The sequence below is a fragment of the Schistocerca serialis genome, chromosome 11, assembly GCF_023864345.2.
Source record: "Schistocerca serialis cubense isolate TAMUIC-IGC-003099 chromosome 11, iqSchSeri2.2, whole genome shotgun sequence".
NCBI lineage: Eukaryota > Metazoa > Arthropoda > Insecta > Orthoptera > Acrididae > Schistocerca > Schistocerca serialis.
The window spans coordinates 52,213,849-52,358,027 of NC_064648.1; the positions used below are offsets into that span (position 1 = coordinate 52,213,849).

General features: G+C 42.3%; 1 protein-coding gene across 1 annotated transcript; it reads right to left on the reverse strand.

Moving 5' to 3' along the window:
- Window positions 1-7,844: 7,844 nt before the first annotated feature.
- Window positions 7,845-100,018, reverse strand: LOC126426724 (uncharacterized). Its single transcript, XM_050088646.1, has 6 exons — window positions 99,966-100,018; window positions 98,428-98,516; window positions 61,939-62,031; window positions 60,825-60,914; window positions 11,758-11,795; window positions 7,845-8,064 (listed from the first exon to the last, which is right to left on the reverse strand). Exons 2-6 carry the CDS (start codon window positions 98,497-98,499, stop codon window positions 7,980-7,982), a joined length of 378 nt encoding a protein of 125 aa, XP_049944603.1. The 5' UTR covers window positions 98,500-98,516; window positions 99,966-100,018; the 3' UTR covers window positions 7,845-7,979.
- Window positions 100,019-144,179: the final 44,161 nt, after the last annotated feature.

The following is a 144,179-nucleotide window of genomic DNA, read 5'->3' on the forward strand; positions in this document are numbered from 1 at the left end:
CAGCATCCGCAGCCTCATTCCCAAGCACTCCTACATGTCTGGGAACCCACAGAAAGCTGACAGAACCACCATTATCAGCGAAAGAATGGAGGGACTGCTGTATCCGTTGAATCAAGGGATGGACCGGATAGGGAGCTCCAAGGCTCTGAAGAGCACTGAGTGAGTCGGAGCAAAGTACATACGATGAATGGCAGTGGCGGCGGGCATACTGAACGGCCTGATGGAGAGCAAAAAGCTCGGCCGTAAAGCTGGAACATTGGTCGAGGAGTCGGTATTTAAAGGTGGCGGCCCCGACGACAAAGCCATAGCCGACACCATCGTCAGTTTTGGAGCCATCGGTGTAAATAAAGGTGTGACCGGCAAGACGAGCACGAAGTTCGACAAACCGTGAGCAATACACTGCAGCCGGAGTACCCTCCTTCGGGAGTGAGCTGAGGTCGAGATAAATATGAACTGGAGCCTGGAGCCAAGGTGGTGTCGGGCTCTCACCCTCTCTGAAGGTGGTAGGGAGGGCAAAATCCAATTGTCGAAGCAGGCGACGGAAGCGGACTCCGGGGGGCAGCAGGGCAGACACATACAACCCGTACTGACGGTCGAGAGAATCGGCGAAGAAGGACTGGTAAGAGGGGTGGTCGGGCATAGACAACAGCCGGCAGGCATACCGACACAGCAGTACGTCGCGCCGGTAGGTCAATGGTAATTCGGCAGCTTCAGCATAAAGACTCTCGACAGGACTAATGTAGAAGGCTTCGGTTGCAAGACGTATCCCCCGATGGTGGATGGAGTTGAGCCGGTGTAAGAGGGATGGCCGAGCGGACAAGTAGACGAAGCTCCCATAATCCAGCTTCGATCGGACTATGGACCGATACAAGCGAAGCAGGACAGTGCGATCCGCTCCCCAAGATGAACCGCTAAGAACTCAGAGGACATTAAGGGAACGTGTACAATGGGCCGCCAAATAAGAGACACGTGGAGACCAGCACAGTTTCCTGTCCAACGTGAGCCCTAAAAAATTAGTTGTTTCCACGAATGGGAGAACAACGGGACCGAGATGTAAGGATGGCGGAAGGAACGCTTTATATCGCCAAACGTTGATACAAACCGTCTTTTCTTCAGAGAACCGGAAGCCATTTGCCACGCTCCATGAGTAGAGGCTGTCTAGACAACACTGAAGGCAGCGCTCCAGGAGGCATGTTCTCTGGGCACTACAGTAGATCGCGAAGTCATCGACAAAGAGAGAGCCTGAGACATTAGGTGGAATACAATCCATAATTGGATTGATCGCGATGGCAAAAAGGGCTACGCTCAAGACGGAGCCCTCAGGCACTCCGTTCTCCTGGAGGAAGACATCGGACAATACGGAACCCACACGTAACCTAAACTTTCGATCTGATAAAAAGGAATCAATAAAAAGGGGCAGGCGACCGCGTAGGCCCCACCTGTGCATAGTGCGGAGGATACCTCCTCTCCAACAGGTATCATAAGCCTTCTCCAAGTCGAAGAACACGGCTACCGTTTGGCGCCTTCGCAAAAAGTTGTTCATGATGAATGTCGACAAGGTCACAAGGTGGTCAACAGCGGAGCGGCGGCGACGAAAGCCGCATTGGACATTAGTAAGTAGTCGTCGAGATTCAAGAATCCAGACTAACTGAGCATTAACCATGCGCTCCATCACCTCACAGAGACAGCTTGTAAGAGAAATGGGGCGGTAACTAGAAGGAAGGTGTCTATTCTTCCTGGGTTTGGGTATAGGAACAACGACGGCGTCACGCCAACGCATGGGGACCTGACCTTCGGTCCAGACGCGATTGTAGGTATGAAGAAGGAAGCTTTTGCCCGCCGGAGAAAGGTGTGCCAGCATCTGAACGTGAATGGCATCTGGCCCCGGAGCAGAGGGTCGGGACAGTGCAAGTGCACATTCGAGTTCCCGCATAGTAAAGGGGGCATTATAAGTTTCCAGATGCAGCGAGTGGAAGGAAGGTCGCTGAGCCTCTTCTGTCTCTTTCCTGGGAAGGAAGGCAGGGTGGTAATGGGCGGAGCTTGAAACCTCCGCGAAAAAGCGGCCAAAAGCGGCCAAAGGCGTTGGAGACAGCCACAGGATCAAGAAGGACCTCATTACCTGACGTCAGGCCAGGTACTGAGGAGTGGGCCTTAATGTCCGACAGCCGGCGCAGGCTACCCCAAACGACGGAAGAGGGAGTAAAACTGTTAAAGGAGCTGGTGAAAGAGGCCCAACAAGCTTTTTTGCTGTCTTTGATGACTCTACGGCATTGCGCTCGGAGTCGTTTGTATTCAATACAATTCGCCAACGTAGGATGGCGGCAAAAGATGCGTAAAGCACGTCGTCGAGCACGGATAGCGTCCCTACAAGCCTCGTTCCACCAGGGGACGGAAACGCGACGTGAAGAAGAGGTAGTACGAGGAATGGAACGTTCAGCAGCATTGATGATAACAGCCGTGAGGTATTCGACCTGACTGTCACAACTGAGAAAATCGTGGTCCGGAAAGGTCGCCAGGGAGGAGTAAAGTGCCCCGTCAGCTTGCAGTATGTTCCAGCTTGAAGGACGTGGGGATGGGGTGTGGTGCAGGAGACGAACGACACAGGGGAAGTGGTCGCTCGAATAGGTGTCAGAAAGGACATACCACTCGAACCGACGGGCAAGAGTGGTAGAACACATCGAGAGGTCCAAGTGGGAGTAGGTATGAGTAGAGTCCGAGAGGAAAGTCGGGGCGCCGGTATTGAGGCAGACAAGATTGAGATGGTTGAAGATATCCGCCAAGAGTGAGCCTCTTGGACAGGATGCAGGAGAGCCCCGAAGGGGATGATGGGCATTGAAGTCGCCAAACAATAAAAACGGCTGGGGAAGCTGAACAATCAGGTGCTTCATGTCAGCCCGACTAACAGCAGATGACAGAGTGTAGATGGTACAAACTGAAAAAGTAAAAGCAGAAAGAGTAACATGGACAGCTATTGCTTGGAGTGGGGTGGTCAATGGGATGGGATGGTAACAGACATCGTCCCGAACGAGCAACATGACCCCACCATGAGCTGGGATACCTTCCACAGGGGTGAGGTCATACCGCTCCGAGGTATAGTGGGTAAAGGCAATACGGTCAGTCGGGCGCAACTTGGTTTCCTGGAGACCAAGGACGAGCGGACAGTGCAGGCGGAGGAGCAGTTGTAATTCCTCCCGATTAGATCGAATACCTCTTATGTTCCAATGTAACAAGGCCATCGCTAGTCAAAAAGTTGGGGGAACGAGACTGGGGAAGCGCTGGTCACCTCGACGGCCGCGGAGGGCCAGGTTGTAAGGGAACAACGCTACAACCGGCGGGAGGCAGATCCGGTTCCATCGAGTCGTCGCCAGCTGCGGCCACTGTCCCTGGTTGTGTAGGAGGGGCAGCATCATTTGCCGATGAGAGGGCAGCTGAGCGCCTGGCAGCAGAGCGTCCCAGCGAAACTGAGGACGGCCGGGAGCAGCGACTCACGGATGGAGCGTCAGACGAAACGCGCCGGGGTGGAGAGGGGGATAGAGACTTCTTCTTGGAGGCCTTCTTGGAAGGCTGAGGAGGCACAGGGATGGTGGGCTGGATCCGATGAAGGTCCTCACGCGCGGGGTTTGTTTTGGAACGCCGGACCTCGGAAGCTGGGGTCCAGAACGTTTCCCCGATGGACGCCTGAGAAGAGGATTGCTTCTCAGGTGGTGGGGGGAGAGGAGGAGGAGGCAGGGGCCACAGGGGAGGAGTATTTGGAAGGGAGGGATTTGGAAGGGACGGATTCGGGAGGCGGAGGCAGAGCCCCCTGATGGGCGGAGGAGGCGGAAGGGGGACAGGATAGGGGTGAGGATACCGCGGAAGGAGTGGACACAACTGAGGCAAACGAAGTGGTCAATGGCACGGGATGGAGGCGGTCATACTTCTTCCTGGCCTCAGAATAAGAGAGCCGATCCAAAGTTTTGATTTCTTGTATCTTCTTCTCCTTCTGATATGCGGGGCAGGCTGAGGATCTACGCGAGTGGACGCCAGGACAATTAATGCACCGAGATGCATGTATGTTCCTCACGAAGAGGACGTCCACAATCGCCACAAAGTGGCTCAGCCTCACACCGTGACGACATGTGCCCAAAGGGCAAACACCGGAAACAGCGCATAGGAGGCGTAAGGTCGCACGTCGCACCGGTAGCATATCACCTTTACCTTCTTCGGGAGAACATCCCCTCGAAGGCGAGGATAAAGGCCCCGGTGTCGATGCGACGGTCTTTGGGGCCGCGCTGGACTCGCCGGACGAAATGCACGCCTCGGCACTCCAGGTTGGCCCTGAGCTCCTCATCAGATTGTAGCAGGAGGTCACGATGAAAAATAACCCCCTGCGTCCGATTTAGTGCCAGATGTGGGACAATGGATACTGGGATGTCCCCTAGGCGGTCGCACGCCTGGAGCGCCGCTGACTGTGTGGCGGAGGTGATCTTGATAAGAACGGACCCTGAACGCATCTTGCTGAGAGCCTCGATTTCCCCGAAGATGTCCTCAATGTGCTGAACAAAGAACATTGGCTTGGAGGTGGCGAACGTCCCCCCATCGGTTCGAGAACAGACCAAATAGCAGGGGAAGTACTTCGCCCCAAGCCGGCGGGCCTGTCCCTCCTCCCAGGGACCGGCCAAGGGGGAAAGTGCAGGAGAACCAGAACTAGAAACAGTACCTTTCCTTTTGAAAGACTCGGCCGCAGAGCGACCTGATACGTGTTGACGTTTCATCTGTGAAACGTCCGCCCCGATACCACCCACTCCGACCAGGGGATCTCCCCATCGGCGCCACCCAGCCGCAGCAAGGGCCGCCTGGCAGGATGACCATTGCTGGGAGTCCTGATGCCCAAAGGAGACGGGCATCTACTCCTTGGCCGACGTGGGGAGGGTGCAGCTCAGGTATCGGCAGTACGATCCCTGTGTTGTCAGGGGGCTACAACCCAGAGGGTACATGACGACCCCACCACAAAGGGCTGGCTACCGTGCTGGATTTCTGGTGCCATGGAAAGTCCATCATGATCGCTGGTGCAGATGGAGACGCACTATGGGCGTAGCTTGGATAACCCATCAGGCGTTTAGGCCCAATTTGAGGAATAGTGGGTATGGTTACAACGCCAGTACAATGCTGAGTGCCAAGGTCTTAGTGCACTTAGGACCAGTGGTACACCACGTAAGGTGTCCTTCCCCAAAAGGCTCGTACTTCTGTAGAATTTTGAAAAATGGAGGTCAAACCCCAAGGGGGACCATAACATGGAAGGCCGAAACGGTTGAAACTCCTTTTAGTCGCCTCTTACGACAGGCAGGAATACCTCGGGCCTATTCTTACCCCGGACCCGCAGGGGGGTGGTACGCGCTTCAAAGATCCAAGGTCGTGAAGTACCGACATTGACCCAAATTATCCGGAGTGTCAGTGATATTAGGCATTGGGTATGCATCCGATAGTTTTTTGATTCAGGGAACGATAATCACAACAAAAACGATATGCCTTGCCCCCATCAGGTGGATTTTTTACCCACTCTTATGACACGAGCGGACCAGGGACTACTACTGGTTTCTATTATCCCATCCCTAAGCTGTATTAATAAATTCTTCCATGACAGGCTGTACGCTTTTGGAACACGATATGGAAGTTTATGAACCGGTGCTTCATTCCCAGTGGGGATGTAATGCTGAACTAACGGTGTGGCGGGCAGTGGACCATTATAATTAAATAACTGTTTATGCTTCATCAAAAGGTTTTCCACGACTTCTCTGTCTTGACCTTTTAAGTGTGCTACTTTACCCCTCAGTGCGGGCCAGCTGACAGACTCTCCCGGCATCTTCCCCTATTATCTCCACATTCGCTATTGCAGTACCCCGTGCTAATTGCACCTCATCAAGGCCAAAATTATTAATACTGACAGGCACAACCTTTTTTCCTTTTATCTCCCGCATGTAGGACATGCTACAGCACGTAAAACACTTCATTTTATCCAACAGCTCATTCTCAGACAAGGGTTCAACGACACACAACGAATTAACAGACACGCTAGCTCCAACGTCTGCCCAGATTATTTTCCCTGCACCCTTCAGTATAGTATCGCACGAGTTAACCCTAAGGGACCTTGTACGCAGTTTAGGTGGCCCACCCGATGTCTGGGCAGTTCCTGGCGACAGTAATGGTTTTTCGGCCACAGAACCTAGGTGAAATTGTATTCTGTCCAGTTCTACTGTACGCTGTGGGTTAACTTTTGCATGATGCACAACCAGGAAATCCAATCCCAGTATGACATCATAGCTGCTGCCAACAACTGGAAGAACTTTTACCTTCACCTGGAAGTTCCTCATTTCCACTCTGAAGTTTAACATCACTGATCCGAGTGACTCCACCTGTCCCCCACCCACTCCACTTAACGCCCAGCATGGTGGTTTTAATTATACTTTACTGAGTACACGTCTACTCGCCACAGATACCTGAGACCCGGTATCCAATAAAAATTTGCACTGTCTGCCCCTCACCATGCCGGTCAGAAAAGAATCTGCCACTGATTCTGCACTAGCATTAATCCCTACCGGGGGTGTTGCACAGTGGACACACCACCCCCTACCCCATTTAACTGAGGGAGGTGAGGCCCACCTTGCGGTTTCCTATCATGTTTCTGCCAGGACCCATTGCAATTACGCTCCCGATGACCCCAACGTCTGCATTTCCTGCACTGCACTTCCTTGCAATCGTGTCTAATGTGTCCCATCCAACCACATCTGAAACATTTTATTTCTGCATTAAATACTGCTTTCCTGGCTCGCGTGTTTGATACTGCTTCAACTTCCTCTAAAGCCACAGCAATTCCGACTGCCTCATTGAGAGTCTTAGGGAGCTCCATCCTAATCTTGCGGGAGGTTTCGGGTTGTATTCCCCACAAAAATGCGTCTAGTGCCCTCTGCTCAGCTTCCTGCTGAATGGCTTCATTAACCCTATCGGAATGCGTTAGCTCACAGGTTTTAACATTAATTTTTCGAATTCGATGTACAAAAGCTTCTATTGATTCCCCATTCCTTTGATACAATTGTTCCCGATAATATCTAGACGTATTTTTCCTCCGATATTTTTCCAGCAACCCTTTTTTGAATACTTCAATCCCTTAATTCTTCATGGCATGTAACGTATGCTCTGGCATCCCAGTTACTTTCAACTTAGCCACATGCATGAGTGTTTCTGCACCCCAAAATTTCCCAATTTAGCAGCCGTCCTGAGGTTCTCAAAAAAAAAATCGTAACATTCTCCCCAGCTTTTCCCGAGAAAGGGGTGACCAAAGACGCAGCGTAAGTGTCAAGAATTATTGCATTAACAGGAAACCGTTCTTTGCTCACTTCTTTAGACCGAACAAGCTCTATCTCTAATTCCGGCATTCGCTCCATTAGCTGCTGAATAGCCATCTCGGCTGACAGACTGCTCCGTCACTACCAGCTATCGAATGCAGACTACAGTAAGCCCAGAAAGAAGAACAGGAAGGGAAGACTGACTATGCCACAGGTTCAGACAAACCACCAAACGAAAAACTGGCACTTACCATGTTGCAGGAGTTGCTGATCCATTGTTGCCCTTCTCAGGTGCCACATATCCTCGTCGATTACCAGCCACAATTTCCTCAAAATCCAAGGAGAAGACCACTAGTGTCACCAATTCTAACAGGAGTGTGTGATGCACAGGTTGCCCGACTAACACCACTTGTAATAGGACGATCGGAGCGGGTGATGTGGTCAGGGTTGTAGGGCATGGCTGGGTAGAAGAAGGTGGCTGTTTTTAGCAATCTTCCTATTTATTGTTGGTTCTTGCAATACATTTTCTGGTAGCTCAGCTCCACCACTCGTGTCGTGGTAGAGACATGCTGATGCACGCAGTCCGGGGAACGCGATGCCACACTGTCAGCAGCTGTGTAGGCGGTAGGAGGTCAGCGGCATGAGGCCCAACCCAGCTCACCCCACTGCAGACGCGGCGGCTAGCGACAGCGACCGAATGCCCAATCGGTCGAACCGAATGCCAGCGCCCACCTCTGATGCCCTTAAATAGTGCAGGCCGCTGCTGAATTCGCCAGTTACACAGCGGCATGTTTATTAGAAGGTTCTCGATGAGTTGGCTAACGCAACCGTGCCACACGCAGCCCACACCTGCAAGATTCTGATAATACTGCGTTCTGATGGCTGCTGCACACGTACACACATACCAACACTCATTTCAAAACTGCGTCACCTGCATAACGCATTGGCCAGCCTTCATCCATTGTTTGCCGTGAGGCTGGTGCATCGCGCACTGAAACACACTAAATCAAAATTTCGCACCGTATTTCCTAACAATAACTCCCTTGTCCTCTACACATGGGAGGAAGGCACCGTTATAGTTGGTGGGGCTTGAAATCTCTCTAAAATAGCTGTCCGAGGTGTTGGAGATATCATGGGAGTTGACATCATGGTCATACCAGGAATTTGGGAATCAAGTTTGGCCCCAGAGAGCCAATGAATGTTTCTCCACACAACAGAAGATGGAGCGAAACTTAAAATACCTAATAAACAACATCCAGGTAGGTTTTTTAGTATCCCAAAACATGTGACAACACTGCACACACCTCTCTTCATAATGAATATAACTCACCATCACAGGACGTGCTCCAGTGAAACACGTTGCTGCATGCCTCAGTCTACCAGGGACCAGGACATGCTAAAGTCAACTTGAAGTACATGGCATGGACCATTCTGCAGCAGTAAGGATAAGTTTTGGAAGATACTTTACCTGGTCATCACAGCTGTGTAAAGGGGGATGAGTAAAGCCTCCAGTTGGCCTTAGAAAGCTGCTAATTGGCTTTGCACTCAGGTGGGGTGAGAGTCTGAATAGACAGCACACAAAGTGATCATTTGAGTATGTGTCAGAGGGAATGGGCCATTCGAGATGACGGGCAAGCTGGACAGTGCAGAACAAGAGGTCTAAATGGTAATAAATGTGCATGGAATCTGAAAGGAACATGGCTGTTTCACTGGTATGAGAGAGGATTCAGGACGTCAGCTAAGACGAAACCTCTTTGACAGGTTCTCCTAGAGCCCCAAAGCAGATGGTGGGCATTAAACTAACCAAGCAGTAAAAAGGAGTGAGGGAGCTGACCAATGAGCTGGACCAAGTCCAACTTGGTAACACCAAATCACGGAGGAGTGTAGATGTTACAAAAGAGAAAAGGTGAAATGGGGAAATGGGGAACAAAAGTGCAGACTGCCATAGCTAGCAGTCAAGTGTTCGATGAGATCGATGACCAACATTGCTCCCCCATGAGGTGGAATGCTGTCTGTGGGGGAAAGGTGAAAGTGGACCAGAAGAAACATGACAGGTCAAAGGGGTTGTGAGGACAATTTTTATTCTTGGAAGCAGAAAAAAGCAGACACTGCAATTCCAAGAACAGCTATAATCCCTTTTGGCTCAATCTAATGCCACAAATGTTCCATTGGAGAAGTCATAATGAGGATTGGGGAGGAGGGAACAAATGAAGGTTAGTCACCTTGGTATCTGCTGAGTGCCCATCTTCAAAAATTCACTGCTACAGGGGCAGAGGCTGGAGAATCCTGTTCCACGAGATCTACAAACATACTGGCATTCTCCCTGAGCCATCCTGTGAATTCCATGGCAGAAAACTGGTAGGCAGCGGGCACCAGCAAAATGGAGGTCAGGCAGGTGAGGGTATATGTGCCAACACCACTGAAGAGGATCTCTTAGTCAAGGAAGGTGAAGACTGGATGTTTTTGTATGATTTCTTAGAACTTTCTAGTTGCCAGATAAATGTTTTTTAGCTGTACAAAGTCTTTGTGGGAGTATTGCTTTTGTCCTTTCAGATTGACAGTTGTGGAACAGGTTATTTTATCACCAGGGCAAAGATCAGATGGCTTGTTGCGCAGCTGTGGGAGGAGATGGGGATGCTACTGTGACCTGGGTGACTTCACTACTGCAATACTGAAATTGTGGTCGCAAGTCTGGGTGGGCAAATCCTCCATTATGCATAGCATAGCAAAAACGGTACTGTAAATGCGAATCATAAAATTCACAGATTTTGACTAGCTAACAAGTGTGAGTGACAAAGTGGAGTTTGATCTCATTCACTCAGATCTCTTATATGGCTCACTCGTTAAGACACATGGGAAATTCATGGGATTACAATTGATACAGCAGAGAGGAGGAGGAAATTACTACCCTCGTGAGCATCTTTGCCAAGAGTAACACATTTGGCCATGTTTCGACAGGATACGTGTTTTATTATAATGTTGACACTTGTAGGAACTCGTCTGGTTTGGAATGTAAGGTTGGACCGTGATGACTTCATAGCCTGCCTTAATCTTTGAGGCAAACAATACTCGAGCAAACTGTAGAAAAAGAATGTATGTGGGCATTAAGTTTGCATCCATCTTTTTCATTACTCAATGGGCTGCAGTGATGCCATGATGAGAGATATGACTGTGGACTTCTCCCTCGGTGAGGCCATCAAGCATCAGAATGTAAAGAACACCATGTGAAGAGTTCAGTGTAAGATGGTTCTCCACACGAACAGGATAGCTCTGGATATGTGATGCTGTAAGCAGTTGAGCTTGAGAATCACAATACATCTACAGAAGCAAAGTTGCATTTCACAGGGCCTGCAACTGCAACACCACCTTTCAGAATAATGCACACATTAACTGTAGCAAAGGACGGACGACCTGCAGTACATGATACCGTGAGGAACCGAGGTGCGGTTAGGAGGGTCTTCAAATCTTTAGCATCATTCTGTTTATGTTTAGTAGACACGCACTAAGATGGTGAGCCACTGCAAAAAAAGAAAAGAAAATATCACCATGATTGCCAACATCTACAATGGCACGCTCCTTCCAACTGGGGGGCACACTCAGAGGGGGGATTCACCCACCGTAAATGACTGTTCACACCTCAGGTCACACCTCCCAAACTCCTGAGAGAGGGACCAACTGGGATTTGGGAAGGTAACAGCTTAGGCAGTTACCCCTCTCTAGGCATGGACTGTTTCAGAGTGTATGTGCGAACCCTACCTGTTGACCAGGAGCTGGGAATTATGCATTACCTTGTCACCTGTAATGTGTGTCATGAATGGGCCAGCCTTCAGGAACACACCGGGATGAAGGAGAAACAAAGAGAATGAGGATTCACTAGTTAAGTCTTCACAACCTTACTGAAAGTGGCACCAGATACATAAGATTCTTCTTGATGGTGGCCTGTACACTGTCACCACTATGAGCTTGTGTGCTTCCTGAGCACCAGTGTGGCACAGCATTGAAAGAGCTGTTCAACACTATATTCACTAATCGGGAAGGCCAGGAATCAGCTCCAATTTTTGGATATATACCCACTCACCCTTCCTTCTTACTTTTCGATTGCAGTATATTAGCTTGTGCTCATCAAGATGAATCTATTGAATTTCAGTGATTTTCATGCAACATTCCACATTCAGCCCAATACAGGTGCTGACATTCCACCTGAACTTTTGTTTTCCTGTATGGATATTAGACATTCGTTCTACATATTTAGGAACAGTGACATAATGGTTGTTGCAGAGAATAGCATTACTGACCATACTGCCTTGTAATGTTGTTGCTTATCAGTAATACTGAATAATTACAGTAGTGCATTTTATATCTGAAGTACTATTACAATAAATAAATAAAAATTCATATTACTCAAAAAGTTCTGCAATGAATTATGAAAACTTACCTTGCACTATCATATGTGTATCTTGTTGAGGTTTCCACCTGAAACATTTCAAGAAATGTAAAGTGATTTACAAATGATGAGACAGTAAATAAATACCATTATACTAACACCCACCAACATGTGATTGGTCCACAAAATGCTGTAAGTGAGGCTTGAAAATATCATTAGAGGAGCATGATAAAGTGTTGCAGTTACTGAAACAGAATGGTAGTAAGAATTCACTCTTCATTTTCTCCCTTTGTCTTCAGTACTGTATATAACAATACAAGCCAGTAATTGAGTTGTAATCATACTTCCTCCAACACTTCACAAAGAAAAGTGACCAAAAAATCTTTAATCTGCCATGCACTTGCACCTTGGGTGAAATTTTCGTTTACTTTTTCGTATTACGAAAACTGCCATTCACTGACAGTTTAATCGATCATCAGAAGTGACACATTTGATCCTTTGTGGTCTGGGCAGCCCAGACCAACTTTTAGAGGTGAGGAGTGACTTCTAAACCCAACCTTAAGTTCACATCCAAAACTACATACAGGCTTTGACGATTAAATATAGAAACATTAATAAATATTGGCAAGCTCTAAATACTTTCAGGCATTGTAAATGGACAAGTTAAAGTTGGCACAACAAAGTAGTACATTCACAGATGAAGAAATACCACGTTCAGAGAACTGTAGATTCTTTGCAGAGAACACAGCGAAAAAATTCATGAAACTAGTCCAGGACTGTATTCATAAATGGCAAATCTATGTTGCAATTGGTACCAAATTTTTCCATTACCTCCAGAAAGACTCTCTCTGCAATAATTTAATATGTAAATGAGAGGTACACAATCATCAATTTTATTAAATTTATCCTCAAACTGGTACAGAATGGAGGTGAGAACATTTTCTGCCTAAACTGCTATTAAACGTATTTATTCACAACTGGAATTACGACTTATGCCATTCTCAAGTGAGAGCTTACTATGAACCAAGTCAAAGCCATTAAATGTAACATCTGGCGCATGGGGAGTGGAAATCAAGATGTGCAGTATGACATGACTTTGATGGAAATTATTACATGAAGTACTACTATTGTATAGGAATACAGATGACAAAGACACTTGTCTTATAATGAATATGGAATTTGTAAACATGGTTGACACAAAGAAAGTGTTCTCAAACTGAATTACAAAGCATTCCTATGTCACACTGAGCTATTACTTGAGAATTGTACAACTGCCAAATTAACAATTTTGAATAAATACATTCTGTAACAGTCCAGGGAGAAATTTTTTCATTTATAAACGTCTGCCTCACTGTGGATGTAATAAAAAAGGAAAAATGATAAAAATGACATTTAGCAAAATTGTTAGCAGCGAACACCCCCCACCCCCACATACACCACCAAAAAGATATGAAGTCAACAATAACATGATTTGGGAATATCAGATAGCTTATGTGCCAATAGCAAAGCACAATTCCAAAAATATGATTAATTTCAGAGTCAGACCTGTTGACATTGACCATTACCACTGAATAATAAAAGTAAGATTCCCGGCCTAGAATAACTGATAACTATGTTCACAGAAGATTCAAAGAAATTCCATGAAAATTCAAGTAGGAAGCAAAAGCAGAAATTCTAAAATGCAAGATATATCAGAGATAGCTTAGGACAGCAAGGTCCTATGAAGGGCAAAGTGATAAGACTAAAGGAGCAGAATACTATTGGAATACATTTGTAAAATTTTAGAAGCAGGACTGCTTTTATTCAATATTCTTAAAGAATCTGAAATACAGAGGACAACACGAGTCCTATTAAAAGAACTTCAGTCTCATTTGAGATATGAACAGACTTTAGCTAAGGCAATGGACTAACACCATTCTTCTTTCAGACCATACTTTAACAAGTGAACACTGAACAGATGAAGCAGTTGTCAGAATCTAATACCAGAAGTCGAATACTACTTAGAAAATGGATAATGTCAAAATTGTCTGTTCAAATTTTGTAGATAACTTAGCAATACTGACAGTGTAGAGAAAGCACAAAACAGATAGGAAGAGAAACAGTAGGAAAATCATTACTACTCATCTCCTCTGATAAGAAGCGGTGAAGCAGTAATGGCTAACAGGACTGCAACATCCCAATCAAATACAAAGTATGGGAGTAACAGGGGAAGACAGATTTAAGAATCTAGAAGAAGTCATGTAGCCAAAACTCCGACTTGCAAGGCAGTCATTTGGCCAGAATACACATCTGTTTCACAAATACTAATTTTAGAATCAACAAAAGATAGTGAAAATTACCATAAAAGAAAAGATATTTGGAAACAGAACACCAGCAAAAACATTTAAATTCATAAGCAATACAGAAGTATAGACAAATATGTAGGAAAATAACTGGAGACAAAATTTGGCAAAGAAGGCTAATGAGTCTTAGCATACTGAAAAGAAAAACTGTGCAGCAGTACTAAAAACATAAAAAAATAACTCATTGGCTTACAGAAGTGCACAAAGAACTATAAGGAACTTGTATAAATAAGCAAGAAATTGAATCAAACCAAATACAGAAACAGAATTGAGTTGATAAATTCTCCGTAGCAAAATAGTTCCAAGAAGACAAGATAGTAACTGGACATCAGGTGTGTGGAAAGAAAGAAAAGAAAGAAAGAAAGAAAGAAAGAAGTGTACAGATGAAGTAGTAGCATAAAGAAATGTAAAACCTTAGCTGGCCTGTATTGGAGCAGGACAAAAAAATATTATTTTTGTTCCACTCTTGCAATACCTTACCAGGAAAGCATAGTGATGGTGTATGTATTGCAAACAAATTATAGCAAGGAGGTCAAAGAGTCTCTGCAAATATGCTGACAACAGTATGCGGAGTATTTTGTTAAGCTACAGCAGTGCTCATAAATATTTTTGAGTTTCATTGTTATGCTGTCAGTACTGCTTGCAAGCAGTCACAAAAGAAAAACACATGGAAGTGTCACTCCATAAAGAGCTTCACGCTGCTGTGGTTTCGTATCTAGTGAACGAACAAGATGATACAATAACAATGTAAGTATATATTCCTTTAGCTGAAAATTACATAACTTGCCTTGATGGTATGGTATTCATTAACTACTATTTCTCACACATTCACTAAGTGATTGTTTACTTGTAGAGAATTAGAAGCATACCAAAACAGAACACTTGCTTGATTTGAGACAAGCTGTTTTGCTTGTCTTGAAGACTGGGAGGTAGCAGTCTAGTACTGCTATACAATATGGCATATCACAACCACTAACAAGTGTGCACAGTCAATGGCAAGAACAGGAAATAATCAATGAACCAAGGTCAGGTCATGCTTGAAGAAGAGCGAGGAAGAAGGACAGAAATATTTGTAAGCAATCAGCTGCTGCACCACAAGAAACAGCACCATTTTAGGCATGATCTCAAGCAACATCATGAACTATGCTGACAAGTCTACTGTAAAAAGTCACATAATAACAAGTGATCTACCTGATAAATGACATAAACCCACTCAAATTCAAAAATTAGGGACAGGATAGAGTTTGGAGGGAAAACTCGAACTTAGAATGCCAAAGACAGGTCTAACGTGGGGATGTTTCCAGTACAGTCACATTTTAGAAAATAGTATGATTCCATGTAGAAGAAAGAATATGTCAAATAATTGGATACTTCAGTAGGTCAATGATTCTAAACACACCTCTGCCTATTTTCAAAACAATTCTTTTCAGACCAAAAACAAACTTTTTGGGTGCATAAGCCAAAGCCTGGATCTAAATCCAGCTGAATGCCTCTGATATGCACTGAATTGATGTGTTCATGATAGAAGAACAAGAATCAGTTTGCTGGTATCTTATTGAACCTATGGTCAGAACTCCCAATTGACGAATTACAAAAGCTTGTGGATTCAATGCCAAATTGATGTGCAGCTGTGATCAAAGACCATGTGTATGCACCAAATAGTTATTTGTTCTTCAGATCCCAAAATAGTTTTATTCTTATACAGTGAGACCTACAAATTACTTTTCAGTCAAAAGAATTACATCTCTCTTGATGTAACGTAACCTTATTTAAACAATATGTAGACTTGTACTTAATAGATTATAATTTCATATTTTTCAATTACTCATGGCAGTTTTTTCTATTATACACTTATGTTTATGTAAGTGAAACTAATGCTTTCTATAAAACATTAAGTGTTACTGTAGTAGAACTGTATTTAGACCCATGGTGAGATGAAATGAGCAAATAGTAAACAACAGTGGCAGAGTACAAATAGTTTTGTTCTGCAGATCACTATACACAATCTGATGACTCTCTGGACAGCAGCAACAATCCTTGAGTACATTGTTTTATGTGAGCTCATCAGATCAAATCAAAATGCATTCAAATAAAATAACTACCATATTTTACAGACTAAAGTGCACTTTAATTTTCAAGCAATTTTTAAGAAAAGTACATTTTTACCACTCTTATCAACAAATTGCAAAGTCAGCCTACAAATTTCTCAGTTTATAAAACCAAAACGACCTTTAAAATCACTGAAATTCAATATCTGGACTTCCTCTTTTCTCCACATCATTGTCCTCTTTATATGTAAGATGGTCTTCACTACTACTGAGAGCATTACTTATGCCATCCTTCATGAAAGATTTAACTGTGATATTTTCTCTCACCCTAGATCACAAGAGCTTTATTGACTGAAACACTTATTTGTTTGTAGATCATTATAAGACCCCCTTTGTCATGATTTCATGTTGAGCTTAATCCATCATCCATTTGTTCCAATCCTCTTCCATATACACCTTAAATACACTGAAGTGGCACTGAAACTGGTCTAAGCCATCGTATTCAAAGACAGAGACATGTAAACAAAGAGAATGTGACACTGCAGTCCGCAATACCTATATACGACAAGGGTCTCAACCACCTGTTTCTGCTGCTACAACGGCAGGTAATTAAGATTTAATTAAGTCTGAATGTGTTACAGCCAGAGCATGAGCGATGAGGCATAGAATTTCTGAGGTAGCAATGAAGTAGGGATCTTCTCATGTGACGATTTCAAAAGTGTACAGTGAATATCAGTAATCCAGTAAAACAAAAAATTTCTTACATCGCTGTGGTCGGAAAAAGATACTGCAAGAATGGGGCCAACAACAACTGAAGAGAATCATTCAATGTCACAGAAGTGCAATCCTGCAAATTTCTGTAGGTTTCAATGCTGGGCCATCAAAAACTATTAGCATGCAAACCATTCAACAAAACATCACTGATATGGGCTTTTGGAGCCAAAGGTCCACTTGTGCACCTTTGATGACTGCACAACACAAAGTATTACACCTCACCTGCAACTGTCAATACCGACAATGGACTGTTGATGACTGGAAACATGTTGACTGGTCAGACAAATCTAATTTCAAATTGTATTGAGTGGATGGAAGTGTATAGGTATGGAGACAGCTTCGTGAATCCATGGACCCTGCTTGTCAGCAGGGTACTGTTCAACCTGGTGTTGAATCTGTAGTGGTTGTGTGGGGTGTGTGCCGTAATTGTATGGGACCCCTGATACATCTAGATATGACTGACAAGTGATATGTACATAAGCGTCCTGTGATCAGCTGCATCCATTCATGTCCATTGTGCATTCCAACAGAATTGGGCAATTCCAGCAGGACAATGCGACAACCCACACATCCACAACTGCTACAGAGTGGCTCCACGAACACTTCTGAGAATCACTTCTGCTAGCCTCCTAATTCCCCCAACATTAACATTATTCAGCGTATCTGGGGTGCCTTGCAATGTGCTGTTCAGAAAAGATCTCCACTACCTTGTACTCTTGGATTTATGGTCAGCCCTGCAAGATTCATGGTGTCAATTCCCCCTCCCTCCCTCCCCCTCCAGCACTACTTCAGACATTAGTTGAGTCCATGGCATGTCATGTTGTGGCACTTCTGCATGCTTACTGGGGTCCTACATGATATTACACAGGTATACTAGCTTCTTTGGCTCTTCAGTGTAGTATCAACATCAAGAAGTTGCAATTGTGAAGTAAGTCCTCCAGCAATAACAGCAAGATTTGTATTTAACTGTCTCAATTTCTCTTTCACAGAATTTTACAAATGACTACTCAAGTGATCTAGCACAAGAAGAGAACTCTTCTTCAATGAAGTGCCTTCCCTTCACTCCAACACACCGTTAATCCATAATTTTGTACCAGCCTCATCCATCCAACCCTTGTCATGTATGTAAACACCTGGGAGTATTTCAGAAGGTTCTGACATTGGATAAAACTTGAAAATGATCACTGGATTTAGTTCAGTACCTTCAACACAACATGAAAGAACAATAGTGTACTGCATTTCTAATGTTCACTTGTTTTTATGGTTACTGTTTTAGCACCTTTCATGGCAACAATTTTGTTACTTGGCACATCAAGTCCATCATATTCACTATTTAGCTTAGTTCCACAATGATTTTCTTTCAATGTTGTATAATAGTGTGATAAAAAATGAAACGTCGTGTGACGAGGGTCTCCCGTCGGGTGGACTGCTCGTCTGGTGCACGTCTTTCGATTTGACACCACTTTGGCAACTTGCGTGTTGATGAGGATGAAATGATGATTAGGACAACACGACACCCAGTCCCTGAGCAGAGAAAATTTCCGACCCAGCCAGGAATCGAACCCGTGATGGACTGATAATACTCTCTCTTCACACTCTTATGGCATTTTATATGACGTTTTGGTCTTGGTTCGCACGCAAAGTCCATGATACTTCATAAACCTGTAGCACCAAACATTTTCACCCTTAATATTGGTTAAGCTCCACTGTAGCACTAGCTTACAAGCATATATTTGAGTCATTTTTGTAGCAAATCCAGTACCATTTAGATGGTGTGCTTCAATCCATTTCAATATATTATCATCTAGTTTTGACGATTTTGTATTCAGTCCTCTTTTCTCACATTTGGCCTTCGTGTTCTGCAGTTCTTCTTTACTAGCACACCAATAGCGAATTGTTTTTTCTCTGTTGGTGGAGGAATGAAATGCTCCTCAGCTGCTGTGTTTCCACATTCTTCTGCATATGCTAATACTTTCTATTTATAGTCCACATCATATGAATACATTATTTTTTCCATTGTGGAACTAGCTACAAAAGAAAATATTCTTTTGTTACCAATAACACAAATCACTTTCAGTTCAAGTTCACTGGCACTGTAGACTTCAATTATGCATCACAGGCTAGACAGCATTCTGGGTTTGTGATTGCAGGGCAGGAGGGAGACACTGTCAGCAAGTTTGTAAATCCCTGTAACTCAAGTTTCTTGCATCGGTGCACTGCTGCTAATTGAATCCAATAGATTTCCTTTTTTTTGTCATCAGTCTACTGGCTGGTTGATGCGGCCTGCCACGAATTCCTTTCCTGTGCTAACCTCTTCATCTCAGAGTAGCACTTGCAACCTACGTCCTCAATTATTTGCTTGACGTATTCCAATCTGTCTTCCTCTACAGTTTTTGCCCTCTACAGCTCCCTCTAGTACCATGGAAGTCATTCCCTCACGTCTTGGCAGATGTCCTATCATCCTGTCCCTTCTCCTTATCAGTGTTTTCCACATATTCCTTTCCGCTCCGATTCTGCGTAGAACCTCTTCATTCCTTACCTTATCAGTCCAACCTAATTTTCAACATACATCTATAAGCACCACATCTCAAATGCTTCGATTCTCTTCTGTTCCGGTTTTCCCACTGTCCATGTTTCACTACCATACATAGATTTCCTGCGGCATTGAATATATGGCCATTATTGGGCAACCACGAATTTTGACTCAAATGAATTTTATAATCCCTAATATATGATATCAAGTCTTTGTAAGCAGTGCTGGAAATTAATTTGAACAAAAAGTAACTGAAAATTTGTCATGCATTCAAACTTTCAAATACTACAAGTAAGATAGAAATGTGAATCTAACATCAAATGCACAGGATTGACACCAAACATTTTCGACTTAACATTGAAACATGAACACCTATACATTTAAAAATTTGTTCTGGTGAACTATGTTCCTCCCAAGCCAAGAGAAATGCCAATAACCTGCTATCTATTGGGAATACTTTCCTGTGAGAAAACGCCGACAACTAACTTTTGCACTAGTATCTTTGAAGAATTTTAGGACTTTTCCAAGGTCACTGCTATGATGGCAAGTAGAATTTTTGTCACACATTTAAACATAATCATTAACTCATTGACAAACAAAAGATGAATGCGGCCAAAATAAGTGAGAGACAGCAATAAACAAAGATTCAACAAATCAAATATTCTAACTCTGCTGATTGATGTCTCAAGAAATCAGATGCATAGCCAACTGCTAATTTGTCACTTTCCAGCTATAAAATATTATTCACAAATATGGCACAGAGAAACATTAAAATTGAACTCAACAGTACTATATCAAACTGTGCATCTCAACTTTAGCAGTTTTTCATTAATTGATTTTTATAAACACTAATTACAATAATGCTAAATTGTACTACTGGTAAGCCAAAACTGCCACAAGCATAAACAACAAATCAAACTGTACAGTGAATGCATTGTTTGTCTGGAACTCTACTTGATCCAGGGTATCTAAAATTTGACTAAAACTACTCAGTTAATTTGACCAGAGCTAAATATACTCCACAATTCCCTACACCAAAAGACAGCATAATTTACACTACACCCTTACCTTTATCCTTAGTGACTGTGTGTTAGATGCTTTTTGGACAAATTAACTATTATGCAGTGTGATCAAGATATGTCTAGTTCAATTTGTTGTAATTGGAACTTCATATCTGCTACATAGCACCCTCAAGCACCATGTAAATGAGCATGAAATTACGATCTCACCTCACATGACAATTGTTTGTATAGAAATATTTCCTTGTGTTTACTTATTATAACAGTTGCATATGATGGTAGTTTATCATGTTTTCACTGATATTTAATGTAATATTTATCTTAGATTATTTCATAAGGTTCTAAAGTGACCACCATGGGGAGGAGCTTATCTCAAGCCAGGCTTCACAGAATCCTCACTAGAATACCAACTAATCCAGGAGGTACATTGAGGAAGGAGGGTCGGGAATGCACAAAGACAGAACATGAGACACTAACTGCTCCGCAAAACTTACTTTCCTCAGTATGCTCTGGCTGATAACTTAGACCAGAACAGGACCCCTGAAAGACAATAGTTCTCAGGCACTTGAAGAGAGGACTGAGAATCGGTCAAGGAGTGCATCAATTTCAGGAAAATTCAATGGGCGATGGGAACATTCTTACTGTTCAAGTCACCTGGCCCTGATGGAATCTTTCCAGCTCTTTTGAAACAAGCAGGAGAGAATCTTGTAAGAGTCTTGTGCAGGTTATTCAGGGTTAGCCTAGCAGCAGGAGTCATTCCCAATGCCTGGAGGGCAGTGAAGGTTGTCTTTATTCCAAAGCCAGGGAGAATTGATCATAACAAGGCCAAGGATATGAGACAAATCAGTCTGCCCTTCATTCTTAAAACATTGGAAAAACTGGTTAATGTACATGTTGGATAGAAGAGGCTAACTAGGGCTCCTCTGCATTCAAACAAACACACATATGAACCAGGTAAATCGTGTGAGACAGCTGTCAAATTGCTGGTAGGGTGGAGAAAGCACTTCGCTTTCAAAAAACATCCCTCTGCATCTTCCTGAACATCACGGGGGCCTTTAGTAACATAACCTTTGATTCCATATATGAGCAGCAGAAGTGCATGACCTAGTGACCACTACATGTAGGTCGACTAGTGCCATGCTTAGTGGGAGGAGGGTAGAGGCCACTGTAATGAATGAAAAGATGGTAATTAACAGCACTAGAGTTTGTCCACAAGGAGGATTTTTGTAGCCCTTATTGTGGAATCTAATGGTGAATTAAATCATTGAGGAACTAAATTCCAGACAATGCCTTTGCCAAGGATACACAGATGACCTGGTCAGGGTAATACTTGGTAAATTTACTGACACAGTTAGGTATATGGCATAAGGTGTGCTTGACATTGTAGAAGACTGGTGCATTAAACAGAATCTAAGGGTTAATCCTAAGAAGAGTGTTGTGGTAGCATTCATGAAGAAGTGTATCCAACACTCAAGTTGGAATCTAAAGCTTTCCATTCAAACTCTACCTGTGAAGGGGATAGTGAAATACCTAGGATAACCTTAGATGAGAAACTAACATGGACCCCTCACGTTAGGAGCATCTGCTCCAAAGGGAAAGGTTCTGTAGTGAGTACCAGAAGGGCTTGTGGCAAACACTGGGGATTAAGCCCCGAGGGTATGCACTGGCTATACACCATGGTGATTAGAGTTAGGATCTCCTACAGGGCTTGAAGAATGTAGAACAGCAGGTTGCAGCTAAGGAGATTGCTACGGTGGAAAGACTGGCCTGCTTAACCATACCCGGCAGAATTAGCTGCACACCAACCACTGGGATGGAAACCATGCTGGACATGCCTCCACTACACATTTGGGTTAATGTGAAGGCAGCAGACTCAAAACTGGTAAAAACTGAATCTCACTGGGATATCCAGACAGACAGACACACACACACACACACACAGAAGCACACACACACACAGAAGCACACACACACACAGAAGCACACACACACACACAGAAGCACACACACACACAGAAGCACACACACACACAGAAGCACACACACACACAGAAGCACACACACACACACACAGAAGCACACACACACACACACAGAAGCACACACACACACACACACAGAAGCGCACACACACACACACACAGAAGCGCACACACACACACACACACAGAAGCGCACACACACACACACAGAAGCGCACACACACACACACACACACACACAGAAGCACACACACACACACACACACACACACACACACACACACACACAGAAGCACACACACACACACAGAAGCACACACACACACACACACACACACAGAAACACACACACACACACAGAAGCGCACACACACACACACACACAGAAGCGCGCGCACACACACACACACACACACACACACACACACACACACACACAGAAGCACACACACACACACACAGAAGCACGCACACACACACACACACACACACAGAAGCGCACACACACACACACACACACACACAGAAGCGCACACACACACACACACACACACACACACACACACACACACACACACACACACACACACACACACACACTAAAACAGTGAGTGAGGCAAATATAGGAATGGCTGGGGAAATGCCGGTAGACTATATAATAACTCACAACACCTTCAACAAGCCTTATAATATAATAATTGGAAGCAAGGAGCAGTGGGAAAAAACATTTTGACAACATACAGGGGACACTGTCTGGTTCACTGGTGGGTGGAAATCAGACCAAGGCAATGGGGCCAGGGTGTACAGGGTTCACCCAAACCTGGAGGACATCATCTCTCTAGGAAAACTGGCCTCGATATTCCAAGCTGCAATTAATGCAATCATGGCCTGTGTGGAGGAGAATGTACGTAGGTGCTACAAGGACCGTAGTATCTACATCTATTCAGACAGCCAGGCAACCATGAAATCATTGGCAGCTCCTCCACCAAGATCTAAGGTGGTTGCAAAATGTCAGCGTTCTAGTGGAGCTACGGGGAAGCAGTAGGGTAAACCTAATGTGGGTCCCTAGCCACTTGGGAATCGGTGGCAATGAACAAGCTGACAGATTGGAAAGGATGGGGGGCAAAGACTCCATTTGTTGGACCGGATCCTGTCCTGACAATCACCAAGACTATGATCAAACTAGAACTACAGAATTGGCTTAGAAGACAGCACACAGAATACTGGAGCAAGGTCTATAAGCAAAAACATGGGAAGATAATGATGCCAAAGCAGTGTTTTAAAAGAAACTCTAATCCTGGGCTCAAACAGGAATGAGATTAAACTCAAGGTTGGACTGATGACCAGCCACAGGAATTTCAAAAAACACCTACATACATTGGGTACAATGGAAGAAGACCCTAAATGTACCATCTGTGATGAGAGTGAAGAAACCGCATCACACCTAATCTTCGAATGCATGGCATTGGAGACAATGAGATAGAATTTTCAGCACATTGTGTCTAACAAAGATGTGGTAAAGGGACTCCTTGCACTATGTAAGGTCACTGGTCGCCTTTACTAGATATACAGGGAGCAATACCGCACAAACTGTTTCGGTGCAAGCAGTGGCCTGTTAGACCACAGCTGTTTTAGCTTCCCTGCCAAAATCAAATCAATAATCCTTAGTTAATTTGTGTTTAGGCATTTTTTGACAAATTAACTATTATGCAGTGTGATCAAGAGACGTCCACTTCAATTGGTATGTGCTACATAGTAACCTCAAGCAAAATGTATGAGGAAAAAAATTATTATCTCATCTGATATGACAAACTTGTTTGTATAGAAATATTTATTTGTATTTACTTATTTTAACAGTTGCATGATGATGGCAGTTTATCATGTTTTCACTGATATTAAATGTAATATTTATCCAAGAATGATTGGTAAGCTTCAAAGTGACCAGCATAGGAAGGTACGTATTTCAAGTTGTTTAGTTTCAATAAAAACAATGTACTTTCAATCACTTATTTTAATTTACTTTTGCATGATGTTTTGAAAATGACTAGCATGGTATGGTTTCTTGAGGTTATAAATAAGCCGTGCTGCTGTGCCTCATAGTCTTTGGTAATATGTTTGTTTCTCACATAGTCTGGGCTAATGAACAGTTACTGCTAAGTCTGGGTAGGTTTTGACAGTAGTTGAACTGAAGTCTCTGGGCAGCCAACCAGTTGTGCCATTTGAACACTCTAAAATTGTATGGATGACAGGATTTTGGCATTATCTCATTACATTACATTCATTTATGTTTTTGAGACTGAAGAACTTTCACTTTGCACAACTGAGTTCTTTTTTTCTGTACTTTGATGGACAGTGACACAGCATCACTAATCAATTTATATTAACACATAGTTGAAACTTAGATTTTAGTTCTGATGTCACAGTAGCTTATACAGCTGAGGAATCTGCCAAGTATTCTTAGTCACACAATTTAACTGCATTTAGTATTTAAGCTTCCTATGTAAACCTATATAATTCAAGTTATTGATTATAAGTATGGCCATTTCCATACTTACACTTTTTTTTTTTTTTTTTTTTTGTGGTTTTCGGGCACACAACTTCAGTGGTCATTAGCGCCCTGACTACTCTAAGAATGCACCGCGAGGCACAAGTTGACAACAACAACTAAAAGGGAAAACACAATAAAAGACAGACTGACAGGCATAGGACTAAAAAACATCATCACATGTCCTTAGCGAGGTTTGTCAAATTGATAAAACAAAGAACACGAGCAGCTGCTCGTGGGTCATCCGCTAAAATGGCATCTAAAGTATTAGGCAGGTTAAGATCGAGGCGCAGTGTGTTAAGATCTGGACAGGACATTAAAATGTGTCTAACCGTCAGCAAGTGCCCACATGGGCAGAACGGCGCCGGCGCAGCTGTCAGCAGATGGCGATGGCTGAACCGGCAGTGTCCAATTCGTAACCTTGCTAAAACGACCTCCTCCCGCCGAGAAGGGCGTGAGGAGGACGTCCAAGCCACGGGAAGAGGTTTTAAGGCCCGAAGCTTGTTGTCGGTAAGTGCAGCCCAATCGGCATGCCACAGCGACACAACGCGCCGACAAATGACCCTGCTAAAATCGGACGAAGGGACACAACAAGAAGCTGTCCGAGGCTGGAGGACCGCAGCCTTGGCCGCGGCATCTGCAGCTTCGTTCCCAGGGATACCGACATGGCCAGGAACCCACATAAAGCTAACCGGCGTACCGACGTCCACCAGCTGCTGAAGAGAGCGTTGGATCCGGTGTACGAAAGGGTGAACCGGGTACGGATCACTGAGGCTCTGGATGGCGCTCAGGGAATCTGAGCAGATGACATAAGCAGAATGTCGGTGGCGGCAGATGTAAAGAACAGCCTGGTAGAGGGCAAAGAGCTCAGCTGTGAAGACCGAACAATGGCCATGGAGCCGGTATTGGAAACTTTGTGCCCCAACAATAAAGGAACACCCGACCCCGTCATTGGTCTTAGAGCCATCTGTATAAATTAAAGTCATGTCGATGAACTTCGAACGAAGTTCCAAAAAACGGGAGTGGTAGACCGAACCGGGGGTGACCTCTTTTGGGAGCGAGCTGAGGTCGAGGTGAACGCGGACCTGAGCCTGGAGCCAAGGTGGCGTGTGGCTCTCGCCCACTCGAAAGGTTGCAGGGAGTGAAAAATGAAGGTGTTGAAGGAGGCGACGAAAGCGAACTCCAGGGGGTAGCAAGGCAGAGACATACAACCCGTATTGAAGGGCAAGAGAGTCGTCAAAAAAGGAACGATAAGACGGATGGTCGGGCATTGACAGTAGCCGACAGGCATACCGACAAAGCAGTATATCGCGCCGGTAGGTGAGTGGCAATTCGCCAGCGTCAGCATGAAGACTCTCTACGGGACTGGTATAAAATGCTCCGATCGCAAGTCGTAAACCCCGATGTTGTATGGAGTTGAGGCGGCGTAAGATGGATGGCCGTGCAGAGGAGTATACGAAGCTCCCATAATCCAGCTTGGAGCGGACGATCGACCGATATAGACGAAGTAGGACGGTTCGATCCGCTCCCCACGACATACCACGGAGAACACGGAGGACATTTAAAGAACGGGTACAACGGGCGGCCAAATATGACACATGTGGAGACCAGCTAAGTTTCCTGTCAAAGGTAAGGCCTAAAAATTTGATTGTCTCCACGATTGGGAGAGCAACGGGACCGAGTCGTAAGGACGGTGGGAGAAACTCTTTGTAGCGCCAGAAGTTAATACAGACCGTCTTCTCGGCAGAAAAACGGAAGCCATTGGCGACACTCCAGGAGTAAAGACGGTCAAGAGAACGCTGAAGACAGCGCTCCAGGACACGTGTACACTGCGCGCTGCAGTAGATGGTAAAATCGTCCACGAAAAGGGAGCCTGATACATCAGCTGGGAGGCAATCCATTATTGGATTGATCGCGATGGCGAAGAGAGCGACGCTCAAAACTGAGCCCTGTGGCACCCCATTCTCCTGGCGAAAGGTGTCGGACAGGACAGATCCCACACGTACCCGAAACTGTCGATCCAGTAAAAAGGAACGAATAAAAAGAGGGAGGCGACCGCGAAGGCCCCATGTATGCATGGTGCGGAGAATGCCCGCCCTCCAACAGGTGTCATAAGCCTTCTCCAAATCAAAGAACACAGCCGCGGTCGGGCGCTTCCGCAAGAAGTTATTCATAATGAAGGTCGACAAAGTAACCAGATGGTCAACAGCAGAGCGGCGCCTACGAAATCCACATTGTACATTGGTAAGTAGGCGTCGAGACTCGAGCAGCCAAACCAATCGAGAGTTAACCATTCGCTCCATCACTTTACAGACACAGCTGGTAAGCGAGATAGGTCGATAACTGGAAGGCAAGTGCTTGTCCTTCCCCGGCTTAGGAATCGGGACAACGATAGACTCGCGCCAGCATGTGGGAACATGTCCCTCAATCCAGATGCGATTGTATGTACAAAGAAGAAAACCTTTACCCGCAGGAGAAAGGTTCTTCAGCATCTGAATATGAATAGAATCAGGCCCTGGAGCGGAGGACCGTGATCGGCCAAGTGCGGTTTCGAGCTCCCGCATGGTGAATGGGGCATTATAACTTTCACAATTCGAGGAGCGGAAGTCAGGTGGCCTAGCCTCCTCTGCCTGTTTGCGGGGGAGGAAGGCAGGGTGGTAATGAGCGGAGCTCGAAACCTCGGCGAAAAAGCGGCCGAAGGCATTGGAGACAGCCTCAGGGGCCACAAGGACTTCATTCGCGACCTTCAAGCCAGAAACTGGGGAGTGGACCTTAGTGCCAGATAGCCGGCGCAGGCTACCCCAGACAACAGAAGAAGGAGTAAAACTGTTGAAGGTGCTTGTGAAAGCAGCCCAGCTGGCTTTCTTGCTTTCTTTAATAATACGACGACACTGAGCACGTAATCGTTTATAATTAATACAATTCGCCACTGTAGGGTGGCGTTTAAAGGTGCGTAAAGCACGTCGACGAGCACGTAAAGCGTCTCTACATGCTGCGGTCCACCAGGGGACCGGTACGCGACGTGGAGAAGAAGTAGAGTGAGGGATGGAATATTCAGCAGCAGCGAGAATGACTTCCGTGAGGTGTGCGACCTGACGATCGCAGCTTGTGAAGGTTTGATCCTGAAAGGTCGCCCTGGAAGAGAAGAGCCCCCAGTCTGAATTGGAGATGGCCCAACTAGAGGAGCACGGAGAGGGAGTACGCTGCAGGAGATGGATAACACACGGGAAGTGGTCGCTCGAATATGTATCAGCAAGTGCATACCACTCAAACCGGCGTGCAAGTTTGGGAGTACATATAGAGAGGTCTAAATGGGAATAGGTGTGAGATGTGTCCGAAAGAAAAGTAGGGGCGCCAGTATTGAGGCAGACAAGATTGAGCTGGGTGAAAAGGTCTGCCAACAAGGAGCCCCTCGGGCAGGATGCTGGAGAGCCCCAAAGGGGATGGTGGGCATTGAAGTCTCCAGTTAACAAAAATGGTGCAGGTAGCTGAGCAATAAGTTGCGTCATGTCTGCCCTGGTAACGGCAGATGACGATGGAGCGTAAACGGTACAAAAGGAAAACGTAAAAGTTGGGAGAGTAATGCGGATGGCAACTGCCTGCAGGTCGGTGTGCAACGTGATGGGATCGTAGTAAATATCATCCCGGACCAGCAACATAACCCCTCCATGAGCTGGGATACCTACCACAGGGGGTAGGTCAAAACGCACAGAGGTGTAGTGTGCCAAGGCAATTTGATCGCATGGGCGTAGCTTCGTTTCCTGGAGGGCTACGACGAGCGGACGATGCAAGCGGAGCAGCAACTTCAAGTCCTCTCGGTTGGAGCGAATGCTGCGAATATTCCAGTGAATAAGTGCCATCGTAAGAAAAGGAAGATGATAGAAGTGGTCACCTCGAAGGCCGCTTAGGGCCTGGCTTCAAGCGAGCACTGCCGCTGCTATCAGGAGGCGGACAGTCATCGTCCATTGGGTCTATAGGGTCATCGGCCATCTCGGGAGGATGGCCGGGAGGGGGAGCTTCCTCCGCCGGTGAACGGCCAGATGTTCGGCTACCAGCGGTGCGGCCAGGCGAAACGGATGACGGCCTAGGGCGGCAACCGCTGGGTGGCGCAGGAGAAGAAAGGCGCCGCGGCGGAGAAGGAGAACTGTGCTTCCTATGTGCCTTTTTAGAAGGACGTTTGGTGGAAGTACCGGTCGAAGGCTGGGAGGTCGAGGGACGGAGGAAGTCTGCACGGGATGGTTCCTTCTTGAAGGCCCGTGCATCTGACTTCGGGGTCTTCGACTTAGCAGAAACTGAGGAAGTGGCTGGTGTCTGTGGGGTGACGGGAGGAAGAGGAGACGTCGACCGCGCGATCTTAGCACTGGCCGAACGGACGACCGTGGTGCTGAAGGTCAGATCGCATGTCTGGGTTGCTACCTCCCGGGTAGTCCGAGGAGAGGCGAGGACAGTGCTGTATTTCCCCGCTGGGAGCAGCGTGGGCTTCCTACTAGCCAATAGCTTGCGAGCAGCCGAGGTGGACACTTTCTCTTTGACTCGAATTTCCTGGATACAGCGTTCTTCCTTATAGACAGGACAGTCGCGGGAGGATGCGGCATGGTCACCCTGACAGTTCACACAACGAGGAGACGGAGGTGGACAGTCACCCTCATGGGCATCCCTGCCACAAGTGACACATTTAGCCGCATTGGAGCAAGACTGTCGAGTGTGATTGAAACGCTGACACTGGTAGCAGCGCGTAGGTGTCGGGACATAGGGGCGAACAGAAATAACCTCGTAGCCCGCCTTGATGCGCGATGGCAGCTTAACACTATCGAAGGTCAAGAAAAGTGTCCGGGTCGGTACAAGGTCATTGTTGACCTTTTTCATGAGCCGATGGACAGCCGTCACACCCTGCTCAGCGAGGAAAGATTGAAGCTCCTCGTCAGTCAATCCGTCGAGGGAGCTACTATAGACTACACCACAAGACGAATTCAAAGTGTGGTGGGCCTCCACCCGGACAGGGAACGTGTACAAGAGTGTGGCCCGAAGCAGTTTTTGCGCCTGAAAGGCACTCTCAGTTTCTAGTAATAAGGTACCGTTACGCAACCTGGTACAAGATTTGACAGATCCGGCTATGGCATCTACGCCCTTCTGAATGACGAAAGGGTTGACAGAGGAAAAATCCTTTCCGTCCTCAGATCGAGAAACTACGAGGAACTGTGGGGCAGGCGGTAGTACTTTTGTCACTGTTGGCTGGTCACGTTTCCGTTTTTGGGTCGAAGTCGAAAGCGATGGAGTAGAATCCATTGCGGAGGAATCCCCCATGATTGCCAGCGTCTCCGATGGCGCGCTCCTTCCTTGTGGGGACCCTCTCAGAGGGCACTCCCGCCTTAGGTGAATGTTTACACCTCAGGTCACACCTCCCGAGAAACAGACGGAGGGACCAATCGGCATGGTCAGAAGGTATCAGCTCAGGCATTCACCCCTCCCCGGGCCTGGCCTTTACCAGGGGGTACGCGCGTGCCTTACATGTCTACCCAGGGCGGGGACTTACGCGTTACCCCGTCACCGGCTACGCGTGCGAACGCGTGGGTCGGCCTTCAGACACGCACAGGGAGGAAGGAAGAAGAGGAAAAAGAAGAGAGAGAGGGAGAAAGAGGACAGACTGTCTCAAACGCCGAGGCGGAGACCAGAGAAGGCAAGGAGAAGAAGGCAATGAGAAGGCAAGGAGAAGAAGGCAATGAGAAGGAAAGGAGAAAAAGGCAATGAGAAGGAAAGGAGAAAAAGGCAATGAGAAGGCAAGGAGAAAAAGGCAATGAGAAGGCAAGGAGAAAAAGGCAATGAGAAGGCAAGGAGAAAAAGGCAATGAGAAGGCAAGGAGAAAAAGGCAATGAGAAGGCAAGGAGAAGTCAAGGGAAAGAGTAAGGAAGACAGTGAAGTGGAGAAGAGCAAGGAAAGGAACCAACAAAAGGAAGGAAGAAACGAGAAGTGAAAAACCAAAGAGACCACGATTATAGGTCGTGAAACCGTCCGTCTCCGGACGCAGGCGCTAACTACCCCCGTGAGGGGGATGGACTCCTTTTAGTCGCCTCTTACGACAGGCAGGAATACCTCGGACCTATTCTAATCCCCGGACCCGCAGGGGGAGTGTCTTACACTGACAGCATAGAGCATTCAGCTTAACTTTGCCACTGTGTTTACATTTCCTTATTATTTCCTTTCCACTGCATTTAACATCCGTTTAAGTAACTTGTTTATTTATGCATTAACTATTGAAATATATGCCTAACTTTATACTTTTAGATGTTGCTTGACTGATAAAATCTACAGCAGACAGCTGGTGGTGTTATCAGGGTATATACTCAGTGCTGGATGGGCCTGACCTATGCATGGTACATTCCACCATCAGCTTTGTTCACCAGCCTGAAAACACACCATAGGACCAATTTCAGAACATTGATATTATACATCTTGAGTGAATTTTCTCAAGTAAGGGGTCAGCTCACAGAGTCAGTAATGCTATTGGCACACAAACTGAAGATAACAGACAAGGTCAAAATATTCAATTAGTCCTTCCAAATCAATTTCATCATAGAATTTTGTAATGGAGTTTGTCCTTTCAGTACCAGCACCAACATCAAAATGACAGATTTTGAGGTGATCAATTTCTGTTGATTTTCTACTGTGTAGCCACTTAATAGAAATAAAGGGCAACTGGATCATATGAGATGGCTGTACAATACTGCTCATATTACACTGAACTTGTTCCTTCTCTACCAGCAGCTTGTCAAATGTCTCAGAGGCCATAAAAGTTTTCTATTAACTAAGTCACCAATCAATCATATTCTCAATGTCACCTGATAGATGCACATAATCATAGCAAAATGAAGCATGTGCATGAATAATGCTGTATGGCACATTTTGGAGTTTTTAGGAAATCAATAAAACCATTAATAATATTATAGCAGATATGTACTGTTTGCAGATGCAGACTGTTGAAAATAGTTGGTTGTGCTTTTTAAAATTGCGCTCAGGATAGGTTTTAGAAAATAAATAACTATTAAAATGGAAAGAGTGTATAGCAACTGATATACAGCATTACAGCAGATCACTCTCTCTACTGTAATGATAAGGTTGCCTAGAATCTGAAAGTTTTAAAAGAAATTTATAACAAGATACAAACTGATATTTATTGTAAACTGATTACTTTGATCTTAAAAAGCTATAGAACATGAGTTTGTTATCAAGTTGAGACCCATATCTGGCACATTACACTCAGATGGCACACTGCATGTTCTCATAAAACGCCCGTATTTTGATTCCATGTATTTCGTCACATCCAATAGATCGCTTTTCTTCTCCTTACAAGTTTCAGTACCCCATTGTAAAGCAACCAAAAACCGCAAGGCATCAGAATTTCTTTACTTCACGTGCACAACCATGTTTCAAAGTAAAATGTCTTTCACATGGATGAAGTATGCTTATGCCTCAATGATCGTCACTGCATAACTTCAACCAGAGCACACCAGTAATTTTCAAAGCTGGTGGCGTTTTGTGAACCAGCTCAATGGATCCTATGCCCTTGAAGTCTTCCGTCACCCCCTGAAGTCAATTTTGAATGTTCTACACAGGCCTAAGCACTGACATGCTTCCATTCTAAAGGAGCCAAAATTTTGACACTTATTTCCTCGATCATTGCAAAGTTCCTGTCACAAGGTAGGAAACTACGACTCGAACATAGAAACTTTTTATGTGGTTCTCCACAGTACTTTCAGTTGACCAGACAGAAATGAAATGCTAAAACTCTTCAGTTATTGTTCTGCCCAACACGGTGGTCAGACCATATAACTAGTTTGCATTCCACACCACCTTCAAGCATCACAAATTTAATTGGACAGGAAACTATTTTGGCTGAACCTCACCTTGCACCAGATCCATCCCACATGGTTCATGACTTTGGTGCTTAACTAAAACAGTCCAATTGTGGCATTTCCAGATTTTAATAGAGAATTTGTTTTATTATGTGATGCATAAAACCACACACCAGGCTGTGTGTTATCAGAAGAGGTGGAATGTGTAGAACATCCAGTAGCTTACGCTCAAGGCAGCTGAATTCTGCAGAATGAAATTATCCCAGAATGGAGAATGAGATGTTAACCTTATTTATAGATTCAAATATTTCAAATTTTATCATTTAGAGTAATAACAGATAATGTGGCATTAAAATGGTTGACATGATGGGCAGCAAGACTAAGCAAATTTGACTTTGAACTTATGCATGAAACTGAGTAAAAGCATGGCAATGCAGATAGCTGAAGCAGAAGAGTAGCAGTATTACATATTACTCAAAATATCAGGGAACTACAAACCCAAGTAGAAGTCTTAGACAGGAAAGTAGTAATGATAAAATGATTGCAGTCCATAGAAGACAGCGTTTCAGCTAGGAGTAAATTTGTTACAAGATGGTCAGTATATAAGGGTCCAAGGAAAGTATAGAAGAAACTAACACCAAAGTTGATGCTGGTTTTGGAACCTGAGCACAAATAATTGCCCATTAATTTGGAGTAGACACACCATCAGTGAGAGAACTGGTGGAAGAAAAGTTTACATTTACATTTCTGTAACAGTAGCAGGGAAACAAGCACATCATGAGTGCTACATAATTTGTACGTAACTCTAAGAGGGAAGTAGTGGGGAAATTTGTAAGAGTAAAATCTCAGCAACTTTTATTAACTGCAAAAGACAAAGGAAGATAAGTAGAAATGGAGGAAGCAACATTACAAAAATGCCACTGGGAAAAAATCACCGTCTGTCTGGGTATGGTAATATGAGTGGAGCAGGATTACTGTACAGTGAATCTGTTAATGGGACAAATGAGGAAAAGGAATGCAATAAAGAAATGGTCAAGCCAGAATTGTACTTTCAGCAGGTCAAGGCACAATGGTTGTACTCTAGCTTTGTCAAGATGGTAGTAACAGCTAGTTGTTTCAAGAAGCAGAGGGGTACATCAGCAAGGAGACTAGAATGGAAAGTACATGCTTTCTCATTAAGTGGAACAACGTGCAACATAATGGGGCCTAATTCTGCCTGTCTGCCATGATTTCACAGATAACTCCCTTGAGTATTTCTGAGCTGCATATGTACTGGGCAGAGGAACCCCATGGAAATACCACCCACCACAAATCTAATCAGCTTGAATCAAACTGTAGGTCCAGAATTAATGTAATCTACAAACACACTGCAGAACCAACAGGAGGGACCAGTCTCCCTGGAAACCTTATTGTAGCATGTAAATTCATATTGTGAAAATCAGCACCTGAAAGAGACAACACCAACTATTGTCATACCAACTACTGCAGTGGCACTTGTTCTGCTGAGCCTGGTGTTCTTTTGGAACATAAAAGACAAAGAACACGACTGAGTTCGGACCCAGCCATAGTTCAGATTACACTGGGTTGGATAACACAAGCATAAAAGAAGCAGAATGAAGCAGAATGCACAGTGATATAGTATGAAGAATAATAGATTTATTTTTGCTTTTGAGTAGGGAGTATAGAGTTAGAAAAAACTGTGCAAGAAGCATAGTAATGAAGTAAGTTCCATGGTGGTTGAGTTCAGGTGTAGGACAAGGGGATCTAAGGAAATGTATAACATTCCGTGAAAGAGTTAAGGTAACTAATTTGTAGAATGATATTTAAGAGGCAAAATAAGGCTGGAAATACTGGTCGCCAGTAGCTCTGGTGTAATGGGTAGTATGGTTTGGTCAACCCGAGGGACAGAGTCTTGATAAGAAGAAGGCCAATGTAGCATATCGACCATAAATGGTCAAAAAATATGCCAGAGCAGAAGTGAGTTGAAACAGAGCCACCTGCAGATGGGTGAGAGTGTTATGAATTACAAAGCAAAACATGGCCTACTTGCTTTGCAAAGCAGAGCCAGCTGGGCATAGTATAGCAACAGCCAATCTTGCAACTTGCTAGATGGAAGCTTTTCCCCACTTCCCACCACAGAAGTATTCATAATACATGCCTTAAACCCTTAAACAGTCTGGAGTGGAGAAATACTCAGCGGTTCGTATACTACATGATTCTTGTCCCACTATCACAGCCTATGCCACATGCCTGCGACACCCAGTGATATCGCAGAATGCAGCACGAGGTCCAACATTCAAACACAAGACAGGGCAGCCTGCCCTGAGTGACAAGCAAGGTGCCTGCTCATTCTACACATTGCCTTCTGTAAAGATGTGTCAAAGGTACACATACAGCAGGTCTCTGACAAAGGTCACTATCAAAGCCATCTGCACACAGTTTGCCTTGATACAACACACCCAGCAGATGCAGGAGCTCACACGACATTTGTCGTGCAGTAACAAGGCGGTCTGTTGTGAGCTTACAGCCAAATAACAGTCTGCTCATCTGAAGTCACACATGATCCGCCCTGCCCTGGACTTTGGGATACAGTTTCTGTCGCTATGAACTGTCACCACATCCAAGAAACAACCGAACGATTCACACTAAGCTATCAGGCCATATCAATTTTTGACTGTCCTGCTTCCTTTCTTTCTATGGCACTCCATTTCTGAGTCTGGTACACATATTCTCCATGTCATACTGCACTGTATGTGACTGTGTACATGGCATTTGTGGATGTGGGGTTACTAAACAAACACTATCTCGTTTCATAGGGGCCCTGGCAACATTGCTATAGTTGTCATTTGGCAGGAATGTCATCTTCCATGCAGAATGCGACTGTACAGTTATCTCGTTGACAATTATTTTTATTTTTTTTTGTTTTTTTGTTTTGGTTTTTAGGGCGCAAAACTGCTATGGTCATTAGCGCCCGGTCCGTGACTTAGGAAACAGTAAAAAACCGAAAATGGAAACCAGCAGCATTGGGAACGAAAGTCATAAAATTGAAGAAGCTAAATGCAGAAGGAAGGCTTAAAAATCCACTACAGAAAGGGGTTGGTTGTCCCAAAAAAAGCTTCAAATGACTGACGTCATTTCACTGGCACTAATAAACTCGAGAACGCGATCGGCTGAGCGTGTGTCATCTGCTAAAATTGACAATCTATCAGGCGACAGCTGTAGACGGGAGCGTAACGGAGTAAAATAGGGGCACTCAATTAAAAGGTGTCTTACCGTCCACAGCTGAGAGCAGTGGGGACAGAGTGGGGGAGGATCGCCGCTTAAAAGATGTCGATGGCTAAAAAGACAGTGGCCTATCCAGCGTCTAGTTAAAATTACCTCCTCCCGATGACGCATTCGGGAGGAAGAGGTCCAAGCGTAAGGAAGAGCTTTCACGTCCCGCAATTTATTATGAGGAAGTGTCGACCAATGTGCGTGCCATAAAAGAACACGACGACATAAAACGCTCCGTAGATCGGCGACGGGAATCGATTGAATAGCTGGCCGGAGAAGAGAGACTGTAGCCTTGGCCGTAATATTGGCTGCCTCATTTCCACAGATACCAACGTGGCCCGGGAGCCAGAGGAACGCCACCGAGACGCCCCCCAAGTTGAGCAAGCACAGACAGTCCTGAATCCGGTGGACCAGAGGGTGCACAGGATAAAGAGCTTGGAGACTGAGGAGAGACCTGAGAGAACCTGAGCAGATAATGTACTGTATCTGCTGTGGCGGCGGATGTAGTGGACAGCCTGGAGAACAGCGTAAAGCTCTGCAGTATAGACCGAACACTGGTCAGGAAGCCGAAAGTGATTTGGGGTGTCGCCAACAATATAGGCACTCCCTACACCTAACGATGTTTTCGAGCCATCGGTGTAAATAAATGTGGCTTCCGTCATTTGTGCACATAGAGCAGCAAATGCCCAACGATAAACAAGTGAAGGGGTACCATCCTTGGGAAATCGACAAAGGTCACAGAGCACGCAGATCCGGGGACGGAGCCAAGGCGGTGCTGTACCCCAAGTTGTCAAGAAGGTATTAGGAAAGCGGAAGGAAAGAGAATGGAGCAGTTGACGGAAGCGGACTCCCGGTGGTGGTAGGGAGGAGGGGCGGCCTGCATATCCTACATCAAAGGAGGCGTCGAAAAAAAGGCCATGGGCTGGATTAGCAGGCATGGAAGACATGGCTAGCATAACGACTCTGAAGGACTGCTCGCCGATTGGACAGCGGAGGTTCAGCAGTTTCAGCATAAAGGGTTTCCACAGGGCTGGTGTAAAAAGCTCCAGACACTAAACGTAATCCACGGTGGTGGATAGAGTCGAGACGCTGAAGAATAGACGGCCGAGCAGAGGAGTAGACTATGCTTCCATAGTCCAATTTCGAGCGCACTAAGGCGCGATAGAGGCAGAGAAGGACCTCTTGGTCCGCTCCCCACGAGTTACCATTCAGGACAAGGAGGGTGTTGAGAGATCGCAGACAGCGAGCCAAAAGATAGGAAACGTGGGAGGACCAGCACAGTTTTCTGTCAAACATAAGACCCAAGAATTTAGCGACGTCTGAAAACGTAAGGTTGACAGGTCCTAGATGTAAGGAGGGTGGAAGAAACTCCTTACGTCGCCAAAAATTAACACAAACTGTCTTACTGGGAGAAAAATGGAAGCCGGTTTCGATGCTCCGAGAGTGGAGGCGATTGAGACATCCTTGAAGACGTCGTTCAAGAAGGCTGGTCCGTTGAGAGCTGTAATAGATCGCAAAATCGTCCACAAAGAGGGAGCCCAAGACATCAGGAAGGAGACAATCCATAATTGGATTTATGGCAATGGCAAACAGTACAACACTCAGCACGCAGCCCTGGGGTACCCCGTTTTCTTGGAAGAAAGTACGGGAGAGAGTAGTGTTCACCCGCACCCTAAATGTGCGCTCTGCCATAAATTCGCGAAGAAAAAGGGGCAGCCGACCTCGAAAGCCCCAAGAGGACAGTGTGCGGAGGATGCCTGTCCTCCAACAGGTATCGTATGCTCTCTCCAGATCAAAAAATATTGCTACTGTTTGGTGTTTCCGGATAAAATTGTTCATGATATAAGTGGAGAGAGCAACAAGATGGTCAACTGCAGAATGATGCTTTCGGAATCCGCATTGGGCAGGTGTTAAAAGACTGCGGGATTCCAGCCACCATGCTAAACGGTAAGTCACCATACGCTCCAAAACCTCACAGACACTACTCGTGAGAGAAATGGGGCGATAGCTAGAGGGGAGATGTTTGTCCTTTCCAGGTTTTGGAACAGGAACGACGATAGCTTCCCGCCATCGTCTGGGAAAAGTACTGTCGGTCCAAATTCGATTATGAAGCCGAAGGAGGTAACGCAGACTATGGGTTGATAAATGCAACAACATTTGGACGTGGATACCATCTGGTCCTGGGGCGGAGGAGCGAGAAGAAGAGAGTGCATGTTGGAGTTCCCGCATGGAGAAAACAGTATTGTAGCTTTCGCGATTTTGAGAGGAGAAAGCAAGAGGTCGCACTTCCGCTGCACATTTCTTCTGGAGAAACGCTGGCGGGTAATTTGAAGAGCTCGAAATCTCAGCAAAGTGCTGACCCAATGAGTTAGAAATTGCGACGGGGTCCACTAATGCATCACGCGCGACAGTGAGCCCAGAGACCAGTGAGAAACTAGGCGCGCCTGAGAACCGTCGAAGCCGACTCCGAACTTCCAAGGAGGGAGTGAAGGTGTTAAATGAGCCAATAAAGAATTTCCAGCTTGCCTTCTTGCTATCGCGGATGACACGACGGCATCGCGCACAGAACTGCTTATAGCGGATACAGTTGGCCAAAGTACGACGGAGGCGAAAAACGCGAAGAGCACGTCGCCGCTCACGTACTGCGTCACGGCATGCCTCGTTCCACCAATTCGGAGGTGCGTGGTATTTAACATTCCGCAGCTGTAAGAGTAACGTCGGTAATATGTGTGACCTCATCGTCGACGCTGGGAAAGTGACGCTCATCGAAAGTCGCTAGAGACGAAAAATGTGTCCAATCGGCTTCCAGCGTCGCGGGCGCATATATGGCAGATGAGGCTGCAGTCTAAGGACACAGGGAAAGTGGTCACTCGAGTGTGTATCATCAAGGGCGAACCATTCGAAGCGCCGAGCTAGCGGAACAGTACTGACCGCAAGGTCCAAATGAGATAAATTTGTCGTGGAGGCAGACAAAAATGTAGGGACCTCAGTGTTGATGCAAACTAGATCCGCTTCGTGGAAGACGTCTAGCAATAGTGAGCCACGTGGACAAGGATGTGGAGATCCCCAAAGCGGGTGGTGGCCATTGAAGTCCCCAACCAGCAAATAGGGGGGGGGGGGGGTGGAAGCTGACCAAGAAGATGAAGGAGATCAGCTCGTGCCATTGGTGTGGACAATGGAATGTATACAGTACAAAGACAGAACATGTGTCCAGAAAGGGAAAGACGGATGGCGACAGCTTGGAAGGAAGTGTTTAAATGGATTGGGTGATAATGGAGAGTATCATGTAGAAGAATCATGAGTCCTCCATGGGCTGGAGTGCCTTCAACGGAGGGAAGATCATATCGAACGGACTGAAAATGAGGGAGAACAAAGTGGTCATGGGGACACAAATTTGTTTCCTGAAGACAGAAGATGACCGGCGAGTAGGATCGTAAGAGGATCGATAACTCATCCCGATTGGCTCTAATGCCGCGGATATTCCAGTGGATAATGGACATAGGGTGAACAGAAAATGGAGGAATGTGACCAAGGTTGCTGTCAACTCAACGACTGCTCAGAGCTTGCGACTGATAGCATGGAATGGCATTCAGCCGAAGGCAGAAGATCCTGATCCATAGGTTGTTCAGGAGCAGCTCCTGCCACCAGCGATCGGCCAGTTGATCGGCCGCCAGCAGTGCGCCTCGGCGACACAGAAGACGGCCGAGGACGATTTCCGCCAGGTGGTGCTGTAGATGGGACACGCCTTGGCGGGGGAGGAGATGAACTGGGTTTCTTTGTAGCCTTCTTGGAAATATGATGTTTAGATGAAGGAGGAACCGATGGCTGTGAAGTTGGGGTACGTAAAAAATCTTCATGAGTATGCTCTTTTTTCGAAGTCTTGGTGTCTGACTTTTGGGCTCGAGATTTAGCAGAACCCGATGAAGGGTAAGCCATAGAGTGGGCAGGCGAAAGTGGTGAGGTTGAATGGGCGATCTTTGCACTGGCCAACCTTACGACCGTAGCACTAAAGGTGAGGTTGCAAGTCTGCATGGCCGCCTCCTTTGTTGGCCGAGGAGAAGCAAGGACAGTGATGTATTTTCCTGTCAGACACAGTGGGCTGTCGACTGGCGAATAATTTTCGAGCAGCAAAGGTCGACACCTTTTCCTTCACTCTGATTTCCTGGATGAGCTTTTCGTCCTTAAAAACGGGGCAATCTCTGGAGGAAGCAGCGTGGTCACCCATACAGTTGATGCAGCGAGGGGATGGAGGTGGACAAGCACCCTCATGTGCATCCTTGCCACACATAAAACATTTGGCCGGATTGGAACAGGACTGGCTGGTGTGATTGAACCGCTGACACCGATAGCAACGCGTAGGGTTTGGGACGTAAGGGTGAATGGAAATTATCTCATAGCCTGCTTTGATTTGCGATGGGAGTTGAACTTTGTCAAATGTCAAGAAGACAGTTCGGGTTGGAATGATGTTCATGTCAACCCTTTTCATAACTCTATGAACAGCCTTTACGCCCTGGTCATACAGGTAGTGCTGAATTTCTCCGTCAGACAATCCATCGAGAGAGCGTGTATAAACGACTCCACGCGAGGAATTTAAAGTGCGGTGCACTTCAACCCAGACAGAGAAAGTGTGGAGGAGTGAAGTACGCAGCAATTTTTGTGCCTGGAGGGCACTGACTGTTTCTAACAACAAGGTGCCATTCCGTAATCTGGAACAAGACTTTACAGGACCTGCAATTGCGTCGACACCTTTCTGAATAATGAAAGGGTTGACCGTGGAGAAGTCTTGACCTTCGTCAGACCAAGAAACAACAAGGAACTGTGGCAATGATGGAAGAACTATCTGTGGCTGAGACTCAGTGAACTTACGCTTGTGAGCAGACATAGTGGAAGGTGAGGAAACCATTGCCGAAGAATCCCCCATGATTACCGCCGTCTCCAATGGCGCGCTCCTCCCTTGTGGTGGCCCTCTCTGAGGGCACTCCCGCCTTAGGTGATTGTTCACACCTCACGTCACACCTCCCGACAAACTGACGGAGGGACCAATCGGCACTTTCGGAAGGTATCAGCTCGGGTGATCACCCCTCCCTGGGCCTGGCCGTTACCAGGGGGTACGTACGTGTCCTACCTGTCTACCCGGGGCCGAGAATTACACGTTACCCCGTCACCGGCTATGCACAAAAATGCGTGGGTCGGCCTTCAGACACGCACAGGGATGAAGAAAGGGAAAGGGAAAGACAAAGAAAGGGAAAGGAAAGATTAGACGTCTCAAACGCCGCAGTAGAGAAAAGGGTAAAGAGAAGAGGTAAGGAAAAGAGAAGGACAAAGGAAGGATGAAGCCAGACAAGCAGAGAAGGCGAAGAATGCGGTACATTTACGAGCGTCTGTCTCCGGACGTAGGCACAAACCATACTCCCAAAGGGGGAGAAAGGGAAGGAAAGAGCCAGAGGTGAGGGGAGGAGGGGCCAAGATGGGGGAGAGGGAAGGATGCGGAAAAGGAAGGTACGCAGCCCGGAAAGGTAGGAGGGCCACATTAGCTCGGGGTCCCGTGCTCGCTACACATGTATCCACAAAAGATTTGTGGACCCCCTGGGGGGGGGGGGGGGTTGACAATTTGTAGGATTGTATTGTGAATTAAACACAGGACAAGGAAGTTTTGATTTGTTGCTTTAATTTACGACCCCAGTGGAGTTTTGAACATTTTGCACTCCGTCCTCAATTTGCACATGTAGTCTTTTTTTTCAGCCCTTCCTTACTATCAAGGCAATGACGAATGGCTATCTGTTGGAGGAGGACCAAAATGCCACTCAGCTGCTCTGTTTCCATATTGTTCTGCTTATGATATTACCTTCAATTTATAGCCCACATCATATGAAACATCTATTTTTTTCCACTAGGAATGTACTAAAAACATACTCTTCTGCTTCCAATAAAACAAATCACTTTCAGTTCAAGTTCACTGGCACTGTAGACTGCAGTGACACATCATAAGGTAGACAGTGTTCTGGATCTGTGATGGCAGGGCAGGAGGGGGAGAGTGTTAGTAAGCTCGTGAAGTTCCACAACTCGTGTTCATCGCATCAGTGCACTGCTGCTGCCAGTTGAATCCAGTGTTGCCAGATAGAGGTTTCCCACAGCATTGAATATATGGCCCTTTTTAAGCCTGTTGGAATTTTAAATCAAACAATGGACATTTTTATATTCTTGTTATGTAGTAGCACTACAGCCCTTGGTGAGCCTTGGCTCCTTCAACAATCTTCCTCCACACTTCTTGGTTATTTGCTGCTCTTTTCCACCCCTGGACTCCCATTTGGTGATATACATTATTACCTCATCGATCCATATTCTTCTAGGTCTCCCTTTTCACCTGACTGAATGGATCATACCTTTCATCATTTGCTTCAGAATTCTATCCTCTGCGATTCTCTCCAAGTGTCCTACCATCGTATTCGCTGTGGTTTCACAAATTTTACTATGTCCCTGCCTTGTATTAACTCTATTAATTCAGCATTGTAGCATATTCTCCAGCCTTCTTCCTCCCTTATTGGCCCATAGATTTTGCGTAGTATTTTCCGCTCAATGCTTCTTAGTGCATTTTTATCGTGTTCTGTCAACGTCCATACCTCTGAGCTGCATGTGATAACTGGGCAGACTAGGGAATTATATATTAGCACTTTAGTTTTTCTTGTAACAAGGCTATTTTTGTAAAGCTGCATATTTGCAAAGTAAGCTCTGTTTCCTGCTTGTATTCTTTCCCTTACAGCCTTTCCAATACTGTTATTTGTTATTAGGGCTCCCAAGTAGTTAAAAGAGGACACTCCATTGAAGCATTTCCCATTGATGTTTAGGTTTTTAGGGGTTCTTCTGGCCTCAAAATGTGACATTACCATATATTTTGTTTTGTTTTCATTTACTCTGAGGCCAATTTTTAAGGCTTCTGTTTCCATTGCCCAGTATGTTTCTAGGAGTGTATTGGTATTTCTTCCTACTATAGTAATGTCATCAGTGTATGCACATATGTGGCTAGTTTTCATAAATATGGTGCCTTTTTTGTTGATATTATTTACTACACTATGCAGGGCTATATCTAATAGGACAGTGGAGGGACTATCCCCTTCTTTCACACCTTTATTAAAGTCAAAGCTTTCACTCTTTCTGCTAAGAACCTTTACTTTTGCTCTTGTTTCTGTCATTGTCAGTCTGATTAGTCTTACTAATTTAGCACATATACCAACTTCTTTCAGTAATCTGTATAGTTCTTGCCGATTTATGCTGTCAAAGGCTTGTTTGAAATCTAATAGGAAATGCAGATCTATATCATATTCATAGAACTTTTCCATCATTTGTCTTATCACAAATATTTGATCAGTTGTTCCTCTGCCTGGTCAAAAGCTACACTGATATTCCCCTAGTATGCCTTCTGCACACTTCTGTATCCTTTCGTTTAATACATTTGTGAAGATCTTATAACCCGTACTTAGGAGTGTTACACCTCTAGTTTTCACATGCTGTTCTGTCCCCTTTCTTATGAATGGGGACTATTACTCCAATTTTCCAATTATCTGGCATAGTTTCTGTTTCCCATATATCTGATATTGATGTGTGCAGTTCCTTTATTACAGCCTCACAACCAGTGTTTATTAATTCAGCAATTATGCTGTCTTCCCCATGCGCTTTATTGCTTTTTGACTTGTGCACAGCCTGGGAGACATCTTTTAGTGTTGACAATGAAACCAGTGAGGCAAGAAAGCCAACTTCCAGCTCCACTCTTCTCTCCTGTGTGGCTGTCTCTTCATCTTCTAGGCTGGTGCTTAGTGTATCTTTGAAATTACCTGCCCGTCTTCCCACTATCTGTTCTTCCTCCCTTATTTTCCCATCTTTACTGGACAGGCCACTGTTTTTGGTTGGAATCTATTCTTCATTTTGCCTATGGCATGGAAGAACTTTCTTATTTCACTCTGTTCCTTTAGCTGTTCTAGTTCTTGAAATTTCTTCTGGTTCCACTTTCTTTTCTTTCTCTTGCACAGTGTTAGCTCTTCTCCTTAATTCTCTATTTTGTTCCACATTATTTCTGGTTTCTGTCTGTAGCACTTTTGTTCTTGCCCTGTTCTTTTCCTCTATTGCTGACCTGCAATCTTCATCAAACCATTCCTGGGTTCTTCTGTTCCTTCTTATGCCTATTATTTCCTCTGCAGCATCCTTAATGGCTTTCTCAAACCTGTTCCTCCTTTCATCTACTCCTACAGTGGTCTCTTCATTGCTCAACTTTCTGCTTAGTACTTCATCAGGGATGTTCAGTTTGTATTCCATTTAATCATCTTTCCCATTCTGTTGCCATTTGTTAGTGACAGTTTCTCTCTCAAGACTGATTTCATCACAAAGTGGTCCGAGTCACAGTTTGGTCCTCTGCAGCTCCATACATCCGTAACTAACGTGGAGTGCAATCACTAAAATATGGTCAATGTGCTTGACTACTCCATTGGCTGCAGACTTCCAAGTACCCAGATGGATCCTTTTGTGTGGAAAGTGGGTACTTTTAATAATCATATTATTCCTTGCTGCGAATTGGCATAGTAAGTCTCAGTTATCATTGTTTTCTTCATGTAGTGAATATTTTCCAGAAACTCCATATGGATGTTCATTCCTTCCTATTTTTGCATTAAAATCTATTACTAGCATCAGGTCATATTTAGGTACTGCACAGCATATTCTTTCCAAGTCTTTGTAGAACTGTTCTTTCATTATATCCTCTTTTTCCTCTGTTGGTGCATGTGAATTAACTATTGAGATATTCCTAAATTTACCTTTTAGTCTGAGTCTGCACATCCTTTCATTTATGGGTTCAAATTCTAGAAGGCTTTTCTTAACTTCTCTAGTTATTATAAAACCTGTACCAAGTTGGGCTGTTCTTTCTTGTAGTCCACTATATACCAATGAGTACTTAGGTTTATCTATCTGCCCATTCCCCTGCCATCTTATTTCCTGTAGCCCTACAATATCATATTTAAATTTTAAAATTTCATTGGCTATTTTTATATTAGTTTTGAGTATAAGATACACCAGAAATTTTTAGGCAATTTTTCGAAGAAAAAAATTGTCTTGCTCCATAAAATATGGTATGCTTTTGTTCTCTCTAAAATATAGGAGCAAACTGATGATGTTTCCTTGTGAGTGACACCCTTTGGGTCTCTGTGACCTACCATTCTGTCCTAACCTTCCTGTATCTATTACTAACTCTTGAAGTTAAGTGAAGGCCAGCCATTTTGTCTGACAAATTTGTAGTTTTGAGCCATTCCAGAATGTAAGCTCGAGAGTAAAATATAATTTTCTAAGCTTTATCTTTGTTTTTGCCTCAGGCTTCATCTGTGATAGCTATTTTCCTGTCTGAGGAGGAAAAAGGCAAATAATTTCCCACATCTATTTTTTGAAAGCTAGAAGTAGAGTTACAATGATAGGAAATACATACCTAACATACTGATCAGTATGACACTTCCTGTGTGCTGCCTTGAACTACATAGATTATGTTACAAAATACATTTTGTTTTGCTACAGTGTTAAAGGAATTTAAATTCATCATGTTTGATGCCAGATATGGAACTAAAAAAGGTGATTAAGTTGTGAAATCCAAAGAAGAATTTAACATCAAGTATTCTTACTACACAGAAGGTAGATCAGGAACAAAGTTTACATTTTTTGTTAGTTAACTTTAACCTAAACAACTTTTTTTAAATGGTGCAGTAAAGCAAAGATTTTATGGAGGAATTATTTTGTGGATGAAACAATGAAAGTTTCATTTGCTGAATACTTTACATAGTAATACATCTGTATATGAAGGCCGGTGCATTGTTACACATTATTAATACTAGCTTTCTGCTAAATATAACGGATAGTAAATTGGGGAGGGAGAGAGAGAGAGAGAGAGAGAGAGAGAGAGAGAGAGAGAGAGAGAGAGAGAGAGAGATTTTCCAAAACTAAGCAAACCAATTACAATTGGTTCAATGCAGAGAAAAAGACAAGAAAATATCACAAGACTTCAGAATAAAGGAAAGACAGCAACTTAGCAAATGTTTCAATTTAAAATAAAGGAAAAGAGGAAGAGAGAGTTGTGAAGAGTTTTGTACAAAGAAAGTAAATGCAAAAGGACTCATGTCACTGGAGTGTCATCATCAGAACCCTGTTTAGGTTAATACCAATCCCCATAAACTTTAGTAAAATCAGTGAAAAGATAGCTACATCCAGACAGGCCAACATGGAAATATGCAGTGACAAACAAATTAATTGTTCCAGTGCAGTAACTTCCATAACTAGTAACCAAACATTAACAACACAAATTGAATAACACAGTTTCAGAAGAAGAGAAGCAAACTGTTGATTTTTTTTACAACGGAGATGACAATCGGTCAAGCACCTGACAGATGGGATACTAAATTATTTAAAGATCCCAAGAGTAAGATGCAGAGAGTTTTGCAATAACACTCAATAGTATTTTCAGCTCAGGGGGCTTATAAACAATTTTAGGCAGACATTCAAATGGTACAAATAAAAAATACTTTCATGCATTACACATTTTGTTGGTTTCAAATACACCTCAATGTATGTGTGAAGGTATCATGCCAACTCTAATTATCTGGTGAATGCACTGAATAATGATACAGAAAAGAGTATTTTTTCATGAGGTAAGGAGTTACTCGAACATGTAGACTACTGTCAATTCATGTGTACTATGAATTCATGTATAAACCATAAAAACTAACTACTAAATTTCACTCCAAATTAAATGATGAAGTTGACTGGCAAAAAATAAAATGAAAAATGGACTGATGGTGACAGGCAACAAAAATATACAGTGGGTAATGGTACCACTGGTGATGCAGTGTCAGAAATTGATAAGCAAATGTTATATTTCACTCCGTCATTAAAAATTCACAATCTGCTGAATTGGGGACATGTGCAAAATGGATCTCTCAAATCTGGAGATCTACAGACAGGTTTTGTAGATAATGTTTCTCTGATTAATGAAGACCAGTTAAAGTGCTAATTCATCACATGAACAGGTTCAGGCTTCACAGGTTTTGCCTGGATGCTGCGGAAACATTTCATCATGCTGTCATCACTAATGAGATCTAACACATGTTGCTGTGTGCTCATACAAATCAGAGCTGATGTAAAGAAGACCATCTCATGTTTCAAAAAAATTGACTGTCTGTTGAGATGGCTATACTTCCCTATTTGAGAACAAGTACACCTTATCCACTTTGTGTTCAAAAGTATTTAAAGTGGAAATGGACTGTTATTCTTTGCTGCATGTCATGGTGAACTTGTGATGGATGCTATTGGTGGTGCAATGAGGAGAGGAGTGTGAGACCAGATGAAACACAGAAAATGGTATGCTGGCTGAGCTACATATTTTTATAAATGTGCACAAACTCAGATTCAAGCAAAAACCATGTTTTATGGTACTGAAAGATGGTTTCTGGACAACTGAGTGAGCATAACTTACATTCAGGTCAAACCTTTTGCTCATTTTCAAAACTATTATTATTTTCTAACTTAAGGTATCATAATATTCTTGTCGAAACAAGCTTTAAGTTTGAAAAAAATCAAACAACTTCTCATAATTGTTGATGCAACCTATCAAAGATGTTCTGGGTATTCAGAAGAGTAAAATCATTCTTTCAAGGAATCAAATGCAGCAATTGAAGACAATTGCAACAGAAGCTGGCAAGGATGTGCATGTTAATCTGATAAATCCTGGATTGTTTGTCACTGTAGAAATTTTAAATGAGAAAGGTATAAAACAATTTCTATGACATCTCTGAAAATGCAGAAGCTTTGGTAATCATTTTCAAACCCATTCCAAAGCCTACAATTTATTCACAAAGTACAAAAGTGACAGCACTTTTTGTTAGAACTGAACAAATTTGAACATTAATAAACTAACCAATGATTATTCAAAAAAGCAACAGATATTGCTTACATCTTTGGAATTGGAACCTATGTGTTGCATGATAAATAGTCTATTTGATAAGAAAATGAAATATAATGAAATATAATGAAAAATTGAAAACAGGCTTAGATGGTGGGGTTATGTTACACACATGGGAGAAGCAAGGTTACCCAAGAGACTCATGGGTTCAGCAGTAGAGGGTAGGAGGAGTCGGGGCAGACCAAAGAGAAGGTGCCTGGATTCGGTTAAGAATGATTTTGAAGTAATAGGTTTAACATCAGAAGAGGCACCAGTGTTAGCACTGAATAGGGGATCATGGAGAAATTTTATAAGGGGGCTACGCTCCAGACTGAACGCTGAAAGGCATAATCAGCCTTAAATGATGATGATTGAAAAACTCATGTTTTAAAATTGTACAATTTATGTATAGTTTTAGTTTTTTAGAGTATAAAAAACTGCATTAAGAATGATGCTATTTGCACGAGTCCTGTACAGAATCTATTGTGTCCCAAATGCAGTTAGTGTTTTACTTTTATCTTCCAGATTTCAAGTTTTAGGTACACTAATTGCATGCCTAATTTAACACATTCCTTATGTATTTGTATTTTAAAGGAATGGTGTTATTTAAATAATTTCCGATTTAAAAGTAATTTTAAAAAATTCTTTCAGGAGCTATGTTTAATTCCACACAGCCAATTGTGTGAACACATTGTCAATCATTTAGAAAAGGAAATGTTAGTATAACAATTTAGAAACTCATTTCGCATATATGCGATTGCCCAAGAGGAAACTTGGAATCACTCTATCCTCAGCTGAATTGTACTTTTGATTTAACTGACCTTTAATAAGTAAGTATACTGTTGTTTTGCATTAAGAAATAATTGTATCTCTATCTGCTGCAACTACCAGGCCTACTGATCATACAAAAAATTCAAATTATTTCCAACATCAATTGGTGGATATTTAGTAGTTCAGTCATTTTTACAATGATGTAAACAAATTTATCAACTACTTTACAGGTTCTGTCAATTCTTCATTATATTTTCTTCATACAAAATTACTTTTAGAAGCATGCTCATAATTTGATAACCTACAAAATACATCAATGTACACACTGTGTTGTTCATTAAAATTGTCCACACCAACACATGAAAACAAGAATAATAAGCTTTTATGCTGGATGACTGTCACAACACAGCTGACCCACAAACTACTACTAAAAATGTTCTAAGAATCAATGGTGCACAGATTACAGTCATCTCTCAACAGTGCCACATCATTTTATGACAAGAAATTAAAAATTTTCTGACATTTACTCATCCACAACTTCACTTGGGGATCAGAATTATTTTGAGAAAGTATTAAATTCTTCATAAACTTGACAACTCAAGACAATAATATTCATCATCGAACACCTAGCACACATGCACTGAGTTAACTGCATTCGGAAAGAATGTGTTTGCCGTATCTGTACCCGGACACTGGGCTCAACAGACCAAGTATTATTTTGAACATTATACATACTGGTTAGACACAGATGAAAGGTAACAGTTGACCAGTAAAAAAAAGTTATGCATATGCATCCACCTGCAGCAAGTATTCGACTGTTTTATGGTTCATAATGTTTTACAGTAAGTTTAATAGTTAGTAGACACTACAGGTACAAATAAGAGAGACCTTAATAATCAATGAAATGTTCTCCTTCACTATTTACAGCAGTCTCCCAATGCTGGGGTGACTTTTTGTATCTGTAACTGTAGAAGTCACATGGTTTTTAAAGCAAAGAACTTGTTGAGCTAGGTTCAGTGCTCATTTTCATCTGGAAAGGAAGTTTCTTGAAGGTTGTTCAATAGAGAGCAGAAAAGGAGAAAATCTGAGAATGCTAGATCAGGTGAATAACGTGGGGTGCAATGATTTTAAAATTCAACTCATGTGTACTGTTTTTGTCAGTGTAGCATATTTCGGGCGGGCTTTATCCTGGAGTAGTGTCTTCCTAGTCATTCATGTACTGCATCTGCAACACGTCAGTTGTTGACAAATTTCAGCAGTAATCAGTGGTTACACCTTGAGGAAGCAATTCACAGCAAACCACTCTGGATGAACAACAGTATCTTTCATGGATGCTTTTTGTTGCGGCTTTCTTTGGGCTCAACCATTCTCTTTTTTCCTTATTTTAGCACAAAGCCACCATTTCTGATCAGCATAATGATACAGGGCAGGAAAGGTTAGTGTTGTTCACAAGCCAACTGATGACAATCAAGCACAGATGGACATCGATTTTTGTTATTTTGGTGTAATGCATGTGGTACCTATACACCCTATTTTTGAGTCTTCCCCATTGCATGCAAATGTCAGAAGTTCATGAAATGATCCAAGTTCATCGAATTTGCCAGTTCTCAAGTACAATGACATGGATCACTGTGAATTAATGCATTTAAATAATCTTAATCAAATCCCAAATGTAAGTCACTAATAGCAAAACAAGTCTCATTAGAATAAAAAAACCATTTTCTTGCAAAGCTCTGTCCAATGGCATTAAACACAAACAGGGCACAAATGTTTCTGGCTGCCTCCACCGCTGTTACCCCTCTATAGAACCCAAGCAGATGAGTATGTCAACAGTGCTCCTATTTCTCAACTTGGCACTCCACTTTCTAGTGACTATAGTTCCACTCAGTATCTCCAAATGACAATATATGAACTCCAAGACCAACAGTGAACATGCCGTGAAAACAATTTCTTATCAGTAGTTGAAAACATTGGGGAGAAAAAATGACAATTGAAATTAGATCTATGGCACTCAGTCAGGAAGTGTATACTTGACCAGCCATCAATTTAATCAGATGAATGGTCAAATCAATCACAGAAGCAAGAACTCTTTTTGTAAAGGTCATAACCATGTAATTAGTAAAATATTGTGCTGACTTTACAGCATGACTGAAATATGCAGTAGAAGTGGAGAAAACTTACTGGCATCACATTACAACCTTGATCTCCCTTTACTAGAGGAAACTAGGGTTAAAAGAATTACACTTAGAAGAACTAATTTTAGCTTAGCAACAAAAAACAAAACATTCACAGTAGAAACAGCCAGGAGAATAATAGAACATGCTTGCGGCTGGTTTACAGGCAACAGAACAAATATTCAACCTTTATACTTACAAAAACAAACATCATGCAATTCCAAACAAATCCAAATGACTTATAGATAGGACATATCAATGAGACACTGGATGCAAATCCATGAGTGAAGTTCTTAAGCATTTGGACTGATAATAAATTAACGAGGCACCAGCATGAGAACAAGTTAACTAAAAAGCTCATATCTCTCTGCCTTGCAATTATAAGTGTTCCTCCTGAGTGTCAACTTGCAGGAATGCTTTCTAGCATGCTTTCACTCAGTCCTATCCTATATGATAATCTTATAGGGCATTAGGATTTATCCTATACAACCTTGTAGTAGGAATGTGATGTGAACACCTTGCACAAACTTCTTCATTCACCTAGGGAACCTTGCACCTACATGTCACTATGGAACACTATTTGAAAAGTTTACTTATTTGTTGACCCCATTTCAATTTGAAATCCAAGCAGACACAAAGGAGTTTTATGCAGTGTGTTTCATTTAGTGTATGACCAACTGTCTACTTCTTCCAGCAGCAAGTCATTTCAGACTGCTTTAAAACGTATAAAATGAGTCCTCGAGGGATAAGACTAACTGGTAGCTGTAACAATAATAAGGGTAATGTGCTGTGCAATACAGGACAGGAAGTTCGTTGGCAGTAATCATGATTTATTATTAAACATATGTAAGTAATCATGATTCATTATTAAACACATGTAAGTAATCATGATTCATTATTAGACATATGTAATGTGATTAACAGTTTAGTGGGATTAACACTAAACTGAATCTGAAGAATAGGGAATTCTGTAACAAACCGACGGGAGTGGAAAATATTAGGAAACACACAAAAGGGCCAAAAACAGAAGAGATGAAAAAATGATCAAAAACATAATTTTTCATATGGGTGGTGTACCATTGCGTTGAAACCTGCACGAAAGAGCACTTCTTAACAAGAAGGTGCCAGAGGGATTGATTAACTATAAGGGGCTGCAGATCTGACCTTGAAATTTGCTTTGTCTCTCAGTATGCTACCTTTTTTATTGGTGGGAGTTTGTGAAAGGCTCCACCTAAGTGCATCCTCTTCCAACAACTTTGAACTATGATGCTACATGGCAACAGCAGTGAGTTTCCTGAACTGACATGATTACAAATGCATGGATGGAGTCTATTGCATGGATGCTTAAATGTGTCAAGAGTTTTGATATTTGTGATCAATAAATGACGAATCTGATCCTAAAGACAGCTGTGAAAAGCATCTTGATGTTGTACGTGCACACAAATTGTTCACAATGGGAAAAATCTTCATTTCTTTGTAAATAAAGGCTTCTCAGGTATCTATAGCAGTACAAAACTGACCCCAATTCTGTATCTTTATGACAAAGTTATAGCCTTGTGAAATCTGATGATTTCAAACACCCTGAGGAATTGCTTATTCAGGTAGAATTTCTTTCAGTAAGATATGATAACCTTAATTTGTCTTGAGTTGCAATAATAATAATAATAATAATAATAATAATAACAACAAATCAACAACTCAACCAATTACTAAAGATAACAGAAGTATTTAGCAATGATATAAATATGGCTTTTGGAACAGACAAATGTAAGAAAAATAGCATAGTCAAGGGAAAACATACTAAACAAGAAGATTACATATTGGATAACCACAGCAACTCAATAGAAGCGATGGAAAAAACAGATGCCTATAAATATCTAGGATACAGACAAAAAAATAGGAATAGATGATAGAAATATTAAGGAAGAGCTAAAAGAAAAATATAGACAAAGACTAACAAAAATACTGAAAACAGAATTGACAGCAAGAAACAAGACAAAAGCTATAAATACCTATGCTATACCAATATTGACCTACTCATTTGGAGTAGTGAAATGGAGTAACACAGACCTAGAAGCACTGAATACACTTACACGATCACAATGCCACAAATATAGAGTACATCACATACATTCAGCAACAGAAAGATTCACATTAAGCAGAAAGGAAGGAGGAAGGGGATTTATCGACATAAAAAACCTACATTATGGACAGGTAGACAATTTAAGAAAATTCTTTCTAGAACGAGCAGAAACTAGCAAAATACACAAAGCAATCACCCACATAAATACATCGGCTACACCACTACAATTTCATAACCACCTCTACAACCCTTTAGATCACATAACATCAACAGATACAAAGAAAGTAAATTGGAAAAAGAAAACACTACATGGCAAGCACCCGTATCATCTAACACAGCCACACATCGATCAAGACGCATCCAACACATGGCTAAGAAGAGGCAATATATACAGTGAGACAGAAGGATTCATGATTGCAATACAGGATCAAACAATAAACACCAGATATTACAGCAAGCATATTATTAAAGATCCCAATACCACAACAGATAAATGCAGACTTTGCAAACAACAAATAGAAACAGTAGATCACATCACAAGCGGATGTACAATACTAGCAAATACAGAATGCCCCAGAAGACATGACAACGTCGCAAAAATAATACATCAACAGCTTGCCTTACAACATAAACTTTTAAAACAACACGTTCCTACATACAAGTATACACCACAAAATGTACTGGAGAATGATGAATACAAATTATACTGGAACAGAACCATTATAACAGATAAAACAACGCCACATAACAAACCTGACATCATACTCACCAATAAAAAGAAGAAATTAACACAACTAATTGAAATATCCATACCCAATACAGCAAATATACAGAAGAAAACAGGAGAAAAAAATTGAAAAATACATCCAACTGGCTGAGGAAGTCAAGGACATGTGGCATCAGGATAAAGTTGACATTATACCAATTATACTTTCAACTACAGGAGTCATACCACGCAATATCCACCAGTACATCAATGCAATACAGCTACACCCAAACTTATATATACAACTTCAGAAATCCGTAATTATTGATACATGTTCAATTACCCGAAAGTTCCTAAACGCAATGTAAAATATACTGTACAGTTAAAAGGAAGTGACGCTTGATCAAGGTCCACGTCACTTTCATTCCGAACCAGACCTAAGGTCTGAGAAAGCAAAGATAATAATAATAATAATAATAATAATAATAATAATAACCTGGAAGTTCCTAAATGCAATGTAACATATACCATACAGTTAAAAGGAAGTCACACTTGATCAAGGTTCATGTCACTTTCCATTTTTAACCAGACATAACGTCTGAGAAAGGAAAGAAATAATAAATTATTTCCATTTTATGGCCTTCATTGGACCACTCCAGCAAACTTTCTACAAAGAATTTTTCAGTTTCCTGCCAGCCCAGTACTTGTTCATTCTCTCAGGTCTCATTCTTCTGTCTTCATCAGGAATCACCATTCCTATTGTCTGTTGATTCTCATTTGCAGTCTGGTTTGTTTGTGAGTTTCCTGATTTTGTCAGTTTTGTTTCTTAGGTCTCGAAATGTAATCTGTAGCTCATTCATATCTTCCTTTATTTCTATAATCCACTTAATGTTGCACTTACTATTCCACAATTTTTCTGTTAGTCTGCTGATGATCCTGTTTTCTGGTGTTCTGATTACATGTCCAAGAAATGAAATCTTTTCTTCCCAATTGTACTCATTACCAGTTCTATTTCCTTGAAGACTCATTTGTAGCTACTCTCCAGTGTATCTTTCTGGTATGAGTAGTTGATGCATGTTCTGATGATTCTTCTCCCTATTTTGAGTATTTTGTCTATTTCTGCAGTGTTAGTTGTTTTGAAGATGGTTTCACTTGTGTGTTTTTTTCTGGTTGAGTGACTGTTTTGTAGTGTTTTAATTTTGTTGCTATTGACAGGATCTTTTTGTTGTAGGTGTTCTTGGTGATATATTGTGCTGTAGTCAATTTGTTTATTCTGTTATGCCATGTTGGCTTTTCATAGAGTTTATATGTTCTGATTTCTCGCAGTAATTCAAATTTATCTACAATTTTGATTTCTTGGTTTCCTATGCCAATTTTGTTTATGAGTGTTGGGTCAGTTAACATGATGACTGGTTTTTCAAAGGATGTTTCAAGACCAATTTTCTGCGCTAGTTCCTGTAGTGAGATAACTTGTTTGGTTTCCTGAATACTGTTGGACAAGAAAGCAAGGTCACCAGCAAATCCTAGACAATTTAAAGTTGTGTTGTTTTTGGATCTTCCAATTTGGATGTTCTTTGGGTTAATCTTGTACCATTTCATCATCATGTATTCTAAAGCACAGATCAACAGCAAGAGTGCCCAACAATCTCCTTGTCTTAAACCTGCTTTTATGACGAATGGCCCAGAGTTCCTCCCTAAACTTGACATATGAAACAGTGTTGGTTAAGGTGAGTTCTATCAATTTGATTAATTTTGCATGGAGCCCAAAATTTCTTAAGATCTTTAACATTGAAAGTCTATGGATACAGTCATGCGCTTTTTTTTAAAGTCCACGGAGGTATTACAAGAGGTTCATTTTGTTTCTTGTAATATGATATGGCTAATTTTAAAGTGATGATCTGTTCTGCACAGTTTCTACAATGTCTGAAGCCTCCTTGGTATTCACCTAATTCGTCCTCTATTTGCTGTTTGATCCTCTTGTATAGGATTGTGGAGAAAATCTATGTGCAGTCTAAGAGAGATACCTCTAATTACCTGGGTTTCTTTTATCTCCTTTTTTTGTGGAATGGGTGGATTATGACTGTGGTCCAATGTTTGGGAAACTTTTCTGTTATCCAGATTTTTGTTCGGGCTATGTGTAAGGATGTTTGAATTATATCACTGGCATATGTCCACATATCCACCAAAAACATGGTCTTCTCTGCACACCTTATAATTTTTCATCTCTGAGTGCTGTTTCCCCCTCCTGAATTGTTGGAGGATTTATGAGATCAGGTGGAGTCTTGTGTGTGTGTGTGTGTGTGTGTGTGTGTGTGTGTGTGTGTCTGTCTGTCTGTCTGTCTGTCTGTGTGTGTGTATTAATTGCTACAAGTTCCTGGGGTTTTTCACAATTTAAAAATTTACTAAATGTTTTGCCATGATTTCAGCATTTACCTTGTCATTATGTGGCTTTTTTCGATCTTCCCTTTTCAGCATTAATGTGGCAGGGGTAAATTTTCGTAATTTTCTTCCAAACATTTTGTAAAAGTCTCTGAAATTGGTTTTATGGTAATTTCGTCTATTGAGTTGATTAGATCTTTCTGTGATTGTCTCTTGGTTTGCCTGATAATTTGTGTGAACTTTTGCTTGATATTTTTGAAGTTGGTTGCATCTTCTTCTGTTTTGTGTGTTTGAAATTTTAACCATGCACAATGTCTTCCATTATGAATTTTGTCATATTCTGAGATCCACCAGACATGTCTATTAGGTGCGTCCAATGGGGCTAAATTTTCTGCTTGTTGCCTGAGAATTTTAACATTATAGGTATCTCCGTGGAAGAATTTGTCCATAAATACATGATCCAGCTGCCATTCTCCTTTTCCCCAATCAGGATGTTTCCAAGTTTTACATTTGTTTGGCCTCCTTTTGAAGTATGTGTACTTTGAGATCAATTTGTGTTCCCTACAGGTTTCAGGAAGTCTTTGACCATTTTTATTTATGTGGAGCCTATTTCCCCATAATATCCCAGTATTTCTTTTCTCTTCTTAGTTGAGCATTGAAGTCCCCTAACAGGATCTTAACAATGTTAATATTTACATGGTTTATTGCTTGGTCAAGGAGATCCCAAAACTTTTCCACTTTGTTCCTTGTCTTCGTTAGAAAATTTTCATTAGTAGGGGTATGGGCATTAATGATGATATAAATTTTGTTATATATTTTTAAACCCAAAGTTGCAATTCTAGGGGAGGTGGCTTGAAAATCAATAATCAAATCTATTGTTTTCAATTGACTATAAACCCAGTTCCTAATTGGGGACATTCTTTCATAACCCTCATTCCAGGTTTACCATTGTAAATTCTGTAGCCTTGTGATTTGAATGGTTCTTCTGTAGTATTTCTTATTTCCTGGAGCCCTGTTTCTAAAATTTTCTGCTTCTCTAAGTCATCCATCAAATCTTTAGTTTTCCTATTTCAAGTAGAGAATTAATATTATGAGTTGCAATGTCGTTGATCTGATCTTGTTTGATCCTGTTCTTATGAACTGGCATAAGAATGGGTGTTTGCCAATGCTCCGACTCATTGACACCTAGGTGGCTACCCACCAAATCCGATGTAGCCTTCTCCCACAGGAATTTACCTCTGAAGTGTGACTAATGCTAATCTAACACTGCTAGTTATGGGAATTACTAATAGATTAGTTTGTATGTATGAAGATGCACATTTACTACTATGAAAAATATCACTGTTCCTCCTACTACTTTAGTCAGATACTTATTTTATGTAGTATCTCCACATACATTAATACTCTGCTATCCACCTAATGGTGCATGGCAAATAGTACCCCATAACCCTGCTGGTCATTTTCTTTCCCATTCCACTCGCAAATACAACTAGGGAAAAAGACTGTATATGTGCTTCCATATCAGCCCTGATTTCTCAAATTTTATCTCCATAGTCCTTATGTGCAATGTATATTGGAAACAACAGAATAGTTTGGCAGTCAGCTTCAAATGACAGTTCTCTAAATTTTCTCAATAGCATTCCTTGAAAGAACATCACCTTCCCACCAGGGATTCCAATTTGAGTTCCTGAAAAATCTCCACAACACTTGTGTTTTGTTTGAATCTACCAGTAACAAATCTAGCAGCTTGTCTCTGGATTGCTTCTTGAACAAACAATTAATACACCTTTACACAGAAATTTTATCAGCTGTCTACCTATTGCCGAAGTCTAAACCCATTCAACACAAAGACCAAAGTTAAGTGGAACTTGCATCTCCGAGTCAAAATATTCTGATGAGCACAAGAGTGGCTAATAACATAGTACTGAACTTTGTTTTAGATACACAATATCTTCTAGAAACTAAATATACCTGTTCATCCACTCTACAACCAATGAAAACAGAAAAAAAATAATACACCCTAATAATCTACACACAGAATATTAAGCGACCCAACTCACTGAATGAAATAATGAAAAATATACATATGCTTCATTACATATTCATTCCATATACACTCATACAAATGACTCTGCAGAACATTGTGTGCGCTCTCATTTCACTCCATAGCTCACTATTTCTTTGCAATATCATTCCATTGTATACTACCTTATTCAGAAATTACCTTTGTTGTAATGGAACTGGCTAATTCTCCTAGTTATCTGAACATACAACAATTTGATACTCAATGTTTTCTCCAACTGATCACTGCATAGTCCTTCTGGGTTATTTCCCAGGACACTTGCTCCCACCCACATTTCGGCCACCCACTTTCCCTTACAATACTTGACGGTTGAAATAGATGATTCTCCCCATCTCAATCACATCTCCGAATCTCTATTTTCTTCATCTTCACTGTAGCTGGACAAATTATTCTACATGAGAAAAATAAGCCATCAGCAGTCTAGTTCCTCAACTGTATCATGCAACAAGTGGATGGCACAGACACAACCAGCATTTCAAAAAATACAATAGTTCTGAGGCTATGTCTTAAATTTCTAAAACTGTGTCATTACAAGACAACCTCCACATTCAATTTTTTAAGTACTGCCACATTAGCTCATGACATTTAGCTGTTGGAACATTAATGCAGAATATGGGCTTTCAATTAGTAGCACCTCATACATTGGTCTGCAAGATCACCAAACCTTCATATAAATTTAAAAAACAACTGATAATTACCATTCAACACCAAGCAAGTGATAAAAATCAATGCAACTTCTTGATCCCAACATCTAATCTCATGACTTCATTCACTAGGTGATGTGTCTCTTACTATTATTTTTCAGGCTAATGGTATCTTCACATATGACAGCAATTACAATCACAAAAATCATTAAACACAGGGAAATGATAATATGCAATGTATGCACATCAGAATTAAGCCTGACAAACATATCTGATGTAGAAACTAGTACATACAGGTTTTCAGAAAAGATTCACAGCGTGCATTGTAAATCATATACTTAGGAGTACAGTAACAAAGCTTAATCTAGCTTCCCATGCAATTACCTAATAAAATTCCCAATTCTGCAATTTATACATTGTCTTGCTGGCCACGTGCCAGTATCAAAATGATCAGCCCTATTTTTCTGGATCATGATTAAGCCCTAGACTGCATGTCACTCCAGATGACAGAGCTAGGATGTTCACTGCACAACTGCATGTGCTACACATGATCACTGTTATGGTAACACATCCTATTCATAGATTTGCTCAGGTGACTACCACTATTTCATACGTATTTTCAAAGTAACAAGTGGGGTACACATCAGTGGTTTCAGTGCCAACCACATGACCTGGTTTTCCAGGCCACACAACCAGCAACACACTGTTCTCCACACTTGCACTGAGAGCAGCAGTCCATACAGAGGGCATTATCTCTGCACCTCTGCCCGGGTGCTATGGAGGCATCCTGTACGACCTATGATCTCTTGGGTTGCATATGGAGGCCAGTACTGCCTTTTCTATTTTCATGGTTACTGGTCACCAACTACAAGCCACCCACTTTGACAACTACAGCTATGCCTTAGGACACCCTACAGTTCATTGTTTTGGCCCATCTTCTGATTTGCACATCCCTGACTACTATGCGTGGTGTTATTTCTGTAAAACCCTTCTTGTGGAACAACACTATTTGTGTTCCACTTACTGTCCTGTCTACTTTTGATGCCAATGCATCCCTTTAATTTGTTCAAAATGGCATAATATGAGTCTGTGACCTTAAGTCTTGGTCTGGTAGCTGCAAATCAGCTACACTCCTTTACATACTGTGAGCTGTCACTAGCATGATAGTTTGGTTCCTTGACCTGTAACCTTGTATAGTCTTTCTCTAATTTTATTTCTGTGACATGTTTATCAATGTGAGCATCTTTCCCTTAGCAAGGTCATAAAGCATATCTAAGCAAATAATCTTTCCTCTTTAGATTTGCCAGGACTAATTGTGAGGTCATACATGGCTTCATCTCTGTACAATCATTAACCAAAAGCCATACACAGGTTTTCTATAACTAAAAAATTTATAACTAATACAACAAGTACCACAGGAGCTGCCACAATATGTACAGGTTGTGGCCAAAGTATCAGGGCTGATCTGCAACACACAAATTCTCTCTCTTTTTCAAAACCAAAAATTTTAGGACAAACTCACGAATAACTATGATTCAACAAAAGATAAGAACAGCCAATGTTCTTTTGAATTGTATTTATCAGAGGTTATTGAAAGGAGGAATATTTCTCAAATGACCCACACTATTAGAACTTACACTTCATCTAAATGTGAATTTACTGTATCCATCACACACAGCCATTATACAATATAGTTGATATCAACAAGGGCTACAGAAAACAGGATTATACCAGCAACCAGTCCCCTTCCACTTCTGTTTACAACAGTCAGCACATAACAGATGATATGAAAGTCAAGTTCAGGAGTAAAAGAATACTCTACAATTACGAACAGCAAAAAGTTTCAGAAAACTGACAATCTGTGCTAATTCCACTGTAATACATCCTTTACTCTTAGCAAAAGACTCATTACCTGACTACATGCAATACATTAGAGATGTGAATACTTACAATATCCTCAGGGACAATTTCCAAATTCAATTCAGGATCCTCCTTGATAAAATCAGTGGACCAAGCTATTCCATATGGATCTTTAACAGACTGCATGAAAAAAAAAGAAAAAATGCTGAATTATAACTAGTTGCTAAGTTCTGACACAGTTCTCAATATTCCTTTCTTATGAATATCATCCAACTCTGCAGAGATTCTAATCAACTGGGAAGATTGAGTGTCACAATTCATCCAAATCAGTTCTAATGTCTCTGATTTTGCTATCAGCCATTGTGTAGTATTTATTTGGCATACTTTCACTTTCTATTCCTATCACATAATCCATTCTGATTTCAGTGGCACTACGGCCTGCTCTATCAGGAGGTCATACTCCCATATGCAAACTTGATATATGGGTGTGTGGCAACATTTCAAAATTAAACTCTGATAATAGAGAAACCCCAATAATCTTCCAGCTGTAAACCAATAAATAAGAGGGCTTTTCAGTGTTTAATCAAATGATTATTGCATTCTCTACATTATCATCAAAATTAACAAAATTTAATGCTATTGACACAGCTTCTTGCTCTTCACCATATATTTTCAGTGCCTGCTCTTTGGGAAACCATTCACATTTATGTCATGTGTACTGGAGGGAAATCAGAAGGAATTACATACAGCCACTGCAGGATTTCAGTAATGTAAATATTACAGTAAATAGCGACTGGGAACTCTAAACTATACCCCAACACATATAGTTCCAGATCTTCTGTTACAGCACTGTGACAGAGACATATGAGATTAAGTTTCTTCCAAGAGGAAGACTTTCTTGCTCCGTTGATACCAAACATGTACTTAATGCATTCATTACATACCATCATAATAAAAAATTAATACAAGGGTAATGGTTCACAGAAATATGCTTGTTACAAGTTCTGTTAAAATACTATTGGTGATAAACATGAAATAACACATCTAACTAGAGTCAACTGGAAGACCACAAAAATTCTTGAAAATAGCTGGTATCATAGGTTACAATTGCACACCATCAATAATTTAGCTTGAATGCCCATATTTCTGTCATGGCATTCTTACTACACTTCCTACACAATAAAGTGCTTGTGTGAAAACTTACATTATGCTCTGATCCATCAGCATGTTGTTTCACTTCAGGATCTTGCTTTACTGAAACACTAGGTCCTTCAGTTTTTAATGGGTCTTCAAGAAACTGAAAAAGCAAAAAAGTTACGTGATCAAGGCTTCTGTGTCTTGTTCCAAATGGCTCTCTCGGGGGGGAGGAGGAGGAAGAGGAGGGGGGGGAGGAGGAGGAGGAGGCAGGGGAGCAGGGAGACGAGTAGGGGAGCAGGGAGACGAGTAGGGGAGCAGGGAGACGAGTAGGGGAGCAGGGAGACGAGTAGGGGAGCAGGGAGACGAGTAGGGGAGCAGGGAGACGAGTAGGGGAGCAGGGAGACGAGTAGGGGAGCAGGGAGACGAGTAGGGGAGCAGGGAGACGAGTAGGGGAGCAGGGAGAGGAAGAGGAAGAGAGAAAGAGAGAGAGAAAGAGAGAGAGAAAGAGAGAGAGAAAGAGAGAGAGAAAGAGAGAGAGAAAGAGAGAGAGAAAGAGAGAGAGAAAGAGAGAGAGAAAGAGAGAGAGAAAGAGAGAGAGAAAGAGAGAGAGAAAGAGAGAGAGAAAGAGAGAGAGAAAGAGAGAGAGAAACATTCGAACAGATCTTGTGTAGAAACTGTCATGCCCATAACACTAATAATCACATATATTCAACAATTAGAAGTAGGCAGCAAGAAAATGTGGTGCCACAATTTAAATATTTGGAATCAAAGCTTTGTTTATGCTTGAAGACAGGCACAACAATAAGCGATTGACTCCGAAATATTGATCAAAATGATTTCTTACATACCAAGCAGCTACCAGCATACACAGTAACCATACATACTACAGAAGTGGATGCGTTTTACATCACCTCCTAAACCACTGGTTTGACTACAACCAAGCCAGATACACGTATTACTTACTATCTAGACTAAAATACTGAGAAGGTAAGAACCAGCAACCTCCTATGGAGGTGGGCAGGATGATGTGGAGAGAGGAATGGAAGAACAACAGACAGAGAGAGAGGTGGCAGAAACAGATGGACAGAGAGGGGTAGCAGATGGACAGAGGTGGTTGGCTGATTGAATGATTAAAGGCACCAAACTACTAGGTCATCTGTCCTTCCTCAAACAGGCAGGCGGGTCTACACAACTGTAGGTAAGAGAGACCCTACCACACACAATTCAGAGGAAGGAAACCCCAATGTCTATGAGACATATAAGGGACAAAAGGAAAAAATGAACACAGAGGATGGGAGAAAGGCAAGGTGCCTCATTTAGGGAGCAGCCAGAAGCAGCAGAGGGCAGAATGCAATGAGAGGACATACATCCCCAGTGCCTGCCACTTACCAGAGGTACTCTACTCATGAACAGCCTACAAAATACTAGCAATACAGACAGGGCCAGAGAAGTACAGAGACGAAAGATTAATTTGTCTAACACTATGTGACAGGAGGGAAGAAGTGTAAAAGAGCAGGTAGGGTAGGGTGAGAACCGGGCTGGACCACCAATCCCAGAACCGGGCTGGACCACCAATCCCAGACAGCCACAGCCTGGTCTGTGCAGAGGAGGCAATAGAGTGTTCTGCCAACCCGTCGATGGGCCTCAACAGCAACGATGGAGAGTACAGCAAAACGTGGACTACTGTTGAATGGGAATGACGACAGTGCGGTGTGTCCTCCCATTGGAAAGATGACCACAAGTCAGTCAGGTACGGATGATGTGGAGCTGGCAAAGGACAGTAGAATACTTCTGAGAGGCCTGCATGGAAGGACCTACAAGGATCCGTAGTCTTCTTTATCACTGGTAGTTTGAAGTTAGAGTGCTCCTTTCCATATTTCAGGTTCCTAAAACTTGATGGTGTAATACCAATCAGAGGTCTGTTTCCAGAATACTCATCACCAGAGCTGGTTTACTGGTAGCCAGATTGGCCTAGCTACCAGCAATGTTCATTCCCAGGGACCCCAACATGACCCATAGACCAAACAATCGTCATTGAGCATCCACCTTCCTCAAGAGCATACTGGGAATACTGATTAGCAATAACCATGGGATGCTGAGGGTAATACTGGGTGAGAGCTTCTAAACTGGTCAAAGAGGTTGCAGCAGATGAAGGACCCACTACTGGAGGGAAGGATATGCTCAACAAGAGCACGAGAGATGGCTAACAACACTAAAGCTTCTCTCAAGGAAGGCAGTTCAGTATGACCCGTGACAGTGTAAGCAAAGCCCATGTGATCAGCAACCATCAAGCAATCTGTATAGACTACTGCTGAAGCCTGGGATGTACCATAAATGGAGAAAAATTGGTGGCAGAGGGCCTCAGGAGGGACCATGTCTTTCGGACCTCATGAGTCAAGACAAAGCTGTGACCAAGGGGTTCCCCACAGAGGTGTACATGAGTGGGCTCAGAGGAGAGATGGAGGAAGAAATAACTGGAATTCAGAGGGGAGGGACAGGGTGTGGACTGCAATCATAATCCCTGATCTGGGCCACCATTGTGGGAGACAGGTTTCCACATTTGGAAAGAGGGGACAATAGTTTGGATGCTTAGAGTTGCAAACATAGGTAGCACAACTGAGAAGCTGTTGTTGGCACCTGGTACACAATGATTGGACCAAAGCCTCCATGAGTAATCTGTCCATAGGACTAGAACAAAAGGCTCCTGTTGCAAATCAAATCCCACAGTTGTGTATCTGATTCAGTATCCACAATGCTGAGGGCAAAGCCGAACCATATGCCAGACTCCCATAACCAAGACACAGTTTGATCACGGCTTTGTAAAGCTGCAGAAGGGTAGTGCACTCTGCACCTCTGTTGGTGTCACTCAGGCGACCAAGTGTACTGAGGTGCAGCAAGCACTTTCACTTACACTGCAAAAGACTGAATTCATGTCAACTAAGAAACAGAGACCAGTCCTAAAAACAGTAAGTTCCTGCCACACTGAGTAGTTTGTAATCAAGATAAAGTTCTGGTTGTAGATGAACAATATGATGTTGACAAAAAACCATGACATGAGTTTTGGCAGCTGAAAACCGAAAGCCATGGATGAGTGCCCATGTTCATTTCTTTTGTAGTCTACAGTCAGTGACACCCACACTAGAGGAGCAATAGTAAGAGGCAGAAGTAGTCAGCATACAGGGAGGGTGATACTGATGACCTCACAGCTGGAGGCCGCTATTGATGGCTTGTAGAAGCACCAGGACATGCAGTACAGAACCCTGCAGGTCTCCAATCTCTTGGATATGGGGAGTGTTGTGGAAGCACCAACTAGAACCCAGAACATACACAGACACGAAATTCTACATAAAAACTTGGAGTGGATCCCAGAGACCCTATTCAAATGAGGTATCAAGGATATGGTGTCACCTGCTGGTGTCAGAGCTTTTGCAGGTCGTTTAAGACTGTTACAACGCATTGACACTGGGCAAAAGCAGACCGGCTGGCAGACTGCAGGCAAACCACATTATTAGTAGTGAAGCAGCTTTGCCAAAAACCACACTGTGACGCAGCCAGAAGACCACAAGACTGAAGGAGCCACACAGCTGTCAGCTCACTGTGCACTCAAGCAATATACAGAGAACATTGGTGAAACTTAATGGGCGATAACTGCTTATCTCTAAAGGTGCTTACCCAGTTTCAGCACTGTGATAATGATGCTTTCTAATTATTGTGATTGGAACTAGCTCTTGGTCCAGATCCAGTTACAGATGGCGAGGGTATAATGGTGACAATCCACTGATAGGTGCTTGATCACTTGGTTGTCGATGTGACCGGGCCCTGGGGCTGTACCAGGGTAGAGGGCAAGGGCATTTATGAATTCCCACTCAATTAATTGAGCTTTATACAGCTCCAGGTGGCACGTAGTAAAAGATAATTTCTTTTACTCCACCCCTTGCTTAAGAACATGAAAAACATGTTGATAAATCTCAGATGCTGAGACTCTAGCATATGCAGAGAAAAATGTTGGCAATGGTGTCTGGGTCAGTGAAGACAGTGGAATTTCAAGGCAATAGCAGATACACCTACTAGTGTCTGGTATATATAGAAACATATCTTAGGTCAAACATGCGAAGGAGAGGTTTATTGTCTGATGGTTGAAACAGGCTGCTCCCAGCATTCTTGTTTACATCATTTCATCAGGTGGCAGACCCAGGAATGAAGCCACTTGAAGTAAATAACATACTCCATTGATTGGTGCCACTTATAGTGCTGGAGAGCCCACCTATTATCACTAATGGCCTCTACAATTTCTGATGACCACCAATGTACTCTCTTCTGTCAGAGCAGGTCCAAGAAACAGAGGATTGCTAAATCAGCTGCCAAATGAATGGCTGTAATTATATTCTGGACTGCCTTGTTGATGTCTCCATGTGGCGAGGTGTCAGGGCTGACATGAAAGGCAAAAGCACTACAGTCAGCAATGATGTCAGCCGATCTGGGCACACACCCAGGGTAGTGATGATGAGGGAGGAACAAGGCTTCCAGTTCTGTTTGGCCTCTTTGCCAGTAGGTTTGTCCCGAGTCTTTTATCTTCTTCACTTTCTAGAAAACAGTGTAATCTGGTGGATAAGGAGTGTGGTGTTTTCCTCAGTGGACAAAGAAGGGGAGAGATGCAAACACAGCATTTGCAAACGATACTCATCCACAATCTCTAGAGATGGGGTTAGTGCTGCAATGCAAAGACATGCCCAAATTCCAGACACTTGAAGCACCAGAGTGACCTACAATTTCACACAGCATCAGTATACCATCACATTGACCTTCTCAGCTAATGAATCACTCTAAAAGGCCCCTGTGGAGAGGGGAAGGACATGTACAGAGAATGGAGTGAAATATAATGGAGGTCAAGGTGGTCAGAACTGGAGTAAATGCATACCCAGGTGAAGCCAAGAGGTCTACTAGTTTTCCTTATTATAAAAGTTCCTTCATTCTGAAAAACAATGCCCTATCATTATTGTACAAAATATAAAACATGTAAGATATCATGAGGACTTTCTGCTTCACTCCAGTGTCACTGTCACAGCCATTATGTAATGAATTATGGATGCTATGTAACTTACAAATTTAATTATTTTACATTTGAATGTAATTGTGAATTTGTCCTACATCTACACAAAAATAAATATAATCGTTTTGCTTGCACCACTAACTATCCTTCAGAAGTCACAAAAACAACTCATGTATATGGCATCCGGACACCCATGGTCATTGTCCTAGTAACCCAAAACTAAAAGCAAATTTTTCACTATAATGAACAGGAATAAGGAATGACTATGTAAAAAGCTATGACTACTTGTTTATGTGCACTAGACTACAAATTCACAGCTGGTTTACTCTCCACCAGTTTTCCTAGTCAAATGGTGTAATGATGCAGTCAAACTCTCGGTACAATTACAGCTGACACTGAACATCAATGCGCGCCACCAAAGTTAATTTTACAGCCATTTCCCTCTTTTTACATCTACATTTGTTCTTTCATGATTTTTCTGAAACCTCCTACCTGCATCCACAATATCCAGTATCAAGTTTATCCCTACAAAAGCAGTGGCTTAACAAATTTATTTTTTGGGCCACTGAACTCAAAGATTCTCGTGGCATTTGCTATAAAAAGCTAATTGAGTGGTATAATGTGTGCGGAACAAATACAGAACTTCTGAAGTATCAGTATTAGCAGGTGCATAAATATATTTGGGTTAATAATTTTCTTTTACTGTGTCTTTCTGTGTGGAAACCAATATTGTAAGCTTTTCTCCATCTCTATTTAGCTTTTGCTTTCTTGTGGGAATGCGAGAGCCTTGCCCTCAATTTACTAATTTTGTCGTTCATCTTAACCCTGCTGTAACTGCCACTGCCATCATCTGTTTAAAACCTGGCTCGGGGGGGAAACATCACCTCTGTGACTTACAAATGGCAGAGTACATTTGATATTCTGGAGCGAATGTTCTGACAACTGAGCCACATACATCAGGGAAGCAGAGTCGCTGACAGGTAATCAGTTTGAAAGCTACAATCTCCGCGATAGCTTGGAAGTGATAAAAAGTTAACAACTGCATTATCAGATATTACCACAGACTTTAGCCAGTACTGTGCTTAGTGATATTAGGAATATGGGGAGCATGGCTCAGTGTGTTTTACTGCTAAGTGTACCAGTGTTGTATTTTTCAGTGTGAATGAAGTGTTTATTCAAGAATAATTGGCATCTGATTTACCTACATCGTAATACTATAATAAAATGGAGAGTTATGTAATAAGGAAAAAAGTAGAAACATCTGATGATTCTGGTCACCATTCAGCTGCAAGAATGCCACCAGATGTAAAGGCAGAGCCCAGCACTTCATCGAAAGTTCCACAATAAAGTGCATCAACAGATTCGTTTGGTCCCAAGATTACTGGCAACAATTTCGATATACACTACTGGCCATTAAAATTGCTACACGACGAAGATGATGTGCTACAGATGCGAAATTTAACCGACAGGAAGAAGATGTTGTCATATGCAAATGATTAGTTTTTCAGAGCATTCACACAAGGTTGGCGCCGGTGGCGACACCTACAATGTGCTGACATGAGGAAAGTTTCCAACCGATTTCTCATACACAAACAGTGTTTACTGGCGTTACCTGGTGAAACATTGTTGTGATGCGTTGTGTACAGAGGAGAAATTCGTACCATCACGTTTCTGACTTTGACAAAGGTCGGATTGTAGCCAATCACGATTGCTGTTTATCGTATCGCGACATTGCTGCTCGCGTTGGTCAAGATCCAATGACTTAGCAGAATATGAAATGAGTGGGTTCAGGAGGGTAATACAGAATACCGTACTGGATCCTAATGGCCCTGTATCACTAGCAGTGAAGATAACAGGCATCTTATCTGCATGGCTGTAACGGATCGTGCAGCCACGTCTCGATCCCTGAGTCAACAGATCGGGATGTTTGCAAGACAACAACCATCTGCACGAACAGTTTGATGACGTTTGCAGCAGCATGGACTGTCAGCTCTGAGACCATGGCTGCAGTTACACTTGACGCTGCATCACAAATAGGAGCACCTGCGATGGTGTACCCAACGACGAACCTGGGTGCATGAATGGCAAAACTAAATTTTTTCGGATAAATCCACGTTCTGTTTACAGCATCATGATGGTCGCATCTGTGTTTGGCGACATCGCAGTGAACGCACATTGGAAGCATGTATCCGTCATCAGCATACTAGTGTGTCACCTAGTGTGATGGTATGGGGTGCCACTGGTTACACTTCTGTCACCTCTTGTTCGCATTGACGGCACTTTGAACAGGGATGTTACATTTCAGATGTGTTACGACCCATGGCTGTACCCTTCATTCGATCCCTGCGAAACTCTACATTTCAGCAGGATAATGCACGACTGCATGTTGCAGGTCCCATTTGGGCCTCTCTGGATACAGAAAATGTTCAACTACTGCCCTGGCCAGCACATTCTCCAGATCTCTCACCAATTGAAAATGTCTGGTAAATGGTGGGCGAGCAACTGGCTCGTCACAATACGCCAGTCACTACTCTTGATGAACTGCAGTATCGTGTTGAAGCTGCAGGAGCAGCTGTGCCTGAACATGCCATCCAAGCTCTGTTTGACTCAATGCCCAGGCATATCAAGGCCATTATTACGGCCAGAGGTGGTTGTTTTGGGTACTGATTTCTCAGGATGTATGAACCCAAATTGCGTGTAAATGTAATCACATGTCAGTTCTAGTATAATATATCTGTCCAATGAATACCTCTTCATCATCTGTATTTCTTCTTGGTATAGCAATTTTAATGGCCAGTAGTGTATTAGCATCAGGAAATATTAGTGATGATACAAAACACAAGCTCCTCACAGCTCCAAGGAAAAATGGAAAAGGTTATGTCATTCCTACTTCTGAGCACAACAGTAGAGGGTGGGTGGAACGTAGACAAAGCACTATCATCATTTTGAACAGTATCCACGGCTGGTGTTCTCACAACTTAAATAGGGACTTCTTAGCATTAACTGTTCAATTTTTGTGAATAATAAAATGGTTGGAGGAAATAAATCGATTTTCACCAAGACAGTTGTGACTGAACCACTAACAAAGTTTGCCAAACTTTCTGGTATAGATAGTAATCTCGAGACTCACTCTCAGCTCTAGTACAATGTTGAAGTGTTAACAGATGCAAAATTATTTTTGGCAACATGAGGAATTCAAACTTGATGTCATAAATAAATTGTCAAGACAGAGAATGGAAATCATTATGGAAAACAGAGACCATCTTTTACCTATAGTAAAAACAATCATATTTCATGGAAAGCAAAGTACTCCCCTACGGGGGATGGAGATGATGGGAGTCTATCACAAAACGATAATGATTGTGAAGATATAGTAATACTGGGAACTTAAGAGCTCTTCTAAAATTTAGAATTGACGATGGAGACTCAACTAAAACATGACCTTGAGACCACTAAAGCAAATCCCACTTACGTAAAACAATGGGAAACACACTTATTTCATGCTGTGGAAAAGTGATTATCGAGACTACTGGAGGAAACCAAAGATTCCTGTTATTTTAGCATAATCTTCGATGAGACTACAGACACAGTGCACATTGTCCAACTGAGTTTAGCTGCAAGGTATGTTGATCGTGATAGCAAAAATACAGGAAAGATTTTTGGGTTTCATTGACATCAATAAAGACAACGATTATAGTGGAAACGTTGACAATGAACCTCTACAGAGTTAAGATGAAGAGTGTAGCATTACTTGTGAACTATTAGGTACTACGATACTTAGGAGAATGGAAAGCCTTTCTCTGTCCCAGGAGAACTGTGCGGGTATAGGCTGTGATGGTTGCTCAATTAATACGAATATGCCAGAATTGAAAGGAGCCGTGGCTACAATAAAAAGCAAAGCTATAAACATGCAAGCAGCACGGTGTCAAAGTCATCAGCTGACCCTTGGTCTCTCTCCCACAGTTGCAAAGTTACAAATGTGAGAAACTCACTTGGTACTAATGAAGTAGTAGTATTGTTCATTACAGTGTCTAGCAAGCAGTTTGCAACCTTGAGGATTCACCTACAACACTCACTGCACTCACATTGTCAAATGAATGATGTTGCTATTCAATTCACAGCTCATCTCTGAACAGTTTGCAAAGTTCTTTAAGAAATACAGTGTTGGAGGGATAGAACAACGGCTGCCAAAACCAATATCTTCTTTCGAGCTCTCTCTAATTGCGAGTTTATCATCACTGTTTACACTAGTGGCATTATGTGCATAACATATCCAGTCAGCAAAATCTTACAAGTCCCTATCTTGGATGTCACAATAGCTAAAGAAAATTAGATTCAACGTACAAGGTCTATGACAGCATGAGAGCTAAAGCAGATAGCCATTTTTCTTGTACTGTTTAAGAGGCAAAGGCAGTTATGGGAGAGTCAGACATGGAGATGAGTGTTCCTCATCTTACAGGGAAACTTACAGGGAAAACTGATCATAATTATGATGCTATGACATACTGGAAAAGAACTGTTTTTATTCCAACACTGACATGTGAGAACATTTTTCTGAAGAAAATAATTATCATTTAAAATTCAACATCCTTTTGCCCCCACAACTACTGAACCATGATGGTAATGGTCTGGCACACAATCCAAATTAGTGCTAAATTGAACTACTGTTATTTGAAGAAGAATCACATCTTGTGATTAAAAACAGACTAATGGGACAGATTCTTCAATACAAGCAAATGAGCATAAACACCCTTAATGATTGTGATTCTGTCATGTAAGTGCTGTCTGTCTGTCCTAAATCTGACTATCCTACTTTGCACAAGCTGTAAAAATTTTCGCTTGTCTACCTACATCTATTGCTATAGTAGAAAAGTTTCTCAACATTCTGGCATACAAAGACATGGCCGAGGTTGACAATGAAGGAGGATTGACTTAATGGCTTAGCTCTGTTGGACACTCACCCCAACATTCATTGTCCTATTGACAATGTATTAAGCAATTTTCCAGGAAGAATAGGTGCATAGAATTCATCATTTAAGGAACAGAACCACAATTTTAACTTTTTTATATTGTAAGATGGTACTGTGTTGTACATGTGTATAATCAGTTTAAATAAAACTTTCTTAAGCTTTCCATGTGACTTGATTCTTTTTTATTACAGTAAAAGTAAAGGTACCTCAAGATATCTTTAGTGCCCCATCCTTGAGGTTTTCATATACCTGCCTCTGTCGCATATGAAATCTGGTGTAAGTTCTATTGGCCAGCTCTGTACTGTGGCTCATATGCATTAACAAAAGCTGTTAGTTGGGCTCAGAGGGCATCCTAGGCTCCATTTTGGCTGTTGGCTGAAGTGGCAATGAACATCTGTTAATGAGACAAAAGAGCATCTTAATTTCTAGAGTCAAGCTGTGGATGAACTACTAACAACTAATTTGGAGCAGAGTTTAAGATTCAGATCAGACCTATTAGTTTTGTGATCTCCACTACATATTCTGTGGAAAATGGTAGGGTTCCTATGTAGTAGCGATGAGTATGTTTCGGAAATGTAATCTCATGTTTACGAAACTGTTGTGTAAATTCATGCAGTCTACTGCACAGTCATCTTTTGTTTGTTTTGAATGGCCAGCAACTCCTTGTCTCAGAGGTTCAAACTGCAATATGTGAAACACCAGTAGGGCACTGTAAGGGATGCACAATTACCAACTGAAAAACGAAAATTTCATTCACACCAGTAGAAGATACCAAGTATTGGTAGTCAAACACTTAATGCTCCCAGTATGTGTTGTTGCTGCATTCAGCTGCAGTGATGCAGCTGCACAATGAGAGAGTGCTGACTGTAATGGCACAGTGAGAGTAGGAATATTGCACTGACCGAATGTTTGTCCCCATTATTTTGGGTTTCCCCAGCAAGCAAAATTATACCATATTGTGACAAATGTTTTTACCAAGAAATGATCATAAATATGGAGTGCAATTATTACACATTCATGTCCACAACACTGGCCAAAGGATTGCAGTAAGGAAAACATGTTCAGATTGTTTGAACAGGATGTGGTGATACATAGACAAGTCCGAAAGAAAGGACACCACATATATAATTAAGGTGATGTCAGACAATGATTGTTTCAGTGCAGATGCACACCATGCTCTAACTCTTACAGGAACCAGTGAGACACCATGTGTAATGAGAATCATGAGCATGAGCATTGCATCAGTAGTGTGTGAATAAGTTGAGAATTTGGGTCTGACAGGAAGCATGCTAGAGTAGTCCATGCATATGTGATAACCACTGCGACCAGATGGCATAGTCGTCTGCATGGTTGGTTGAGGTTTAAGGGACCAGACAGCAAGGTCATCAGTCCCTTGTTTCAAATATGCGCCATTCCGCTAATGGGACAACTCAGTAAAGTCAGAACAATAAAACGGAAAAAGGGAAAAAAACGTAAAAAGGCAGTCATGTTGTCACTGGTAAAAACAAAATGAGGGAAGTCGGCAAGAGAATGAACCCAACACTATGCTGAAGCAGCATAGGCAAGACCACCTGTGAATTGAAAGGTACAACTGCTATAATGTAGAAAGTACGTATGGGAATAGAATGACTAACCAAGCCTTAAAAAAAGGGTAAAAACAGAGTAAAAGGGGAAGAAAAGAGGAATTCGGTCAGGGAGGTGAATCAGGAATCTCTGAACACTGCTTACAGTGGGAGACACCCAAACACTCACCGCCCTGCCCCAACGCCAGAGAGAGATTAAAAACCTTAAAACTGAGAATAAAAACCACTTTCCCGGAGGAAACCGAGAACCAGAGAGACCATCCGGGAATCGTCAGCCAACATCAAAGGTAAAGCATGGGGGAGCCTGTACTTAGCACGCAGAGCCAAAAGAAGGGGGCATTCAACCAAAATGTGGGCTACGGACTGGAAGGCTCCACAACCACATAGTGGGGGTGGCTCATCACGCAAAAGAAAACCATGGGTCAACCGAGTATGGCCAATGCGGAGACGACACAGTGTGGTCAAGTCCTTTCGGGAGATGCGAAAGGAAGAACGCCACGGGCCTGGGGTCACCTTAATTGAACGAAGTTTATTAGACAGGGGAGTAACCTCCCAAGAATTGGCCCATGACTGTGCGAAGTGGGATTTGATGTGAAGCCGTAAATCCGCTGCAGGAGGGGCTACAGAAAATGGGGGTAAGTAACTGCTCCCCCAGCCAAACGATCAGCGAGCTCATTACCCGGGATACCCACATGGCCAGGGACCCAAAGGAAGTCAATAGAACAAGCAGCACGGTGAATATCAGCGAGATGGTCATGGATGGCAGAGACCAAGGGATGGCGCGAAAAACACCGGTCAATAGCAAGAAGGCCACTCATCGAGTCCGTGCATAACAAAACGCGGTTGTGTTGGGACTGTTTAACAAAGGTAAGGGCCTGGGAAATTGCCATCAATTCCGCAGTAAACACCCCACATGTAGGTGGCAGCAGATGACTTTCCGTTCCAACAGAGGACATGAAGGCATACCCAACACGATCAGCAGATTTAGAGCCATCAGTGTAAAAAACAACAGCATCCCAAAACTCCCTTAAAATTTGGCAGAAAAAGGAACGGAACTCCACCAGGGGGATGGAATCTTTCGGACCGCGGCGGAGATCCGTACGAAGTCGAGGCCGAGGAACTAACCAAGGAGGGTGGAGGGGAGGGAGTGAGGAAGACAGGACAAAGGAGGAAGCTGAAAATCACGGCTAAGAGACGCAAGGCGCAGCCCAACCGGTAAACCCGCCCCCGAGGGCGGGAATCGGGTGGGCGACGTCCATGGTCTGGGAACAGGATAGAATAGGAAGGATGAGTGGGAGAGGAACGGATAGTGAGTGCGTAACACCAGAAGCTGGGACCGCCGAACAGAAAGGGGGGGGGGGGATCCCAGCTTCAACCAGGAGACTATCAACAGGGCTAGTAGGGAAGGCACCGGTGGCCAAACGGATACCACGATGGTGGACTGGATCCAGCACGTGCAGTGTGGAAGGAGCAGCTGAACCATAAACTTGACAACCATAGTCCAAGCGAGACAGAACTAGAGCACGATAAAGACGGAGGAGGAGGGAACAGTCCGCACCCCAAGAGGAGTGGGCAAGGAAGCGAAGGACATTGAGTTTACGGAAACATCCTACCTTCAGGAGTCTGATATGGGGCAGCCAAGTGAGCTTGTTGTTGGAAAGAAGACCCAGGAAACGAAACTGTGTGACCACAGGCAATCGTTGTGCAGTAAGATAGAGCTCTGGATCAGGATGGATCGTAGTACGGCGACAGAAGTGGACCACTCGCGATTTTAAAGGAGAGAACTGAAACCCGTGTGAGAGGGTCCATGCAGAGGCACGCCGTATAGCTACCTGGAGCTGCCGCTCTGCAGATGCCATAGAGGAGGAACTAACCCAAATGCAGAAATCATCCACATACAGGGCAGGGGCGACCAAGGGACCGACAGAGGCTACAAGTCCATCGATAGCAATGAGGAAAAGAAGGACATTCAAGACAGAACCCTGTGGGACGCCCGTCTCCTGGGTCCGTGGAGAACTAAAAGCAGTACCAACTCGAACTCTGAATGACCGATGGATCAGGAACTGTCGGATAAAAATTGGGAGTGGGCCCCGAAGACCCCACTGATGAAGGGTAAGTAAGATGTGATGGCGCCAGGCTGTGTCATAGGCCTTGCGAAGGTCAAAAAACACTGCAACCAAATGGCGGCGCTGGGAAAAGCCTGCCGAACTGCGGATTCCAAGCGAAGTATATGATCGATTGAAGACCGTCCCTCTCAAAAGCCACACTGGTAAGGCGACAATAGATCCCGAGATTCGAGGACCCAATTGAGCCGACGGACTACCATCCGTTCAAGTAACTTACAAACAACATTGGTCAAACTAATTGGCCGATAGCTGTCAACAGATAGGGGGTTCTTACCAGGCTTAAGGACAGGAACCACAATGCTATCCCTCCACTGAGAAGGGAAGTCACCCTGGAGCCAGATACAGTTAAACACCCGAAGATGATGTTGCCGTTGTGGAGCACTGATGTTGAAGCAGTTGGTTATGAATGGAATCTGGGCCAGGGGCCGTATCATGAGAAGAAGATAGAGCAGAAAGAAATTCCCATTCAGTGAAAGGTTCGTTGTAAGATTCTGACTCACAAGTGGTGAAACATAAGGTGACAGCTTCAGCCTGCTGTTTTTGATGAAGGAAAGCAGCTGGATAGGAGGCTGACGCTGACGCCACTGCAAAATGGGTCGCAAGATGTTCTGCAAGAACTAATGGGTCCGTACAAATGCCATCTGGGAGGTGAAGGCCTGGGAGGGTGGACTGCCAATGGCAACCTTAGAGAGAACGAAGTGTAGCCCATACCTGTGACAGAGGGACAGTAGAACCAAGGGAAGAAATGAATCGTTCCCAACATATCCGCTTACCCTGTTTGATTAAATAACGGGCTTTAGCACGGAGGCGTTTAAAGGTAGTAAGGCTGGCTACAGATGGGTGCCTCTTCAAGTGTTGCAAAGCTCGACGGCGAGCACGGATGGCAATGGCAATGGCCGTACTCCACCACGGGACTTGCCGGCGACAAAATGGTCCAGATGAGCGCAGGACAGCAAGGCTAGCAGTGCGAACAATCGCGTCAGACACGTCACGTAGGACGTCATCAATACAACCCGACAAAGAGGGAGAAAACTCGACCTGTGCAGTGTATAGAGGCCAATCGGCGCGGCGGAAAGACCAACGAGGTAACCTTTCCATCGGGGAGCGGGAAGGGAGCGTGATAACCAACGGGAAATGGTCACTATCACAAAGGTCGTCGTGTGGCGACCAGTGTAATGAAGGGAGGAGAGAGGGAGAAGAAAGAGGAAGATCAATGGCAGAAAAGGTACTATGACCGGCACTGACATGAGTAGGGGAGCCATCATTAAGAAGGCACAGGTCGTGGTCTGCAATAAATTGGTCTATAAGACCACCTCGTCTAGATGGAAAGGCACTGCCCCACAAAGGATGATTAGCATTAAAATCCCCAAGGAGGAGGAAGGGAGGAGGAAGTTGCTGAAGAAGGGTGGTTAAGGCAGCAGGTGTAAGAGTCCTGTCAGGAGGGAGATAAAGATTGCAAACTGTGTCTGGACCCTAACAGCAACCGCTTCCAATGTAGGTTGGAGAGGAATCCACGTGCTAGCAATGTCTGCACGGACCAACGTACAAACGCCACCAGAAGCCCGCATTGGTCCAACCCGATTTCGACAGAAAATACAGAATCCATGGAGGGTCGGTGAGTGAGCATCAGTAAAATGAGATTCCTGGAGAACCACACAAGCTGCAGAGTAGGACGAAAGAAGGGATTTCAACTCCGGAAGGTGACGATAGTATCCATTACAATTCCATTGGAGAACCACAGAACGATGGTTTAAATGAGGGCTGAACACGCTATTTTCAGTCATACCTCCGGGTCTCCACCTGTCACCGACAAGGAGGGGCGACATCCATGAACGACAGGTCAGAATCCGGTTGTGAAGTCGGGGAAGGGACCTCCGGTGACACCAGAGGCTCTTTGTCCCGGGACTTATGTTTCTTCTTCTTTTCAGGTTGAGATCGAGGAGGGCTGTGTGGCATAAAGGAGCCAGCTGCAGCAAGATCAGGAACAGAAAGAGACGGGGCGACCTGGGGGCCGACAGACCGCGGCTCTCGCGGTCGTTGCGCGGCAGCAGACCTTTGACCTGGAAGGTGCCGGGAAGGGGCATCCCAGGAGAGGCGCCCTTGACTGGCAGACGCCGAAGGAGTGGGACACTTCTCCGGCTGGGGAGGGGAGCAGCGCCCATAGGAGAAGGTGTGGGAGCTGCAGGGGAGGGGGGAGGAGACGGGTCTGGGATGGGGGTAAGGAAGGGGGAGGAAGGGGTGAAGATGTAACCAAGGCGTAACTAGATGTCATGGACACAGGGTGCAGTCATGCATATTTCGTACGGGCCTCTGTGTAGGTTAAACGATCGAGGGACTTTTACTCCTGTATCTTTTTTTCTTTCTTATATACCGGGCAATCTGGTGAACGTGGAGAATGACTACCATGACAATTTACACATACAGGAGGGGGAACACAGGGACTCGCCTCATGGAGTGGACGTCCACAGTCACCACAGAGAGGGGCCTGGGAACAGCGAGAAGACATGTGGCCAAATCGCAAGCACTTAGAACACCTCATAGGAGGCGGGATGTACGGCTTCACATCACAGCGATAGACCATAATCTTAACTTTCTCAGGGAGGGTATCCCCTTCAAAGGCCAGGATAAAGACACCAGTATCAATACGATTATCTTTAGGACCCTTCTGAACACGCCGAACAAAGTGAACACCCCGCCGTCCAAGATTGTCCCGAAGTTCCTCATCAGTTTGAAGGATGAGGTCCCTGTGAAAAATCACACCTTGTACCATATTTAGAGACCGGTGGGGGGTAATGGACACAGGAATTGTGCTAAGATGGGTACAGGCACGAAGGGCCGCAGATTGGGCAGCTGAAGCAGTGTTTATCAGCAATGAACCCGACCGCATCTTGCTCAGGGAGTCCACTTCGCCAAACTTGTCTTCAATGTGTTCCACAAAGAATAAAGGTTTGACACTGGTGAAAGTATCTCCATCAGTCCTGGTGCAAACTAGATAACGGGGGAAAGGTTTTGCCCCTAGACGACGGGCCTGACCCTCTTCCCAGGGGGTAGCCATGGAAGGGAAGGGCGAAGGGGCAAGAGAAGCAGCACTTGAGGAATCAGTTACACACAGAGAGACAGCCGCAGAAGAATGGCCAGAGTTTTGGACCCGTATGCGTTTCATCTGCATAGCGTCCGCCCTGATACCACCCACTCCGATCAGGGGCTCTCCTCACGGGCGCCACCCACCCACAGGAAGGGCCGTCTGGCACGGCGGCCGTTGCCGGGAGTTCCGATGCTCCAGGGTGACGCGCAACCACTCCAAGGCATGCATGAGGTGGTCACAGCTCAGGTATCAGAAGTGTGATCCCTGTGTGTTCAGGGGGCTCAACCAAAAGGGTACATAGCGACCCCACCATATGGGCTGGCTACCGTGCTGGCTATGCACCCTAACATCAGACAACGACGTGAAAGAAAAGGTGGAATGTACTAGGAGGGTGCACGTCGGAGACACTAGATAAGGTGCTCTTCCCCAAATGGCTCACACTACGGAGGAGAAATTTTGTAATGGAGGTCAAACCCCAGAGGGGTACCAAGGAATGCCAAAAGGAGGAGATGATTACGCAACAAAGCCGGAGTGTAAAACCAACAGAACCAGGAGGATAGCGGGGGCCAACATAAGCAAGGACACCAATAGAGGGAGAGGAGAGGGCGAGGGGAAAGGAGCATGGAGGGGAAAGGAGGGGAAGGGAAAGGAAATGCAGCCCGGGAGAGAGAGAAGGCTGCAATGGCTCGGGACCCCGTGCTTGCCACGCACGAATCCACAAAAGAGTTGTGGACCCCCTGGGGGGAGTACTGATGGGGGTGTCAGCATTATTACCAAGATGGGGATTGAGATTCCAGGCAATTTAAAAGGGGACCACCCAGAAGGAACAAGCATAGGATGTGTTTCCAGTGTAACAAAGAGGGGCATCTTGTATGGCAATTTCCAGTTCCATGGAAGGAGAGTCAAACAACTGATGTCACAAGGAATGGAAGAGGCATGGTAGTGTTCTATTACCGGAGTGCTGTGTCTGTGTCTGTGTCAAGTCCGAAGTATGGAAACCACTGCCTTATCTTTGGGAACAACTTAACTAGGAACCAGTGTGCACCCTCCTTAACTATGGTAGTTCAGTTTGTCGTCTAGAGTATGTGTGGTATTTGGAGTTCTGCCATACCTGTGAATTACCTTGTTTGCATCCATCCTCCCAATGTCGAGCTCTCATTGGGCAGATGTTGCCTCTGGTTGTCAGAACTGAGTATTGGAAAATTGTTGGCCTGTGAAGTGGAAAGTAATTAAAAATCTTTCAGTGAATTTAATTTTGGGGTGTGTTTTGTAAGTGGTAGTGGGTTGGCATTAGATTGTCAAGGCAGGGTTGTTTATTTGAAATTTAACCCAGCTGAAAAACTCATGTTGTGCTCCTGTCGGGTTGCCACTGGAATTCATAGCGTTACCGCAACGTTCGCCATTTGGGCTCAGTCACCTTGGTCTAGTAGAGGTGAAGCAGGTACTAGAAGTTCTTGATTGTTTAGTGCAGGTGTTAACTAACAGACTCGACATCACCAATAAAATCCAGTACAAGATTCGCCTTACAAATGACATTCCAGAGAGGTACGATCTTTACAACTTTCTCTATCAAAGATGAAATGTATATGTGCGTTGATTAATAATATGTTGTTCGATGGGGTCATCGGGCCCTCAGCCTCAGCCTATGTTTCTCCCATATTCTCAATATCTATGGGCAGCAGAGCCGTGTTTCATCCAGTTGTGGATTATCGAGCAGTTAATGAGAAGGTAGTTTTGGAATCTGTCACTTCCAAATGTACCTAATTTGTTTTTCTTCATTCACTGGGGCTCAGTATTTTACTGTCCTGGATCTCAATCAGGCATATTATCAGATCATGTTAACAGAGGATTCCAAGCATACTACTGCCTTTTGTACAGACTGGAACCTCTACGAATTTAACAGGGTGGCCTTTGGTTTGTCAGTGGCAGCTGCCATTCTGTCTTGCCTTCTAGATTGTGTTTTGGGTGATTTCAAGTGTGTGTATAATTACCTATATGGCATTGTTATTTTTAGTGCTAGTCTGTCTGGACACCTGCAACATTTTGCAGACCTGGTTTACCAGAGGGAGGTGGGACTTGATGTGAAACCATCTAAATCACACTGGTACATAGGTTTCATTCTTGGGACATCTTAGTTCCACTGATTGCATTAGAATTGACCAGGAGTATACTGGTGATTTGTGAAAATTCCCAGTTCCTAGAAATAAGAAAGGTGTGGTACCATTCATAGACATGGCAAATGCCTTAACTATTTAAGAAATTTCAAATGGGATGAAAGTCATCAGGAATCTTTTGAAGGCATTAAGGTGGCACTTACTAACCCACTAGTATTAGCCATACCCAATTTTGAGCTCCTGTTGTTCTTGCAGATGGACACCTGTAATTCTTCTGGAGCAGAAAGTGGCAGCTGGCCTCCTGCAGGAACAGAATGAGATGGGTCTGTGGCAGGCTGATGCTCTATAGCCTATGCACCTTAAAACTTTCACCTGTGGAGATGAAATATTTTATGTATGAATAGGAAGCCTTGGCAGTTCTGTTTTCCCTTGACAAATTCAGATTTTATTTTGAACACCGAGACTTTTGTTTAGAGACTGACACTCAGCTTCTTAGTTAGGTTTTAGCTCATTACTTCTGTAACACCCTCTTAGGCAGTCATTTGGGAATTTACACAACTGTTAAGATCAGACAATACATCGCCTGGTCCTCCCTGTATAACAAAGACTGAAGGTTGGTGGGGGTCAAGATCGTTCAACATGTCACCTGGTTTTCCCTGTATAAGGACATCCAGAATTTGGTGGGGGGAGTGTGAGCTGTAAGGGAGCTGAGCCCAACCAGAATTCTACCATGGGGATTTTAGAGAGACACCTGATGCATAAATTTTTTATTGATTATATAGGACCTCTTCCACATGTGTGGGTGTTCGGCACCTATTAGTTATTATGAACAATTTCTCTTTTTTCTCTCTCATTCCAAGCAGAATGAGTGACTATTCTGGTAATTATCCAGCATTTGTTATGAATTTTTTCTCTTTATGGGCCACCCAGGGTGCTTGTTAGCAATAATGCTGCTGCTTTTGCTTCCCAGCTATTCATGAGGTTCTCCTTTGTCAATGGAATTAAGGATGTGATCACAAATCCTTATTACCTGCACACTTTGCTGACCAGGTGAACTGAAAGTTGAAGGCTGTGCTTATCTTTCGCAACAAGGCTCAGATGAAGTGGGACATGTCAGTACCATGGGTCAATTTTGTCTAACACTGCACAACCCAAGTCCCTGGAGGCTCCTCCAGTATTCCTTATGCTAGCACATCCAGTCAATTCTCCTCTCGTCAATCTGTGGTCAATCAATGATTTGCTTCCAGAACAAGTCACCCTAGCATTAACACAGCACAACTGGAGCCAGGCTAGGCATAATACCAAAATTTCACATCACAGGCTAGCCATCTGCAACAATCATGGACTACGTGGTTCAGTCCAAAGGTTGGGGACAGTGTTAGTCCAAAATCCTAATATTGCTCAAAAAGGGGAGTTAAGGTTTGCTAGCAAGCTGGCTCTTCAGTTCTCTGTACCCTATGAGATTGCCAGGGTTGTGAGCCTGGCAAACCACCTGGTTCTGAATTTCTGCACAAGTAAAGACTCACAAGTGCTTATTACCCAGGTGAAGGAGAGTCAGATGTGAAGGGCTCTTTAATGGCAAGGCAGGGGGAATTTGGTTTGGTGGGGGATGTTAAGATACGGTGGGGTTCGTCTCTTAATTCCAGCCTCATGTGCCTGGCAGATGTCACTTCTCGCAGCTTGGAGCTCATGGAACCAGTGGTGTTGTGGAGCCACACTGGGTGGCGAGGAAAAGCAGTGCATTTCACAGGCAGTCGGTGTCTTGAAGCTGGACTGGAGGGCGATCCATGCAGGGCTCATGGGCAGCATGTGCTGCTTGGCCCAACTTTGTGCCACTATCATTATCACCATCACTACAATAAAACAATCTTCTTTCAATTGTGGTAAGTGCCATAGTCTGATCAGCCCCAACGTTATGATCACCACTCTAAAAGCTGGTATGTCCACCTTTGGCACAGATAACAGCAGGGAGACATTGTGGCATGGAAGCAACTAGGACTTGATAGATCATTTGAGGTAGTTGGCACATGTTATGTTAAATCACATCCCAGATGTGTTCGATCAGGGTCAGAGCTGGCATATTTGGTGGCCATCATATCAATTGGAACTCACCACTGTATTCCTCAAACCATTCCACCACTCATGGCCTTGTGAAATGGTGCATAGTTTTGATGAAAAATGCCACTGCCATTGCGAAATATGATCATCATGAAGGGGTGGACCTAACATGAACCATGGATCTTGTCACTGGTTTGGAGGCTTGTGTGGCTCAGCAATGCAGACAGCCATACCAAAGGTGAAACTGCAATGGAGGGGTATCTGCTGAGAGGCCAGACAAACATGTGGTTGCTGAAGGAGGGGCAGCAGCCTATACAGTAGTTGCAGGGGCAACTTTCAGGATGACTGATTAATTTGGCCTTTTAACATTAACCAGAATGGTTTTGCAGTGCTGATAGTGCCAACAGGTGAAAGCAAGGGGAAACTACAGCTATAAATTTTCCAGAGGGGATGCAGCTTTACTTTGTGATTAAATGATGAAAGCATCCTCATGGGTAAAATATTCCGAAGGTAAAATAGCACCCCATTCAAATCTCCAAGTGGTGATAACTCGGGACCAAGTTGTTATCAGGAGAAAGAAAACTGGCGTTCTACAGATTGGTGCATGGAATGTCAGATCTCTTAATTCAGCAGGTAGGTTAGAAAATTTAAAAAGGGAAATGGATAGGTTGAAGCTAGATATAGTGGGAATTAGTGAAGTTCTATGGCATGAGGAACAAGACTTCTCGTCAAATGAATACAGAATTATAAATAAAAATGAAATAGGGGTGATGGAGGTGTGGGTTTAATAATGGATAAAAGAAAAGGAGTGTGGGTAAGTTACTACAAACAGCATAGTGAATGCATTATTATAGTCAAGATGAACATGAAGCCCATGCCTACCACAGTAGTACAAATTTATATGCCAACTAGCTCCATGGATAATTAAACAATTGAAGGAATGTATGATGAGATAAAATTATTTAGACAGTGAAGGGAGACAAAAATTTAATAGTCATGGGGGAATGGAATTCGATAGTTGGAAAAGAGAAGGAAACGTAGTAGGTGAATATGGAATGTGAGTAAGGAATTAAAGAGGAAGCCATCTGATAGAATTTTGCACAGAGCATAACTTCATCATACATTGTGCTCAAAAGTATCCACACACCCCAAAAACATTAGTTTCTCATATAGATGCATTGTGCTGCCACCTACTGCAAGGTACTCCACATCAGGGACCTATGTAGTCATGAAAGAGCAGAATCGGGTGCTCTGCGTAACTCATGGACTTCGAATGTGGTCATGTGATAGGGTGTCACTTGTGTAATACATCTGTGTGTGAGATTTCCACACTCCGAAACATCCGTTGGTCCACTGTTTCCAATGTGATAGTGACACTGAAACATGGAGGGACACTTACAGCACAAAAGCGGATAGACCGATCTTGTCTGTCGACTGAGATACTGCCAACACTTAAAGAGGGTCGTAATGTGTAATAGGCAGACATCTATCCAGACCAACAGACAGGAATTGCACACTGCATCAGGATCAACTGCAAGTACTATGACAGTTAGGCAAGTGGTGAGGAAACTAATTTCATGGTCGAGCAGCTAATCAATTTTTTAGAGGAGCTTGAAATTTATGAAGCAAAAATCAGAGAACCAACTAAACTGCTTAACTAGCAAAATGACTGTGCCCAAAGCCTACTTTGCTTTATTTGACAATGTTTTACTCTAACCACTGCACGCCACTGTTATATATGGTGTGTTGGTAAGTTCACCTAGTACTGAGTGCATCACATATTTACTTAGTTTTCGTATGTTTTACGCATGACTAGTATCTTCTTGTTCCTTCCCTATTCATTTCATAGACTGCATTTATCAGATAATGTGGATCACCCATTGTTACAGAATTTTATCATTATTTTCTTGCAATGGAGTGCCGCATGGTACGAAGGGCCCTCTGCCGGTCACGTTCCTCCAACCACTTCCCGCCTGTGTGGAATACTGGCATTAGTGCTAACAGAGGGCACTGATTATGTGCAGCACTATGTTTTCTTTCATTTGTGGCTCCTTTAGCAATTTGTTTTATGGTTGTTTAATATTACCAGGTGCACTGTCACTGGTGTTCAATATTAACGTCATTATCTAGAATATTGGCACTTGAGCACATGTCAACCACTGTTTCTTAACTCTTGCTCTTTATAACAATATTACTTATGTCTTTTTTTACTGCTTTTTATTACTGTAATGCCTTTTATAAATTATAAGCTTATTACAGACTTCAACTATTGTATCCCGTTTATTTCTGCTGTTTCAATTAATTATTGAAAACTAGTGTATGCCAACATTAGCGACATCTGGTGACCTTACAACACAAACATCTTGTGGCTACTGTACAGCAGCTTGTTTTCAACAGTAGCACTACTGACAACATGACTCATGCATGTGATGTAATTTATATGTTACGGTATATTGATAATGTATTTGACGATGCTGGTGCTGATTTAACATTTAACGATGCTACTATGGCTGCAGTACATTAGGACTTTGTTTTTATGAAACAGGTATGCTTCTTCATATTTAAAGTGCAGAAATATGTCAGTAGTACTTTTCATTATGGTCTTTTTATTGTTTTTTTTTTTAAGCTGTAGACAATCTGCGAGTATTTATGTTTTTCCCATTTTTTGCTGCAGATCTGATGGTCAAAAGTTTGTGACCATAGACATAAAGGAAACTTAGCCTAACTTTGTGTCGTGTTTTTCATGGAGGGGCTTGCACCGCTTATTGTTTTGTGTGGCACTATCACAGCACAGGCCTACATTGATGTTGTAAGCACCTTCTTGCTCCCCACTGTTGAAGAGCAATTTCGGGACGGCAATTGCTCCTTTCAACACAATCGATCACTTATTCACGATGCATGGCCTGTTGTGGAGTCGTTACATGACAATAACATTCCTGTAATGAAGTGGCCTTCATGGAGTCCTGACCTGAATCCTATACAACATCCTTGGAAAGTTATTATGAACAATTTCTCTTTTTTCTCTCTCATTCCAAGCAGAATGAGTGACTATTCTGGTAATTATCCAGCATTTGTTATGAATTTTTTCTCTTTATGGGCCACCCAGGGTGCTTGTTAGCAATAATGCTGCTGCTTTTGCTTCCCAGCTATTCATGAGGTTCTCCTTTGTCAATGGAATTAAGGATGTGATCACAAATCCTTATTACCTGCACACTTTGCTGACCAGGTGAACTGAAAGTTGAAGGCTGTGCTTATCTTTCGCAACAAGGCTCAGATGAAGTGGGACATGTCAGTACCATGGGTCAATTTTGTCTAACACTGCACAACCCAAGTCCCTGGAGGCTCCTCCAGTATTCCTTATGCTAGCACATCCAGTCAATTCTCCTCTCGTCAATCTGTGGTCAATCAATGATTTGCTTCCAGAACAAGTCACCCTAGCATTAACACAGCACAACTGGAGCCAGGCTAGGCATAATACCAAAATTTCACATCACAGGCTAGCCATCTGCAACAATCATGGACTACGTGGTTCAGTCCAAAGGTTGGGGACAGTGTTAGTCCAAAATCCTAATATTGCTCAAAAAGGGGAGTTAAGGTTTGCTAGCAAGCTGGCTCTTCAGTTCTCTGTACCCTATGAGATTGCCAGGGTTGTGAGCCTGGCAAACCACCTGGTTCTGAATTTCTGCACAAGTAAAGACTCACAAGTGCTTATTACCCAGGTGAAGGAGAGTCAGATGTGAAGGGCTCTTTAATGGCAAGGCAGGGGGAATTTGGTTTGGTGGGGGATGTTAAGATATGGTGGGGTTCGTCTCTTAATTCCAGCCTCATGTGCCTGGCAGATGTCACTTCTCGCAGCTTGGAGCTCATGGAACCAGTGGTGTTGTGGAGCCACACTGGGTGGCGAGGAAAAGCAGTGCATTTCACAGGCAGTCGGTGTCTTGAAGCTGGACTGGAGGGCGATCCATGCAGGGCTCATGGGCAGCATGTGCTGCTTGGCCCAACTTTGTGCCACTATCATTATCACCATCACTACAATAAAACAATCTTCTTTCAATTGTGGTAAGTGCCATAGTCTGATCAGCCCCAACGTTATGATCACCACTCTAAAAGCTGGTATGTCCACCTTTGGCACAGATAACAGCAGGGAGACATTGTGGCATGGAAGCAACTAGGACTTGATAGATCATTTGAGGTAGTTGGCACATGTTATGTTAAATCACATCCCAGATGTGTTCGATCAGGGTCAGAGCTGGCATATTTGGTGGCCATCATATCAATTGGAACTCACCACTGTATTCCTCAAACCATTCCACCACTCATGGCCTTGTGAAATGGTGCATAGTTTTGATGAAAAATGCCACTGCCATTGCGAAATATGATCATCATGAAGGGGTGGACCTAACATGAACCATGGATCTTGTCACTGGTTTGGAGGCTTGTGTGGCTCAGCAATGCAGACAGCCATACCAAAGGTGAAACTGCAATGGAGGGGTATCTGCTGAGAGGCCAGACAAACATGTGGTTGCTGAAGGAGGGGCAGCAGCCTATACAGTAGTTGCAGGGGCAACTTTCAGGATGACTGATTAATTTGGCCTTTTAACATTAACCAGAATGGTTTTGCAGTGCTGATAGTGCCAACAGGTGAAAGCAAGGGGAAACTACAGCTATAAATTTTCCAGAGGGGATGCAGCTTTACTTTGTGATTAAATGATGAAAGCATCCTCATGGGTAAAATATTCCGAAGGTAAAATAGCACCCCATTCAAATCTCCAAGTGGTGATAACTCGGGACCAAGTTGTTATCAGGAGAAAGAAAACTGGCGTTCTACAGATTGGTGCATGGAATGTCAGATCTCTTAATTCAGCAGGTAGGTTAGAAAATTTAAAAAGGGAAATGGATAGGTTGAAGCTAGATATAGTGGGAATTAGTGAAGTTCTATGGCATGAGGAACAAGACTTCTCGTCAAATGAATACAGAATTATAAATAAAAATGAAATAGGGGTGATGGAGGTGTGGGTTTAATAATGGATAAAAGAAAAGGAGTGTGGGTAAGTTACTACAAACAGCATAGTGAATGCATTATTATAGTCAAGATGAACATGAAGCCCATGCCTACCACAGTAGTACAAATTTATATGCCAACTAGCTCCATGGATAATTAAACAATTGAAGGAATGTATGATGAGATAAAATTATTTAGACAGTGAAGGGAGACAAAAATTTAATAGTCATGGGGGAATGGAATTCGATAGTTGGAAAAGAGAAGGAAACGTAGTAGGTGAATATGGAATGTGAGTAAGGAATTAAAGAGGAAGCCATCTGATAGAATTTTGCACAGAGCATAACTTCATCATACATTGTGCTCAAAAGTATCCACACACCCCAAAAACATTAGTTTCTCATATAGATGCATTGTGCTGCCACCTACTGCAAGGTACTCCACATCAGGGACCTATGTAGTCATGAAAGAGCAGAATCGGGTGCTCTGCGTAACTCATGGACTTCGAATGTGGTCATGTGATAGGGTGTCACTTGTGTAATACATCTGTGTGAGAGATTTCCACACTCCGAAACATCCGTTGGTCCACTGTTTCCAATGTGATAGTGACACTGAAACATGGAGGGACACTTACAGCACAAAAGCGGATAGACCGATCTTGTCTGTCGACTGAGATACTGCCAACACTTAAAGAGGGTCGTAATGTGTAATAGGCAGACATCTATCCAGACCAACAGACAGGAATTGCACACTGCATCAGGATCAACTGCAAGTACTATGACAGTTAGGCAAGTGGTGAGGAAACTAATTTCATGGTCGAGCAGCTAATCAATTTTTTAGAGGAGCTTGAAATTTATGAAGCAAAAATCAGAGAACCAACTAAACTGCTTAACTAGCAAAATGACTGTGCCCAAAGCCTACTTTGCTTTATTTGACAATGTTTTACTCTAACCACTGCACGCCACTGTTATATATGGTGTGTTGGTAAGTTCACCTAGTACTGAGTGCATCACATATTTACTTAGTTTTCGTATGTTTTACGCATGACTAGTATCTTCTTGTTCCTTCCCTATTCATTTCATAGACTGCATTTATCAGATAATGTGGATCACCCATTGTTACAGAATTTTATCATTATTTTCTTGCAATGGAGTGCCGCATGGTACGAAGGGCCCTCTGCCGGTCACGTTCCTCCAACCACTTCCCGCCTGTGTGGAATACTGGCATTAGTGCTAACAGAGGGCACTGATTATGTGCAGCACTATGTTTTCTTTCATTTGTGGCTCCTTTAGCAATTTGTTTTATGGTTGTTTAATATTACCAGGTGCACTGTCACTGGTGTTCAATATTAACGTCATTATCTAGAATATTGGCACTTGAGCACATGTCAACCACTGTTTCTTAACTCTTGCTCTTTATAACAATATTACTTATGTCTTTTTTTACTGCTTTTTATTACTGTAATGCCTTTTATAAATTATAAGCTTATTACCGACTTCAACTATTGTATCCCGTTTATTTCTGCTGTTTCAATTAATTATTGAAAACTAGTGTATGCCAACATTAGCGACATCTGGTGACCTTACAACACAAACATCTTGTGGCTACTGTACAGCAGCTTGTTTTCAACAGTAGCACTACTGACAACATGACTCATGCATGTGATGTAATTTATATGTTACGGTATATTGATAATGTATTTGACGATGCTGGTGCTGATTTAACATTTAACGATGCTACTATGGCTGCAGTACATTAGGACTTTGTTTTTATGAAACAGGTATGCTTCTTCATATTTAAAGTGCAGAAATATGTCAGTAGTACTTTTCATTATGGTCTTTTTATTGTTTTTTTTTTTTAAGCTGTAGACAATCTGCGAGTATTTATGTTTTTCCCATTTTTTGCTGCAGATCTGATGGTCAAAAGTTTGTGACCATAGACATAAAGGAAACTTAGCCTAACTTTGTGTCGTGTTTTTCATGGAGGGGCTTGCACCGCTTATTGTTTTGTGTGGCACTATCACAGCACAGGCCTACATTGATGTTGTAAGCACCTTCTTGCTCCCCACTGTTGAAGAGCAATTTCGGGACGGCAATTGCTCCTTTCAACACAATCGATCACTTATTCACGATGCATGGCCTGTTGTGGAGTCGTTACATGACAATAACATTCCTGTAATGAAGTGGCCTTCATGGAGTCCTGACCTGAATCCTATACAACATCCTTGGAAAGTTTTGGAATGCCAGGCCTCACTGACCGACATTGATACCTCTTCTCAGTGCAGCACTCTGTGAAAAATGGGCTGCCGTTACCCAAGTAACATTCCAGCACCTGATTGAACGTATGCCCACAAAAGTAGAAGCTGTCATCAACGCGAAGGGTGGACGAACATCATATTGAATTCCAGCATTACTGATGGAGGGCACCACGAAATTTAAAGTCATTTTCAGCCTGGGGTCCAGATACTTTTGATCACATAGTGTAGCTAACACTTCGTTAAAGAATTATGGCAGAAGATTGTACACATGGAAGAGGTCTTGAGACACTGGAAGGTTTTAGATAGATTATGCAATGGTAAGACAGAGATTTAGGAATCAGGTTTTAAACTGTAAGACATTTCCAGGGGCAGATGTGGACTCTGACCGCAATTCATTGGTTGTGAACTGTGTATTGAAACTGAAGGAACTGCAAAATGGTAGGAATTTTAGGAGATGGGATCTGGATAAACTAAAAGAATCAGAGGCTGTGCAGTGTTTCAGAGAGCATTGGGACACCACTGACAAGAATATGGGAAAGAGACACAGTAGAAGAAGAAAGGGTAGCTTTGAGAGAATAGTGAAGGCAGCAGAGGGTCAAGTAGGTTAAAAGACAAGGGCTAGTAGAAATCCTTGGGTAACAGAAGAGAGATTGAATTTAATTGATGGAAGGAGAAAATATAAAAATGCAGTAAATGAAGCAGCCAAAAAGGAATACGAACATCTCAAAAATGATATCGACAGGAAATGCAAAATAGCAAAACAGGTATGGGTACAGAGCAAATTAAAGGATGTAGAGGCATATACGACTAGGGGCAAAATAGATACTGCCTACAGGAAAATTGAAGAGACCTTTGGAGAAAAGAGAACCACATAAGAGTATCAAGAGCTCAGGTGGAAAACCAGTTCCAACCAAAGAAGGGAAGGCAAAAAGGTGAAAGGAATATATAGAAGGTCTCTACAAGGGCAATGTACTTGCAGGCAATATTATGGAAATGGAAGAGGACGCAGATGAGGATGAAATAGGAAATATGATACTACATGATGAGTTTGACAAAGCACTCAAAAACCTTAGTTGAAAGAAGGCCCTGGGAGTAGACGGCATCCATTAGAACTACTGACAGCCTAGGGAGAGCCAGCCTTGACAAAACTCTACCATCTGGTGAGCAAGATGTACGAGACAAGCAAAATACTATCAGACTTCAAGCAGAATATAATTCCAATCCCAAAAAACACAGGTGTTGACAAGTCCGAAAATTACCGAACTATCAGTTTAATAAGTCCCAGGTGCAAAATACTAACACAAATTCTTTGCAGACAAATGAAAAAACCAGTAGATGCAGACCTCGGGGAAGATAAGTTTGGATTCCATAGAAATTTAGGAAAACATGAGGCAATATTGACCTACATTTCTAGCATTTGTAGACTTAGAAAAATGCTTTTGACAATATTGAATGGAATACTGTCTTCCAAATTCCAAAGGTGGCAGGGGTAAAATACAGGGAGCGGAAGGCTATTTATAATTTGTACAGAAACCAGATGGCAGAGTCGAGGGGCATGTAAGGGTAGCAGTGGTTGGGAAAGGACAGACAAGGTTGTAGCCTACCCTGATGATGTTTAATCTGTATATTGAGCAAGCAGTAAAGGAAACAAAAGAAAAATTTGGAGTAGGAACAATCCAAGGAGAAGAAATAAAAACTGAGGTTTGCAGAGGACGTAATTCTGTCAGAGACAGCAAAGGACCTGCAAGAGCACTTTAACGTAATGGACAGTGTCTTGGAAGGAGGATATAAGATGAACATCAACTAAAGCAAAGTGAGGATGATGGAAGGTAGTCTAATTAAATTAGATGATGCTTACGGAATTAGATTAGGAAATGAGACACTTAAAGTAGTAAAGGAGTTTTACTATCTGGGGGGCAAAATAACTGATGATGGTCATAGTAGAGAGGATATAAAATGTAGATTAGCAATGCCAAGTAAAGCCTTTCTGTCTGAAAGATATTTATTAACGTCGAGTTTAAATGTATGTGTCAGGAAGTATTTTCCGAAAGTATTTGTATGGAGTGTATCCATGTATGGAATTGAAACATGGATAATAAAGTGTTTAGACGAGAAGTTTTCGAAACATGGTGCTATAGAAGAATGCTGAAGATCAGATGGGTAGATCATGTAATTAATGAGGAGGTACCGAATAGAATTGGGGAGGAGAGCAATTTGTGGCACAATTTGACTAGAAGAAGGGATCAGTTGCGAGGGAATGTTCTGAAGTGTCAAGGGATCACCAATTTAGAATTGAAGGTAAGTTCGGAGGGTAAAAATCATAGTGGGAGACCAAGGCATCAATACATTAAACAGATTCAGGAGGATGTGGGTTGCATTAGTTACTCGGAGATGAAGAAGCTTGCACATGATAGAGTAGCATGGAGAGCTGCATTAAGGGGAGCCGGAGGTGGTCAAATCCAAAAAAATTACGATTTTTTTTGCTACCGAAAATTAATTGGAACATTCCTCTTTAACGTAAACTTTGAATTATTGTTCTACTCGCCCTAGAAGTGGAGTTATTACCATTTTCCCCCACGCCTGCAGAGGAAATTGGCGGCTGCTGAATGCATCTAACACCCTCTCTTGACTTCCTGGCGAACTGCTTGGGATTTTCTCGGCCTGTTACGCATACAGCGCCTTATGTTATGCATACAGCGAGTGTGCAAGGGTTGGCTACATTGTTTTGTTACAAGTGAAGCACTAAGAGCGTGGAACATCATCTCTTTGCTGTTTACCATTTCGAATTAGTTCAGTGTTGCGCCTGTTGTTGGTAGTATTATACTTCTTGTGTAAAGCATTGTTCCGGTTACAATGCCACGTTTTAATAACCGTGTATATAAGAGGAAGAATGTAGGGAAAAGAAAATTAACACTAATACCAAGTTGCGATACTACAATTGCTGAAACCGTGCGTTCTTCTGCTAAGCAACACATGGCCGGCCATAGCCATGTGACATCTTCTAGCAAGAAGCTGACTGGTGGAAGTGACAGATTTCGTGAATATGTTAGTGACAGTGATGATATTAACGAAGTACTGAATATTGGATTATTATCTTCTGTGCTGAAAGAAAGTGTTCTGTGCAAAATGTGTTCAAGTGTGGGAGTGGGACTAGAGATAACAAAGCAGTTTGGTTTAGCTTGTGAGATGAAGATAATCTGTGCATGTTGCAAGTATCAAGTGACTTTCTACAATTCACATGCCAGTCTCTTTGGTAAAAATGGACCATCTAGAGTGTTTGATGTGAATGTTCGACTTGTGTATGGTCTTCGATCCATTGGAAAATGGTCGGCTGCTGCTGGTAAACTTTTCTGGTATTATGAACTTGCCATCACCTCCAAGCAAATTTGGATACTACTGTGAACTGGTAGGATCCTCTGTTGAAGACCTGGCTTTGAAAACCATGAAGGAAGCAGTGGAGAAATGTGTAGAAATTAACAGTGGTTCTACAGATTTGGTAGTGGCATTAGATGGTTCCTGGCAAAAGAGGGGTCATAAATCCCTGAATGGGGTTGTAACTGCTGTATGTGGTGATAGTGCAAAGTGATAGATGTTGCAATATTATCAAAACATTGTAGGTGCAAAAATAAAATCAAAGGAGAGCACAGTGGAACCTGTGAGGCAAATTATAGTGGATCAAGTCTAGCAATGGAAGTGGATGGAGTGAAACAAATTTTTGAACGTTCAGTTCCCAGATACAACGTTAGGTACAAATACTACCTTGGGGATGGTGACTCCAAAGGTTTCAAGACTATAGAGGAACTGAAACCATATGGAAATGAATTTGTAGTTGAAAAGTTGGAATGCATTGGGCATGTGCAAAAGCGTATGTGTGCACGGCTTTGAAGGCTCAAACAAACTTTGGGTTCAAGTAAGCTCAGTGCTGGAAAGACAATAGGAGGGAGAGGCAGGCTTACTGATGAGGTGATTGAACGTCTACAGAGATACTATGGGTATGCTACAATGCAAAATGCTAGTAATGTTAGTGACATGCAAAAAGCAGTGTGGGCATTGTTCCTTCATACTGCCTCTTCCAATGAATACCCTCAACACAGCCTGTGCCCAAAAGATTCCTGGTGTAAATATAATGCAAAAAAGGACTATGATTACAAACATGGTTTGCCAGCAGCTGTGATAAATGCAATAAAACCAATTTTTCATGACTTAGCACAGCCAGAATTGTTACACAAATGTTTACACGGAAAGAAGCAGAATCCTAATGAGAGCGTAAACAATTTGATTTGGAAAGTGATTCATAAAAGGGTCTTTGTAAGCATAAAAACACTGCACTTTGGCATTTATGATGCAATAGCAACCTACAACCAAGGGAACAGTGTGAAGTTCTGAAGGCATTAGTATTTACAGCTGGGGTGAACACTGTGCGAGCACCAAGAAATATTGACAGAGAAAGGATAAGAGGAACAGAAAGAAGAGAAAGGCATATGATGTATGATGGAACAACAGGCCAGAAAAGAAGACGGAAGAGGAAGCTTTTGGAGGATGAAGAAGAAGACCCTGTTAATCCATCCTATAGTGCAGGAATGTATTGAGAAACTTTGATAGCCATTTCCTATAAATTAGAATTTTTCGAATATAGGGAACATTTTCTCAAAATCCACTGAAGCTAGAGAGATTAAATTTTTATACAGCACTCCTAGTGGTCAAACATTGTAACACAGCCATTTGGCAATATGTTCAGTAGTTTCATGTCAGTTTAATTATAAAGCAATTATTTGTAAAAAAATTTGCATCATTAATAAAAAAATAATTGGAAGGAAACCAGAAAATGTACTCCAAATTCCCTCTGTCATAACTGCAATACTAAACCACTCTATATGTAAAAAAATTCAAATTTTTCTATTTGGTAGTTTATTCATAAATGTTCCTCAAACTTAGTGATTTTAACATGGGCAGCATAGGCATCTCCGGCTCCCCTTAAACCAGTCTCAGGACTGAAGATCAAAACGATGACGTAAGAGGTGGATGTGGTTTGCAACCAGTTTACAATACTCCTTTTCTAACATAGTGCCTTGCACGAGCTCCAGTGAACCAATGGGTGCCCACATGGTCTTTTCCCAGAGTATAATGGAGGTCCTGCCAGTACAGGAGTAAAGGAACTGTTCCCTTTGTGGGTGATGGAAATGTACCCTCCCAAAGGCAGGACCATGCAGTGGTCTGCCATTGTGCCAAATCCAGCACCAATCTTTACATGTCTATTTCAGTTGAAGTTGTTGATGTCATGGCATTAACACTGGCACATTCGTGGGTCATCAGCTAACCAGACTCATCATTGTGTTTTGAGCATTGTGCATTCAGACACACTTTTACTTTGCCCAGCAATAAAGTCTGATGTTAGTTACACCATAGTTTGCTGCCTGCCTTGTTTTAACAGTCTGCCCAACCTATGATGTCTACCATCTGTCCTGACAGGTGCTTGCCCAACCCCCTAATGCCTGGACATGGTTTAACCTTTGTTTCACCCTGTGTTGAAGACAACTGCCACAACACTCCTCAAACACCCAACAAGCTGTTCAGCTTCCCAAATGCTCCTGCCAAGCCTTCCAGCCATCAAAATCTGCTCTCGGTCAGACTAAGATAGATTGTGTGCAGTCCCTATTTTACATCTGGTCAGCATGCTCATTGATACTCCATGCACCATGCGTGTGACTAGAAGACAAGGTTAGGTGCTATTGCCTGGATGAGTTTATATTGATAGCAAATCCACAGTCATAATGTTTTGGCTGATGTGTATATGGATGTAGTATTATGACTTCCAAATGGAGGCTAGGCAATAACAATGGAACCTTTCTGCAACATTCGAGGCAATTGTCAAATGCATCAATTTATTACAAGGGTCTATCAGAAAATAATGCCTCCAAATTTTTTATTCTGTTCTTTATATCAGTTAAAGTATTACTTGTCACGCATATTACTCTGTTGATGTTTCCACTTTTCTGAAAATATGCAGAACCCTCCAGCTGAAAAGCTTTGAATTACAGTGTGTAAGATGGGTGTGTTATTTAACCATGTTGACATGTGAAAAAATCCTCAAACAGCACTAATTCAAATAGTTCACACACACACACACACACACACACACACACACACACACACACACACACACACACACACACACACACACACGGGGCACCCTTTCCTTCAACATGACAACGCCAGACCATACACAACCTGCAACAGTCTGACACCTTTGATTCAATATTATTGATCCTCCGCAATAGTGTCCTGGCTTGATTCAATGAATTTTCAACTGTTTCCAAAGCCTAAAGAACACCTTCCAGGATAATAGTGATGTATTGGTGTGAGCAGAGGTGAGGCTGTGGAGCTATCAACAAAATCAAACATTCTACAGTAATGACACCAACAACCTGGTGTCTCATTGGGAGAAAGGTGTTCAGTGCCAGGGTGACTGTTTGAAATAAATATATAAACATTAAGAATAAAGGTGTAAAATGTTGTCAAAGTTTGTTTAAATTGAAATGCTTCAATAATTATCGAATAATTTTGAGCCTTTACTTCCCAGCATGTCATGCCCAAACTATACACCAATCAAAAATTAAGTTTTAATTAATTTGGCAAAGGTGTCTCAATTGATATAACATCTACATGCATCTCTTAAGGTCATAAGGAAGTTCAGTGCATCAACTAACTCAGCACACATTGTAAGAGAAGACTTATTGTGGGTAAAAGTTACAATCTAGGCACCATTTGGATTTTTTAGTAGACAGGCTGTGCTACTGGTCAATTTGCTACATCCTTTATTTGGCTTTCACATTTCTAGGCTTTGTCAGCTCACACCCACATTGCCACCTTTCAACCTAGGCTAGGCCTTGAGCTGCACTATGGGTCAGTCACCACAACCAATATTTCAAGGGGGGCTAAGCACCCCATTTTAACCTTCTAGCATTTGAATAGTTCTGTGGTTCAGGTCCAAGGTGAATGATTCTTCAAATTGCTTTTCATTCACATGCTGTGTGTTGTGCATACATATCATTCTATATGTCAAACAATCATTATGCCAGGGGTAAAAGCCAAAGCCTGAACTATGTTGGGTCTAACCAATCTTTTACTGTATTTAATAAAATTTAGTATATTTAATTTCTTATCATTTCCTCACGGTGATGGTTTAGGTCTACTGTACTGATACTTCTCATCAAATGAATTGCCGCACATAGTTTGTACAAACTATAATAAAACACTCACATATATTCAAATGCAAATGCATTAATGCTATCACAGTACTTCTGCAGTTGCACCCAAGATGGATGTTTAAACAGACTTGTTCAGCACAGATAGTTGAAAAGTAGTTTGTGTGATTGTCTCAGGACCCTCAGTTCTGGTTGGCAGAATAAAAATATTAATGGGACCAAGTGAATTTGTTTGCCTGCTGATAGCCAAATACCTTACAAACAGTTGCACTACATCAGATTCTAAGTGACATGTATATGTAAGATTATTGACAGCATTAACTAACAATCTGCCAGTTTCACAAACAATGTGTGTAACAATGTTCAGCAAACGCAGAAAGTGATTATGAATAAACCTATCAATATTTAATATGTAACCCCACTGCTTCATCAAAACTGCTGCCGACATACAAATTGATTCTGCACCTACCAGCTGTGTACCAATTTATGCTTCCAGGTGATATTTGTCTGAAATTTAACTTTAGTGCTGACAGTTCTACTTACACTTTGTTCACATATTCAAAATCAACACCTAATGTTAATAGTACTACAAAATGTACATCTCAGGTTGGTGACCATGCGAATGTGACTTTAAAGTTATTTACAATTAACGTATTTTACATCATCAATAAATAAATGACAATTCTCATTCCACACCACAATACACTGTAATAATGCATTAACTGCAGCCATACCATCTATAAATGTAATGGCACTTAACATTCACTATAGTTAGTTATTCTTAAGCTGCACATTAAGGTTGTCATTTAAAAGACATATCAGAGCAGAATATACCCACTTTATGGCAACCACCTTATCAGTGTAACTGGATTGTGCATTAAGGTTTTCCATGTTTACTGAACATTAAATTGAAACTCTTGCTCAGTTCTATGTGAGGTTTAATACAAGGCTTATTTCAAACTGTGCAACGTGTCATATTTAAGACAATGTTCATCAGTTTAGTAAACACAATTACTCGTTTCCAGCAGTATGACATGAATTTTATGTGTTCACACACTATACACATAAATTAATGAAACACAGTTAAGAAATATGAGTAAGCTACTCACCATGGAGTGTAACTCAATTTTTACTTCATCTGTTTCCTCTTTTTTTATCCACATAGTTGGGTACTGGTCCATGGCTTCAGTTCTACAGTCTGAAAAAGAAAAGCAATCAGATAAGAATAGGTGCACTCTGTTTCCATTGTTACCATGAGGTATCGCTCAAAGGCAGTATTTTCACTCATCTACTGCACGCAGTAGATGACTGATTACACAGGAAACAGATTCAAAGTGGCCGAGGAAAAGTGTGTTCAGTGATATAAGCTCATTTACATTTTTCATGTCATGAAGAGTGAGAACAATCAAAATAACATGCACTGGAAATGGAGTATTTACAGTTGCTACTGGTTCTTTGTAACACTGGCTTGTAGATACTGTCCTATGTGGCAGTTTTGGAAGATGTGTATTTTCTTGTGCATACACTAACTTCAGTATTACAAACAATCAAAACAGTCCATAGATCGAAGAGAAATTACTGGATAACAGCAAATATTTCATTGTACACTTTGTTCATTGTGTTATTTTCAGTCCAATAGGGACATGATGAAAATCTGGACATACAGATTGTTTATCAATGACTATGCATATTTAACATAGGTATTACTGAAACTATCTCCATCTGTATTCATTCACCGTTGTATACACAATTTACCATAAGCATCATTTTGGAATCTTAACCTGCTATTAAAGAAAACCATAAACATGTAACGTAGATTGCACACTGCAATGCGAAAGCTCTCATTTTTAATTACCATCAAGATTAAACACTGGTGAGTTTTTTCTTACGAAACTGATTTACTGAAACTACTTCCTACTAACTGTAACTATGATGAGTGATCTACTGAGTTCTGATGACATGTAATGATTTATGTTTGACGAATTACAGTTAATTTGTACCTCGTATTTCGCCAGTTCCTAAATTACAGTATTCTTACACAGTAGTCCATTAAAACCCACACACTACAACAAAATGGTATTTACACATGATTACACGAATATAACGACACGAATAATCAAAGCACAGTGAAAACTAACAAAATTCAACATAATTACAGCATTTCCTTTCATGTGAACTTGCTCAAACCATGAATTGAAAAAATGCTTACGTTAGCACTACAATCTGGCGCCGCTCTATGTCTACATCAGATCACAGCAAATTATCATCACGAACATTATGACACTAAGTCAACATAACCGCACTAACATAGCGAATGTTTGAACTTCACTGTCCGCCTTTTCCCGTCAGTCACGAAATACATGACGGAAATCATTGCATAGGCAAACTGCTCCTGACAACACATCATAATCTCAACCGTTTCTTTTATGAAGATACACGTAGCGACTTTACCGGACAGGCCAAAAATAGCAACCACTAATAAATCAGGTATTTGGCTGTTATGAACATAACCTGAAAAATTACGACATTCACACACCGTCATCAACTCAGCTGTTATTGTAATAGACATGAAATACCGTGTTAATTTACTCCCGGAACAATTTTTTCACTCAATCTTGTTTGCAGTTTATAAACGCTTATAAATTACCACGAGAATGTCTCACACAAATGTCCGCAAAGTCACGAGGTTGCAGCTGACTACACACTGACACCGGCTAAAACAAAGAACTTCCACCAAGACGAAGCTCTATACCGTGGGCTGAGAGACAAGCAGTAAGGTAGAAAGGGAAAGATAAAATGCGAAAATTAAATTCCATGGGATATTCTATCCCTTTGGTAAACCCTTATCGCTATTTTAGTACAACAACGAGATAACGTAAAATAGTTGTTACTGAAGGAATGCGTTTGAAAGTTTTTGGAATTTTAAATCTTCACTGTACTGTATGGGAAGCACTATTCTGAACATGGACATCACATCGTCGTAACTTTCCTTTGTTACAGGCAGGACGGGCATGCACAAAGTGCTTGACAGTGAGAACTTGTTGATTTTTCTTGTTAGAGTTATGAGCTCTAAACTACTCTTCAAAGTTTTCTTTAAATAGCGTAACAAATGGACGCTGTTTTATGATATTCCCATGCGAAGAAGAAAGGAAGATTAGATTTAACGTCCCATCGACATCAAGGTCATTAGAGACAGTTCACAAGCTCGGACTGTGTTAAGGATGGGGAAGGAAATCGGCCGTGCCGTTTGAAATGGAACACCCCAGCTTTTGCTTGGAGCTATTTAGGGATATCACGGAAAACCTTAATCTCTGTTCTCAGATACTGGACTGCACCATCGTTCTCCCAATTGCGAGTCCAGTGTGCTAACCACTGCACCATCTCCCTCGGTCTTAGCCACCTGACTAGTTTCTTGTTCACATCTTTCGAAACGGCAACATAGCGAATCATATGATACTGTCAATTGGTAATCTTTTCACGGGTTGTTTCACGAACAATATAAGGTTTGTCACCCCCTTCTCGCATATTCATCAATAGTATTCCAGTCAGCAGGCCAGTCCACTTTTACCAACTTTTTTAAAATTCTGTAGTGACTGCCAAATGCAATGAGGTACATTCCATTTCACTGTGATGAATAAACATCATTTTCAAATCAAGGAATTATAGGTTAGATTTTCCAGTGTCTTATTAATTCTAGGTTAGATATTTCCTGAAGAGCAGACGAGCACATTGCTGCAACAAATCTGTTTAGATTCTGTCCTGCACAACAATCACTAAAATGAGCTTTCCCGTTGCAGATAGAGCCTTCAACATCCATACAAATCTCGCTATCTCACATCTTCCTCGCTTTTCTTGTATTTCCGAGCACAGGAAACAGTCTTTTTGTTTTGACTGTTATTGTCTGTAAAATTAAAAACAAAAATCAGTCGCTGCTTATAAAACAAAGCACTGTTGATGGGATCAGTTGTTCTCAACAAAACCTTCTGGAAACAGAAGTTGCAGTTTACAAAAGTCCTATATAAGTTTTGGGCTCACTCCATCTCTTGTTTCATCTCCTGTCTGTTTCTAAAAGATGAGCATTATAATTAGGTGTAGGTGCTCCTTTAGTGACACCAGTGGTACTCTAGAGCATGTATAGACGCCACTTATCTTTTTTTGTGATGATGAATACAGATACTATAATCCTCTGAAACTTTCTTCCTGTAAATATGGTCTGTATGCACAGATTTGTACAGGGATCTCATGAGTATGATAAGTGACAAGCTTAGGAATTTTATTTTCTTTTTCCAGAGTGAACGTAGTATGACTGAGCCACTGAAAAACTCACAACTTGATTCCTCACACCATCTCAGATTTCTGGTGAACTCAATTTCCTTAGATGATGGTCCTTCTGCCTGCTTCAGTTGTGTTTTCCAAAGCTCTTTTCTTCATCACTATAACCCCAACACCTTAACAGATTCCAAGTTTATTCAGGAACATGGTCTTACAGACTTGGATTCATTCTGTTCCTCATAGCAAGTAGAACATAACAGTGAAGTTCCGTTTTGAGTTCACTCATGTGCTAGCTTTTAAAGATCTTGCTGGAATTACTGCAAATAAAGCCACTTTTTCTCTCATACATCTCTAATTTGTAATATCTTTAAGAAATGTTCAGCCTTTGTGCATGGACAAACTTCTTATGACATTTACTTCTGCATGAATCTTTCATGTAAGCTCCTGGAACATGGAGTCCTCTCGATGAAATGTTGGATTCTTCGCACCAGTATCTGATTTTTAAAACATTTATATCCCTGTTTTCTCAATTTTTATATAATTTTTATGGTACTGCTTGTCCTTCAAAGTGTTTCTCCTCTGTGTCTAAATTCTGTTCTGTAAAGGGGGTGCACATCGGTAATGTCACCTTCATTGACTGTCTGCAATAGCTCTGAACTTGGTCACCATCAGTTAGCTTTAACTGCTTCTAATTAACATTTGCTCATTTTTGTGGGTCTTCATCTGATTCATCACCAAACGTTAGATGGTGTTCCAAAATAGGAGAGATATCTTATGACAGATGTGAATCATGATTGTTGTCACTGGCGAGGGAAGTATACTGATTGATTTGAGTGGTTTCTCATTCAGGAAACAAGAATCAAGTCTCACTCTTCAGCTAGACAAAAATTCTAAAAAAGTGCTTCCATTCTGCACCCAGTGAAACGAAGGAAACAGGAAAGAGAAATGAAACGTTGAAATTTGATTTCTAGGCTGCAGTATTTCAGAAGAACATTGTTATACATACAAGCAAGAGACTGCAATTCTATAGAGCAGTGGTTCCCAACAGGTGGTCCACAGATCCCCCAGGGGTCCGCGAGCTATGCCAGAGGGGTCCGCAAGATGCTATTAGTATAAAAAAACATATCAAATATTTCATATGATAACATTTTTGTTCTGGCAGCTTTCTGCATGAGCAGAGCATTGGCGAACGCTAACTTCTGCGTTTAGCCTCTTCCTAGAGCCAACTGACACTAGCACACTCTAAGACGGGACGGGACGGCGCGAGACGCGTCCCGTCCTAGAGTGTGCTAGTGTCAGTTGGCTCTAGGAAGAGGCTAAACGCACAAGTTAGCGTTCGCTAAAGCTCTGCTCATGCAGAAAGTGCGAGAGACGCGCACGAGACGAGACGCGCACGAGACGAGACACGAGACGCTTCAGGAAACGGGAAGTTTCAACCCACAACAACGCCATCGTCATTGCACTCGCACAGACGAAGCTGCCGGAGTTACTGTTCCTGCTTCAGCTGCTATGAATCTACATGTGAGCACACAGCAGCCTGAACACGCGATTGGCATTCCTAAAACCAGTGTACATCGTGTTCTTACACGTCACCTGTTCCATCCTTACCATGTACACCTATATCAAGAATTGCATGGGAATGATTTCCAGAATCGTGTACAGTTCTGTCAGTGGGCACAGCAGCAAATCCTCGCTAACCCGATCTACTTCTCCAATGTTCTATTTACCGATGATGTTTCTTCTCGCTACTCCCCGTTTCTCATTTTTCTGAGAGTGGGAGTTTTCGTGCTTTTTATTTTCTCAGACAAATGTACAACACCCCTAATTCTTTTATTAGTTAATGGAGTAACTTCTGGGCTGAAAACCAGGCAGTCTTACATTGCCGCCACGTAATGGGTGCTTATTATACACTTTTTTTGTTAAGTATTCGCTTGTAGTCAGGGTTATTTGATTTCGTCAGTGTTTTAGACATTAGATCGGGTCTGAAATGCTCTAGTTTCTTTCAGGCTACTTTTTGTTGGTAATTTTCTTTTCTGTCTGTGCTTAAGAGAGGTTCAACAGAGTTCACGTTGACACTCCACAGAAAAGCCCATTCCTGCACAGTAGACAACCAACTCCAAATACTAACTGCCGTTTGTGGAAAAGATTAAATTCAAATAGTACTGTCAACCAACAAGGGCACACAACTAATGCAAATGGGGCGCTCAGAGCCACAAGGGCCAAAAGCACGCCGTCTTCGACTCCCATATTTGAGAATTTCAAAGAAACCAGTGAGACAGTGGGACAACTATTCGTTAATGTTCAGATACACGTAGAATGTGGGCCTACCGACATAAACATGACAGACGTCAGAAACGTCAACAAATGCTACAGTCTCCCAATCGACCATTATGTGCTTTATGGCTCTAAGCGCCTCGAATGGATTCCTGTATGATAAAATCCAGAACTTTATGTAGTATACTTCAAAATCTCATGAAATATCTTTTTTTATCAGTATAACTATAGCATTCACTGATTCCGATCTGATTTTATTACACAGTGAGTGAATTTGCATATCTGTGTAGCGCGCTATCACCTTGTGGGATTTATGGCGAACGTAGATGAAGGTCTGCTGCAGTGCACTGGCGCCTCGTGGCACTGGCGTATACAGGGCGTTTCAAAATGAATACAAGGGTTTTAAGACTTTGTACTACATATATTATATTCACTTTACGATTATAAATAATACATCAAATGATAGAGAAACACGAACAGTTTTTCTTACAATTATTCAGTGTGAACACCGACCACACATTGAGTCGATAGGCGAGTTGTTCCGAAACCCTGATCAATGTGTCAGGAGTAACTGTTGCAGTAACACTAAAGTCGGATAGATCAGCTGGTATCGGAGGGACATACACATGTTCACGTCAGATCGTGTGTGAACGTGGTCACGCTTGAAATGCCAGGTCAATCGGCTCCTTCCGCCCAATTGACTGCTCGGATACAAATAGAAATAACTTCCATAATAAAATCTTTAAAAATAAAGCATTCTGGTGGTTACGATGAAATATCAAAGTTAATTAAGGCATCTTCTTGCGAGTTTAGTAAATTCTAAGTTACTTGTGTAACCAGTCAATTATAACTGGGACATATCCTGACTAAAATATGCAGATGTTAAGCCTCTATTCAAGAAAGGGGATAAAGAGATACCATACAACTACACACCGATTTCACTTTTGCCAGCATTCTCAAAAGTTTTGGAAAAATTGATGTACAGGCAGCTTCTCAACCGTCTGACCACAATTAACATTATCAATAACACCGTTTAGATTTCTGGAGGTTCTGATACCGAGAAGGCTATTTACATATACAGTGAAAATTTACTTAATTCGTTGAATAACCAGTTACAAGCAGCAGGTATTTTCTGTGATTTGTCAAAGGCATTCGATTGTGTGAACCACAACATCCTTTTAAATAAATTAGAATTCTATGGTGTCATAGGCAGTGCTGCAAAATGCTTCAAGTCATACCTCTCTAACAGGAAACAAAATGTGTCAGTGCAAGGGACTAGTGAATTAAGTCAGTCATCATCAGAATGGGAAGAAATTACATGTGGTGTCCCACAAGGATCCATCTTAGGACCCTTGCTTTTTCTTGTGTAAATTAATGATCTCGCATCAGTTACCCTGTCAGAAGCAGAGTTCGATTTGTTTGCAGATGACAAGTATTGCAATAAATAGTATGTCGAGTGTAGTTCTGAAAACATCTGCTATTGATATTTTCATGGATATTAATAAATGGTTTAAAGCCAACTCACTGACATTAAACTTCAAAAAGACTCACTATATGCAATTCAGAACCTGTAAGAGGTTTCCACCCAGCATATGCACAAAGTATGAAGAAGAGCAGATAGAAGAGGTTGACAGTCTTAAATTCCTGGGATTACAACTTGATAATTTCAGTTGGGAGTAGTACACTACAGAACTGCAGAAACATCTTAACAAATCTGTATTTGCAATTCGAGTGTTAGCAGACACAGGCGACATAAAAATTAAAAAGCTTGCATACTTTGCCTCTTTCCATTCCATAATGTCATATGGTATAATATTTTGGGGTAACTCTTCAAGTCAAAAGTTTCCCGAGTCCAAAAGCGTGTAATATGTATATGTTGTTCAGTAAATTCACGGACGTCCTGTAGAAACCTCTTCGAAGAACTGGGTATACTATCTACTGCCTCTCGGTACATTTATTCCTTAATGAAATTTGTCCTAAATAATGTATCTCTTTTTCCAACAAACAGTTCAGTTCATACATACAATACCAGGAACAAGAATGATCTGCACAAGGACTTAAAAGCACTAGTTCAAAAAGGGGTCCACTACTCAGGAACACTCATCTTCAATAATTAGCCAGCTAACATAAAAAATTTAGTCACAAATAAAGATCAGTTTAAAGGAGCCTGAAGGACTTACTAGTCGCCAACTCCTACTCCACTGACGAATTTCTTAATAGAAACAAATGATCTGTATATATTCATACTATTAGTACTGTTATTTCAGCTTAAAAAATGACATGTTCCACATCCATGAGGATCTCCTCAGCACGGATCTATGGAACGAAAAACTAATCTAATCTGATCTAACGTCATTTGACCAGTTGCGTACTGAGTTATGCCAGTGGCGTGGTGCACCACCTTGCTCCCAAATAGGATGTGGTTTTCAGCTTCTTCCCATTGGGGCACGGGCCATAGCTGTAGCAAATCAAGGTAAGATATATCAGTTACAGTTGATTCACCGAAAAAGAAATGCCCATAAACTTTCCACAGAGATATTTCTTGGGGCTAAGCGTGAATGACTCACTCTGTCAACACCTTTTTGAGTCGCATTGTAGTTTCACACTCTTCCCATTGTGGACAAGTGTACAAACAAAACTGAGTTGCTCAATTTGGTGTGTTACTTACAACTGTAAGGTGAACGTAATAAATACTACAACGCCTTAAAACTGTGTTGTTAATTTTGAAACACCCTGTACTTGTTGAGTGGTAAAGTGCACACTGAACAGTGTACATTGCTTATCAAATACGTGTGTATTTGGCCCACAAGGCAATTAGATCATGGCAGTTGCGCAAGTGCAGAAGTTCATTAAAACGTGCACAAGTGAAGGTGTGCTCCTTAGATTGATGCCAAATTTCACCGAGTCTGGCGGGGGCAATACGTAGCACAGCACGGCAGATTTAGTGCCGTGCGTTTCAGATTAGCGTATGTACATTACGTTTAGCAGCATTCAAGAAATACTAACCAATAAACCCGCAAGGTGGCAAAAGGGTGTTCATGTGCTCTTGCACAGCAGCCGCCACCGATAACTTTTCATATTCCGTAGCTATGGCCGTAGATTCATAGTACTGGCGAACCACAATAAGATTAACAAATACTTTGTTTTTATTTCAAACGGTATTAGTGAGTTCCTGAGTCACTGACATATAACACAGTATCAAAACTGTCACGCCGCTTTTCTGAGCGCCTTAGCGACTACAGGAGAAGGTAACTAGGCTTAGCAATAACAAAATAAGTTGACTTTATACGCTTAATTTCTATACTAATGGAACTTTTATTGAATGAATGTTGTTTCGCATTGCCGACTGCAGACCCTTTGCCGCTGCGGCCTGCGGCAACTGAAGGCCGGTTCTGACCAGAGGGCGGCAGCCAGCGCCTCCTGCGACGGTTCACGGAATATCCGTTCCCACCCAGAAGCGACAGTCGCCAGCGGTAACCAATGATGGACCATCTCTGAGGTATGGATGGTGGTGATGTTTGGTTCGTGGGGCGCTCCACTGCGCGGTTATCAGCGCCCATACAAATTCCCAACCTTTGATCAGCCCAGTCTCGCCACTTTCATGAATGATGATGAAATGATGAGGACAACACAAACACCCAGTCATCTCGAGGCAGGTGAAAATCCCTGACCCGCCTGGAATCGAACCCAGGACCCCGTGCTCGGGAAGCAAGAACGCGACTGCGAGACCACGAGCTGCGGACAGGTATCGATGGGAACCCACTCATTTGAGCGGTGCATTTGACTCACAGGACCATGAGTCTATACGAAAGGAAGACAAAGTTAACTGAAGACGTGCCAAAATTTTACTTTCTTTGTGAAATACTCTTTCACACATTTCATTATTCACGTTTTGTTATTTCTGCTTTGACGAGTTACCATTCGCGATTTTTCCCTATGTAATTATATATTCAACATTTAGAGAACTTGTTGGTCCATAAGAAAAACTGTGTGACCCCTAATAGCTTTTAGTATTTTGATTTGCTGTACCTAAATGCGATTTATTAAAGTGATGGTACGTTATCTTTCGTATGGCAGACATTGCTTTTTATAAATGAAATATCTGACAGTTTATCCTTATAATTTTCTTTATTTTGATCACATGTTTTAACCACACAGTTACTGAAACTATCAGTTAAGTACTATAAAAATACTCAACATTATCTCTAAACTGCTATTAACATTTTCATACCCAGCATAGACAGAACGCCAATCTCCACCAACCACATTGCTGCAAGTCAACATGCCTGCCAACATCACAGTGAACCCCCTGAAAAATATTTCATAAAACAAAACAAGTTATACAGAGTTTAGGGAGCCAAAAACTTAAAATGCGAGACGAATTCAGCAGCAGGAACAGGAAGAGAAAATATAACATGGGCTCTGAGGAAGGTATGAAAGGGGAAGCCACCTAATAGAATTCTGCACAATGTATAACAAACATGGCTAACACTTTGCTTAAGAATCGCGGAAGAAAGATGCATGTGGAATAGGATTTTCGAAACCAGATTTTGAATTTTAAGACATGTCCAGATGCAGACTGACAATTTATTGGTTATGAACTGCAGATTACAACTAAAGAAGCAGGACGAGGTAGCAAATTAAAGAGATGAAACCTAAGTTACGACCCACAGTCTATGGGAAATCAAATGGATCATTAGGCAATACAAGAAGGAATCCACTACACGACGAATGGGTACCTTTGAGAGAAGTAGCGAAGGCAGCAAAAGATACAACAGTAAAAATCCTTGGGTAAAACACCATATATTGAATTTAACTCAGAACTGGAGAAAATCGCAAATAAAGAACTGCCAGGAGAAAATTCTTCCTTTGCGATTTTCCATATTGAAAGAGAGATGGCACATGTGCGAAAATTAAGAAGAGATGGCTGGAAAGTGGAAGGAATATGTAAGAAGGGGAGGGTGTGGGCACTGTACCAACTAATTTGAGCACAATGTTATATTTCTGTGAAATGGCTGAACTCGCAAGGTACTGTGTTTGTAGCCTTTGTACATTAAGAGAAACTTTTTGACACACTTTACTGAAATACACTCTTTGAAGCTCTGGAGGTATCAGGGATCTACAACTTGCACAGAAAACAGACTGCAATTGCAATTCTTCAAGGACTTGCAAGGGAAGTAGTAGATGACAATGCAGAAGTGAGGATATAAAATGCAGACTGACAACAAAAAAGTTTTCCGAGGAAGAAATAATTGTCTCCGAATATAAATTTAAATGTTTGGCAGTATTTTTTGACGGTATTCCTGTGGGGTGTAGCCTTGTATGTATGTGAAACGTGGACAATAAACATTTGTCAAGAAGACAATGGATGCTTTCGAAATGTGGTGCTAAAGAAGAATGCTGAAGAGTGGATATGTAGATCATGAAAATAAGGAAGAGCTGAGCACAATTGGGGAGAACAAGGCAATTACGGTGCAACATGTCAAACAAGCGATTGGTAGACAGGACATACTGAGGCATTATGCAACCATATGTTTAGTTGTTGAGGCAGAATTGCAGAGGGAGAGACCAAGTTTTAATAACTGTAAGCAGATTCGAATGGACGTAAGATGGAGTAGCTGTGCAGAGATGGAGATGCTTGCACAGGATAGACGAGTGTGGAGCACTGTGTCCACACCATCTTCAGGCTGAAGACTACAAGTTGCGAGACAAATTGCATTTCCTGTTAATGTAGGCCAGCAAAAGTAACAAAATCTTATTACATAGGTCAGTTGTGTACTTATTGCTAGAACTTTTATTTAACATAGCCTCTAGTGCATATAACTTCTGATGTATTCGTGTATACATGTATCAGTCACTGCAAACAGCCTTATATTAGGGAAAGCTACAACCTGTAATTCAATTTTCTTATGGCGACTCAACTAATAATAACGCGATTTTTTGTGTTTGCCACTTTAATCAAAAAGTGCGGCATTTTGGCAACAAATGTCGAATCGATCATTCTACCATAACAGCACATCTAGCATTATGTATTGTCATCGTGCAATTTTGAGTATTGAACACGATGCACATAATATTATACTTGGTACTTGTGCCAAAGTGTTTCACAATGCTGCGATCAGGGACAGTCTTGGTTCAAGTCTGCTCCCCATCTATGAAGACTATTTTAGCGGTGCTGGAAAGAATTTGCACGCTGGCGTTATTACGTATAGTTATAAGATATTCTGAACATCTCAAACAAACAATGTCTTAAGGCAGAATGAAACAATACTTCAGGTACATGGCAGTTACATCTTTTGTCATACTAGCAAATCTGTTTCGGTTTAAGCTCATAGGTGTATGTAGAATACTAAAGTTCTCAATGTCTGTGCTTCTCATTTCAGTGCTGTTAAATGCTGTTTAAGAACCACATCGATCCATTGTAAAAACTGTACTTCCATATCTCAAAAAGTAAGGTTAAACGTTTATCACGTGACAAAATGTGAGATCTTAGCAAGATACCACTTCCAGAAACCCAAGTTTCGATATCTTTAACAGTTTACGGTGTTTGACGAGTTGATGACTACATGACTGCCGACAAACGGGAAGGAACAGATCACATTGCATCTGATGATCTAGCAGCCCGTTCCCCGACGTACGATTCAGTGTCTTGGAAACAGTGATAGCTACGGTTTTGCTCGCAACGTTAAATACAATGTCGACATCTTGGCTACACTTTATATGCGATAATTTACAGGGACAGGCAAAATAATGTAAATACCTTCCTTGGGAATCTTTCATCAATAAGGGGTTGGAGCCCCATTTGCCTGTAATACAGCTGCGATTATTCTGGCATATAATAATTTGATAGTCTCCATTGGAATGTTATGCCACTTTTCGATCAGAACCACTTCTAACTACTGTAGTGACTAAGGAAGCAGAGATGTACTCTAGACTGTGCACTCCAATACCACCCATGAGGGTAGGATAATTTTCAAATCTGGGGACTATGCTGGCCAGGGACGAGGCTGCAGCTCAGTTGTATGCTCCGAACAACCCTCCCACAACAATGGTCAGCATTTAATAATGATTGTGGAGTTGCTCACGCTGCTAAATACTGCATTTTCGGGCAACAACAGTCATTATGTGGCAGGTGTCATTAGAGCACAGTTAATAGTCATTTCATGTAATAATGAAAAACTAGGCACCCATCTTTTTGTGTTTCCCACGCTGGTCTCGTCGTAAAATCATGGCTCAATCGTTGAAAATCTAGGTGGTTATGATTCCAAGCTCGGATGCAAAGAGGCCTAGGTTTTATTCTGCTATATTCGAAAGTTTTGTAGATGCGCTTCTCAAACCATTCTTGGAGGTTAAACCTTTCAAAGTTAGCACAATGTTGATATAAAAAAATAATCAGCACTCAGAATTTAAGTTACACTTCCTTTTAACTGCTTTCGTTGCAGTATCACGTATCACACAAAACATCACTTCCCAATACAAAACATACTTTAAAACATCCTCACAGTCACAGTTAAAGTTCACATTTTATAAGCTGACTACGTTATGAGTCTTTCCAACATTACGTCCAACACTTTACCTTCTCAAGGTTCGACTCACTAACAACTCAACACCTAACTAATAATCGCTTACGCGCCACAAAATCAGAGTTACAAGTACGTCAAAGATCGTAGTGACAAAAGAAAGAATACACATAAGAATAATATCATTGCAATATAAACATATCGATGTATCACAAATGAAATCAAATCTGTTGTCTCCGAAATATGTCTACTTTGCAGAAACAGAGTAGAATATTACTGGTATCGAGAGGTTCAGATGAGGTGTCGTGATGGTTACGTAATTCAAGTACCATTACATCCTCATACGACGACTGTACTGTCCTGGCTGTGTGAATGGGTGCATTATCGTCCTGAAATATGGCATCATTGTTGGGGAATAATATTTAAAATATGGGGTGCATCTGATCACCTAAAATGGTCACAATCTTTCTCTGTAACACGGCCTTTGAGAGTAATGATGGGATGAGCGGAATGCCATGATATGGCAGGCGACACCATCACACTTCCCCGTCCGTGCTTAACCGTTGGAATCAAGCAGTCAGGATTGTAAGCTCCTTTTGGCGTTCTCCAAACAAACCAGGCGCGATGTTGGAAATAAGTGAAACGTCCCCTTAGGAAAATTATACATGACTTTAAACTGACACATATTTTTAGCGCAACGCAATCTGACTTTCAAAAATCCATACAAAAGAATGGCCCTGACTACCATTAACCTATACCTTTCACAAATCACTTACCTCACAAAAATCTTCGTTACTCTAACTACTGCAATACAGCGAGCGCCACTACTGCCAGCTAAATAAAAGATTCTAACTACGGGAAGCACTAGCTACTAATAGGCATAGTTAGCAAATGAAAGATTTTGATAGAGAACAAACAATGTATTTACCTTACTAGTGTTCAAAAGTCAACATATATATAGCAGTTCATGACATCCATTCTTACAAATGTCAAAATTCCGCCATTTCTCTCCCCACACCCACCACTGCTGGCGACTCACTTCCAACTGCGCAACGCTACGCGCTGTTCACATCCAGCTGCCGAACACTACAATGGCAGACAACAATGCAAACTAGCCACAGCCTGCACACAGCACAGCCAGTGATTTTCATACGGAGCGCTACGTGGCGTTACCAGTAAGAAAACCTAAACAGTCTACTTACATAATGAAGACGTTGACTCGTCAGACCATATTGCATGTTTCCACTGTAGCAACCGTCCAGGATTTATGCTCCTGGCACCATTCGTTGTCGCCACTAATGCTTTCGGTATGGCAACTCGTCCATTAATATTCGCTTTGTGGAGTTATCGGCGGACAGTATCGATAGATTCAGGGTCTCGCAGATGGCTATTGGGCTCCGAAGCCACCTTAGCCACCCTAGTTTTGTAAAATATGGCATTTCAGTCTTTCATCGCTATTTTTTATTTTCAATGTCCGGTTTCAGGCTAGCTGCCCATCTTTAGATCATGTATGGCAGTAACTTTTCAGTACACAACTATCAGTTCGCTGTTATGACAAATAGCGAGCAAAGACAAGCCATATTTATTTGATGAATGATCGCGGAAATCCCATTCAGACAATCATGTCTAGTTTTGATAAACCCTAGTGTTGTGTTTTGACGTAATTCGTGTTACCATACGACGATCTCAGCAATTTAGTTTTCCTTTGCGCCTACTACTACGTTTTCACGATGATGTCTTCCCATGTTTTGTGTGGGCTGTCATGATTGTTGGAACATTCGCTCTTAAAACATTCAGTAAGTTGGCTGTCTTTGTTACCGCTGCTCCAGCTAATCGAGGCCGCACAGTCTGCCCTCTTTGGAACTGTTGGGTCTTTCATTGCACGTCGAGCTCTGCCTCTGAATGTAAATATGAAGTGTGCCCTACTCGAAAACAACCTGCACTAGTCCGTACCGAACACGCACAGCCCAGCGTCACACACGTCTTACCTACGTTCTTGACCGTCAACCAACCATCTCACTATTACCACAGCTCACATATTGCCTATCCTCTGGATGAGCTGGACTATACACGAGTTTACACAACGCGTTGTTACCTCTGCAAACTCAAAATTTTCTGTAATGGTTTACTTGAAAGATATGCACCTAATAACTATAACAAAGATATTCAATACCTTATTGAGCGAACGTCTCAAGCTGTACGATGCAGGTGAACATTTTCTCTGAATAGTTTCCTGGTAATTAAATATGTATTTCATAGCGGCCACCACATCCACACCAGTACTTTGGCGAAAGCTCACGTGGTCTGAGTTTTTATACCTGACGAGACGCTCAGTGCGTTCTGTCACTGGCGGCGTGAGTCTGCAGTAAAGCACGCGTATGTGGTTAGAGAGGTACAGACCACGTTTCTGATCGTGTTATGACAAGCCGCTGAGAGTTGGAGTTGCTCAGAATGTAAAATAGTTTATAATAATATGGGAGTGGATATTTATGTCGCCGTCTCATGCAATACGAAGGCAATAAAAGTGTTCCAAGCAGAAATTTAATGCCAGATATTTACTTCTGAAGTGATAATATGCTTTGTATATGCAGTACGTATTTCCATTCAACTAGCAGAAGAATTTATAACTTTTCATATAATTTGAGATTGATAACTAGCACTCCAACCCAAAGAGTGAAGTTTTCAAAGAAACATTTGAAAAAGCAATAAAACCCCACTATAACTACGAAAATTTAACATATAAAACATTACACATTTAGCGTTACAAAAATTAAAGAGCCGTAAGGTTCATTGAAGGCAACTTTTCTGTCAGAAAACTACTTGATTAAAAATATATTTCAACTGTTTTTCAATATAAGGAACAGTTAAGTAACATTTAACCCACTGAGGAAACTAACTTTATGTAGTATCAATGACTAACTTACAGTTTAGTTATTTTTGGAAGCACGCAGTAACTGATAATTTGTCAGCTCTTTTGCAGATGATTTCTTAATCTTCACCAAACAAGCCTGTGGGCTGAGAAGATTCTGTGTATGCAGTGCTGGCAGGGCAGGAAAAGAAACTTTCCACGGACGTAATATAATCTGTTGCGAAGCTTCCTGTTTTTGCTGTTTGGATGGAACAGTGTTGCAACTGCATCAGGAAACAACGGCAGAATCAGCACCCTTAAATAACCCGACACTTTCAATCCACCCTGGATGAATTTCTACGAGCGAGCTTTCTCTCCTTCTCGTTCAGCAGTTGATCTCCTGTCTCTGAATATTGGATTTAACGCATTAGCAAGATAGTGAAAGGACGCTACTGCTAGTTCTTTATTTTTTTTTCTTGTGTTACAGTGTTCCATATCAGGGCTTTCTGAAAGATCGATCCATATTTCGAAGCTTGTGCGATGTATGTGCTGTCTACTTAAAGTCCTCGACTGCATAGGCCTCTGACAGCTGTCAAGATTAGTGGCATCTTCGTAAACTGTAAAATTATCCGAGGTTTAATTGTCCAGTGTGCCCTGCTACAATTTATACATAGAGTAGTAGTAAGAATGGGTTAGTGCTCAGATTCAATTAGGCGCATGATTTTAGAGTGAACTCTGTCAAAGCAAAAAATATCGCAAAAACTCAAAATAAAACTGTTTTTTATAAAACACCCTGGTTTTTATCTACCCTGTCGCTAACACAATGTAAGACAAAACGTGCATTCAAATTTCATCAGTATGCAGCCTCTTTGAATATTGTAGGAACTGCCATTTTCTAGACAACAGTTGTATGGATTTTGTCCAATCAAGTCCATTTCTGCAGTTTATCCAAGAAATAAGTCACTAATCTGATGAGGCTTACGCTCTAGTTACATGAAATGCGAACGCAGTTAGAAAATTAAAAATCAAGCCTTGCTAATTGAGTTCAGTCCTGAAGCGTAGATGCACATCCTTGGGCCAGGACGTGGCAAATTCCTGGTACCAAAAGACATTGAGAACTGAGCGTAAGAGATGTACATCAGAATTGCGTGAATCTTCCATAGCTAAGAGCTGATGGGTTATAGCCAATACACTTGTGAACTAGTATATAGTCTTTCATATTGGTATTAGTTCAACGAATTGCTTTCGTGCTATATTCAGAATCCTGTTTTAATATTCTGCAGCAGGTAACACAGACGACGACGACGACGACGATGACGACAAAGTGCAAAACAACACAGATGACCCTTAGCGTTGTGTTTAATTTTGCCTAATCAAGTTTCAAGGTATTCACTTTTCTGAAGATACTTATGTTTCAGTTACTCACACAGCACAAACTTACAGAACACATTTAGCCATTGCAGACGTCTGTTTTACTGTCAATCTTTTCGAGGTTTAAAACAAAACACCTATAAAAATCAAATATCTTGTCATTTTAAAAATGTTTAATGAGATTTAGTTTCGATGTTTCATTATCCATGCTGTATCTTACTGAATTCCGTGTCCATCCACAAATTTTTAATGGCATTTTATTTTAGTGTGGTGAACAGTTTTGTACCGTTATGCCCACCTTTAGGGGGCTATACTTAAGAACAGTTTATAAGGTTTTGAACAAGAACACTAGGTGTAAAACACACCCTACAGTTTAACTGAAGCCTGTTACAAAATAGTCTAGTTGCAAAGTTGACTATTTAGTGAGTGCGTCCTGTTTACCCTTAAAAATTTTGTGCTGCTGTTGAAAACTGAACAGGGAGAAAATAGGTAAACTTCGCTCACTGGAAAAATTGCAGCAGCGGTCTACATGGTGCTTACTGTTCTGACACCTCACAGCGAGAGGTTCTAGGTGCTTCAGTCCGGAACCGCGCGACTGCTACGGTCGCAGGTTCGAATCCTGCCTCGGGCATGGATGTGTGTGATGTCCTTAGGTTAGTTAGGTTTATGTAGTTCTAAGTTCTAGGGGACTGATGGCCTCAGATGTTAAGTCGCATAGTGCTCAGAGCCATTTGAACACCGCACTGAACAGGTGAAAGCTTCTGAAAAATATCTGTAGCGGGGTGCGGTCTCCTTCAAAAGTCTAACATGAGTTGCGTTCAAAAGTTCAGTAATGTGCTGAATTCGACTTTTGGTGTAACAGCTGGTGGCTGATGGCCTTCAGGGGTAGTGATGACAGAACAGGGAAACTGGTTCCACACACGTGGAACGTGTGTGTGGACGGACCGGGTCAGCTGGCGCAGTGGTTGGCACACAGGACTCGCATTCGGGAGGACGGCGGTTCAAACTCGCGTCCGGCCATCCTGATTTAGATTTCCCTGAAGCGATCCAGGCGACTGCCAGAATTGTTCCTCTGAAAGGGCAACACCGATTTCCTTCCTCGTCCTTTGTTAATCCGAGCGTGTGCTGTGTCTAGTGACCCCTATGTCTACGGCAGTTTAAATCCTAACAGTCCTTTATCCAGAATGAAATTTTCACTCTACAGCGGAGTGTGCGCTATTATGAAACTTCCTGGCAGATTAAAAGTGTGTGCCGGACCGAGACTCGAACTAGGGACCCTTTCCTTTCGCGGGCAAGTGCTCTATCGACTGAGCTACCCAAGCACGACTCACGCCCCGTCCTCAGAGCTTTACTTCTGCCAATACCTCGTCTCCCACCTTCCAAACTTTACAGAAGCTCTCCTGCGAACCTTGCAGAACTAGCACTCCTGAAAGAAAGGATATTGCGGAGACATGGCTTAGCCACAGCCTGTGGAGGAGAGCTTCTGTAAAGGTTGGAAGGTAGGAGACGAGGTACTGGCAGAAGTAAAGCTGTGAGGACTGGGCGTGAGTCTTGCTTGGGTAGCTCAGTCGGTAGAGCAATTGCCCGCGAAAGGCAAAGGTCCCGAGTTCGAGTCTCGGTCCGGCACACAGTTTTAATCTGCCAGGAAGTTTCAGTCCTTTATCCGTTTACACAGGATCGAATGGAAGCGAACACAAACCGGAAGCATTCGCATATTGATTCGTCAGTGTTCGCCAGCTTTAGCTTGCACCTCAGCAAGCTGTTACATTATTCGGGGGAGGGGGGGGGGGGGGGAGAGGAGGGAGGCACAAGCGAACTCTACGCAACGAGCATAGAGCTTGAGCATTGCGCCACTGTTCTCTGCAGCTAGTAATCTGGACACACGATACCACACTGCAGTTAAAGTCACGATAGGAAGCATTGGGAGAGGATAATTTTGAAAGGCGAGCGCGCTATTTTTGATGAAAGAAAAAAATAGCATAAGTAGACAACTATTTAGTTGGCTATTTTTACCTAAGAGTGAGATGTGTGGAGGCGGCAGTGAAACCGAACTACAGCTTCCAGAACTTCCAGTCAAGAACTTTTGTCGGTTGACTCTTTCCTTCTCTGGCTTCCGGTAACAGGACGAAATTTAAAAGCACAACAGTAATTACCGAGGAGGAACATAACCTAAAGGAGAGCACTTACACTCTGGGTATAAGCAGCTGAAGTCATTTAGCAGCTGGAGTCATTTACGTTAATTATTGTTTCGCATTTCTATTGCTGATGGATCTCAGCTACGGATGTCTGCAGCGACGTACGCTAAGCGTCTGAAGGATTTTATTGAACAACATGCAAGGAATATAATGTTAATAAACTAACAATATAAATACTACCGACTACACAAACTACTCGATATCTGCTATGTAGTTTGTTAGACGGCAGATACTGTGATGCTGGCATCCAAAAGCACCTAATATCGCACCGGTACACCAGCCATGTAACTGCCGCTACCATGAATCTAAGTAACGCAAATTATCAAGAACTTTGGGCAGCATTTTCCATTTTAATCGCCGACACACACACACACACACACACACACACACACACACACACACACACACACACACGTACGTTTTATTTCAGAAAATTCTGTTTTAATAACAGTGAAGTCTAAGCTCGTGCTTATCCACTCCGATCCTGGCTGATACAAGCCTCGAATGAATTTAGTGTCTTTCTCACATCCCCGCTTGGACCTTTGAGTACTCTGACAATCTTCCGTGAATCATATTTCTTCGCATCGGCATTTGCCCTGTGGACCTCTGGGAACCCTAAAGCATCTACAGCGAAGAACCAAAGAAAACTGGTACACTTGCCTAGTATCGTGCAGGGCCCCCGCGATCTCACACAACGTGGCGTGGACTCTACAAATGTCTGGAGTAGTGCTGATACCAGGAATCCTGTTGGGCTGGTCATAAATCCGTAAGATTACGAGGCGCTGGGGATCTCAACAGTACGTTGCAAGGCAAGTTGACTTCTGAAAAGCGTTTGACTCTGTGCCCCACTGCAGACTCCTACTTAAGGTACGAGCATATGGGATTGGTTCCCAAGTATGTGAGCGGCTCGAAGACTTCTTAAGTAATAGAACCCAGTAAGTTGTCCTCGATGGTGAGTTCATCGGAGGTGAGGGTATCATCTGGAGTGCCCCAGGGAAGTGTGGTAGATCCGCTGTTTTGTATCTACATAAATGATATTTTGGATAGTGTGGATAGCAATGTGCAGTTGTTTGCTGATGATACTGTGGTGTATGGGAAGGTGTCGTTGAGTGACTGTAGGATACAAGATGACTGACAGGATTTGTGATCGGTTTAAACAATGGCAGCTAACTACATATAGATAGAGGTAAATTGATGCAGAAGAATAGGAAAAAGAATCCCATAATATTTGAATACTCCAGTAGTAGTTTAGCGCTTGACACAGTCACGTCGATTAAATATTTGGCCGTAACATTGCAGAGCGATATGAAGTGGGACAAGCATGTAATGGCAGTTCTGGGGAAGGCGGATAGTCGTCTTCGGTTCATTGGTAGACTTTTGGGAAGATATGGTTCATCTGTAAAGGAGACAGCTTATAAAACACTAATACGACCTATTCTTGAGTACTGCTCGAGCGTTTGGGATCCCTATCATGTCGGATTGAGGGAGGACATAGAACCAATTCAGAGGCGGGCTGCTAGATTTGTTACTGGTAGGTTTGACCACCACGCGAGTGTTACCGAAATGCTTCAGGAACTCGGGTGGGAGTCTCTGGAGGAAAGGAGGCGTTCTTTTCGTGAATCGCTACTGAGGAAATTTAGAGAACCGGTATTTGAGGCTTACTGCAGTACAATTTCACTGCCGCCAACTTATATTTCGCGGAAAGACCACAAAGATAAGATAAGAGAGATTAGGGCTCCTACAGAGGCATATAGGCAGTTATTTTTCACTCCTTCTGTTTGGGAGTGGAACAGGAAGGCAAGATTACAGAGCCTCCACCAGCTTGAAAAGTCTCCTGCAAAAAGAAAGGTTCGTGGGGTTGTCTCCATATCCGTACACGTCCATTCGCTCGATACAATTTGAAACGCGACTTGTCAGACCAGGCAACATGTTTCCACTCATTAACAGTCCACTGCCGGTGTTGACGGGCCAAAGTGAGGCGTAAAGCTTTGTGTCGTACAGTCATCAAGGTTGCACGAGTGGGACTATGGCTCTGAGAGAACGAATTGATGTTTCGTTTCATGACATTTGTTGACGGTCCAGCATTGAAATCTGCAGCAGTTTGCGGAAGGGTTGCACTTCTGTCACGCAGAACGATTCTATCGTCGTTGGTCCCGTTGTTGAAGGATCCTTTTCCGGCCGCAGCGATGTCGGAGGTTTGATGTTTTACCGGATTCCCCATATTCACGGTACACTCGTGAAATGGTCGTACAGGAAAATCCTTATTTCATCGCTATCTCTGAGATGCTGTGTCCCATGGCTCGCGCGCCAACTATAACGCCACGTTCAAGCACAAATCTCGATAACCTGCCATTGCAGCAGCAGTAATCGATCTAACAGCACTAAACAGTTTGTCTTATATAGGCGTAGCCGATCGCAGCGCCGTATTCTGCCTGTTTACATATATCTGTAGTCTAATACGCATCTCTATACCAGTTTCTCTGGCGCTCCAGTGTGACACATTCCGTCACTCAACTCACGTCGACAACAGAAGTAAACAGACTAAGGTTTCGCTCTAACTTCCTCTGATGGTTCGCTGAAGCGCAGGCAACCAGAGAACGCGAGCGAGTGCGAACCGAACGCGAACGTACGCTATTCCCTTGCGCTCGCCTGCTTTCGACGCAAAATATTCCTCGTCCGCCGACACTAACGCACTTCTGTTCTCTCCCGTGTCAGCCAGTCTTCAAGTTACAGCAGCGTACCCACTGTAAAGTCCCTGGTCGTTGTACCGTCATTTTATCGGCAGCATTGTAACTTAGCGTCCGTAATGCCTACTGAGTAATACCAAACATCTTGAACGGGAACATTCATCACTTAGATGTGTGACAAATGTCCCCGCTCCTCACCTCACCCCCCCCCCCCCCTCCCCACCACTCATGTTTCGGTCGTGACGTATTTATCTGTCGCGTTTTGGTCGCAAGTTGGACAAACCAGTGAATGGGCGACGAATGCAGTAAAGGTTGAGGTGAAAGACTGAGCCGAAAGTATATATTCGCTTCATACATGTCGCACTTTCCATTATAAGTATAGGAACAAACAAATTGCGAAAATACAGACTACCAATAGACAAATCCCAACAAGCATTTCGCATGTTATGAGCACGTGGCAGAAGGCACTGCGCAACTCACGTATTTGCTGGTAGCGCATTTCCCAGTATTTCCGTACATTAAAGGCTGCTAAGGTATTTCACACTTCCGCAGTACACAATTTAAAGGACGATAACTACCAAATACAACTCAAAGTTTCGCATAGAACGAATATTATCTGTCACCTACACGGGCAGTGTTTCAGCCATTCACAGCACAGGAAAGCCGATGTCACGTGGAAACTTTCGTCACACGTATATGAACGCGATCTTTTTTACCCGTCTACTCTTAATGTAGGTTAAAGTAACTTCCCGTCTGGATAAGTAACACTTTACAATTCAGTCATTAACCCTATATTTACAACGAAACTAATGACCGCTTCAGCTGTATTATAAATCTTTCTGTTGCAACTAGATTCGCGGCCTTAGAGCCACATTTTCAATGATACGGATTTAAATAATTTATTCCCAACGATAAGCAGTAGATGACCCAACATTTTTTCTCCAATCGTAATAAAACTGTTGAGCCGTAGAGAGGACAGTAGTCTAATTTAACATGAGCAGGATGCAAGGAACCGACCTTCTGACGGTTAAACAGTTTTACCGCAATCGGACATACAACGTTGTGTCATCTACAGATTATCGTTTGGAGTAAATTACGATATCCGTATCCCTGAAGACTTACTAACGCAGCGAAACTAGTTGGGTCAGAAAACACTATGGTACAGCTAAAGCGGTCTAATGGATCAATTTTACAGCTGTGGAAGCGCACAGCACAAAATTTGCTGTAATCACTGCATTGTGACTGTCAACTCTGAACTCCCAGGTATGTAATTCGCACTTTAGCAGATGAAGTCGGTATGAGTAGCAAAACGTGATCTAGATAGAAAATGCATTCACTCAGTGCTGATTCAATTTATACTACGTAACCCTCGCGAACTAAAATCACGACCTCAACTTTATTTACAGTTAGAAAATCTTGAACCTACTAATAGTGCCCGACAGCTTCGACCCATGACGTATTCAAAATGCAGTACCCGTCAACTATTCTCCATGTTAGGAATTATTGTTGCACACACGAGACTGCCTCTGCATTCTCCACTCCTTCCAAATTAATGACGTAAGTGTAGACCAGATGTGGATTGAGTTCAGAAAAATAGAATCGACAGAAATTTAGAGATTTATACCAAATAAATTAACAAACGACTGAGCTGATCCTCGTTGGTACACAAAACGGGTCAGAACACTGTTGTTGTAACAAGAAAAACGTGCCAAATTTAAACGAGGCAAAATCCATAAGATTGGCGATCTTTCACAGAAGCTCGAAATTTAGCGCTGACTTCAATGCGAGATGCTTGTAACAGTATCGAAACCTAGCAGAAAAACCAAAGACATTCAGGTCGTATGTGGAGTGTTAGCTGCAAGAAACAATCAATGCCTTCTGCTCAAGTAGGATTATCGAACACAGCCTTCCTAAATGCCTTCGCGAAAGACGAAGTAAATATTCCAGAATTCGAATCAGGAACTGTAACGTAGAAGTAAGTATCATCGGAGTTGTGTGGCAACTTAAATCACTTAATAAAAACAAGCCTTCTGATCCAGACTGTTTCAATTACGTTCCTTTCAGAATGTGCTGATGCAATAGCTCCATACTCAACAGTCATATGCAACAAAAATGGCTCTAAGCACTATGTGACTTAAAATCTGAGGTAATCAGTCCCCTAGACTTAGAACTACTTAAACCTAACTAACCTAAGGACACCACACACATCCATGGCCGAGGCAGGATTTGAACCTGCGACCGTAGCAGCAGCGTGGTTCTGGACCGAAGCGCCTAGAACCGCTCGGCCACAGAGGCAGGCTAATCATATACAACCGTTCGCTCGAAGAAAGATCCGTACCCAACGACTGGAAAGTTGCACAGGTCACACCAATATTCAAGAAAGGTGGTAGAAGTAATCCACTTAATTACAGGCCCATATCATTAACGTCGATATGCAGCAGGATTCTGGAACACACATTGTGTTCGAACATTATGAATTTCAGAAATTCTTCCAATCCATCTGTGGCATGAATCAGCAATTCTGTGTTTAGTAGTATTAGTGGGAAACAGTCTTGGTTGCAATTTTAGTTCTTTTGTCAACTACGCGTTTCACCTTATCTAGGCATCTTCATGCTGATCTTAATTTGGTATTTCTTAGGACGATCCTTTAGATAGTGTCGCTAAGAGGCATCGTCGAGTACATCAGGCCATCATCGCCTTCACAGGAGCTGAATGCGTTATGCAGGTCATTGAGTTACTCGTGTCCATCTAGAAAGTATTTACCAAGGTTAACGAAGTCGATGATGGTCTGATGTACTCGATGGTGTCCCTTAGCTACACTGAAGGATCGTCCTAAGGAATACCAAATTAAGATCAGCCTGAAGATGAGTAAATAAGATGAAACGCGTAGTTTATAAATAAAAAACTAAAATGGCAACCAAGATTTTTCAACTACTATTATCAATTAATTCTAAGAAAACTGTTGATACACAGTCAACATGGGTTTAGAAAACAAAGTTCATGTGAAACTAGCTCTTTATTCGCATGAAGTGCTGAGTGCTACTGACAGGCGATTTCAGATCGATTCCGTATTTTTGGTTTTCCAGAAGGCTTTTGACACTGTACCACACAAGCGGCTTGTAGTGAAACTGCGTGCTTATGGAATATCTTCTCAGTTATGTGAATAGATTTGTGACTTCCTGTCAGAGGTCACAGTTTGTGGTATCTGACAAAAAGTCATCGAGTAAAACAGAAGTGACTTCTGCTATTCCCAAAGGTAATGTTATAGGCCCTTTGCTACTCCTTATCTATATACACGATTTGGGAGATAATCTGAGCAGCTGTCTTAGGCGGTTACACAATAAGTCCGTCTAATATAAAGGCCGTAAATTCATCTAAAGACCTACGAATTGCAATAACGAACAACTTAAATTGGGAGGAACACACAGAAAATGTGGGGAAGGCTAAAGATTGCGTTTTATTGGCAAGAACTTCAAATGTAACATATCTACTTACTGCCTATAGTACGGTTATCCGTCTTTTAGACTACTGCTGCGCGGTGTGGGATCCTTACCAGATAGGACTGACAGTACATCGAAAAAGTTCAAAGAAGGGCAACACGTTTTGTATTGTAGAAAAATATGGAAAGAGTGTCACTGAAATAATACAGGATATGGGCTGGGCATCATTAAGAGGCATTTTTCGTTGCGACAGAATCTTCACAAAATTCCGATCACCAACTTTCTCCTGCGAATGCGAAAATATTTTGTTGACACCGACCTACATGGGGAGAAACGATCACGATAAAATAAGGGAAATTGGACCTCGTACGGAAAGATATAGGTGTTCATTCTTTCCGCGCGCTATACGAGATTGGAGTAATAGAGAATTGTGAAGGTGGTTCGATGAACCCTCTGCCAGGCACTTTAATTGATTTACTATCGATGATGTGGAGTCGGCAGTAGGCTAGTAGCGGTCGGCTTTGGCTAGCTACGTAATAATGGATGCTAGAGCTCCTGAAAACATAGGCTGGCGCATCCACCATTTTGTTTCCCAACGATTGCTAAACAACACATAACTTATGCTAACTGTGGTGTTTTGGTCAAGTTTTCTGAAATATTTTCGGAGATCCTACATAGAGCATTAGATAGTGCTATTTTGAGCTTTCATTCCGCTCATGTTTACATCGATATGTGGATTAGACAAAAATATCGCGTTTTATTGGCATATTTCTGTTTTTCTTTGCTGTCCGAATGAAGAATAAAGATGCATGTATATTTCTGTGACAGAATCGCGGAATTCAAATTAAATATTCCACAATGACGTTTATTAGATCATATACTAAGCTCCTGTAAGTACGAGTTGGCGAGGCTGCATCTAAAGTGCATATTTCGGCAACAACCAAGCGTAAATACGAAACTCACCAAACACCGCACTTCGAATGAAGGCTTGCTTCGATAAATTTACAGGACACAAGAACGCATTTAACACACACTACACAATTCCTTCTCCAACGTGAAGCACAAGTTGTGTGTAAATACGAAAAATGGCTGAAGTTGACATAGGGTAAAATGTTATATTTTTGTACATTAGCCTTTCTTGAATGATCTGCGGTACCTATCTGTTTATACCAAATGCCCATTTCAAGATACAGTCCTACATAGTCAGGCCCACTAATCCTATAGACAGCAAGGAACATTACTGCATAGGCACTGTCAGTATCAGCGTTCGTCATTGTGACTTCAGGGCGGCGATCTGATATCGGTGACATCGTTGAAATACAAGCCAAGATCGCGTAACATTTTACTTAGATCGTTTTCGGCACAATTAGACTCAGTATAGCTCTTGAAGTAACCTAAACCCTATCATCCCAAGGGCTTAATGTTTTAAGTTACGTGCTGTTATTGCGAAATGCCAATAGTGGGAATGGCGAGCTTTCAACTTAAAAATAGCAGATAGCTCTTAAGTGTTATAATTACTATTGTGATACAGATCCGATGACGGCAGTTTAGGCGTAATTCGGCCGGAGAAGGTCGAATAAATAAAAGTTTTCAGCGATCGTGGCTTGTATTTGATTAATGACTCAATATACTACACTCCTGGAATGGAAAAAAAACACATTGACACCGGTGTGTCAGACCCACCATACTTGCTCCGGACACTGCGAGAGGGCTGTACAAGCAATGATCACACGCACGGCACAGCGGACACACCAGGAACCGCGGTGTTGGCCGTCGAATGGCGCTAGCTGCGCAGCATTTGTGCACCGCCGCCGTCAGTGTCAGCCAGTTTGCCGTGGCATACGGAGCTCCATCGCAGTCTTTAACACTGGTAGCATGCCGCGACAGCGTGGACGTGAACCGTATGTGCAGTTGACGGACTTTGAGCGAGGGTGTATAGTGGGCATGCGGGAGGCCGGGTGGACGTACCGCCGAATTGCTCAACACGTGGGGCGTGAGGTCTCCACAGTACATCGATGTTGTCGCCAGTGGTCGGCGGAAGGTGCACGTGCCCGTCGACCTGGGACCGGACCGCAGCGACGCATGGATGCACGCCAAGACCGTAGGATCCTACGCAGTGCCGTAGGGGACCGCACCGCCACTTCCAAGCAAATTAGGGACACTGTTGCTCCTGGGGTATCGGCGAGGACCATTCGCAACCGTTTCCATGAAGCTGTGCTACGGTCCCGCACACCGTTAGGCCGTCTTCCGCTCACGCTCCAACATCGTGCAGCCCGCCTCCAGTGGTGTCGCGACAGGCGTGAATGGAGGGACGAATGGAGACGTGTCGTCTTCAGCGATGAGAGCCGCTTCTGCCTTGGTGCCAATGATGGTCGTATGCGTGTTTGGCGCCGTGCAGGTGAGCGCCACAATCAGGACTACATACGACCGAGGCACACAGGGCCAACACCCGGCATCATGGTGTGGGGAGCGATCTCCTACACTGGCCGTACACCACTGGTGATCGTCGAGGGGACACTGAATAGTGCACGGTACATCTAAACCGTCATCGAACCCATCGTTCTACCATTCCTAGACCGGCAAGGGAACTTGCTGTTCCAACAGGACAATGCACGTCCGCATGTATCCCGTGCCACCCAACGTGCTCTACAAGGTGTAAGTCAACTACCCTGGCCAGCAAGATCTCCGGATCTGTCCCCCATTGAGCATGTTTGGGACTGGATGAAGCGTCGTCTCACGCGGTCTGCACGTCCAGCACGAACGCTGCTCCAACTGAGGCGCCAGGTGGAAATGGCATGGCAAGCCGTTCCACAGGACTACATCCAGCATCTCTACGATCGTCTCCATGGGAGAATAGCAGCCTGCATTGCTGCGATAGGTGGATATACACTGTACTAGTGCCGACATTGTGCATGCTCTGTTGCCTGTGTCTGTGTGCCTGTGGTTTTGTCAGTGTGATCATGTGATGTATCTGACCCCAGGAATGTGTCAATAAAGTTTCCCCTTCCTGGGACAATGAATTCACGGTGTTCTTATTTCAATTTCCAGGAGTGTATAAGACACACATTGTATTGTAAATACTGTATGTTTGGAATCTCTTCCCGCGTTATATTTTGGGACTGCTAATTCCCTACGGGCAGAATCTCTTAAGACTATCAGTATTTTTACTATTAAATATTGCTTCAGGTTATTATAAGTATTATTTACCTACAGTACATAACTGTGCGCTCCGCTCACGTTCTCAGTTTTCGCAACGAGAGTTTTCTTCTCTTCGAATCTTTTAGGAAACTAATCATTCTAAATCCACTTCTAGAATTGTTAGAACAGTTTGTGGCAGCACAACCATTCATAATTTAGCGCTAAAGTGCCGTGACGCAAATGCTATAGCATCGCAGAACGTTTACACTTCAGAGAACTGGGAAAGAAAAGGGCGGATGCGCCAACTCGTACTTTAGGAAGCTGTGACGTCACGTCTTTGTGCATATTTTGATTTAAATTTCTTTATAGCGCTATTTATCGTATTTTCGTTGGTTTCGGGAAAAATTACACTTAATTGCAGCTGTGTATGAGAAGCACTGCTGTTTTGAATGTCTAAGGAATAATAATATTCAGTTGGTTTATTAGTCTTGTTTAGGATGAAGCTTTTTTAGTCTTAGTATTTATCCTTGCACGCACTTCAACGAAAGCTCTTACGATACATCTTTAGCTACCATGTAGCCTAATATTGGTATCGTTGCGTGCCCTGAATGATACGTGATGTCAGAATTTATGCTGAGTAGGATCGGTTATATTGTTAAGTGTGAAATCACATAATGCGAAATACTGTCCCTCTTACTCAAGCGCATTAGTTGAAAACCGATTCGCCTATAGTATGGTCTTTCCCGGATTCTGCAACTGTTCCCTGTTGGTGGATGCGTAGAAACCTGAGAAAAATTTGTTTGCGCTTCGTTCTGTGCATACCGCGCACGTTTTTTTATTTCGTTATGGCGTCGTTTATTTTCACTACGATGTTTAACGAACCAATGTCCGTCATTGCGCCCGCTAAATTAAGCAAACACCATTTGTTGCCTCATAGCGCTAAGAAGAGCAAATTTAAGATTTGTAGAAGTAGAAATACATCCTGTCTACCTTTCGCTATCGGAGAAACAATACACGTCCATGTACTTTGGTAGCTGCCAGATGTCGACAAGTTCTACCTCGGATTGCTTGTTATCAAGCTAACGACGCAGTCAGTTTTTCGAAAAGCGATTATTAACAATAACGGAAGACGAAACTCTTGACATTCAGCATTCTAGGTACGACAAAAGGTGTGAAAGTTTGCACCTTAAGAAACTCTACACCCATCTGGTAATTCATCTAAGCCTGCACTAACAGCAATAGTTGAAACGTCCCCTTTAAACAATTTATACAGGACTGTGCTTAACCTGACACACAATATTTTTAGCGCAACGCAATCTGACTTTCAGAAATCCCTACAAAAGAATGGCCCTGACTAACATTAACCTATGCATTTCACAAATCGCTTACCTCACAAAAATCTTGGTTACTCGAACTACTGCAATACAGCGAGCGCCACTACTGCCAGCTAAATAAAAGATTCAAACTACTGAAGGCACTATGATAGGCATAGTTAGCAAATGAAAGATTTTGATAGAGAACAAACAATGTATTTACCTTAATAGTCATAATATATATATATCAGTTCATGACAAATTACAAAACTCCGCCATCTCTCTCCCCACATCCACCACTGCTGGCGGCTCACCTCTAACTGCGCAACCCTACGCGCTGTTCACAGCCAGCTGCCTAACACTGCAATGGCGAGTATTACAACAATGCAAAGCAGCCACAGACTGCACACAGCACAGCCAGTGGTTTTCATACAGAGGTGGCGTTACCAATAAAAAAGACCTAAACAGCCTACTTACATAGCCCCCATGCTCCCCACAAAAAATTTTACAAATTGTTTTGGGCAGTGACCAATAATGAGTTGATAAAATTTTTCATAATTACAATAACAAAGATATCAAATGCACACACTTATTGATACATTGTTGGTCAAAAGCTAAAATTTTCTCACAGTCCATAAAGACAGTCCTGATCATTCATCATAGTAACATTGCAGTGTTTTCCTCAAAGTCTGAGCAGTAAAAGAAACTGCACACGGAATTAGTGGATTTCCATGCAATCTTGAAGAAGTAGTGTTGTCCTGACTCTTGACATGCAGACAGGTATTGGTCCACAACAGAGCAAACCCACAGCAGAGTCAGTCGACATTTTGAAGAATATTGGTAGTTAGGTCATCACAGAGCAGACCCACTGTAGTCCTTGTAGAGATTACGGTATTGGTGAGTCAGCAAAGGTGCAGACCCACTGTAGTCCTTGTAGAAATAATGGTACTGGTGGGTCATCAAAGGTGCAGACCCACTGTAGTCCTTGTAGAGACGGCCAGCAACCATCTGTTGCGACTGTGCAGGTACACAATCACCATCGAAGAGTCTTGCGGACAGTATAGCAAGTCCATAAACCACCACTCATGCACTCACAAAAAATTTGTTTGAAATGTCCTTAGAACCAGCAATGCTGTTATCCAGTCCCTTGCTGAATTATTAACACACGTGCAAACACTAACAGTCCCTACTTCTCACATATTGTCCATATACTATGACCAACAGAAACGTGTGCAGTGAAATGTAACTTACAAGTTACTTAATTTGATGAACTGGTGTCAATTACAATTATAAATGTACAACATGAAGATACAATTACAAAGGTACAAAATACATCATTAAAGAACATAATAGTACAGATAACATTTGTAGTACAGGCTTTACAACAGAATAGAAATAAACAGATACATCAGTGTTACAGGAATTATGACATAAGTAAATACGAATTATGACATAAGTAAATACATAAAAGATCAGAATAGCTTTGGAAACAACAACTTCACATATGAGCAACAAAACTGAATAAATAATGTCTAAACATCTTTACAAAGTAAATAACACAGTATTAGAAAAATTCTACAACAGAACAACATCAGCTAAACACATAAAGACAGGAAAAACACAAATATACAAGAGTACACAAACATATACCAGAATAACACAGGGGGAAAAGACAGGGTTTGTTTTACTGCAGTATTTTGCAAACAAAACTTTCTTTACTTCTTTGAGATCTCCCTTCATTCATCATTATTCCCAAAAAGTCCTATCTATACCTCCTTCCTGTATTCTATTCATATTTCTTTCAAGATAATTATTTCTCATTGTACAATACTCATTTTGGCCCAAATCTTTTTCATATAACTTCTCAATGCATTCTTTCCCTATTCTCCATAGTCAGTTTCTTATATAGTCTACCCCTCTTAAGCTAACTTAAATCTACTGAGCTCAGATGCTAAACTAAGGGACGAGACAATGCAGCAGCACAAAACAATTAACGCAAACAGCAATGAAGAAAAATGCAGATTTGCGAAGCAAGCAGCATTATAGAAATTAGCAAAGCAATTGCAATATTACAACTGACATAAGGCAATGTGCAGCAAACAAGAAAAATAAATCAGTAGTAAACTGGCTTAGAAGAGTAACAAATTAAAATTCAGTAGCACTATGCCTGGCAAACAGCAGCAGCAAATGCTATAACTAATACCTAAGCATGGCAAAGATCAAGCAGAAAAATATTACACTAAAGACAACAATGCAGATAAGGGAAATGTCTATTCACATCTTAATGTCTATGTAATTAAAGTGGTGCACCACAACAACTTATTGTAAAAAAAAATATTACCATGTACTTGAAAAGAAAATTATGTGTGCAGTTACTGTTATTAGTCCCTTCTTATTGTTCTTTCCTTTCCAAGTGCTCTTTTTTTTAAGAATGTGGATTACAAAATTATTATTTAATAGATCTGTTGACAGAAAGTGTTCACATTAGCAAATGCATTTTATTTTATAAAAGCAATGCTGCAACACAGCTGGAAACTAGATATCAAATGAAATAAGCAACTATGAAAAGCAAAGCATTAAAATATCATTCAATAGTCATGTGACATTTCATAAGTTAGTAGAAATTCTCTCAACTCTCGTAGAAAGACGCTTGTCATAATCAGGTGTGCAGATGTATCTTTCCAAGTAATGAGCGTGTCGTATTTGCGATGCTTTCTCTAAAGGAATGTCAATGGCGAGGATAATGGCCTCTTTTTTTCTCCACCTAATGGCTTTCTTTTGTCAGACGACTACCTCTCGGCTGGGAGCCAAAAACGCATTACGTCAAGGTAACTTACCTTTCTTAACGAAATATTTACGACACCAGTTTCCGCTACAGTGGCAGTCTCATATAAAAAATTTCACAGGTCAAAAATTTGCGTTACAAATCTGTAGAAACAAAATCTTATTGATATAACAGTGTCCAAAAAATTTTCGTCGGCATTGTAATACATTCACGCATTTACATACATTTCATAACTCTTAAAGTACGATTCTTGGTTTCCAATGACCTTTTTCACAAACCAGAGTCCCTAACCACTACTCATTATTCCTTACCTTATTCGTCGACACTTCCTCAATATTTCATTATAATAAATACGTAGCATAATCAAATTCCTCATATACAGTAGCATCATCTTATTGATCATAAACATACCTCAGCAGCATAATACACATCGTCGTCATAACACCTCAGTCAAATCTCAAAAATGTCGTAGCTTTCTGCAATAATGTCAAAACCTAAAAAAAATTCTCTGCTCATTTCAATAGTGTCATCTACCTCAAACGTACTTTAAAATCATGCTCCCTTACCGAATACATCATTCAAAGCTCTCATAGTATCACAATGGTTCCGAAAAAATATGAACAGTTCACAAAGTACAGACAAAATACAATTTCATAAGTGTGAAGTTACACAACTGTGTAATTGCGTAAACATGTGTCACTGACGTAGTAAAAAAAAATGTTTATCTCTCTGTTAAATGATCAGTTAGCTGTGTAATTTGTGTGTTAGAGAAATATGGTACCGATGTGTAAAGTTGTATAAGCAAATACCATATTAGCTAGGGCTCCTTGTGCTTGCCAAACACATGGTATACAAAGTAGGCGTGTACCCCCCTGAGGATCAATGTAATTATACTCCCAGGTGTTACAGATTATTGCAATGGAATGAAATGTATCACGGAAAAACTTTGTAGCATTGTACTTCAAATATTTTTAAAAATAAATGTTTTAAGTACAAAATTAATCACTCAAATACGTGTACTGTAGCGCTAAATGTGCGTCTTGTTGTAAGATAATCTCTGTGGAAATGTCGTAGTTATTGTCCTCCGAAAGCTAAGTTCTGTAGAAGCCAATGTACTTACCTCAAGATGAACAAAAGTGAAATGCTTTGCGTATAGATATCTTAGTTATTACGCTTATTGCCGTGATGAAGAAAGTACTGTGCTGTAACGTATTGTTGTGCTACGAAAAAGCTGTCTCATTGTAGCTATACCACAAAAGTTATTACTAAAACATGTTTTACTTTCCAGAATAATTCAGAAAAACTGTGCAGATATAAAACAGAAACACCGCAAAAGCAACATTGTAAATGGTCACTCATTAGTAGCGTCGTGATATAATCGTGTATCTGTCAAAGAAACCAAATGCTAAGTCATCATTAATTCCACAGAAAGTACTTTAAATCCAGAATGTATTTTCAAGTAAACCAAAATGTTGCATTAAAATCTCATTAGCAGTACTGGTAAATGTTCTAAGTACGTGAGCCTTATAGTCGTTACGTAATCAAGCAACTAACAAGCAAGAATGTACACACACAAAAACTCTGTGTCGTCTGTTCACAATAACAATGCATTCGTAATTTCTGTTTAAATAAGTTCTCTTGGTTCTTGACTGGATATTTAACTTCAAACATTGTTGCATATTAACAGATTCTAAGTCTGACAAAGCATACTAGTAACGTAAAGTGAAAAGTTATATGGCAAAGACAAAGTTAAAAAGCAGATTGTCTTTCAATAAACGGTTTTACATGTGAAATGTGGTGTAAACCTTTACTCTTCCTAGTACGCAGAGTTTCAACTTCAACGCAATTATGTGGTATACGTCGGTAAAGAATACTGGAATTTTTCTCAAGGTTAGCGTCTATGTTATTTTTCTTTGAGCCAGCCGGCGCACGCGACAGTGCGTCCGCAACAATGTTCTCCTTGCCGGGAATGTAGACTATTGTGAAGCTGAATTCTTGCAGAAACAAAGCCCAACGTTTTAACCTGTCATGATTTAATTTTGAAGACATAAGAAATTGTAATGCACGATGATCACTGTATACTTTTACGTGCTTACCAGAAAGAAAGAAACGGAATTTGTTAAATGCCCAAACGATAGCTAAAGCTTCTAATTCAGTAACGGAATAATTTTTTCAGATTTTGTTAGCACTCGGCTAGCAAAAGCAATGGTTTTCTGAACAGTAGTGTCATTTTCTGTGGCTTCTTGAAATAAATGGGCACCAAGACAGACTTTAGAAGAATCCGTGCTAAGGCAGAAATCTTGTGACAGATCTGGATGTGCTAGTATTGGCGTGTTAAGTAGCAATTCTTTCAAAGAATTGAATTCCAACTGTGCTTGTTCGTCCCAGTTCCAAATAGTATTTTTTCCAGTGAGAGAACAAAGTTTTGGTGCAACAAGAATTTGCATATTCAGGAAACGACGGTAAAAATTTACGAGACCTAGAAAACGGTGGACTTGTTTTTTTTGTGGATGGAACTGGAATGGCTGTGATTGCTTCTAACTTTTCAGGATCCGGCTGAATGCCTTCAGAAGAAATAATATGTCCCAAAAACCTCACCTTTGACCTACCGAATTCAGACTTTTCCAAGTTAACTGTAATTCCAGATTCTGCAAAAATACGTAACAAACTGTTGAGGATGCGATTATGTTGTTCCCATGAAGCTTCTGCTATTAGAATATCGTCCACATATAAGGTGATGTGACGTTTTAAGAACTCAGGTAATATGGAATTTAGCCCGCGAATGAATGCTGCTGAAGAAATGTTCAAACCAAAAGGAAGTTTCCGAAACTGATAACAAACGCCGAAACAAAGGAAAGCTGTGTATTTTCTACATTCTGGATGAAGTTCGATCTGATAAAAGCTGGATCTGAGATCAATAGAAGACAACACTTTTACGCCATTAAAATTTTGAAGAAGTTCTTCCAACGTTTGCGGCCTGTCTGTTTCAGGAATGATGATAGTATTGATTTGTCTCGAATCTAAGACAAGTCTGATCGATCCATTTTTCTTCTCGACGACATGTAATGGATTGTTGTATGAGCTTACTGCAGGCTCAATAATGCCCTCATTAAGCATAGATTGTATTTCTATTCTAACACGGTCCCTATAATGTGCTGGAATTACGTATGGTCTAACACAAAATTTAGTATGCTCACGAACACGAAATTGGTATTGAAATCCCTTGATTGTTCCTGTTTTGTGAGTAAAAACTGTGGAATGTGCTAGTAAAATCTCAAAAAGGTCCTGCCTATCAATGTCATTACAGTTCTCAATTGTTTGAATTTTATTTTGAATTAACTCATTAGTATCAAATATGTCGTCGATATCATCCCTGTCAGTACTTGCAGAGTGATTGTTAGTGTCTAGTTCCATAGAAAACTCCGAACTGTTGTCTAACAGAAGGTAAAGCCGATTAATTTCCTCATCATGGTTTGAGAGCCAATCTTCAAATTTCAAAGCTATTGACTTACCTTCTTTCTCTAAACTTATTTCAGCATCGTGAAAGTTTAAGATTGCTTTGTATTCATTCAAAAAGTCTACTCCCAATCTAATTTCCGTCGACAATAATGGAACAATAAGAAAGCTCATAGAGAAGCTGTGGCTTTGACAAAAGAATTCTAAGTTGGTTTGTTGGCGTACATCTACACTTTTTCCAAAGATTGCACCTTGTAATTTAATCTTACGTAACGGAAGTGTGGGGCAATCGTTCGATTTGTTACATTTGCTAAAGGCTGTTTCACTAATTACCGAAATGGGACTGCCAGAGTCAAGTACTGCCGTAAATTTTACGTCATTTACTGTAATGTGAATCACAGGATATTCAATGTTGTTATGTTTTACGTCGTGTTCCTGGAGTAAGATGTCCCTAATATCTTCCATTTTTACGTAATTACTAGCTACGGCAGCTGCATCTTAGTTTCATACGTACGTTTTGTGGCTGCCAGCGGTATGAGTCATTGCCTATTGTCTCTTTGTTGGCGCACGTCGTTATTGGGGTTTGGAGACCTAACTTCTACAAATTCACCTCCTCGAGAGGGCCCTGCTCTGTTTGAATCCCGCCAGTTCTGATGCAATTCAGGTCTGTCGTTACGATCATATCGTCTGTCGTCATGTCGGTAGATGTCACAGTTTCTTTCTTGTCAGTCACGTGGTGGAGAATTTCTCCCCGAATCGTAACTGCGCGCTGGACCGTTGCGTCTAAAGTTATTCTGTCCCCCTTGATAATAATTATTTTGGTTCCCAAATTATCTGTTTCTCTGATTGTCTCTGTGATAGTCATTACCGCGGAGAGGTGATCTTTCCCTGTAATTATTACTACTCTGCCAACGTTTGTCATATGGGTGCTGTCTGTTTTGGTCACGATCTACGTTGAAAGAATAGACCTGTCATGTCCAGTTATTGTTTCTGTCGTCATGGAATTGTGACGGATGTGACCTGTAGTAATTGTTTTCCTGTTTTCGCATCCCGCGACTGTGTGTCAATTTCTAATTCTTGTAAGAGTCCCTGAAAAGCTTCAATGTCGTCTTTGCAACGTCCTGCCAAAATAATATGTCGTAAATGTTCAGGCAATTTGATTAAGCAAATGCAGATGAGTTCTGAGGGGCTGTATGGGTTTGGCAGGTACTGATTCTTGTGCAACATGTCTTCAAAATATTTCACAAGACTGGAAAATTCAGATTGTTCGAAATGTTTCATCATTATGATGCTATGTTTTACTCGGTCTTGTGTAGCTTGAGACCAATATGCTGAGAGGAAGGCATGATAAAAATCTCCTTCATTGTGACAATCGTGAATGACCGATCACATTCTTACAGCTGGTTCATTCTCCAAGTAGCCACACATAAATTCTAACCTGTGCTCCAATGACCAGTTGGGAGGAAAACAATGAGAGAATTGATGAAGCCACGCTTGTGGATGAATGTCGTTGGCAGAATTCTTAAACGTTTAGAATTTACTTGTAGTAATGAACAGCTTATAGTCAAAATCATCGTGTCGGCGAGTAGCATATCGGTCATTGTTACGTCGTGTCGGCGGTTCCATCTCAAAATCTAATGCGCCTTGCCAATTTCTTTCATAATTTCCGAAGTGTTTGTGTTATTATTTTGTGGTTGTTCCGTATTTCTATGTCCCTCTTCCCGTGTCGGAGCGCGAGTGTCCTCTGAAATACGTAATTCTTGTATTACCTGAGTCAGCTGATCTTGTACTTCCCGAATTTCTCTTTGGTGTTGCGTATTAATTTGATTCAGATTTTGTTTCAGTTTCCTAATTTGTTCGCTCTCTTCTGTGTCATTAAAGACTACCGGTTTTGTGTCATTCAGATTATCATCTACCTTCGTAGATAAATTAGTGAACTGATCCGAATGTTCGGCTACTTTCTCCGATAGTGTACTTATTTCCTCAGTGTGTTTTTCTGAACCAGTTTCAGAGTATCTACTGTGTCCTTTAAGTTTTCCTGAGTTTTTGCAAGTTCCGTAACCGAATCGGTAGATGCAACTGAGTCAAATTTAGCTTGCAAGGTCTCATGATTTTCATGAACAATAGTTTGCAGTTCTTTTATGGCTGCTTCGTGATTCTGTAATGCATTTTCATGCCGCGAAAAAATAGGTTGAAAATGCTCACAAATTTGAGTTTTTACGTCATTACAGACTTTTTGACATTTCGATTCAATGTTATGTAACTCAGTAGTTAAATCTTCACGTGTTTGTTCAAGAGTTTGTTCCAATGAGTAACTTTTGAAGCTGTTGCTGTGTTTGTCTCTGATTTTGTTCCATCGTGTCTAACTTTTGAAGATTTTGCCCCATTTGTTTCTGATTTTGTTCAAGCGTTGTGTCTAACTTTTGTAGCCTTTGTCCCATTTGTTGCATTAACTGTAATAACAATGCACTGGTGTCTGAAACATGTTGCACAGTGCTTTTCGGCAGTGAAGTTGCACCGGCAGCATTTACATTTTGACAAGCAGAAAATGTGTCTTGACTTATTTGCGAAAACGGTGAGGACCCAAAACCTGAACCTACGGTATTTGCAAAATTGTGTCCTGTCATTTCGGATTCCTGAGGCGAGCTGTTGCCGAGGGATCGATCGATAATGCTTCCCTGTTCACTAACTGTTTCACTGCCTACGCCATTGTTTGCCGCCCGCTTCATTTCCCTATGCACAATTACCAAATTACTACTTTAAACATTAGTTAATTCATTACACGGTGGCGCTAACACACTGCTTTCGTCTTCGCTGTCATTTCTCAGTTTACTTTGGAGCCTAGTGTTACATTTTTCACACGCCATTATTGTCACAATATTTCACACGATAACACAGAAAAGCACAATTTGAAGAGCAAAAATAAGAACATATTAACATAGCACTGAAAAAATATCTAGTTAACTGCCCGCGTTGCTGAGAAATACTTGGTGTAAAACTGCATGCATGCTACAACTGTTTTACTGTACAACAATGAAAAACTGCAACTACAAAGGAGATTCTCTCTACAGTTACGCGCTAGAAATAAACAAAATCTACGCTAATTACCCAAACTACAAGGAAAAAATCAGAAGATTCCAGTGAGGTATCCTCGGCTAAGGGTCGACATATGAAACGTCCCCTTTAAACAATTTATACAGGACTGTGCTTAACCTGACACACAATATTTTTAGCGCAACGCAATCTGACTTTCAGAAATCCCTACAAAAGAATGGCCCTGACTAACATTAACCTATGCATTTCACAAATCGCTTACCTCACAAAAATCTTGGTTACTCGAACTACTGCAATACAGCGAGCGCCACTACTGCCAGCTAAATAAAAGATTCAAACTACTGAAGGCACTATGATAGGCATAGTTAGCAAATGAAAGATTTTGATAGAGAACAAACAATGTATTTACCTTAATAGTCATAATATATATATCAGTTCATGACAAATTACAAAACTCCGCCATCTCTCTCCCCACATCCACCACTGCTGGCGGCTCACCTCCAACTGCGCAACGCTACGCGCTGTTCACAGCCAGCTGCTTAACACTACAATGGCGAGTATTAGAACAATGCAAAGCAGCCACAGACTGCACACAGCACAGCCAGTGGTTTTCATACAGAGGTGGCGTTACCAATAAAAAAACCTAAACAGCCTACTTACATAGTTAAGATAAAGTTGAAACGGGACAGCCTAATCTGACGTGACTATGCAACAGTTTGACACCACAAACTTCATTCTAAAATAGTCTGAAGACAAAATAGAAATTGTAATGTGGCCAGCCGCAACACGACGCATTTGAGTACATCACTGGAAGCTAACTGAGCGGACGCCATATTTGACTAAATGTATACGCAGCCAAGCGCTATTACTAGTGGTTTCCGAAATGTGTGCTGTGCTGCTAAAATGTGCTGTTTATGATGTTACTGTGCGTTCAGGAACTCTCAAAAACGCACAGTGGTACCATCTCAACCGGTGACCGCAACAGTAGACCACAGTAATAAGTAATACGAAGTTCTTACACCAAGCACTGATTGAAGTGCTGTGTTATCCAGTACACTTCGAAGGAAAACGTTTTGTTCCCCTGCGAAAGATATGGCTTCCATCATGTATTGGCTAGTGCGATTTGAGGACACACCACACACATCCCTCCCCCCCCATTCCCCCTGCCCCATTCCACAGCCAATCCAAATTGTGGTTGTGGTGACAGACCAACCTGTAACATAGCTCTATCTCTAGGTTGGGTTGAAAGGCTGATTTTCGCGCTACATTTAAAGGTACTTTGATATATAAAGCGTACCTTCCCGTCACAAAAATTGAAAGTTCTGGCTAAATACAGAAAATATGTAATACATAATAGCACGTTTTTATTCGTCTGATGCAAATATCACCCCGTTATTCCTTACTCAGAAGGATTTTTCAGCAGATTCGTGGAAGTACAGCATTACATTCCGTTTCAAGTGTTCTCATCAAAATGGCGAGAGCACAAAACACGTCCATTCCAGTTGACGCTACAGTTTTCGTACCTGAAATCTGTCAACTAGCGGGATTTACGAGACTACAGCTATAGTTAGGAATATACGTAGCAATTTTGATAAATTCACGAGTAATTATTTAAAATATTGACCCATGTAGCATCGACGGTGAAATAAATAACAGAAAAGTACCGTCGCTACGTGAAGTAACTCTGAAGCACGCGCAAGGACAAAAAAGGTACTACCTACCTTATTAATTCGGTTGAGGCGGCAAACGATCTACATGCAGCACTGTGTATCACCTCACACCGCTTACTACCGCTGTGTCAAATCGAATGGCACGCAGAGTGGCTATCGCAGAACAGTGCCACGCAGTCAGTGCTGCCAACTGCTCTGATGACTTCGCATTTCCAAAAGAACGAATGACGCAGTGAAAAGGTTTCGAGGCAAGAGCTATTTATGAAATTTAATTTGTTCTGCGAAAGAGCCCTACACGCGCGGCAATATACCAGCCGACCGACAAATTGGATGAGTGTACGCGGTTTGACCGACCGACCGACCGACCGACCGACTGACGAACTTCCCCTGTCGGATGTCGGGCGGGTAGGACGACGCGACGGCCGAGCCCTAGACCACTCCACCCAACAAATCGTTCCCTGTGTAGCGCAGTCGTGCCAACAGCCACACAGAGCTTCCTCTTTCGTCACTGGCGCAGGATTCAGCGCTATTCTACAGATACGACGTGTGCAGATATTATGGATCACATCGTTCGACGAGTATAGCCAGAGAGATGCAAGAAATGAAGCACTTGTTTAATGTTTTAACAAATCCGTAATACATTCATCAAAAAAAGTTTGCATCACCCCAGTTCCCGGGACTCCTGAAGATAGACGTTGGCTGTGGATACTGTACCACATACACAGTCCATTTCACTGTTCAGAGATGCCACTAAGCCGGCGCAAAGACGTAAAAAAAACCATGCATGAGCAACGCGTATTAGAAGGAGGGGGTCCGATAGCCGATCAGCTCCAATCATTCCACCAGGAAGTAGGTACACGGCTCGTGTTGTCTGGAGATTAACCATGCCTAGACGGTCAGTACCGCGGTTCGATCGCGTCCGCATTGTTTCTTTGTGCTAGGAAGGGCTCTCAACAAGGGAAGTGTCCAGGAGTCTTGGAGTGAACCAAAGCGATGTTGTTCGGACATGGAGGAGATACAGAGAGAGAGGAACTGTCTATGACATGCCTCGCTCAGGCCGCCCGTGGACTACTACTGCAGCGGATGACCGCTACCTACGGATTATGGCTAAGAGGAACCCTGACAGCAACCCCACCACGTTGAATAATGCTTCTCGTGCAGCCACAGGACGTCGTGTTATGACGCAAACTATGCGCAATGGGCTGCACGATACGTGGCTTGACTCCCCACGGCTATGGCGAGGTCCATCTTTGCAACCACGACACTGCGCAGCGCAGTACAGATGGGCCCAATAACATGCCGAATGGACTGCTCAGGATTGGCATCATTTTCTCTTTACCGATGAGTCTCGCGTATTCCTTCAACCAGACAATCGTCAGAGACGTGTTTGAAGGCAACCCAGTCAGACTGAACGCCTTAGACACACTGTCCAGCAAGTACAGCAAGGTGCAGGGTCCCTGATGTTTTGGTGTGGCATTATGTGGTGCTGACGTACGCCGCTGGTGGTCATGGAAGGCGCCGTAACGGCTGTGCGATACGTGAATGACATCCTCCGACCGATAGTACAACTGTATCGGCAGCATATTGGCGAGACATTCGTGGACGAGAATTCGCGCCCCCAATGTGCACATCTTGTGAATGAATTGCTACAGGATAACGAGATCCCTCGATTAGAGTGGCCAGGATGTTCTGCAGACATGAACCCTATCGAACATGCCTGGGATACTTTGAAAAGGGCTGTTCATGGACGACGTGACCCACCAACCACTATGAGGGATCTACGACGAATCGTCGTTCAGGAGTGGGACAATCTGGACCAACAGTGCCTTGATGAACATGTGGATAGTATGCCACGACGAATACAGGCATGCATCAATCCACGAGTATATGCTACTGGATATTAGAGGTACCGGTGAGTACAGCAATCTGGACCACCACCTCTGAAGATCTCGCCTATGGTGGTCCAACATGCAATGTGTGATTTTCACGAGCAAGAAAAAGGGCGGAATTGATGTTTATGTTGATCTCTATTCCAATTTTCTATACAGGTGCCGGAGCTCTAGTAACCGAGGTGATACAAAACATTTTTTGATGTGTGTGTGAATGTGTTGTGTGGTTTGTGGAATGCTTGTGCCAAATTTTATTTAATTTACCGTTCAGTTTGTGTTTCATTCCCCCATACATTGGTGTACCACATGTGTTTCTTTGCACACCATGAGGCTCCAGTTCGAGATAAACACAACTCGTGTTCGAATTAAAGTCTCAGTTTCATGGCAGAGTGGATGTGTTCTTGTTTGGTAAACTTATTTACGAAATTATTGAGTTGTACGGAATTTTCGAAGTGGACTTTGTTCTCTGAGACCGACCGTTAAAGGCTGTCGTGCTATGACCCAGTGAGCTTACTTGTGGAATAGAGAAGCTATTTTTTCCTAAATACTATCTTTCATTGTGTGAATGGCCAATTTGAACGTGGCGTGTGTGACCTCGATGAATTGTATCTAGTAATTTTGCAGTCTTGCTACACATGTGTCGGTCCAGGTGCTGCTCTGTATAATGTACGATGCGTCGATGCACACGCTAGCACCCAAGTAACTGTATTATAAACTTCTGTGCGTGTGTGTTACTGTTAATGAGGATATAAATGTGAATTATTGCTAAATTCTTTGTTATTACATCTCACAGCGCCATTCGTCTCCCTAACCAGGATTCTTAAAAGTCAGTCAGTTTTCACCTCCCTCAGCAATGTTTCAATTAAATTTTTCCTGCCGGCCGCGGTGGTTTAGTGGTTCTAGGCGCGCAGTCCGGAACCGCGGGACTGCTACGGTCGCAGGTTCGAATCCTGCCTCGGACATGGATGCGTGTGATGTCCTTAGGTTGGCTAGGTTTAAGTAGTTCTAAGTTCTAGGGGACTGATGACCACAGAAGTTGAGTCCCATAGTGCTCAGAGCCATTTGAACCATTTTTTAAAATTTTTCCTGGTTGTGGTATATCCAATATGTGGATTGGTAGTTTATTAAAACATGAAATGATCTGTGAGGTGGTGACCTTTTTCATCAGCTTAATTAATTAGTATTTAAATTAATTTGGCCGACTAATCAGAAATTTTGTGTTTGGTACTTGTTGCAGGCAAGCAAAAGTATCCTCTACTTGCAGAGTCGTTCTTGGGATTTAGGAAATCAGAAAAGAGATATTTTGCGTAGCTGATCTTACCAGTAGCTTTCAGTAGTAAAAGAAGACACGTATTGTTCACTATGCCTTGTTCTGATAACCATTAATACGGGGTCATCTGGAGGTAGGTTGGTTCAAAGGTTGAACGAAGAGTAGCGCTATGAAGAGCAGAGGAAAAAAAGTGCCAAGGGAAAAGAAGCCTCTGCGATGGTTGGGTCGCGTAGTACGAGTGCTGTTTAGTAAAGAATGATTATAACTGATTAAAACTGTGTGCCGGACCGAGACTCGAACTCGGGACCTTTGATTTTCACGGGCAAGTGCTCTACCATCTGAGCTACCCAAGCACGACTCACGCCCAGTCCTCACACCTTTACTTCTGCCAGTACCTCGTCTCCTACCTTCCAAACTTTACAGAAGCTCTTCTGCGAACCTTCCAGAACTAGCGCTCCTGAAAGAAAGGATGTTGCAGAGACATGGCTGAGCCTCAGCCTGGGGGACCTAGTTCTGCAAGGTTCGCAGGAGAGCTTCTGGAAAGTTTAAAAGGTAGGAGACGAGGTACTGGCAGAAGTAAAGGTGTGAGGACGGGGCGTGAGTCGTGCTTGGTTAGCTCAGATGGTAGAGCACTTGCCAGCGAAAAGCAAAGGTCCCGAGTTCGAGTCTCGGTCCGGCACACAGTTTTAATCTGACAGAAAGTTTCATATCGGCGCCACATACCTTCACTCATCCTCATAATTTTGATGGTACTTCTCAACGTAGCCTCCCATGAATGCGATGCGCTTGTCCCAGCATTTCTGCCAATCTTCAAATGCACGCTGGAAACCATTTTTGAGAGGTCCTTCAAAATCGCCTCTGCAGCCTTCACCACAGCTTCTGATGACTGACAACGCCTCCCACGAAGGCGTTTCTTCATGTTAGGGAATAGAAAAAAAATCACATGGGGTAAAATCTGGACTATAGGGAGGATGAGGGATGAACGTCACTTTGATTTTTGCAAGATATCCAGCAGCAACACTGGAAATATGCGGCTGCACTTTATCGTGGTGCAGCATCCAGCCAGCTTCACGGAGATGTGGTCTTTTGATCCTTATATGGACCTGCAATTGTTTCAGGACATCCCTGGAGTATTGTCCCGCTACTGATGTGTGTGCAAGGACAACATTCTGATAAACCAGTCCATGAATATCAATGAAACAAATGACCATAACTTTCCCAGCAGAAGCAACCACTTTTGCTCTTTTGGGGGTTGGTGATGAAAGAGATTTTCGCACTGAGCTTTGCTGTTTGCTCTCAGGATCAAAATGATGTAGCCAAGTTTCATCAGCAGTGAGTACATTGGAAAGAAACTCCACCGGATCTTATCTGCATGCAGACTCGCAGGCGAATGTCCTTTTGTTGGGGCATCGACAGTCTTGGAACACATCGCGCACAAACACGTGGCAAGTGTAATTTTTCTGTCACCAACGTGTCTGTGGCACACAATGAAATGTTCAATATTTCAGAAAGTGATCTTAGGTGCCGGATGCTGTGGCCGAGTGGTTCTAGGCGCTTCAGTCCAGAACCGCTCTGCTGCTACTGTCACAGGTTCGAATCCTGCCTCAGGCATGGATGTGTGTGATGCCCTTTGGTTAGTTGGGTTTAAGTAGTTCTAAGTCTAGGGGCTGTAACACTAA

Coding starts and splice junctions, on each gene's coding strand:
- LOC126426724 (XM_050088646.1), bottom strand. CDS start 98,499: ATGGACCAGTACCCAACTATGTGGATAAAAAAAGAGGAAACAGATGAA. Junction 11,796..60,824: donor AAATTGTCCCTGAGGATATT/GTAAGTATTCAC, acceptor GAAATGTTTCAG/GTGGAAACCTCAACAAGATA. Junction 8,065..11,757: donor TACACATATGATAGTGCAAG/GTAAGTTTTCAT, acceptor GCACTATTTAAG/GGCATCAGAGGTGGGCGCTG.